The following is a 144,179-nucleotide window of genomic DNA, read 5'->3' on the forward strand; positions in this document are numbered from 1 at the left end:
AGTCCTGGGCGAGACAGTGGGCTCCAAGCCGTGCCCTCAAGGGGTCGGCTCTCGGCGGTCTGGTAGCACTAGTTTCATCTGGAATCTCTCAGGGCCAACCTGGTTCTTCCCATGTGCCCTGGGTCCCTGCTCCACACCAAGCCCAAGGCCAGGATGTTGGACAGCACCGAGTCAGGCTGGAGGAGCTGGTCTAAGGGAAAAAGCTCCCTCAGTGCTATACAGAGAGAGGCCTCGGTCAGAGTGGGCTCTGCCTGGGATCCAGGTGGGCCAACACTGGATGTTTGGCCCATGAGACAGTGAGGGAAAACATGTCAGAGATGTGGAAGGAATAGGGCAGGCAAGAAATGGGGCTGCAGTGGGGGGGGGGGGGGGGGCAGGGATTTTGGCAGAACAGAAAATGGGAGTCAGGTGGATCTGCACTTATTCAGAGCCCAGACCTGGCACCTGCCTGCTAAGGTGACTGTGAGTATTCATGGGAGAGAATGCAGGCAACGGGCTACACAGAACAAGTGCTCATGGAAGGCCAGCTGCTATCACTGTGGCAGAGGGCCTGCCTTGGCTTCTCAGCAAGATGTCCTGCCAAACCCATTAAAAGGCTTACTCTGGGCCGGGTGCAGTGGCTCATGCCTGTAATCCCAGCACTTTTGGTAGGCCAAGGTGGGAGGATTGCTTGAGCCCAGGAGTTGGAGACCAGCCTGAACAACAAAGTGAGATCCCCATCTCCATAAAAAATCAAAAAATTAGCTGAGTGTGGTAGTGCACGTCTGTAGTCCCAGCTACTTGGGAGGCTGAGGCAGGAGGATGGCTTGAGCCCAGGAGGTCAGGCTGCAGTGAGCTGTGATCAGGCCACTGCACTCCAGCCTGGGCAACAGAGTGAGACCCTGTCTTAAAAAAAAAAAAAAAAAAGGCCACTCTGACCACAGCAGGGATCTATCTGTGGCAAGTGGCAGGTGTCTCCACTGAGGCCCATGTGCCCAGTCACCACCTGGCCATCTAAGGGAAACTGAGTCAGGAAGCACCAGAATGCCCAGAGAACCATAGGAAACAGTGTAAGATTTACAAGGTCTAGGAATTTAGGGGATCCCCAGGACCCAAGGTAAGAGGATCAGTGGGAGGCCCTGGACTGACAGCTCCTGCCAATAGGGGAGGACCTGGGCCCTCCCAAAGTTGGGAGAGCTTGCAGCTGAGGGCTAGGGAACCAGGAGCCGCCACTCCCATCCCAAAACTGGGCTAGTCAGCAGACCCACCCCCATCCTTCAAACAGCCCTCCTCTGAGGCCGGGGTGACTTTCACCTGCCTACCTGTGGCTTCTTGTTTTCAAAAATTCAGAAGCAGCTCCTGGGGCCCACAGCAGACAAAGATGTCTGATTATTTAGATGTAAGTGGATCTAAGACGTGGAGTTCAGAGCCTCGAAGAGTTTCCCTTCCATGCAGAGCAGACTCTGCAAGGGCACCACAGCCCCCCATTTCTGAGCACACCGCCCCCCATGCTCAGGTGCTGTCTCAGCATCACACGCAGACACACGCTACATGCCGACGTGCAAGCACAGACGACACACGGGCCAGGTGTGCGCACAATCAGGCACACACACACCTCCCACACACACGTGCACACACCCTCATGCCCTCACACAAACCCTCACACCCGCACACACCACACAAACATGCACACACACACCCGGCCCCTTTTACTCAAAGCCACAGACTTCCACGCTCAGGTCCCGCACCTGCACCTTCCCTCTCCTCTCCTTCCTCTCTAGCTTTCTGGAACAGAGCCTGGGGGCATCTGGATGAGGGTGTTGGGCCCTGAATTAGCAAATTGAATCCTCACCTGAGAGGACCAAGAGTATCCAGAGCTCGGGGTGGAGTGGGGGAATGCTCCTTCCTTGACTAAAGGCAAAAATGCTGTGATACCCTTACAAGAACCAGAGCCGGTTCAGACCACTTCTCCCCAAATCAGATAACTTGGCTCAGGAAGCTCCACCCATCATTCCGTATGTCCATCCAAAAACCACAGTCCATGCATCCGTCCCTCCCTCCTACCCAACCCAAAGTCCAGTGGGCTGCAGCAAACATTTCGATGACCCCTTCACTCCGGGCTGGGCCCTGGGACGGCCGTGGCAGGTCCCCAGTCTCGGTGTCCCCTTAGTTGGAAGCTCGGGGAGCCCTGCAGTGGCTGGACTGGGCCGCGGCTCAGCCATGTCTGCAGATCCGGGCGTCTGTACAGTCCTATGGGGGTCGATAAGGAAATAGGATGCTTTTCACATAAATATGATTTGCACATCCTGGGACTCCATCTGTGCAGCAAAACCCTTTCTCCCCGGAGGCTGGAGGGCGGGGCCGACGGGGCGGGCAGAGGTGGCGCAAACCAGCACCCGCGTTCCCCAGGAGAAACATTTTTATCGCTTCCGGAAATACGATCGAGCTGTCAAAGCTCATGAACTCCGCTAGTAAATTGTGAAACAGACGTCTCAGTTCTGTTCGGAGTCGCAGAAAACATGACAGCTGTAATCAATTAGGGTGGTTCCTGCCTCAAGCGCCGGCTGCCTCGGATTCCAACGGCTTTCCTGGCGGCTGTGAGCGCCTCGGGATGCAGACCCTGGCCCCGCGTCCTGCTCCCTGACTCCTCCGAGCTGGCGCCGTCCACGGGCTGGGGGCGATATGACAGCAGCCTTTCCGCCGTAGCCTGCAGGCCTGGCGCCCTGCGCGGAGGAAGAGGCCTAGCGCCGGGTACCCTCCCGGACGGCGAAAAGTCTCCGGGCACCCTCCGTTTCATTGGCCACAGCTGAGCCACGTGACTCACCAGAGCCAATCACCTGCCAGCACGGTAGGAGGCTGCTGATTGGCCTGGACTCGTGGCGGGCAGTCGCCATTACAGACACTTCCGTGGGCATCTAGTGCAGCCTGTTCCCCAAATCTGTGTCCTAAGCCGGACTTTTGTTTGTTTGCTTGTTCGTTTTTTGAGACAGAGTCTCGCTCTGTCGCCCAGGCTGGAGTGCAGTGGCGCAGTCTCGGCTCACTGCAAGCTCCTACTCCCGGGTTCATGCCATTCTCCTGCCTCAGCCTCCCGAGTAGCTGCGACTACAGGCGCCTGCCACCACGCCAGGCTAATTTTTGGTGTTTTTAGTAGAGACGGGGTTTCACCGTGGTCTCGATCTCCTGACCTCGTGATTCATCCGCCTCGGCCTCCCAAAGTTCTGGGATTACAGGCGTGAGCCACCGCACCTAAACCGGACATTTTAATGGAACTGGCTTTCATTTTACGTAGCACTGTCTCCCTCCTTCCCTCCCTTTCTCCCTCTCTTCTTTCCCTCCCTCCCTCCCTCCAACAATGAGCCCCCTTTCCTGTAGGAAATCACCACATTCAGTGTGGAGAAGGGGCCAGTCCCAGCCCCACCACAGGACTGGGCACCTGACCCAGCCGCGGCTCCTCCGGTTTCCTGGGGATCGGCTAGATGGACCCTTGGGAGATCTCCTCATCTGCTGGGATCATAAACTGTAACAAAAATACAGTCCCAAGACCTTCTTGTCCCGTGCATGCAGAAAGCCAAGACAGAGGCACAGAGACCCAGAAGATGGAAAAAGACACTGAGTCCCTGTAACACCCTGAGCTCCTAGACTCAACAGTACCTGAAATCAGAGCCACACACTGAGCTCCTCATTTTGGAAGCCTGTTTTTCTTTGTTTGTTTGTTTTTTCCTAAACTAGTCTGAGTTGTGTTTCTGTAATTTGCAATAGTCCATGAGATACATTGTGGCTATGCTTAGTCAATAGACATTTATTGAGTGCCTGTTGTATGCCAAGGTCCATGCTGGACACTGAGACCAATGAGTAGGACCCACTTTCCCCACCCAAGCAATTGCATCTCTTTCCTCTTTCAGTGGCAGACTCTAACTGCTCTGTCGCCACTCTGCGCCAAGAATTATTCTTGACACTTTTCATACATTTTCTCACTTAATTATTACAGCAGTGCAGCTGGACTGCCACATAGACCCTTGAACTTGCAGTCCAGTTGGGTAAAGAGGCAGATGTGTCAACCCCCAGTGGGAGAGCCTTGCTCACAACCGAGTAGTCACAACAACTCTGTAGGGCTGGTCAGTAGGGATGGTCTCAGAGGAGACCAGTGTTGATGGATGGCTGAGAGGTGTCCAGGGGATTATAAGGGCAGGCATTGGCCCCAAGCAGAGAAACAGCAGACCCGAAACGGGAAACGTTGCAGAACATCTGTGATAATCTTGTAAAATCTGCATGGTCTCAGCTATAGACGGACATATGCCCATGTGCACAGTGTGCCTATGCAGAGAGAAAAGATGGAAAGGAATGCAACAAAGTTGTCACTGGGGTTCTCCCTGGTGGGTGGAATTGCAGGTCCTTTTCATTTCATTTTCTAGGCTCTTCTGTATTTTCCAAGTGTTCTATAATAAGTTTTTAGAATAAGTAAAGCAGCCTGGGATCCACAGCACAGGGCAACAGCTTGGGCAGCACCAGAGACCCTCTGGGGGCACCTCTTATTCCAGCCACAACTGCAGTCACAAGTTTCACATGAGCCTTCACTCACCTGCAGTTGGGGACACCTAACAGGGCCTCAGGAGGCCCCTTGTCTCTCCTCCTACCCCTCCCCGGGGTCTTCTCTATGGGAATCCACTTTGCATTACACATGTCAACCCAAAGTATCTTCCCAGCACAGTGTAACAGAGCTGGGGACACTTGCTCCCTCTCACATCAGGGCGGAGGATCCTAAGACATGGCCACAGCCTCCGGGAGAACTTGGTGGGCCAAGCAGCCAGTGCCCACAGTAGGGGCTCCCCTCCCTCCTCTGTTTCACCCCTGACCTCCACTACACCCCCTGGCCACTTCCCAAATAAAGCTGCACTCAAGCTCAGTCTCAGGCTCTGCCTTGGGGGTTCCTGCTCAAGGCACAGACCCCCGCCACCCCGTCACATGCCAGTGTCGTCCTAGCGTCTCTGCACAGTTGTGTCCAGGAGTCCCTGAAGGCAGCTCCGTAGAGAAGGAAACTCCCTGTCGTCCTGGGTAACAGGAAGTTATCTTGTGTCCAGAAAAGGTCATCAGGGAATTGTTCTGCCCCTGCCTATGCCAAGGCAGAAGGTGGGGGGATGGAGAGGGGCAGGTGAGCAAGGCCTGGACTCAACCCTGGAGCAGTTCTCCAGCTGAGAAGGGGTCAGAAGTGTTCCTGTCCACAACAGAGGTGCAGCTGATGTGACGCAGCCCCTGGGTGCATGGGTGAACTCTGCCCAAGGGGAGGTGTCCGAGTTGACCCATAAAAGCGAGTGAGCAGGACAGAGAGGAGCGACATTCAGGGCAAAGGCCTGGGCGTGGGAGGAGGGCTGCCCAGGGCCTGCCTCTGCCGCATTCTAAGAACAGCAGGCCTGGTACCTTTGGGCTGGGGACACAGGGTGGCTGCCTGGAGACCTGGGTTTAAACCTCACGATGAAGACTTTGTACGGTTCCTGCAAGCAACAGGAGCTCAAAAAGAGGGCTGGAGGAGCTCGAGGCAGGGGGATCCGTGGAGTTCAAAAGAATCCATAGGGATTATCCAGATTTGGGGGCCAGGCACTGTGCTCGGTAATGCGGCTGCTTAAGTAATGGGGATTTGCCGTTTTCCAAGAACACTAATACGATAAATGCTCTCGCAGCTAAAACCGTTCTCTGCGCTGTCTAATCGTGCTTTGACGATGCCAAAGGCCTTGGAGGCTCGCGCAGCATTTCAGGACTGCTGTAAATACCCATTGTTCCCGTACAGTGAGCGGCGGAGGAAAACATGCGTGTGTTGTCGGGGCTTTGTTGGCGGTGCTGGTTGCTTAGACTCGGATGAATGCTCCACCGCTCCGAGGGGGCGCGGGCAGGATTTAGAGGCGGCAGGGCTGGCTGGGGTTTCTTTCAAGCGCTTGCCAGCTATGGAGCCGTGGGCAAGCCCTGTCATTCCTGAGACTGACGCTGGGCTGGAGTTCTGACTGGCACCCCCACTCCCTTATTGATGTGTGACCTGGGATCACCCCACTACCCCAGGCCTCAGCTGCTGCTTCTGTAGAATGGGAACAGTAGTCCCAACAAAAGCCCCTGTCTCTAGAGAAGGGGACGTGAAAGAAAATAGCTATCCTTGTAAAAAGCCCGGGGGGTGCATTCTCCCAGCTGTGGTTATCAGTGTCTTTTGCAGGACACCACTGGAGTTCTCTGGGACACCTTAGCTGCTTCCACCACCTAGGACCTGGACCGAAATCCCTTCCTGGGCCTAAGGCAGTGTCGTAGACTGCACACTTGCCTGCCTGTCTGCCTTTCTTCCTTCCATTCTTTCTTTCCTTTTTGTTTTTTCACCTCAGTTGCAGAAGGTGGCGTTAACCTGGTGCCTCAGCCTACAGCTCATGGGCATTACTGGTGCATGCACAGCCCCCTGCTCACTGCCTGGAGCCCCTTCCCCCTCCCTCCCCACAAGGGGTGGCCCTGCCCACGTGTCTGGTGTGCTCAGTTTTCATGGCATGTGCTCGACAGACTGGTTCTTGGTGTTTTGTCTGTATGCGGTTCCAATGTGCAGAAGCAGCGCTGTGTGGCAGCTCAGTGCTTTTCCTTGCACGTCTCCACTCGGCTGGCTGTTTCTCACATCCCTCGGTGCTGCAGTGTCTGTTTGGTCCTGGCTGCTGCTCAGTTTCCACGAGGCACATCCACCACCTCTCACCCCCCCACTCCCACCCCCACCAGCACCTCTGAGAGGGGCATCCTGGTACATGCCCCTCACCATTAGAATACTTCCAGGAAAGGATTCCTGCACACAGGGTGGGCACGGGGGTCACTGACCTCGCATCTCTACAGAATATCTGCACCAGTCTGCACGTACGAGAGGAGGCTCAGACCAGTCCCAGATCCCACGTCCCCACCAGCGCTGGCCTTCCTCTTTCAAAAGTGACATTTGCAATTACGAAAGAAGTAATCATTATTCTAGCTCACATTTAAAAGGGCTTACTATGTGCCAGGCACTCACATCAGCAGCACAACAGCCCCAAAAGGGAGGTGCTTTCCTCACTCCCATTTACAGCTGGGGAAATTAAGGTTTGGAAAGGTTAAGGGCCTTGTCCAGTGCTTCCAACCCATTTCTCTCTGCATTCCCGTGTTCCCAAGTCAGAGAAAATGACTGGGAGGAGAAGAGACCTTGCCCAAGGCCACAGGGGGGACTGGCCCCATAGCTGGGACAATATCCGCTGGCTGCCTGCCTGCCCCGACCATTTTCCTGTTTCTCAGAGCACATTGTCCAGGCCTGGTGGTGGGTGGCGGGGAGGGATTAGAGCAGTGACTCACTATACGGGACTTCAGCCTTGGTGGCAGGCTCCCATCTGCCCCCATCCGTACCCAGGGAGTGTGTGCCCCACACTCCATGCCCCTCCAGCTTAAAGATAATGGAGAAGCCACCTAGTTCCCATGCAAACCACTTTCCCCTTGGAAAGAGTTGCATCCTTTTCTCTCTTTCAAGGGGAAAGCTTACAGCTCTGACACCAGCTGTGTGCCAGGAATGATTCCTGATACTTGTGCATTTTTTCACTTATTTGTAACAGCACAACAATGAAACCGACATTATTAGCTCCATTTCACAGACAAGGCTGCAGAGACTCAAAGGGGTGTCTGGGCTTACCCAAGGTCGTACAGCTGGCCTGTGGGATGTCATCAGGAAGAGCTAGGAGTGGGTGCCACAGAGTCCCCTAGAACCAAGCTGGCTTGTCTTCCCTTCAGGACCTAAACCGTGGTTGGAGGAGGCACTAAGCCTGGAGAGGCAGCACTTTACACCAGAGACCACCCAGCAATAAGGGGATCAGCTGGGAGGTGATGACTGGCCCCCTGGGAAATAGGGGAGGCCACAGGTGGGCTCCATCAGGGGCTGCCTCAGGGGACACAGAGGCCAGACTTCCAGAAGGCTGCCAGGCCTGCTTTCAAATCCCTGCCCCTCAGAAAACCCAGTACATCAGCCCAAGTGCACCAACACCCCAGCCTCTAGACCTGGGCGCCTAGATGCTTCCACCTGCCGAGGGAGAACCGGACACCTCCATGCACTTGTCCTGACTTGAGACTCCAAGAACAAAGCCAACTTGGGTTTGAGGTCTGTCAAAGGTGGCCTAAAGCTGTGGCTTAAGGTGTCTCCTAAGCCAGAACACTGGGGCACAGATACGTGATGGGGTCATGGCAGTGCTGTCTGCAAAGAGAGGACCTCAAACGCTCAGGCGTGGCTGTACAGGGTCTGGCCCTGACTTGGCCTCTCTGAGCTGTGATCTTGAGGCAGGCATTCAGAGGTCTGGGTCTCACCGTCCTCGCCTGTCTCATGGGGACACTCAGCCCTGCCCCAGGGTGCTTGTAAATGTGAAGTAACATCATGTGCATCATGGCAGCCAGCCCGGAGGGGGTCAGATTTGGGGGGATTTACTGAATGGCTTCTCTCTACCAGCCCCAGCACGTATCCCTGGGAACAAGGAGCATCAAGACTACATAATCCCCGTGTTCCTGGAATTCAGCCCAACCAGGAGGACAAATGGAAACCACACACCTCCACAGGCCCCGCCTGTCCAGGTCTGGGGACAGAGTGAGGACATCGTCGAGGGCTTTGTCACGCCTGTGCTGCAGCTTGACCCTTTCTTCTGTTCAAACTCGCTCCTTCCCCCTTCTTTTCACAGGGGTTGACCCTAATAAACATCTTTCACCCCAAATCCACCTCAGCATCCACTTCCAGACAAACCAACCTGAAACAGTTGGCACCAGGAATGGCCCAGGAAAGTAGATGAAGAGGTGGCACCAAAGCCCCATCGCTGGTGGGAGATGTGGCACCAGCGCAGCGTGAGGGCTCCGTTCGCTGTGTGAAGAACTGGGAGTGGCTGCCGGCAGGAGGGACGCTCTGACAAGAGTCCTGGACGGGGCGCTGAAGCTGCCTGGAGGCACAGGCGGTGTGTGGACGGCAGGACTGAGGCTGCTGCTGGGCACCACGATGCCCTCCAGACAGCGAGGAACTGCTGAGGGTGAGGAACAGGCAATGGGAAGCTGGTGTGAACCCAGAGGGCCTCTTTGAAGCCCTCACCTCCTACCAGGGCAGAATAGAGGAGGTGAGGACCCAGGAGTCCGAATGGCTGAAGTTTGAAGAAGGCTACAGGCCCTGCCCAGGTAGGTCTGTTTTGCCAGACCTGGGAACAGGGACCCTGACATATGGGCCAGAGGCAGATGCTCCCGAAGACTCTGGCTTCCCAGGGCCAGACTGCAGAGGCACCTCCTCTCAAGTGCCAGCCAGCACTCCCCTGTGCCAGAAGACAGTGCAGGGGGCAGCCGACCCTCCCCCACCACTAAGCCGACGGGCACGTGCTGGGCCTGCTAAGGCAGGAAGCAGACTATGCTCAAAGGAGCCACAGGACCCAGCCAGCACGTTCCGACCAGGGCCGAGGGCGCACAGCCAGGACTCCAGTGTGATCAGAGATGTGGAAAGTAAAACTAGCCAAGAGGAATCTGCTAATCTGTCCCTCTCTTCCAACACACACAACCCAGGGGATGGTGCAGACTCAAGTGTGGGTGGCTGCTGGGAGCCTTGGACACGATCAAAGCTGAAATGCCAGGATTGCCAGGCACACAGGAAGGAAACAACTCAAAGGCTCAGGGAAGTGGACACATTGGAATGGACACACCATGTCAGGCCAGAAGGCCACCAGGTGACCATTTTCCAGGAAAGTGCCTGGAAGACACATCATCTACAGAGACCTGAGGAGCACCTGCGTTGATCGCTATAACATTGATGGTGAATTGTCTGGAGGCCAGGGCTGATGTCAGGCGAGGCTCTTACAAAACAAAGCTCACAGACAGCAATGGAATGGGGAGATCCATGTGCTAAAGGCTGGGGGCCCGATTCCCCAGGAGCTGGGACTTTGCCAGCATCACGATGACCAGCCAGAGTGTAGGGCAGCCACAGGAGCCCAACTTGCAGAGAGTCATGACCTCAGGGCCAGAGCAGACAGAGGGACAAGGACATTTCTTAGGTTGTGCCAACAAAGGAAATCAAGTATGGATCAACCAAAGGCTGGGGGAGGTCACAGCAAGAAAAAAGTCACAATCTTTTGCCCAATTTCCATACCTCAGTCAAGTTTTAGATCCATAACTCACTGGCTGAAGAGGTAAGTGGGTTGCAAGAAGGGAAGACTCTACCATATCATAGCAACTATATATGGTAACATTTTGCCCAGTTTTTGCCCCGAAGGGGCTTATGGTCATTTAGTCAGCTAATAATGCAATGGCTAATAGTGCCAATAACCAAACATTCTGAGGTCTGTTGGAGACCAAACCTGAACTGACTTTGACACTAGAGACATGAGGCATCCATCCCCCTGGCCCTCATGGAGTGGGGGCTGATAGACATCAGGTCAGTGGTGGAGCCCTTTCCAAGAGCCACCTTACTATCAAGCCACTGAGTCACTGGGTATTGATTTCTTTGACCCCCAAAGGGATAGTTGGAACCAGCACACTTAACATTCGGTGCGATTCCCACCTTGGATCCTTGGTCTGTGGGGTGAGAGCTATTGAAATGGGGAAGGCCAAGTGGAAGCCTTTGAAACTAACTCCTCCTTGACCAGTATAATAAATCAGAACAATAGTACATCCCAGGAAAGGGGGGTGACAGAAATTAGCACCACCTTTAAGGAGATAAAGGGTGCAGGGGTGCTGGTTCCCATCATGTCTCTTTTTAACTCACCAAATCTAGCCTTTGCAAAACTTACAAGATCCTGGAGGGTGGTGTAAACTACCTCAGCTTCACTAAGGAGGAGCCTGGATCATATCACTGCACCGGAGGTGGTACCTTTGCTAGAGCAGATTACCGTGGCCTCAGAGATGTGGTTTGAGTGGCAGATGGAAGCAGACAGGAAGTGGGTCTGAGCAGCAGACAGGAGCAGACGTGAGAGGCCACATGCCCCTTCCAGGAAGGCCTTGTTGTCCAGCTGAGAGAGTGTGGTCATCAGAACGCCTGCAGCTGAAGCTCCTCCAGGCCCTGCCTCACTGCAGGGAGCTGCCTCTCCTGATGTCGGCTCTTCCTGGCAGTGAGTGAGCCAGTGCTCACTGTAAAGTCCTGGCCAGTCGGGCCCAGTAAGGGACACTCAGATGGGCAATACCCATTCTAGAGCAACCCCCAGTTCCACAGAGGGAACTGAGGGTTCCCTCAGGCCTGTGCTGCAGCTCAGCTTCTCCCCATGCCCCATCCTGCTTCCTCCTCTTCCTTTCGCAGCTGCTGAGCCCTAGTCAACATCTCACGACGCAGGCTCTCACCGACTCATTGCCAGCTTTGGACAACCGGAGACACCAGCACTTTATCTAGTGATTTTAGGCAGGGGGAGGTGACACAATCGGGTCTGTGGTTTAGAAAACCCAGTCTGGCCCCCCGAGGAGGGTGCACAGGGAGGCAGCAAGAGGGCCTGCAGGAAGCCCAGGGGGTCACAGGAAGACACGGTGGGCTGGCCAGGCCGGAGGCAGGAGGGCAGAGAGGGGACACACTTGAGAGATGAGGGGTTTTTTTCAACCTATTTCCATAGGTTTGGGGGGAACAGGTGTATTTGGTTACATGAGTAGGTTCTTTAGAGGTGATTTGTGAGATTTTCGTGCACCCATCACCCGAGCAGTATACACTGAACCAAATTTGTACTTTTATCCCTCACTCCCTTCCCACCCTCTCCCCCAGAGTCCCCAAAGTTCATTGTATCATTCTTTTTTTTTTTTTCCTTGAGATGGAGCCTCACTCTGTTGCTGGGCTGGAGTGCAATGGTGTAACCTCGACTCACTGCAACCTCCGCCTCCTGGGTTCAACTGATTCTCGTGCCTCAGCCTCCCAGGTAGCTGGGATTACAAGCATGCACCACCACGCCCAGCTAATTTTTGTATCTTTAGTAGAGACGGGGTTTCACCATGTTGGCCAGGATGGTCTCAATCTCCTGACCTCGTGATCCGCCCACCTCTGCCTCCCAAAGTGCTGGGATTACAGGCGTGAGCCACTGCGCCCGGCCTGTTGTATCATTCTTATGCCTTTGCATCCACATAGCTTAGCTCCCACATATGAGTGAGAACACAAGATGTTTGGTTTTCCATTCCTGAGTTAGTTCACTTAGAATAATCGTCTCCAATCCCATCCAGGTTGCTGCAAATGCCATTAATTCATTCCTTTTTATGGCTGACTGGTATTCCATTGTGTATATATACCACAGTTTCTTTATTCACTCATTGATTGATGGGCATTTGAGTTGGTTTCATATCTTTGCAATTGTGAACTGTGAGCTATAAACATGCGTGTGCAAGTTCTTTTACGAAAAAGACTTCTCTTCCTCTGGGTAGATACCCTGTGGTGGGATTGCTGGATCAAGTGGAAGATCTACTTTTAGTTCTTTAAGGAATCTCCATGCTGTTTTCCATAGTGGTTGTACTAGTTTACATTCCCACCAGCCATGTTCCCTTTTAGATAGATGAGGGTTTGAGTCAGGGGTCTAAGGGGATAGAGTGGGTGTGGAAGGAGAGAGAGACGGTAAGTCAGGTTTCTAACCTGGCTGGTGGGGTTCCATTGACAGAGGGGAGGGAACAGAGGGCAGGGCAAGCCAGGGCAGGTGATGAGCTCAGCCTGGTCGGACAACCTTGGAGGTTTTCAGGGGTCACCCAGGCAGAGACGGTCCGTGGGTCACTGGATCTGCAAGGCCAGGGCTCCTGTGTTTCGGCCGGGGAGGGGGCTTAGAGAGAAGGGAGACGGGTATGAGAGCCATGCTGTGGCCAGGCTCTCCCAGGCTCCAGTGTCAGAGAAGAAAGGAAGTGGGCACAGGGCCAGGCCCTGGGGGAATCAGTGTTTGATGTCCAAGTCTGGGAAGAATCCCCTTCCTGCCAGGCCCTGACTGGTGGACGTAAGATACGGGGCACACTCAGATTCCCTTCACACCGCATGGGCCACTCAGTGGACAGTTGAGGAACTCCTGCCGTGCTTCAGACTCCCTCAACCTTGATGTTTTCATAGAGAAGCTCCTCGAGGAGGCAGACGGCCCGTGTCATGGCGCATCCCTGCATCACGGTGTCCTCAGTGTGTTCTTGGAGGGCTCTGCTAGTATATTATTTCTGAGGGTGTGTTCAACATTCTGCATTGTTTGGATCCAGGAAGGACAAGACACCAGGGCTGTCAGTGAGGAAGAAGCTGGAGAGAGGTGTTCAGAGGCAGGTCTGCTCCCCATCCAGTGCTCTCCCACCCAAGACCCTCTCAACCTGCAGCTGTCCTTGATCCACCTCCAGCCCCAGGCCCCTGCCCAGCCTTCCTCCAGGGGTCTGGCTTTTCAGCAGAAGAACTGAAAGCAGTTCATGGTGGCCTGTTCAGTGAACTGAAAGTCAGAGGCAAGAGCTCAGACAGGTGGAGTCACAGATGCCACGTCCCCCACCCTTAAGGACAGGAAGCCAGAACACGGCCCTCTTTGCTCCTCCATGAAACCACAGGTTTGAGGTTTTCCATGTTCATGGATACCTTGAGATCTTTCAGAAGCAGGGGAGAGGAAACATCCACCAACACCCACCTGCCCCCTCTCCAGCGCCATCAAACAAGTCGCCGATGATAGTGAAAATTCACAAACACCAGGACATCCTGAGCCTTTCGAGAAAGTTGGGTTGCCCTCATTTCTGGGGTCCCCCCAGCCGAGAAAGAGCAAGTCTGAGGACACCCTAGGGGAGGCCCTCAGCCTTGGGTAGAAACTGACCTGAAGGCATCTGCTGGGAGGCTGGGGAAGAAGGTCATCTGGAGGCCTGGATGGGGGTGCTCCATTCATCAGCACACCCAGAGAGGGAGGGGTCTGGGTGGGAGTAGGGAAGCAGTGGAGGAAATGTTTCTTCATTCCCACCACTGTGTGCAGGGCCCAGGCAGGCCCTCGCAGAGCTTACTCTCCAGAGCGTAGAGGAATTCAAGTCTCACTCAGGTACCAAGGGAAGTCAAGACTCACTCAGCTACCAAGAGCAGGAGGATTTCTGAGCCGAATCCCTGGTCCCATTCCTCAGCACTGCACAGATGCCCACAGTGGGGATGGCTCCAGCTGGGAATGCACATCCTGGGTGCAGCTTTGCCAAATCCAGACTCACTTCTGCCAACATCGGTGCAGCACCCACCTACCAGCCTCTTCTGCACAGGGCCCTCCCTTCCTTCAATCCTCAGAAAAACCTGAGACGAGGACGAAATTTTTCGCATCTTGTCAATAAGCAGATGAGGCTCTCCTACTGTGTTCCCAAGCACTGAAGGCAGAAATAGAGTAAGAAGAATAAAGATGTAGATAAAGGAATAAGGGTGGAAAAGCAGTAAGAATACAATTCCTGAAACTGGGCTCCCATTTTGGCACTGAGCTCCCTAGCAGCCAAAGCAAAAAATGGATACGTGGTCTGTTATAAGATTCGCAATGTCCATGGGATGCAGCCATGCTTAGGGGAAGCAAGTGGCTGTCACTTGCCTGTGACCCCCCAGCCAGAGAGTGCAGAGAGTAGAGAGGAGCTCCAGGTCCCTGGAGCCCCAGACACTTGTCTGCTGCTTTGTTAAGCCCCTACACAGTGTCAGGCTCTTAGCCAGCACAAGCAAGTCAAGTAAAACCCTCCTTCCCCTGAATGTCCCCAGGCTACCTTCCTGGCACCTGGAGAACAGCATCCCAGCTGTTGGCTGCAGACCAGGTGTGTGAACATTTCTAGGTTGGGACAGAAAAAGAGAAAAGCTGTGCATGAGATTCCAAGCTGGGAAATGAAGATCACCCTGTCAGCTCCTTGGCAGTCACCTGACTGTGGGGCAGGCAGGGCGTCCAGGAGGCTTAGCCCAAACCTCTGTTGGCCCTGCTTTGGGGACTCTGCCCCAGGAAATGACCCACTAAAAGGAGAAAGATTATTAGCCCCAGATGGGGACAGCAGCATCACTCACCACAGTGTAGTGGGGTTACTTATCACAGCCCAGACAAACTGGAGGGGGCGTCCAAGTAAGCCCTGGCTTCCCACCTAGAGACCTGTGGCTCTCTGACGTGGCTCACATGTGGCCTGTGTGATGCAAGAAGATGTGTGTGCAGAGAGGTCCCCACTGCCACCGAGCAAAGGCAGCCACCTCCCCATCATGGTGAAGGCCCTGCCCACCCCCGTGGTCGCATCTGTGTGCATTCCCCCACTCTTCACTTCAAGGAAGCAGGGCAGCTTCGAAGGGGCTTTTCAGGACCCCTGTGATGCCTCCTTTCCTGCACAGCTGGCTGCCTCTGCCACCTTCCTCTATCCAAGAAGGTCAGCATGGGCCTGGCTCCCAGAGGCTTGCAGCCCAAGCCCTCCCGTCTCGGGACCTCTGTGCCATGTCCCTCCACCCCTGGTTCCCAGGCCTCTCACATGTGAACAGGAGTGCCCAGAGCAGAGCATCTGGCCGGGAGGACTCAGAGGGTGTGCAGGCCCATTACTGGAGTGGGACGCCATGGGGCGGCTGCAAGTTTGAGCAAAGCCTGAAGCCCAGCAAGTGGGGTACTCTGGGGTTAGAGGCTCCCAGGAGAGCTTAGAGCTGAGTGGAAAAGCTGCCAGGCCCTCTGTCCTCACGCACTGTCCTCCCAGGCTGCCCCTGCAAGTCCCGGCCAGCATGGTGCCCAGCCTAGAGCATGTCTTCCTTCAGGAGGCTGGGGACGCTCAGAGCTGCCAGGTGAGGCAGAGGAGATGGGAAGGGACCTCTGCAGGCACCTGCCTGGGCTCCCTCCAGAGGGTTTGATCTGCACCGTGATGCTGTGTAGGGGATCCTAGCCCTGTGACAGGCAGAGAAACAGGCTCAGAGAGCTGATGTAATGTGTCCAGGTCTGTGCAGGAGCAAGGGCAGAGGCTCCGGAGCCTAGGGGCAGCCTGGTACTTTCCACATGGCTGGTCCTGGGGTCAGACCACTGCTGAGTGAACCAAGGACAGCCAGTGAGAAAGGCCCCCCTCGCCAGGCTGCCCAGGCTCCTGGTTCAGCCCTGTTGGGCACTCCCTAGCTGTGCACTCCTGACCAGTCCCCTCACCTCTCTGAGCCTTCTGGCCCATAAAATGAGGCCAAATGCCCCCTCCCCCACTGTTGGAAAGTGAGTGGTCCCTCAGGGCAGGGGGCTTCACTCCTGAATTAGATGGCATAGAAAGTGAATGGACTCAGCAGGCAGGTGGTCTGGGTTCGAGTCCCAGCTCCGGCCCCTGGCAGCCCAGCAGTCTGGGAATGGGGATACGGTCTGCTAGGCCTCGGCAGGGCTGGTGGTCTGGGTTCGAGTCCCAGCTCCGGCCCCTGGCAGCCCAGCAGTCTGGGAATGGGGATACAGTCTGCTAGGCCTCGGCAGGGCTGGCGCAGGAGCCTGTCCCACAGGCCCGCCCCATGTTTGGTGCTGGACCTGGGACTCCCCATCCGCGAGGAGCCTGGCACGGGACTGGCGCTTGTCAGCCCCTCATGTGGGTGTGCCTGCATCTGCGTCCCCACATCGCACAGGATAGGGCTTGTGCATGGCCTAGCTTGTCGTGTGAGGTTGACTGGCACATCACAGGCACTGTCACAGATTCTCAGAGCCCAGGAGCACATCCCCTGAAGGACTCCTCAGCCTGGGCTGGGCTGGCAGCAGGGCCTGGAGAAGGTCAGAGAGGCCCCGCCCTCCTGGCAGTCCCAGTGCAGGGGACGCAGCACAGAGCGGGTGCCGGTCAGCCAGGGAGGCCGGGACGGGACGCAGCACGAGAACACTGCGCAAGGCAGGCCCGCAGTCAGTCAGGACAGCTGCCCAGAGTAGGTGGCGTTTGGGCCAGGCTTCGCAAGCTGTGTGGGGGTTCGCCCAGCAGAAGACGGGAGAGGGCGTTCCAGGCAGAAGGCTCAGCGTGGCCCAAAGCACAGAGGCACGGCAATGTCCGGCGCATCTGCGCACCAGCAAGAGTCCGGGGTGGCTCATGGGACAGGCTCGAGGAGAGGGCACTGTAGGAGGCCCCTGAGGAGGGGCCACATGGAGGGCCTCCGGCTCCGAGGTGGGGCCGCCAGAAGGCCCGACTCTTCCTCCGAGGCCCACCTCTGCCGAGAAGCCCTCCATCTAGAGGCTCCTGCCTCTAGTCTCCATAGAAGAAGCAGAAGATCAACCCAAGAGTGAGGGAGGGAGGGAAGAGGAGGAGATGGAGGGGCTCTTGTCCCCATTTTACAGATGAGGACACCGGGGATCTGAGAGACAGTGAGTCTGCAGGGACGTCCTAGGCCCAAGGTCACTCGAGTGCAGCTGTCATCTTCACTGTAAATGACTTTAAACGTGACCTCAGAGGCCATGCTGTTGGGAGAGTTTCCGGTAGAAGCCAGTAAGGGAGGCAGAAAGAGCTGAGGGTGTTTAACCTGCAAGGCTAAGCAGATCTGACTTGTTCTCTGGGGCCCCTGTGGACAACGCCAGGGCTAGGGTGAGGGGTAGAGGAGTTATAGAGCAGACCTCAACTTAGCCAAAGGAAGACCTCTCTATTGGTGAAGAAGGAGCCAAAAGGCCACACATGGCCCCTGGAGGTATGACACCTTTGCCCTGGAGGAGGGAGAAATGAAGAGGGGTCTGGAGAAGAAGGGTCCAGGCAGTGGGAAGGCCTTATTTACACTCTTAGGTAGGGTAGAATGACCAGCGGGGTCTCACACCGGGGGACCTTGAGATTTTTAGCTTCCTTAGGCCAGCCCCAGGGACTTGGATCTCAGAGCTAGAGGGCAGGGGCCCCTGTGCCTGGTTCCCTTGCCGGCGGCCCAAATGGGACACCTGGCTAAGGAGCAGCGTGCAGCCTCGACGGAGAGGCCAGGAACAGGGGCGAGGACCCAGTGTCCACTCAGCCCTCCCCCAGCTACAGCCCTGATCCAGAAACACTCTCCTAGGAGGGTCTCAGCCCTGGCCCTGATCTGCCAGCACCACCCACTCCCTGACCAAGAATCCTAAACTTCCTTCTCAACAGCTTTCCTCACCCCTTTCTTTCCCAGATGAGGTTGTAGCTGGAAGCCCACGCTTCAAGGCAGCTATGGGGCACTCTGGGGCCTGGGAGGGGAAGCGGGCCTTCCTCTGCCCTTTCCACAGGCCGTCCTTCTCCAGTAGGCAGAATGGAGCTGGGTGTTTGAAATGGAAGGGAAAGTGTGAGGGCTCTTAATCAGAAAACATTCAACTGGCCAGGTGTGGTGGCTCATACCTGTAGTCCCAGCACTTTGGAAGGCTGAGGAGAGAGGGTTGCTTGAGGCCAGGAATTTGAGACCAGCCTGACAACATAGGCAGACCTCAATCTCCACACACACAAAAAAAAAAAAATCAAAATTTGCTGGGCGTGGTGGCTACGCCTGTAGTCCTAGCTACCCGGGAAGCTGAGGCAGGAGCATCCCTTGAGCCCAGGAGTTCAAGACTGCAGTGAGCTATGATCGTGCCACCACACCACAGCCTGGATAACAGAGAGGAGACCTTGTCTCTTTTAAAAAAAATGAATAAAAAAAAATTGTAAAGAAAACATAAAACCAGCTCCTCAATCAAAAAATACATTCGGTGGAGAAGGTATGAGGCCAATATAACCTTATGCTTTTACTCCTGAAATCCATTGCAGGATTCATGTCCCAAAATTCAAGAGTCCCTCCCACCAGAATTAAAATTTTAATTTCATTTATTCAACAAGCTGAATGACTGCAGGGTCTGAAGCTTCAAGCACACACCAGCAATGCCCATCCCATAGGTTAACAGGCAAACATGCCAATAAAAATAAAGCTGGAAGGAAGACCACAGCAGGATGGGTGACGATGGTGTCGCCTCTAGCCTGAGTGAATCCCCACAAACTATTCGAGAGTAGGAAGGGGTGCTCCTGGCAAGGTTAACAGCAGGGACAAAGGCCCAGAGTCAGGAACAAGCTCATTGTACCCCTGGGAGGACCTGGCGGGAACAGGAGAGGTAAGAAGGCAGATAGAAGAGGCAGAAAAAGTGGCTTCACGTCGGAAGTCAACACACAATCATGAGAGTGGGCCTTTCTCCTCCTTGGAGCAAAGAAAGTGGATGGAGGGAGGCACTGGGTTGGGGGACGGGGGTGCTGAGGTTTGGAGAAGGGAGGGGCCCGGGTGGGGAGGATAGAGGCAGAGGCGTGAATGAGACCCACACATACCCATTTCACACAAGATGGGGTGGGGGTGCCCCCAAGACTCTGCTACCGTGGGAGGGTGTGGGGGACCCAGAGTGTAGCTGGAGCTGGGCCTGGACCCTTCCCTCAGCATGAGGATGAGGGGCAGGGAGAAGACCCTGGTGGAGTCCCTGCTGTCCTCTCCCTCAGGAGGAGTGGTCTTGCAACACCCCCATCCCCAGTTTCCTCCACCCAAATCTTCCTGCTCCTAGTGCCCAGCTCTCTGGCCCAGGCAGGACCAAGCTGGGCTGGCTTCATCCTCCAGACCTAGGAAGGAAGAAACAGCTGGGCTGCCCTCAGGCCTGGACACTACAGAGAGGCCAGAGCCCCATTTCACGGAGCTGAGGTGGCCATGGTGCTAGAGATGCAGGGTCCTGAGACTTGCAGCCACACGTGCTCCTCTACATCCTGCCTCCTCAACCTCCAGTCACCCACTAAGTACAGGCAGCCCTCAGACCAGTCCCCTCTCTGGTGCCTGCCTCTGGGACAGTGGCCCCCACGCTCTACATCGGAGCCTCCTCACCGGAGCCTCCTCACCACCCCTCTGGGCCTGTTCTCTTCATCTTTCCAGTCTGCCCTCCACCCACTGGTGACCAGCAGCTGCTTCCACCCATACCCTGAGCCAGGGCTCCGGCAGTGCCCCTAACTTCTCCTTTGGCCCTCAGCTCTAGTCACAAGGTCTTCCTGGTTCTATCCCACCACAACCCTCACTCTGGCCTGAAGACAATCTCTTGCCTGACCACGTCTCCCAGAGCCCAGACACTCTCCTCAGTCCATCCTCCATCCTAAGTCGTATTCGTAACTAGCACTTTCATTTCACCTTGCACCTGCTCAAAAACCATCCATGGCTCCCTATTGCATCATATCCTGGCTTTCTGACTGTAGCACCTGCTGCTGTCTCTCATGGATCTTCTGGGAAACTTGACTTGTACATTATTCTCTGCACACATGTATTTCCCCAGGCTGTTCCCGCAGCCTAGAATGACTGTACTGCGCCCCATTCCCCACTAACTGGAGTTTATTTTTCAGAAGCCATCCAGACAATGTTCCTCAGTCTCCACTACCACTCACCCAAAGCTGGACACGGCACCTCCCTCAAGATTCTCACAGGTCTTACTGCACTTTCTTCTCACATCTGTGTAAGTGCTTAAAAGGTAGTGATTGCTCTATAAAGCGTAGCTATTATTGATCGCTAACTTTTTCAGAAGGGCTCTAGGGTTTTTCTTGTTGCTTTTTGTATTCTAGACATTAATCCCCGGTCAGTTTTACATGTTGCAAGTAGATTCTCCCATCTGTCGCCCACCTGTTAAATTTGCCTATGACACAGATTTGGGAATTATTTGCAATTTAAAATAATTTTGATTAACATGTTAAAGCACTAATGGAACAAGTAGACAATATGCGATAATAGATGGATAAGGGAAGCAGAGAGATGGAAACTCTAAGAAAGGGTCAAAAGGAAATGCTAGGAGTGAAAAACACCATAACAAAAATGAAGACTATGTTTGATGGGCTCATCCACAGATGGGACGTGGCCAACAAAAGAATTAATGTGCTTGAAAGTATGTCCATATAAACTTCCCAAATTGAAAAATACAAAGAGAACAAAACATCCAAGGACTGGGGGACGATTTCAGAAAGTGCAACAGTCTGGGTGAGTGGTTCACGCCTGTAATCCCAGCACTTTGGGAGGCCGAGGTGTGCAGATCACGAGTTCAGGAGTTCAAGACCAGCCTGGGCAACATGGTGAAATCCCATCTCTACTAAAAATACAAAAATTAGCCAGGCATGGTGGCACACGCTTGTAATCCCAGCTACTCAGGAGGCTGAGGCAGGAGAATTGCTTGAACCTGGATGGCGGAGGTTGCAATGGGCTGAGATCATGCCACTGAACTCCAGCCTGGGTGACAGAGCGAAGCTCCATCTCAAAAAACAAACAAATGAACAAAGAAAAAAGTGCAACATACACATAATTACAATAACACAAGGAGAAGACAGAACGGAATGGAAGAAATATTCAAAGCAACAATGGCTGAGAACTTTCCAAAGTAAACCACAGATCTAGGAAGCTCAGAGGACACAAAGCAAGATAAATACTAAAAACAAAAACAAAACAAAAACAATCTACACTTAGGTATATAACTGTCAAGCTGGAGAAAAAAGATAAAATCCTAAAAGAAGCAAAAGGGAAAAGATACCTTACCTAAAAAGATAAGAATCCATCAGACTTCTCAGAAAGCAAGCAAGAGAGTGGAGTGAAATGTTTGAAGTATTGAAAGAAAAAAATCCACCAACCTGTCATTCTATATCTAGCAAAATGATCTTTCCAAAGTGAAGTAGAAACAAAAACTTTCTCAGACATATAAAAGTTAAAGATATTCATCACCAGCAGACCTACCTTGCCAGAAGTATCAAAAGAAGTTTTTCAGGAAGGAGGAAAAATATATAAGTCAGAAACTCAAATCTACAATTTAAAAAAAAGTATCAGAGAAGGGTTTTTTAAAATAAAATAAAACATTTTGTTTTCTTATTCTTAATTAATCTTAACAGATAAATGTTTGTTAAAAGTAATAATAGTGCTATGGTTTCAAAGTTCCCACAAAGTTCATGTGTTGGAAACTTAATCCCCAAGACAACAGGATGGACTGGTGGGAACTTTAAGAATTAATTAGGTCCTGAGGGCTCTGCCCTCATCAATGGATTAACGCCATCATCACAGGAGTGGATTCTTGATAAAAGCGTGGATTCAGCCCCCTTCCTCCTGACCTTCCTCTCCTTCCTCCTCCACCTCTCCTCCTCCTCCTCCACCTCTCCTCCTCCTCCACCTCTCCTCCTCCTCCTCCTCCACCTCTCCTCCTCCTCCTCCACCTCTCCTCCTCCTCCTCCTCCACCTCTCCTCCTCCTCCTCCTCCACCTCTCCTCCTTCCTCCTCCACCTCTCCTCCTCCTCCTCCACCTCTCCTCCTCCTCCACCTCTCCTCCTCCTCCTCCACCTCTCCTCCTCCTCCTCCACCTCTCCTCCTCCTCCTTTTCTCCACCTCCTCCTCCTCCACCTCTCCTCCTCCTCCTTTTCTCCACCTCCTCCTCCTCCATCTCTCCTCCTCCTCCTCCACTTCCTCCTCCTCTCCTCCTCCCCCACCTCTCCTCCTCCTCCACCTCTCCTCCTCCTCCTCCACCTCTCCTCCTCCTCCTCCACCTCTCCTCCTCCTCCTTTTCTCCACCTCCTCCTCCTCCTCCTTTTCTCCACCTCCTCCTCCTCCTCCTTTTCTCCACCTCCTCCTCCTCCATCTCTCCTCCTCCTCCTCCACTTCCTCCTCCTCTCCTCCTCCCCCACCTCTCCTCTTCCTCCACCTCTCCTCCTCCTCCTCCACCTCTCCTCCTCCTCCTCCTCCACCTCCTCCTCCTTTTCTCCACCTCCTCCTCCACCTCTCCTCCTCCTCCACTTCCTCCTCCTCTCCTCCTCCCCCACCTCTCCTCTTCCTCCACCTCTCCTCCTCCCCCACCTCTCCTCCTCCTCCCCCACCTCTCCTCTTCCTCCACCTCTCCTCCTCCTCCACCTCCTCCTCCTCTACTCCACCTCTCCTCCTCCTCCTCCACCTCCTCCTCCTGTCCTCCACCTCTCCTCCTTCTCCTCTCCTCCTCCACCTCTCTTCCTTCTCCTACCTCTGTCTCTCTCTCTCATTCTGTCTTGTGCATGTGCATGCTGTCTTGCCCTTCCACCTGTCACCTGGGATGACACAGCAAGAAGGCCCTCTCCTCAACCTTACACTTCTCAGCCTCCAAGACTGTAAGAAATAAATCTCTATTCTTTATAAATTATCCAGTCTCAGATATTATGTTATAGCAGCACAAAATGGACTAAGACAAGTAGTAATAAAGTATTTTGTGATCATAGCATACGGCTAAATGAAATTAATGATGGCAACTTTAAAAGAGGAGAAAGAAATTGTAGATATTCTTTTATAAGGTAGTTGCACTACATGTGAAGTAATATACTGCTAGTTGAAGGTGGACTTAAATTAGTTATACATGTAAATTGCAAACTCTAGGGAAACCAGTAAATAAATATCGGTTAAGTATAACCGATATGCCTAAGAGAGGAGAGAAAACAGAATAATTTTTAAATGCCTAATTAAAATGATAGAAAGCAGAAAAAGAGGGAAGAAAAAGAAGTAACAAGTGTAACAAATAGAAGGCAGTTATAAACAAGGTAGATATTAATTCAACCCTATCAATAATCACCTTGAATATGAATGCTCTAAGTATACCAATTGAGAGACAGATATTGGCAGAGTGGATTAGGAAGACAAGACTCAACTAAATGGTATCTATAAGAAACCCACTTTAAACATAATGACACATGTAAATTAAAAGCAAAATATCAATGAAAGTGAAAAAGCAAAGGGATAGAGAAAGATATATCATGGCAACAGAAGGAAAGCTGGAGTCCGAAGAAAGCTGTAGTTGCATTGTTAATTTCAGACACGTCAGGCTTCAAAGCAAAGAAAATTAACAGGAATGAAGAGGAGCACTGAATAATGACAAAAGGGTCAAATTCTTCAAGAAGATATAATAGTCCCTGATGTGTATGCTTTTAACAACAGCATGTCAAAATACATGAGACAAAAACTGCTAGAACTACATAGAGAAACACGCAAATCCACTAACACAGTTGGAGACTTCAGCGCCTCTCTTTCAGTAATTGACAAAGCATTTAGAAAATCAGTAAGGATATTTTTGACTTGAACAGCACTACCAATCAACTTGATCTAATTGACATTTCTAGAAAACTCCATGCAAGGATGATAGAATACACACTTTTCTCAAGTTCACATGAAACATACGCCCAGATAGACCATGCTCTGGATCATGAGACGCACCTTAACAAACTGAAAAGAATAGAAATCACACAAACTATTATCTCAGGCCACAGCAGAATTAAACAGAAAGTCAATAATAGAGATAAACTGGAAAATCCCAAAATATTTGGAGATAAAACGACACACTTCTAAATAACATATGGATCAAAAAAAGAAGTCTAGATAATTGTTTAATATTTTTAACTAAATGAAAATGTAACTCAAAATTTGTGGATGCAGTGAAAGCAGTGCTTAGACATTTATGGCATTAAATGCATATATTAGAAAGGAAAAATCAAAAAGAAGGAAATCTCATCATTTGTGACCACACAGATAAACGTGGAAGGCATTATGTTAGATGAGATAAGCCAGACACAGAAAAATCTCCCTTATGTCTAGAATCTTAAAAAGTTGAACTCAGAGTTACCAGAATGGTGGTTACCAGGAACTGGGCAGGGAGTTGGGAGATGTTGGTCAAAGGATACAAAATTTCAGCTAGACAGGAGGAATAAGTTCCAGAGATCTATTGTACAACATGGTGACTATACTTAATAACAATGTATCATATTCTTGAAAATTGCTAAGAGCAGATTGTAAGTGTTCTCACCACAAGTAAATACGTGTAATAATGCATTTGTTAATTAGCTCAGTTTAATCATTCCACAGTGTGGACATATTTCAAAACTATTTATTGGATGTGATAAATAAGTAAATTTTATTTGTCAATGAAAAACCTAAAAATAATAAAATGTCTTTTAAAGATAAAGAAATGTAAAATCAGTAATCTAAACATCCATCTTAAGATAAGAAAGGAGCAATTTAAGCCTAAAGCAAGCAGAAGAAAAGAAGTAATAAAAATTAGAGACAAAAATCAATAGAATCAAAAACAGAAAAACAATAGAGAAAATCAGTGTAACCAAAAGCACGTTCTTTGAGTCAATAAAAATGATAAACCTCTAGCAAAGCTAACCAAGAAAAAGATGAGAGAAGATATAAATTACTAATATCAGAAATGAAAGAAAGTTAATCGCTATTGATCCCATGGACATCAAGAGGATAATAAAGGAGGCTATGAACAACTCTCTGCGGATAAATTTGATAACTTAGATGAAATGGACTAATTACTTGAAAGACCCAGATACCAAAATTTCACACAAGGAGAATAAGACTATTTAAGTAGGCCTGTCTATGAACGAAATTGAATCAATAATGACTTTCCAAAAGAGAAAGTAGCAGCCCCAGAGAGTCTTACTGGTAAATTGTATCAAACATTTAAGGAAGAAATGATACCAATTCTCTACAATCCCTTCTAGAAAATAGAAACAGAAGAAACACTTCCTAACTCATTCTGTGAAGCCAGCATTACCCTAATACCAAAATCAGATAAATACATGACAAGAAAGGAACGCAGCAGACCAGTACCTCTCATGAACATGAATGTAAAAATCTTCAATAAAAGACTATCAAATTGAGGCCAGGAGCAGTGGCTCACGCTTGTAATCCTAGCACTTGGGAGACTGAGGCAGGCGGATCACGAGGTCAGGAGATCAAGACCATCCTGGCTGACATGGTGAAACCCCGTCTCTACTATTTCCGTCTCTACTAAAAATTAAAAAACAAATAAATAAAATAACTAAATTAGCCAGGCATGGTGGCAGACGCCTATAGTCCCAGCTACTCAGGAGGCTGAGGCAGGAGAATGGCTTGAACACTGGAGGCAGAGGTTGCAGTGAGCCAAGATCATGCCACTGCACTCCAGCCTGGGCAACAAAGCGAGACTCCATCTCGAAAAAAAAAAAAAAAAGACTGTCAAGTCAAATCTACTAATATATAAAAATAATTATAAACCATGACCAAATGGGATTATTTTCATGTATTCAAGACTGGTTCAACATTTGAAAATCAATTAATGTAATCTACCACATCAACAAGATAAGGAGCAAAACTCATATGTGCACATCAATAAATGCAGAAGAAGCGTTTGACAAAAATCCGACACTAATTCATGTAAAAAAAAAAATTCTCAGCAAACTAGGAATGCAGAAGAATTTCTCCAACTTGATAAAGAACATCTACAAAAACCTACAGTGAGTATCATGCTTAATAGTGAGAAACTGGGTGCTTTCTCTGTGAGACTAGGAACGAGGCAAAGATATTCCCTCTCACTGTTATTATTCAACATCATACTGACAGTCCTAGCTATTGTAACCAGAAAAAGAAACAAAAATCATACAGATTTTGAAGGAAGCAATAAAACTGAATTTGTTCACAGTTGATGTGGTTAACTATGAAGAAAACCCCCAAAAAATCACACACATGTACACACACAAAACCTCCTGGAACTATAAGGAATTAGAGCAAAGTCAGGGGCTACAACGTTAATACACAAAAGTCAGTTGCTTTCCTATAAGCCAGCAATGTGAAATTTAAAAACAATATCAATTACAACACCACCAACAACAAAATATTAGGTATAAGTCTAACAAAATATGTTCAGAATCTGGCCAGGTGCAGTGGTTCACACCTATAAACCTAGCACTTTGGGAGGCTGAGGCAGGCACACTGCACCCAGGAGTTTGAGGCCAGCCTGGGCAACATGGTGAAACCCCATCTCCACCAAAAATACAAAAAAAAAAAAAAAAAATAGCCAGGCATGGTGGTGCATGCCTGTAGTCCCAGCAACTCAAGAGGTTGAGGTGAAAGGATGACTTTAGCCCAGAGAGGTCGAGGCTGCAGGGACCCGTGATCCTGCCACTGCACTCCAGCCTGGGCGAGAGAGTGATACCCTGTCTAAAAAAAAAATTTTTTTTAAATGTTCAGAATTTATATGTGAAAAACTATGAAACTCTGATTTTTCAAAATCAAAGAATATCTAATCAAGGAATATTGTGTTTAAGGATTGAAAGACTCAATATTTTGAGATGTCAGTTCTTCCCAATTTTATCTACAGATTCAATACAATCCCAAACAAAATCCCAGCAAGCTATTTTGTAGATATTGACAAACTGATTCTAAAGTTATATGAAAAGAAAAACGCCCACAGAAGCTAAAGCAATACGGAAGAAGAACAAAGTCGGAGAACTGACGCTACCTGACATTAGGACTTATCATAAAGCTACAGTAATCAAGACAGCCTAGTATTGGTGAAAGAAAAGACAAACAGATCAATAGACCAGAATAGAAAACACAGAAATAGACCCACACAAATATAGACAGCTGCTCTTTACCAGAGGAGCAAAAGCAATTCAAAGGAGAAAGACGATCTTTCAATAAATGATGTGGAACAATTGGACATCCGTATGCAAAAATAATAAGAATCTAGAAACAGATCTTATGCCTTTCACAAAAATTAATTCAAAATGGATTATAGCCCTAAATGTAAAATGCAAAGCTACAAAACTTCAGAAGAAAACAGCTGAAATCTGGGTGATCTCGGGTTTGATGATGAGTTTTTAGGTACAATATCAAAAGCATGACCCATGAAAAAAATTGGTAAGGTGAACTTCAGTAACACTGAAAATGACTGCTGTGTAAATGATACTGTTAAGAGAATGAAAACACAAGCCACAGACTCGGAGAAAATGTTCACAAAACACATAACTGATAAACGACTGGCATCCAAAATATAAAAAGAACTCTTAAAACTCAACAGTAAGAAAACAACCCAATTGAAAAATGAGCAAAAATTCTGCATAGACGTCCCGTCAAAGAAGATCTGCATATGACAAATAAAAATATAAAAGGTGGTCAATCACCCAAGGTCTGGAATTCAAGACCAGCCTGGGCCAACATGGTGAAACCCCATCTCTACTGAAAATACAAAAAATTAGGTGGGCGTGGTGGCGGGTTCCTGTAATCCCAGCTACTCGGGAGGCTGAGGCAGGAGAATTGCTTGAACCTGGGAGGTGGACATTACAGTGAGCTGAGATCACGCCACTGTACTCCAGCCTGGGCAACAAGAGCAAAACTCCGTCTCAAAAAATAAAAAATAATAAAAATAAAAATGAAAGATGGTCAAAATCTTTTGTCATTAGGAAATAGCAACTTGAAACAATGAGATACTACTACACACATACTAGAATTGCTAAAATCTAAAAACCTGACAGTACCAGTGCTGGTGAGGATGCAGAGAAACAGAAACTTCCATTCATTGCTCAAGGGAATGTAAAGTGGTACAGTCACTTTGGAATATAGTGTGGCAGTTTCTTACAAATCTAAACATAGTCTCACCATACGATCCAGCAATCACACTCATAAGTATTTACCCAACTGATTTGAAAACTTATGTTCACACAAAAACCTATATGCAAATGTTTACAGTGGCTTTATTCGTAATTGTCAAACACTGGAAACAACTGAGATATCCTTCGGCGGATGAATAGATGGATAAACTGTGGTACATCCATACAATGAAATATTATTCAGTGATAAAAATATATTGGCCATCAAGTCATTGAAAATGTGGAGGAACTTTAAATGCATATTGTGAAGTAAAATAAGCCAGTCTGAAAAGGCTACATACTGCAGGATTTAATTATATAACATTCTAGAACACACAAAACTCTGTAGCGACAATGAAAAGATCAGTAGTTTCCAGAGTTTCAGAGAGAAGGAGAGAGATGGAACGGGTAAAGCGTAAGGGTGGTGAAACTATTCCGCATGATCCTGTAATGGTGGACACGTGATGTTACTCATTGTTCAAACCCATAGAACTGGACAGCACGAAGAAGGAACCCTCGTCTATGCAAATTTTTAAAATCATTTAGGTCGGGAGATTCCAAGAGGGATGTAGTTGATAGCAACAGACTCTAAAGGTGTTATAAATGCATGAAACCACCCCAGTGAAGCGGAAGAGGGAAAAGATGGTGAGCCAAGTGACTCTGGAAATTAATGGAGACAAAAGGAACAGTGCATAAACCCTGTGCTCTAGTTGATGGTTGTTTGCAGTCGATAGATGGTGGTACCGGTTAATAGTTCTGATACCGCTGGACATGTATAATGGAATTGAACAATTAAGTAAATGGATGGTGGAAGGTAGAATCCAGGTTTCTCCCCATTGGAGTGGGAATTTACAGATAAGCAAGGAGAGGAGGTTAGAATGGCCCATGAGATCAGGGATACGAGTTGGAGACATCACTATTGACTCACGTTTAGCTCAATATAGATACAGGTGGTTACATACAGAAGCATTTATAGATATGTTGATCTGTCAGCTGAGAGGGTCTAGAAGCAACCACACTCAATAGCAACAAGCAGGTCCGGCATCCAGACCTTAGTTTCCAATGCCATTCTGCAGTAGAACCACCCAGGGCTCCTTGGAGAAATGGCTGATTCTATGGCTGGGGCAGGAAATCTACAAAATGAGTATCTCGTAGTGCCAGAAATTGAGGAAGTGCTCAAAAATAAAACACAAAACCCCTTCATTGATGGGGGAATGTTAAAAGGACTCAGAAGTCAACTGTAAGTGCTCCCAGGGGCCAAAGCTGAAACGATTTGAGCAACAAAATCAACTATTATTGGATTATAGCCCAAAGTATGAAATAAATATCTGTGAGTCCATGCTGATATAAGTAAATGATTAACTAAATAAATAAGTGGGGGAGAAGAGAAAAATCTCCCTTGCAGAGGAATTCCAAATAATGTATATAAATATTTCACCCTCAAGGAGGAGGAACATAAATCCCCTTCCTTAACTTCGGGATGTGCATAGTGACATCCTTCTAAACAGTGTAGTATGGAAAAGGGGGAAACAGTAACTTTACAATGGAGAAAACTGATAAACATCTCAGCTGTGTGATCAGGGTCAATGAAGTCATGTTGATAGCATGTGCTTTTGATATGGTGTGATAAGAATGGCATTCTCATCTGGAAAAGCCTCTGTGGTTTTTCCACCCAAAACCCATAAACCCAGCCTAATCATTGGAAAAACATCAGACAAATCCCAATTTGGGGGCACTCTGCAAAAGACCTGACCGGTACTCCTCAAAAGTGCCAAGGTCATCAAAACAAGGACAGAGTAAGAAACTGTCATAGCCAAGAGAAGCCTGAAGAAACATGAGAAGTAAATGAGATAGGATCCTGGAAGAGGAGAAGACACTGTGTCAAAGCTAACAAAATCTGGATAAAGTCTAGAACTTAGTGGTTGAAAATAACATATCAATATTGGTTCACTATATGTAACAAAATGAGAGAAGAGTCAGTGAACTTCAAAATACATCAACAGAAATGATCCAATCTGAAGAACAGAGAGAAATGGGATCAAAAAGAAATGAACAGAGCTTCAGGGACCTGTGCAGAAATATCAAAAGGCCAAACACAAAAGTAATTGGAGCCACAAAAAGAGCAAGAAAAGAAAATGAGGGCCAGGTGTGATGGCTCATGCCCATAATCCCAGCACTTTGGGGGCTCAAAGTGAAATGACTGCATGAGGTCAGGAGTTTGAGACCAGCCCGGGCAACAGCAAGACCGCTGTCTCTACAAAAAATAAAAATAAAAAAATTATGCAGACATGGTGACACGTGCTAATAGTCCCAGTACTCAGGAAGCTGAGGTGGGAGGATCCCTTGAGCCCAGGAGTTCAAGGCTGCAGTGAGCTATGATCATGTCACTGCACTCCAGCCTTGGTGATAGAGCAAGACCCTGTCTCAGGACAGGAAAAAAAGGAAAAGAAAAGAAGGAAGGAAGGAAGGAAGGAAGGAAGGAAGGAAGGAAGGAAGGAAGGAAGGGAGGGAGGGAGGGAGGGAGGGAGGGAGGAAGGGAGGGAAAGGAAGGAAAATATTTAAAGAAATAATGCCCAAAATTTCCCAAATGTGATAAAGACAAAAATTTTAAGGATTCAAGAAGTTCAGGAGACCCCAAGGAGAATGAAAAAATGAAATAAAAACACATACTCATGCCCAAATAAAAACACAACAGTCAAATTTCAGAAAACTAAAGATAAACAGAAAATCATAAAAGCAGCCAGAGGAAACTACAATTACGTATAGCAGAACAATTGAAATCACCACTGACTTCTCATCAGAAACTATGGAGACAAGAAGACAGTAGATCTTCAAAATATCAAAAGAAAAAGACTTTCAACTCAGAACTCTATATCCAAAGAAAATCGTCTTCAAGAATGAAGGTGAAATAAGAACACTTTGAATCCAAGAAAACCAAGAGAATTCATTCCTGTACTGCAAGAAATCCTAAAGGGAGCTTTTCAGGCTGGAAAGAAATGATACCAGATGGAAATGTCAATCTTCAGGAAGAATAAAGAGCCTGGAAAATGATAAATGATACATACCTAGTAAATATTAACACTTTCATTCTATTTCTTAAAAAGCAAACCCCATTTTCCTATGGAGTTTATAATGTATGTGGATGTCTTACATATAACAACTATAACATAAAGGATATATATATATATATACACACACACATATATATGGTTGCAAGATTTCTACATTTTACATGAAGTGGTAAAATATTCATTTAAGTAGACTGTCAAAAGTTAAGAATGTATTTTTAATCCCTAGAACAGCTACCAGAATTTTTTAAAATACAAGAAGGTATAGCTAAAAAATGCAATAGATAAAACAAAACCCTAAAAACCATTCAAATTCTTCAAAAGAAGACAGAAAAGAGAGTCAGAGGAACCAAAAACAAAGGAAATAATCAGAAAACACATAATAAAATGAAAGATATGAATGAACCAAACAACATAATAAAAAGACAGAGATTGTCAAAATGGATACAAAAGCAAGAACCAGCTATAAACCTATACAGGTGACGTCCTTTAAATATGAAGACAGGGAAGGCGCAGTGGCTCACACCTGTAATCGCAGCACCTTGGGAGGCCGAGGCGGGCAGATCACCTGAGGTCTGGAGTCCAAGACCAGCCTGGCCAACATGGTAAAACCCTGGCTCTACTAAAAATACAAAAATTAGCTAGGCATGGCAGCAGGCACCTGTAATCCCAGCTACTCAGGAGGCTGAGACAGGAGAATCTCTTGAACCCGGGAGGCGGAGGTTGCAGTGAGCCAAGATCACACCACTGCACTCCAGCCTGGGTGACAGAGCACCTTTATTTATTTATTTATTTATTTATTTATTTATTTATTTTGTACACTTTGAAAGTGTAGTTCAAAGTGAATGGATGTGAATAGAGAGAGGAAAAAAAAGTAGTTGTAAAAAAGCTGGGGTCAGCCGGGCGTGGTGGCTCACACCTGTAATCCCACATTTTGGGAGGCCGAGGCAGGCAGATCACAAGGTCAGGAGATCGAGACCATCCTGGCTAACACAGTGAAACCCCGTCTCTACTAAAAATAGAAAAATTAGCTGGGTATGGTGGTGGGCACCTGCAGTCCCAGCTACTCAGGAGGCTGAGGCAAGAGAATGGCGTGAACCCAGGAGGCGGAGCTTGCAGTGAGCCGAGATCGTGCCACTGCACTCCAGCCTGGGCGACAGCACCAGACTCCATCTCAAAAAAAAAAAAAAAAAAAAAAAGCTGGGGTCATTATCTTAATATCAGATAAAAGAGACTTCAAGAAAAAGGGTTTTATTCGTGATCATGAAGACCAGCTCATAAAGATAAAATGGTTAATTCATCAGGAAAACATAAATATGTATTCATATAATAACAAAACCTAAAAATATATGAAGCCAAAATTAACAGAATTTAAAAGGGAAAACAGACAGCTCTTTAATCATCATTAAAGATGTTAACTCTACTCTTTTAGTAATTAATAGAATAATAGATTAAAAGTTCAGATATAAATGAAATAGTTGATCTGAATAACACTATCAACCACTTCAATTGATATTTATGGAATACTATATTCAACTACAGAGTCCACATTCTTTTAAAGGGCATTTCCAAAAATAGGCTATATTCTGAGCTATAAAACAAGGTTTAATAAGTACTGAAATCAGCCAGAGTACATCCGATAACAATGGAATTAAATCCAGTAATAATACAATATCTCAGAAACCCCCAAATGTTTTTAAACAACATACTTCTCAATAATCAATGGATCAAAGAAACCACAAAAACTGAATAATCATGAAAATACAGCATATCAAAATCAATGATATGCAGCTAAAACAGTGCTTGGGGGAAATGTATAACCCTCTAAGTGTATATAGAAAACAATAGAGAAAATTAACAAAGCCAAAATTTGGTTCTTTGAGAAGATGAACAAAATTGATTACCCCTTAGCTAGATTGATCATGAAAGAGAGAAAACACAAATCATCAATACCCAGATTTAGCAAGAGATGGTCACTACAAATCCTGCAGACAACTTTACATGAACAAATTCAACAAGTGCTAGGAAATTGACAACTCCCTGAAAAATACACCTTACCAAAACTAACACAAGATGAAATAGAACACTTTAATAGCCCTATAATTAATTTAAAAACTGAATTTGTTATCAAACCTTTCACATAAATAAAACTCCGGACTCAGATGTCTTCTTTGGTGAACCATATCAAACACTGAAGGAGGAACACAGCCTCTTTGAAAAAATCAAGGATAAAGAGAACACTTCTCAAGTTATTTTATGAGACTAAAATAATCTTAATACCAAAACCTGACAAATACATTGCAAAATTGATAAATTTGCAGACAATTACAGTCCGATATCTCTCATGAAAACATAGACACAAAAAAATCTTAATAAATTATTAGCAAATAGAATCCAACAGTATATTTAAAAGAACAAAAGGATTTATCTCAGGAGTATAAAGTGTTTTAAGATTTGAAAATCAATATAATTTACCATATAAAAAGAAAGGAGAAAGTAAAAAACATATGATCAATTCAACACCCAACCCTGATAGCACTCTCAGAAAACTAAGAATAAAGAGAATCTTCCTTACCCAACAAAGGACATCTGAGAAAATGCTATGCTAACATCATACTAAATGCTGAAATATTGACACTGTCCTCCTAAGATAGACATTCTCACCACTTCTATTCAACATTATACTGGAGACCCTGGCATTGCAATCAGGAAAGAAAAACAGGATAAAAGGCACGAAAATTGAAGAAGATGCAGTAAAACTGTGTCTCCCTGCAGTCAAGAAGGGTGAGGCCAGAGGCTGAGTGTGCCAGGGTGCTGGAGCGTGGTCCAGGCAGAAAACTCTGGGGTGGAATAAACCAATGGGGCTACGACACCTGGACCACAATGGGAAGGAGGGAGCCCCAGAGTGCCAGGTTCCCTCACTCGGGAGGCAAATCAGGGGACTGTGGGAAGAAGAAGACAGAGCCCAGGGCGGTGAGCTGCTGCCTCTGCTTCATCCTGTGCACGGCAGCAATGGGGCCACCTGCCCAGAGACCCCAAGTGTCACACTTGCTGGTGGGTAGAGAGGGCAGACAGGCCTGGCCTGAGGCCTGTCCAGGGCTGGAGGAGGACACAGAGCCCCTTGGCCAGTGGATCCACGCTTGTTCTCAATAGCGGGACGGGCTAAACAGTCAGTGGCTGGGACCACTGGAGTCAAGGGTGGGTGGGGGTGGCACACAGGACAGGCTCAGCCAGGGAGAGCTGTTAATTTGACCACGTAGCCCAGCAGTCCTACACCCCAACCCCCCTCCCATCCCACTTCCCCCACCCCCACACACACACCTGTTCCCAGGTGTGCTCAAGCATCTTTGGAGTCTTCCTCTCAACTTGGATCCTCAAAAATCAGAGGCGGATGCTGAGTCCCTTTTGGGGCGAGGACATACCTTCAAGAAGCTGGAAATGGGGGTGGCAGGCCTGGATTCAGAGGCAAAGACACAGCTTCCAGGGGAGGCGAGAGTCAGGGTCAGGCACAGGTCACAGGCCACACCCAAAGGCTTCAGGTCCAGGGCCCCGGGCTGGCCCGCCTCAGCCCTCCTCCCAGGTTCCTTCCCCAGTCTCCTCTGGCCACAGCACGCTTCCTCCAGATGTTCCAGCCACCTGGCTTAGACACTCCTGCTGCCCTCTGAGCCAGCGTGAGACCATCTGCAGTGCTGGCATCAAAAGACCCCAGAGTCAGGGAATGTGGAGGCTCAGAGTTGGGCCTGGGATGAGCTGGACCCCAGAGCCAGGGAACGTGGAGGCTCAGAGTCAGGCCTGGGATGAGCTGCCCTTGGCATGGGTCACCTGCCCCGAGACGCGGGTCACTGTGGCTGTGCTGTCTCCATTTCTGTGCAGGTCCCAGGCCCCAAAACACCTCAAAGGAAGGAGCCAGGGCCTACAGGCTGGAGATGCCAGGGAGCTCCAGGCCCTCAGGCAGGATGTGGATGGGAGACCTGGAGTTGGGGTCCCAGGTGGGAGTGGGGGTGGGGACCAGCCTGGGCCAGACCCCAAGTCAGACACGTGGGTTTCCATCCTGTCCCATTTCCTCAGGCAAAGGCTGAGGTTCCCTGTCAAGCTGTTAACACTGGAGTGGGAATTATCTTCTCAGACAAGCCAGTCCCCAGCTGCGCTCTGAGACAGAGAGCCCAGAAGCAAAGAGTGAAAGTCACCAGTCAGGACTGGGGTGCCTTGGGAGACGGCTGGAAATGCTCCCAGCGTCACCTCGTACACCCTCCACAAATAACCGTCCCGTCATCTGTCTCTGCTGCTGAGATTCCCCGCTGGAGCTTGGGAACATTTCCCCACTGTCTCTGACAGCCCTGGGCCTGAAAACCAGAGCCCCACTTGCAGGCCGCATGTCTGGCAAATTTCTCACCTTCTCTGAGGCCCCTCAGACTCTACCCAGCAGGGGCCCTGCCCCAGGCCCCACGTCTCGGGGAGCTCCAGCTTTGAAGTGCCCTCCTCAAATTGTCTGAGACCCCTGTGGTGTCTGGGACAAGCCCTGACCCGGACTGTGGGTACCCTAGTTCCCCCTTCTCCCCATTTGGGGCACTCTCTAACTCTACCCAACCACCACCCCACATGGGGTGAACCAGGTGTCCAGAGGTACCCTGGGAATGAACTAGGTCTGGGAGGCAGGCCTGGCAGGCCGGCCACTCGGCTGGAGGATCCACGCTTCTTTCGTGAGGTCACATGAGGCTGGGCCGTCAGAACCGCGCACGTGGGGTGGCACTCACCCATGTCAAACACAAGACAAGCTCAAGTCTCTGAGTCCACCACCAACACTTGGACTTGAGCCACAGCGTGAGCCTGAGTGCTGATTCCCGGGTGCTGACCTCTCTCTGTTCTGGCCAGGGTGCTGCTTCCAGTCCGTGGCACCCAAGAGGCATGATGGTGACTGGCGCTAACCAGGTAGCTCTGCTGCTGGCAGCCACACTCTCCACTGCTGCATGCCAGGTCAGCTGTCCTCCAGGGTGCTCAGAGGCCACTGTCCCCAGTGCCAAGGGGCCCCTCCATCCATGTCTTCTCTGCCTTCAGTTGGAGGCAGAATGTACCTTCAGTCTCAGGCTGAATGTACCAGGGTCGGATGTTCACTGCATGAATAAAATGACTCTTCTCGGTCACCCACTGGCCGTGCAGTGTGGGAAGGCAGGGCTCCATCAGCCCCAAGAGAGAACACAGGGAGAAGAGATGTTTACCTTCCTGCTACTTCCTAAAGGTAAATTTAACATGACCAGAAAACAAATTAGTTTCCATTTTCCCACATCCTCTGGGTACAACTTGCATTTGTGGTCATGTCAACAAAAAAGCCACAGACGGGCGCAGTGGCTCACACCTGTAATCCAGCACTTGAGGAGGCTGAGGTGGGCCGATTGCTTGAGCTCAGGAGTTCGAGACCAGCCTGGGCAACATGGCAAAACCCCATCTCTACCAAAAATACAAAAATTAGCAGGGTGTGATGGTGCATGCCTGTGGTATCAGATACTTAGGAGGCTGAGGCAGGAGGACTGCTTAAGCCCAGAGGGCAGAGTTTGCAGTAAACTGAGATCATGCCACTGTAGTCCAGCCTGGGCAATAGAGAGAGAGATCCTGTCTCAAAAAAAAAAGAGAGACAGAGAGAGAAACCACAACATTTGGAGCAACAACCCCAAAGCCAACCAGGAGGAGACCCACAGTCTCCCAGAGCCAACCAGGGGGAGCCCGCCGTTCTCTGCATTGGCTGGACAGGCTCTCTCCTGCAGAGCCCCTTCCCTAGAATGCCCTTCCCCCTGTGCTGCTCGACCTGCTTCCTCCAGGCCTGGTTCTGCCATGGCCTTCTCCAGGAAGTTCCTTGTCACTCCCAGCAGGAAGGTAGAGCACTAGACGTCTTGCCCTCTCAAGGCCCGGCCCCAAGCCCCATCCCACCGTCACCTGAGGCATGTCTGAGCTGACTGCCCAGACTAAGAGGCCCAACAATGAGTGCCCAACCTGGAGTCAGAGGCCCAGGCTGTGTGACACTGGGCCCATTCCCTACCCATTCTGGACCCCAGCATCCTCACGGGCTGAGGAGAGACGAGACCCCTGCCCGGCAGGGCTCAAGAGAATCCGGGTAGCAGCGGGACCACCTGTCTCCACCGAAGCACCCGGCACCCGCTCAGGCGTTGGTATTACTCTCTCTCCCACCTGCTACATGCCAGAGCTGGGGCAGCCCAGGGAGGAGAGGACCCTGCCACAGTCCTCAGCTTGCTGCTGGGGCAAAAATCAACGAGACAACGACAGGAAGTGTGAAGAATGCTGGGCTTTCAGGGAGGGCTTCAGGCAGCCTGGGAAGGCTTCCAGGAAGAAGTGGCACGGAGCTCTGTTTCCTTGTAAGTTACCATTTCTTGGGTACTAGTGGCAGGCACTCGTTTATACCTCCAGCACCCCGTGAGGCAGGTACAGAAAGGATTACTCCCATTTTACAGATGGGGAAACTGAGGTTTAGTCCCACAGATGGTATACTCAGGGCCAGGTGCGGGGAGTGGGGGAGGTTTCAGGACGAGGGGAACAACAGTGTGGAGGCAGGAAGCAGCTGGGTGTTTTGGGGGCCGGACACTTTGGTGTGGCGAGAGCCTGGGTGGGAGACTAGGAGAGGTGAGAGCAGGAGCTACGGGAGGGCAGAGCCCTGGGGTCTAGTCCACCTACCAGGGCCACAGGGAGCCATGGATGGTGCTAGGCAGGGAGGAAACTGGTCAGATGGGTGGGTTAGGAAGACGGTTCTGGATCTAAGAGGGAAATAGCTCAGGAGGCAGGGGAGAAGGTGTGAGGGAAAAGGCAAGGGCCAGTGCAGGCCTGAGAGGCGCTTGTCTGGAGTCCAGGGGTCACTCCTGGCTCTCAGAGCAACGACAGTGGGGTGAGGAGCTTCCTGTGTTCCCAGCTCTGGGAAAAGCTTCTGCTTTCCGTCTCTAGGTCAGTGTCCTCTCCCAGCTCCAGATTCACGTGGCCACCTGCCCGGCAGCCACCCCACCCATAAACAGTGAATGGGTGGTTAGCTCCTAACCTGCCCCCTCAAGCTCCTCATCTCCCCAGCCTGCTCCACCACCATCCTCCCCATCTCAGCACCTCCCTCCCTCCAGGGCTTAGGCACCTCCCTCCCTCCAGGGCTCAGACCCAGACCCTGGAGTCATCTTAGCTCCTGTCTGTCACCCCAGCACCTGGCCCACCATGCAGCTCTGCTGTCTCCTCCTATCCAGGTTTATCCCAAATCCAGCCGGTCCCCTCCATAGCCACAGCTCTGGTCTGAGCCACCACCCTGCTCTCCTGTGGATCACAGTAGGGGCCTCTCGGCGGGCAGCCCCAGCCCTCACCCCACATCCTGGTTCTCATGCAGCCAGAAGCACCCTGAAATCCTGCACTGAATCACCACCCTGCTCTGCTCCAAACCCACCAGGAAGGTCCAGCTCACTCTCAGTCCTCACCCACTGCCACACCTGGCCTGGCCCCAACCCTGCCCTGGCCTCATCTCCCACTGTCCACTTTCCCCTCCGCTGGCCTGAGCACTCCTCAAACTCACCAGACAACTCCTGCCTCAGGGCCTGTGCGCTTGCTGTTCCTGGAATGTCCTCTCTTCTCTCTCTTCCCCCTCCCATCCCCAGGCACATTGTATGCTCCCTGTATTCATTCCATTTAAATATCTCCTCTCCAGCCTGGCTCCTGTGGGACCCCCCTTCCCGTTAGTCTCCATCCCGTCACCCAGATTTTCTCCGCAGCACTGCACCTTCACCCTGCATTCGGTCATGATCGCACTGCTCACTGTCTGCCTCCCTCTCTAGATTGTCAGCGCCCTGAGATCAGGATTCTGACCTTCTTGTTCACAACTGGAACCCCAGTGCCGAGAAGGGGCCTGCTGCGAGCAGGGCAGAGCATGTGCACCCACCGAGTGAGCGAGTGACCATTGCAGCCTCACTCCTGCGCTGCATTCCGCAGCATTCTTTCACATCCATGGTTTCCCCCGAGGCCCCTCAGGAACAAAGGCTCAGAGAGGGTGGGAGAAGTGTGCAGGGTCACACGTGCTTCCCCTCCTCCCTTTATGGGGTCCTGTGGAGGAAGGGGAGGCCTGACTGAACATTGCAGAGGCCAGGGCAGGGCAGAGAGACTCCCACGCATGCTACTCCAGGGATGGGGCCTGGAGGGAGGCTCCCGTGCCTGCTAGTCCAGGGCCTGTGGAGGAAGGAGACGCCTGACCTCACACTGCAGAGGCCGGGGCAGGGCAGGGAGATTCCTGTGCATGCTACTCTAGGGATGGGGCCTGGATTCTTCAGTGGGACCCTGGGCAAGTCAGGCTCCCTAAATGCCCCACTGTAGGTGCCTGCAGTAACAAGAACAAGAAGGGCAGGGCATGCAGCAAAGCCACAAGGCACAGGCTGTGCACACCTACTGGCTGTGTGACCCTGAGCAAGTTACATAACTACTCTGTGCCTCAATGCTCTCATCTGTAAAGTGAGAGTAACAATTTCTGCCTACCTGACAGGGCTAAGGGAGGATTAAATGAACCAATATCTGAAAGTTCTCAGCATGATGCCTGGCCGATGAAAAAAACCTCAGAAAGTGTTAGTACTACTACTAATAATAATAATAAGCAATAACAATGAAGAGTTCATGGCCCCATGACAGTGGTGCCTGGCACTGACCTCTGTGTTTGTTCTAATTCTCTCAAGACCCCTGAGAATAACGGCCACACAGATATCAGCACAGGGTCTGGGCCTCCCTGCCCACTTTCTGCTTCCCAGGAAGTGGCCAACTTCCCCCTGGCCAACTATGCTTTCCAGCCAATATGTAAGTTATGGCTTTTCCTCTGTGGCTCAGCATAGGGAGCAGGGCAGGAGACATGCAGGGACTCCACCAAGGTCACACAAAGAGTGCCAGTGGGGCCTGGTCCACCCTTCTCAGGAAGGTCTGAGCTCCCTGTCCTGTGCTCCCATAATACCTAACCTTCACCTTGCAGATGAGTCACTGCAACTGTGCTTGCTCTTTAAGGTCTACCTTGCCTGTAAAAGCCAGAGCTGTTCATGCAAAATTTCCTGCACCTGGGCCTGAGTCAGAGTTGGTTCTCAACCAATATTTTTTAGTGGATGAGTAGGTAGGTGAATGGATGGATGATTAGATGGATAGATGGATGGATGGATGGATGGATGGATGGATGGATGGATGCATGGATGCATGGATGCATGGACTGACACATGGATAGGTGGATGGATGGTTAAGTAGGTGGGTGGATGGGTGGGTGGATGGATGGATGGATGGATGGATAGATGAGTTCCAGTGTGAATGGATGGGTGGATGGATAGGTGGATGAGTCCTGAGATGAATGGATGGGTGGAGGGTAAGTGGATGAGTTCCAGAATGAATAGGTCTGTGGATGAGTTTGTGGATGGGTTGTGGCTGGGTAGACTTCAGAGACAGCACTCTCCTGGGACATATCATTGAGCCTTTCCCCATAATCTGAAACACAAGGAGGCTTCAATGGTGTGGGATCCAAATGGGATCCAAAAAAGATTCTAAAATCTTCTGAGTCAAGTGCACTTGGCCTCAGTGGGCCTCAGTCTATCCATCATGAAGTTGCGAGAAGAGGACCAGCCTGCCTGTGTTTCACGATTCCCGGGATGAACCCTTAAAGGAGAGGTACAGTAGCACCTTGAAAAGGGTAAGTGCTGCAAAGACCTGGTTTAGAGGATAATGTCAGCCCTGCCAAGGGTACCAAGGGTGCAGCAGGGAGACACGCCCTGCCAGGCCTGTCCTGGGAGCATGCACGGGTTTGCCCTGGCAGGCATGCAGGTGGAGGGAGACAGCCGCCCTCAAGGCACTCATGCCCTCTAACCCAGTAATTCCACTTCTAAGAATGGACCCTAAGGAGGTAGTCAAGGATTTCCAGAGAGACTCACCTATGAGTGTGGTCGTTGCAGGGTCAGAGAAGGGAAGATGTCCACGTAATAACAGACTTCAGCGTAAATAACTCATTTCTCTACACTGCAGGGCACTCCTCCACAGCGGAATATTATGCAGCTGTTCAAAGCGGGTTTTTGAAGAATGACTACATGGCATGGGAAACTCTTAAAAGATTACTGGAAAAAAATCAAGATAAGACAAACTGCACGTGGAGTAAGATCTCATGCCTATTGGGAGGAAGTCTCTTTCTGAGTATTTGCTTGGGAAAAAAGTCCTCAATAGGTATATACCAGAATGCCTGGTTATCTCTAGGTGGGGGGATTATAGCGTTTTTTTCTTCCTAGTAATTTTCCATATTATCCAAATTGCATTTCAGGGGTGCAGGCCAGGGGGTGGCCCTGAGTGGGCCTCTGTCTCTGAACTTCCTTCCCTGGGGACCAAACAGGAAAACCCCCACCCTTCCCCTCCAGAAGGGAGGGATTCCTAAGGACAGAAGAGCTATGGAGGGGGGAAGTGCCCTGTCCAAGCCCTTTCAAACATCAGGATACATAAAACTCCAGGCCCTTACTGCCTGCACCTTATCTGAGAAGTGGGATTTTTGGAGCTATGTCATTGCCAGCTTTGCTGTCTCTCCGTGTTTTTTTCACCTTTCACTTTTTTTTTTTTTTTTTTTTTTTTGAGACGGAGTCTTGCTCTGTCGCTAGATTGGAGTGCAGTGGCACGATCTCGGCTCACTGCAATCTCTGCTTCCCGAGTTCAAGTGATTCTCCTGCCTCAGCCTCCCCAAACTCCCACAGGGACTACAGGCGCCTGCCGTCACGCCCAGCAAATTTTTTTTTTTTTTTTTTTTTTTTTTAGTAGAGACGTGTTTCACCATGTTGCCCAGGCTGGTCTCAAACTCCTGAGCTCAGGCAATCTGCCCGCCTCGGCCTCCCAAAGCGCTAGGATTACAGGCGTGAGCCACCGCTCCCGGCCTCACCTTCCACATTTTCTACAATGAACAAGAAGAACTTTGTAAGTCAAGAGAAGAAGCAAAGCCATAGAGAGCTAGCCAGGGGCGTTGGCCGGCTGTGGATCTGTCCAGACCCAGGCCGCCCTCCTACGCGGGCCTGCTGCAACCTGCGCTGGGGTTGAGGCAGGAACCAAGCTTGGGGCCAACCGACTGCGTGGGACGTGGCTCCCGGATCTGCCCCTCACCAGCTGAGGACACCGGAGCTTCTCTCTCCAGGACTCAGTTTCCCCATCTGTGAAGTGAGGATAGTCACACCCCCCAGCTCAATGGATCCCTGCGGGAGGAGGGAATGCGAGGCTGGTTGTGGGTGGGGGGGCCTCTTTCCGATTCTTCCTGAAGAACCCTGCACAGAGGAGACGGGGGAGTGGGAGGGCTGGGTGTCCGAGTGTGGGCACGGGGAGCTGAGGTCTTGCAGCTCCTGGGCCTGGGGCGCCGGGGTTCTGTGAGAGCCCCAGCTTCGTCACATACGACTTCCTCTCCTCTAATTGAGGGAATTGCAGAAGCCCCGGAGGGCGGCTGGTTCAGAGACCGAAACAAAGGCAGGATCAGGACCCTGGATCAGAATGGGGTCCACGCGTGAGTCTCTGTAATTAACGCTCTGGTGTCTCAAATTACGAGAAAATATATAAAACGTAATTGCTTCTGTATTTTGGACACTCATTAGGAGAATAATAAATGTTATTATTTATTAATATGGTAATGAATCATCTCGCTTTTAAAATTAAACATTAAACCGCTAACAAATTAAATGTAAATTATTAGGCCCCGAGTTGATGGAAAGAGTTCCCCGGGGAGGGGCCGCTGGGCTCCTTCTTTGCAGAAATGAGTGCGTCGCCCTTTAACTAGGCGCGGAGGCTGCGAGCGGTGCGGGGTGACTCGAGGACACCGAAAGACACGGGCCACTCGCGGGGACATCCTGCCCCCTGCCGGCCGCGAGCGGGACCGCAGCGGCCCGTGGGTAGCGTCCCGCCGCGGAGGTGGTTTTTCCTTGTGATCTTTCCAGAAGCAGTGAAGCCCTCTTGGGCACCCGCGCCCCTCGCCTGGCAGACAGCCACCCGCTCGCGCACGAACTCGCTGCACAGAGCTGTCAGGAGTGGGGCGTGTGGCCTGGAGCGAGGCTGGGCCTGGGCTCCTGGCCGTGTTGTCACCGCCAATCCCCACACACACAAGAGAAAGCAGCTTCTAGCCTCATCTCACACACGGGAAAGTGAGGCTCAGAGATGCGTGGCCTGGCCGGGGTGCACAGCCAGTATCCGGTGGGCCTGGGATGCCAGCCCAGCCTGCCCGGCCCCAGGGTGGCCATCATGGAGGGGGACTCCCGGGCTGGCCCCCCAGAGCCTGTTCCAGGCACGTGCATTTGAATTAATGGGGTTACTGTTTCCTGAGGGCTCTCGCCAGACACCAGCTACTTACTGCACGTGGTTGAGCCCAATCAAGTAGGCAGCGTGCCCTGTGCCCATCTTACGCACGAGCAGACTGAGGCACAGAGAGGCGTCAGCGACTTGCCCAGGTCAGCAGCAAGGAAGTAGGGGCAGGAGAGAGAAGTAGGTCTTGCTGAGTCTAGAGTTAGCTCTTGACCACTCCAGGCCAGACTGGGTTCTCCCTCCTTCCAGGAGAAGGGCAGGCAGCCCCATCTGTGCCCATCCCTGCGGTGCACAAAACAGTGCAGCTTCCGGGCCACTGGCTGTGTTTCTAGGGATCACCTGAGTTAAAGCAAGAAAAGGAATCATTATTTTCTTAACCAGCACATGATTTGGGGCTTAGAGGTTGTTTGCAGTTACTCTTATGAAGAATGCTGCAGCAGACACCGTGGGTTCAAGGTTATTTCCTTGGGAAAGACTTCCAGAAGTCAAACTGCTGGAACCAAAGGCTGGGACAGCAGGATTTTGGCATGCATGTTATTAGGATCCTTCTCATATGTGTGTCCCAGCTTGCACTCATCTGGGGAGGGACTCGGAAAACAGGGCCTCCTCCCCTCACAACCAGTAGCACCCTTGAGATGGCCCAGGCTGGCAGGGTTGGAAAAGTCCAGCTCATCTGTGGTCCAGTTCTCTGGTGGGCAGTGACCTTGAGCCAGCCACACCCACACCCACACCCATGCCTGTGGGGATCAGAGGTCAATAGATGCAGCCTCCAATGGTCTGAGGCTCCCTGACTTTCCTCCCGCCTTCTCTCCGTGTGTAATCCCAGCCCAGGGCCACCCTTCGGTGGCAAACACAGACACCCCTGTGTCAGCCATACGTATTCAGCCAAGGCTTTATGAGTACCTTCCACTTAGGAACCCTCACTTCTGTCTCTGCCTTCCCTTGCGATTATGAGTCCCAGCAATGGCAGCTGAGCACTCAGGATGCCCACTCCTGGCTCTGACTTTACGTCACTTTCTCAACACGTTACAGGTGAAGAGCCTGCCAAGTGGCCGAGCCACGATTTGGCCCCAGAGCCAAAGTTCTGTTCTTTCCTTGGGTCTCTGCTGTCTGCCCAGGCCTGAGCATGGTCCCTCAGACAGGCTCAGGAAGTATTTGTGGATGAATCAATGAATGACCCCGTGAGGGCCTTTGCCTTTCTCTCCTGTCAGGCTGGGAGCCCCCAGAAGACAAGTGGGGTTGACCATGTGCCTGGAAGGAGTCACGGCTCCTCTCTAGACTGGAACTCCCCACTAGAGCGATGGGGTGCCACAGGGTATCCCAGCAGGCCCGGCAAGCACATCACAGGAGCGTGGAGAAGCGGGACCAGCCGTGCCCCCATCCCTGGGATCCCTGCTCCCAGCCTTGTCTAAGGCCTCCCTTGCCCCATATCTGGTTGGGGGAGCAGGTTTCTCACCCCAATATGATTCTGTTCTCTGCCCCCTCTGCCCTCCTACCCCACGCATCCCAGCGTGGATGGACGAGACTTCGCCCCTGCCTCCTGCCTGGGCCCCTGCCATGGGAAGGGGACGCATTATTGCTCTCTCTCAGGGCTATTCAGACACCAACTAATTTATTTCCCTCCTGCCCCCTTCCTTATTGATCAATGCTTTAGCCGAGTGGCTGTTAAATGACTTGTTCCCATAGCAACCATCAGATACATGCTCGGATCTGATGTGTCTGTTTCCTGAGCCAGATCGCCTCCTAAGAGCTTGGAGAGAACAAATCTCCTTTCATATCCGTCGCTGTCTTCTGAAAGGCACAGGATATTGTTCAGAACAAGTCATTTTTTAAAACAATATTTTTAAAAAACTAGGTTTTTCAACAGATATAAAGTTGTTTCATAAGGTGCATCATTCTTAAGAAGTATTAAATCAGATTTTAAAAGCTTTGACCAAGTTAATCTTTCTTCTGCCTACTTTTCCTTCTGCACAGGGGGAAGTATGGAAATGGTCTCTGCATAAAGATACTCTGCTGCATCATTTATAAAAAGAAAAATTGAAAACAGCCTAAAAGCACAATAGACGATTCAAATGATCTATGGTTCACATACCGGTGAGGGTTTTATAGAGATGCTGAAAAGCTGCTTAGAAGAGAGAAACACACATGTCAACAACGTGAAGTGAAAAAAAAGAAACAAGATTAAAAACTGTGTCTGCACGGGTGAGCATAATGAATGGAAAACAAAGCTAAATTATGTAGAGGAAAAAATACTCAGGAAAACAAACACAGTGAAATGTTGACAGAAGTGTTTCTTGTTGGCAGAGCCATGGGATTTTCTTCCTTATTCACTTACTTAATACATATTTATTGAGCACCTACTACGAGCCCAGCCCTGTCTGAGGCATTAACAGCACAACTGCTATTTCTACTGCCTATATTTTCCCAAATGTGTTTAAAGCTGTTTTAAAACTATGTATTTTTTTTCTTATTTTTGTTTGTTTGTTTGTTTGTTCTGAGACAGGCTCAAGTGATCCTCCCACCTCAGCCTCCCCAGTAGCTGGGAATACAGGCATGCACTACTACACCCCACTAATTTTTGTATTTTTTGTAGAAACAGGGTCTCGTTGTGTTGCCCAAGCTAGCCTCGAGCTCCGGGCCTCAAGCAATCCACCCACCTCGGCTTCCCAAGCTCTGGGATTACAGGTGTGAGCCACCGTGCCCAGCCAAGTATAATTTTTTTTAATGACAGGGTACATGTTTCACCTGCCACGTTGCCAACAAATAAACATAAGATGCTGTGTTGGTGAGGAGAGGATATAGGAACACCAGCCCCGCCTGGCAGAAGAATGAATGACCACGACCAATGAAGGACCAGTTATCAACACTTAAAACCGACATACTTTTTCCCAGCAATTCCACCTGTAGTCATTGTCCCTACTGGGATTCTCTCCCACCTTTGTCGTGGGATGTTTACGAAGCTTGTTTACCGTGGCACGTGACTGCTGGAACCCCGAATGGTCCTCGCCAGGGGATGGCTACCCAGATCGTGGTTCAGACTCAGGAAAACACTGAGCTCTGAGAAGAACGAGGCGATTTGCCAGTGTGTGGAACACTAAGCTGAGGTCCCTAAGGGACAGAGCAAGGCGGATCACTTGAGATCAGGAGTTCAAGACCAGCCTGGCCAACATGGTGAAACCCCGTCTCTACTAAAAATACAAAAATTAGCCGGGCGTGGTGGCGGGCACCTGTAATCCCAGCTCCTTGGGAGGCTGAAGCAGGAGAATCGCTTGAACCTGGGAGGTGGAGGTTGCAGTGAGCCGAGATCATGCCCAAGATCTCTGCTCTTCCCCTGTCTTGCCTTAGTGATCCTGGGCATGTCCCTTCACCTCTGTGGCCTCAGTTTCTCATCTGCACAGTGAAGATGCTGATGCCCGCCTGGCTGATGCCCGCCTGGCTGCTTCCTGGACAGATTTCTCAGGATGTGCTGTGTGACAGGCCTTCCACACAGGCCCTCAGGCACCTTTTTTTCTTCCTGAGATGAAAACAACAAAAAAGTTGGTGCATGGTCGCCAGCGATCCCCAAACTACGACCTCTGCCCTCTTTTCCTGCAGACCCCTCAAAAATCACAAAAGGGGCCCTTGCAATAGGGGGTCTCTATGGACTCAAACAAAGGGCTTTCCCTGGGAGGGGCTGCCGGCCTTTGCCTATAACATGCGTGATGTAGTTTTTAAGACTAGCAAAAGCCCAGCCTGGCATTATCTAGCATTGAGGTACAGCGTCTCACGGAAAGTTCTTTTTTATTCCCCAGGCTGTCCCCTTCTCCTCCATTCCCGGATAAGCCTTCACTCACCTCTGCACCTCACCAGCATCCACTCAGAGAGACCCAGCCCCTCAAACCCAGCCAGCAGGGACCACGCTGCACATTAAGTTTGCTCAACTGCTCCAGGTTATTTGAAAACTTATGAAACATTTTCCTTAAAAAAATCAAAGTCCCATTGTGAGAGGGAATCCAGTGCTTTCTTAAAAGTACTAACTCAGCAGCTACAGGAATCTTCCTGACCTAAAGAAAGAGGAAGGAGAAAAAACACAATCACCCCTGGCTTCTGACACGCATACTCCTGGCTGGATTCTAGATTAGAACGAAGGGGACATAGGTCACGGAGCCATTTCTGTGCCTAGACACCACCTTTGATTTTGCAGGGTGGCGCACCAGGGCTTAGCCACAAGGGGGTCGTGATTCAGTGGGTGTGAACTCCAGTGGGGGAGTGCAGGGAGAGACAGCAGGCCAGTGGTCCTTCGGGGAAGATGCGGGAGGGGGTTCTTTTTTAATTTTTCTGGTCTGTTCCACATAACTGAATGCCAGGGACCCAACCTGGATGGGTAGGGGGTGCCAGGTGCAGACCTGACTCTGCACTAGGAAGGAATGCTTGTCACCACCGGCAGGCATGTGTGCTTCTCAGCCCGTCCCAGAGGACAATCCCGAACCACTGATCCAAAGCCTTAAAACCCTGCAGAACTTTCGACCCAGGCCCCACTGCTAGGAATGAATAACATAGTAAAGATAGGTGGGACGATTGAGCTACCAGCGTGTTTATGACTACCACGTTTTCAGCAGGTGAAGTGCAAAGTGCCTAATGTTCACAAGAGGGGCTGAGTTGAGCAAAAGCAAATTTCAGTTCAGCCATACCCTAAAATATGAATACAAATATTGCCGTGGCTAATACCATGAAAACTCAGTCTCATCAAACTGTCTAGCAGATTACAAGCACTCTGGACAGTATGTTACTATGCAGAGACATAGGAAAATGTCTACGAAGAAATACACCAAAATGTTAATGACGGTCATCTCTGAGTGACTTCTCTTTGTTAATATCTCTGCATGTTCTGATGTTTCCCACAATAAACTGATGTATCTTTTGTTGATTTCAGAGCGTGGCCTTGAGGATGTTCCTTCACCTCTCTGAGCTTCAGGCTCCTCACCTGTACAATGAAGACAGCACCTGCCTCATGGATTTGCTAATATATGCAAAATGCATAGCTTGCTGCCTGGAAGATAATAAGTACCCAAATGTTAGCTGTTTTTATTTTTCGCTCAATTTTCTACATATAAACATGTCATTGTGCTCCGTGCTGGGGATATGGCAGTGACAGCTAAACTCCAGAAGAGAAAGATTAAACCAACACTCACAGACGATTAATCCGCTGCCGTGAGGACCAATGATTTATTCATTACAGTTAGGGATGCTGTGGTGGGGGGCACGTCGAGAGCATTTATCAGGGGAACTTTGTTGAGAGTTTTGATCATTATCTTAAGAGCAACAGGAAGCCTGACATTGAAGGCTTCAAGCAGAGCTGTGAAATCAGAAGTTCATGGTTTAAGAACTCACCATGTCCACACCGTGGACTGAGAGGGGCCCCAGGGAGGTGCCTTCCCAGGAGGCTGCTGTGGGGGTGCGAACCACGGAGGAAGTGCTGCCACGGCAGATGGGGCGAAGTGGACAGACCCCAGCCCCTTCAGGAAGTGCAGTTTGCAAAATCTGGACACAGTGATGCCTCGGAGGGGCTTGTGGCGGGATGGTGGGGTGACCCCAGACCTCTAGTCTGATGTAGTGCGCCGATGGTTCCTGGATACAGAGGACTCAGTGGGGAGCAGGTCTGGGGCGTTGCGGAGCGTGTCTAGGGGAGTGTGTCTGGGGACATGCGGGTTTTGGGTTGCCTGGGCGGGGGAGGAGGGTGTCCAAGGGGAGACCCTGGAAGCAGAGCAGTCTGCGGTCGCTTTGAACTCGGGATCCGCGAGACCCCAGGGGTTCACCCCCATTGCATCCGGGAGAGACACCGGTTAGGGGATGCGGGACTCCCCAGCGCTGGGAGCGCGAGGCCTATCTAAAGGCCAGACGTTCTCAGAGTCCGAGGCTCGGGTACAGGTGTTGCGCCTCCGACGTGGAGGGGCGCGGGGCTGGGAGCCCACGCCAGGTGCGCGGGTGGCCTCGCTGGTACACGAGGCGGCTCGGTCCCAGAGGGTCAGTGGGGGCCGGACCCTCAGCGTTGGTGGCCGCTTTCCTCTAGGGTGGGCGTATGGCCCAGGCAGTCCTCCTGCCTTGCCCGCGAGGCCAGCTCAAAAGCCTTTATGCCCGGGCTGCCCGCCAGGGGCGCCCTTCCCAGCCCACGCTCGCCCCCACCCCTGCCCCGAGCCCTGCATCCCGGGCAGCCCCCTCTGCAGGTGCTCACTAACATCGTGGAATGAGGGAAACAGAGACCCGGAGAGAGGAGCGCGGGGAGAAGAGAGCCCACGATGTTCCCAGCCCTTCTCCCAGTGAGATCATGAGTCATTTTATGTTCCAGCGTCTATGCTTCAACACCTTCCAGATTTTCCTCCGTGAGCTGGCATCTCTGTTGGAGTCAGAAACCAGCATTTTTCTATCACTGTTTCTGAAGATGTGCTGAATACCAACCAAAGACCAGGGCGCTCCGGGGAGGGGACCGGGCGGGCTCTAGCTTTGCGAGGTGCCAGGGGGTGTTGGTAGGGGCCGTGCCTGCTGCTCCCCCAGCGTGGGGCGGTCCTGGCGGTTTTCTGCTTGCCTCCTGGGTTCCCAGACAGCTTCCTCCAGCCCAGCTTCCCTGGCCCTAGAAGGAGTAAGCAGGCAATCCCTGGGATTTGCTTAAACCACCTACACCCCCAAAAATGTGTGTCCCCCTTTACTGGGAACGTGTTTACAGCTGTGTTATGTGGGGGTGTGTCCCATGCCCAGCGTGGGCCCCTGGTGGTGAGTAGTGTTGGGTACAGCTGGGAGCCTGGACTCCACCTCAGCTCTGTCCCTGGGATGTCCAGGGCCATGCCCGAGCCTCCTTTTCTTTGAATGGGACTCACCAGGTACATCTCCAAAGGAGGTTGTGAGCATTAAGTATCCAGGACTTGCCAGGGTGCTGGCACACAGTAAGCGCTCAATAAGTGCTGGCTACTGTGAGAATAACGTGAAGGGAACTGGATGGGGTGCTGGGCCTTGCTTTCCCCAGTTGCCCATACTCTGGCCCTGTGTGGCTTCCTCCTTTGGCCCGGCCAGCGTGGATGTGGTTGAGGATGACATATGTCTGTGGAAGGCCAGCTGACAGGCTCTGGGACAGCCATGACAAGTTAATGAATTCCGCTGTGGTTACTAAGGCACATGTCTGGGCCACGAGGACTTCTGTCTGCCGCACTGACCTTTAAAAGAGCGCCTCTAATACCCACCAATCACTCGTGCTCTGATTGAACGTTCAGAAGATGAAACCTGTCTGAGCTGAGAGTGATCACTCATCCCTGCCGCCCCGTCACTGTCACTCCTTTCTGAATCATAATAAAACTTTGCAGAACTCTTTGGTTCACTCAGCAGCCTTTGCTGTGAAGACGGGGGCACTTTCTGACATACCTGGCGGTGAGGGCCAGCCCCGTACGCTCCTTCACCCACCCCAGCCCACACCGGGCACCCCTTGTGGGGAGGGGGTTCCAGCCCTGCCTGCGTACATAGCCTTTATTTTAATCCTTTAATAACCTTCTCATTCAACTTTCCATCTATCCATTGAAAAAACATTTATCAGGGATCACCTCAGTTTAAACGTCTTTGGCCACAAGGAACATAAAACCTCCTGTCTCAAGCTAAAACCATAAAAACATGGATCATTTCATCTAACAGGAAGTCTAGAAGTGGAATGAGGTTCAGGGTGTGTGGTAGCTGGGTGTGGTCCTCAAAGACCCTGGTGCCTTCCATCTCTCTGCTCTGTTTTCCTACCTCTCTACCTCAGCACTGGCTTCAGATGCAAAATGGAACCAAGATGGTGGCCAGCACTCCACTGTAGCTGGCCCCGACACCTCTCTCAGTGACTCTTTCTCTTTGGGAGTAACGAATCCTAAATTCAGTCACTCTTATTCTGGCACCTAAGATTGTATGGGTAGCCCCTCTCCAGAGAGTGCCCTAGATGCTACACCCAGGGGCATGACCTTGACCTTCCCATCAATCAGCCAACAGTCAGATTTCATCTAGCTGCCAGCTTTTTTAGTGAAGTTCTTTATTCTGCAAAGATATTTAGTTTTCTTTTTGATTAGCTCTTATTTTAATTCCCTCCTTAGAGGTCTATATTTTGTTTCTTTATCTTAGTGGTAATGACTGTTAGTGTTAGGTGCTTCCAAATAAAGCATAATTGATTTTGTTAATTGATATTTACAATTAGCCAGTTCTGATTCCTTTTTTTTTTTTTTTTTTTTTTTGAGAGGGAGTCTCGCTCTGTTGCCCAGGCTGGAATGTAGTGCCATGATCTTGGCTCACTGCACTTCCTCCTCCTGGGTTCAAGTGATTCTCCTACCTCAGCCTCCCAAGTAGCTGGATCTACCAGCATGCGCCACCATGCTTGGCTAATTTTTGATATTTTTAGTAGATGAAGGGTTTCGCCATGTTGGCCAGGCTGGTCTTGAACTCCTGACCTCAAGTGATTTGCCCGCCTGGGCCTCCCAAAGTGCTGGGATTACAGGCGTGAGCCACCTCGCCCAGCCACCAGTCTGATTCTTAACAAAAGTTCATAATGAATTATTATTTCAGAAATTTAAATCAATTTGTTTTAGAAACTTAAAAACAATGGTTAGGTTTTTTGTTTTTGTTTTTGTTTTGAGACCGAGTCTCACTCTGTTGCCAGGCTGGAGTGCAGTCACATGATCTCGGCTCACTGCAACCTCCGCCTCCTAGATTCAAGCGATTCTCCCACCTCAGCTTCCTGAGTTACTGGGATTACAGGCCCCCGCCACCATGCCCAGCTAATTTTTGTATTTTTAGTAGAGACAGGGTTTCACCATGTTGGCCAGGATGGTCTCGATATCTTGACCTCCCAAAGTGCTGGGATTAACAGGCATGAGCCACCACGCCCAGCCAGGTTTTTTTAAAATAGGAATTTAACATACTTTAAGCAAATCAATACATTAATGAGGGACTATCAGTATTTACAGCACCAGGAAATCTATCTTTTAAAAAGGTTCATTATTATACATGTGTGTAGATAATAGTCACATTGCATGCCATTTTCAGCAATTTAATTCCTGAATTAAATGAAAATCAACACTTTAATACATCCTATTTTATTTAGTCCGTGCTTCAATTTTTTTATTTTTGTTTATTTTTAAACTTTTAATAATGCAGACAGCCTTTTTAAAATCAATCTTCAGAAGCTGTAAAGGCCTCTGGTCTCCTTAAGCATTTCATATCCAAATTGATGTACTTTTACAGATATTTTTATGTTCTCTGTAATTGACAATATTTTAATTAAGACTGGAAAGTTATAGTCACAAGACAACCAATAATTCCCCCCAAAAGTCTAAGTCGTTAGTTAGGCAACATAATGAGAACTATCACACATTGGGATTCGTGTGCTCCTGACAATTATCCCTTTTCTGCCTTAAAGTCTTATTTGGATGGGAGAATTATCCAGAGAGGCAAGGGCGCCAAGTGGCCGGCACCACCTCACCACGCAATGTGCTTTTTGCCCAGAAAAAAAGCTGTGACCTTTTCTAAGCATCCACAAGCACGAATTAAGAAACAAAGTTCTTGGCTGAGATCGATTGCCCCAGTATCCGATGGAGCCCAAGGAGCTGGCTACAAGGTCGAGCGATTACAACCTAAAGCCGAAATGACTCACGTAATTGCAGAATCGCTCATTCTAACAGCCTGACTGGAAATTGTCAACACTGTGTCTGGGACTAATGAAGCAAAGGAAATGGAAAAGGTGACATTTTCAAATAATATTATTAGTAAACGAATTGACAACATGTCAGATGACAAAGATGACACCAATCCAAAGTCTTATTAAGTCAAAAGAAGTCTTCATTGCAGATTGATGAATCTATATATTAATACATTACTAATTGGGCTCAGTTAATAGCACTAATTCGAATCCCAAAAGAAAAAGGCTGGGGAGGACAGTGTTTGTTCTTTTGAGTAGTCCCAAAACAAATTACTGGGAATGAACCATTCAAACTGGACAATTAATACTTCGAGACACACAGCTCATGGTGGAGGCCCTGCTGTGTTGCATACAGATGTGGCTGTAATGATGGAAGGAATAACAGCTCTCCACCAAGAGTTTGTTCTAGAAAACCCTGAGATGCCAGTAATGCATGGCATTATTCACAGCCTCTGGTATAGAAAGTTTGCGTGCAGATCTGACATCCACGTTAAATTACATGATCAAATGACTGACTCTAATAAAATCCAAGCTGTGACAGAACCGTCTGTTTCAATGTTATGTGAAAAAAAAAAGTGTCATCAGAATACTGGGCTCGGCTGTTCCATGCCAAAGTGGCTGTCCAAAGAATGAGACTTGTCGAGAGCTTAAGAGCTAAGAGAAGAAATGGGGGTGGAAAAGTGTAAATGATTCTCACTTAGCTTCTCACTCGGCTTCAAAAAATGATGTACTTAACTTGACATTTTTGAGCACCTGAATGAACTTAATTGGAAATTGCAAGGACTGTCAGGCCGAGCTGTCCTTCCACCATTCGGGCTATGAAAAGCCGTTTCAAATGTGCAAGAACCCAGGAAATATTGTACTCACAAGCCCTTCCCAAGAAAGCTACCAGAAGGCTGGTGGTGAGCATTAAATATGTGTAATTGTAGGTCTCAGACTAACAGAAAAACAGAGACCAGAGTAGAATAATAATAGATAACTATTATATGTTCTGACAAAATAGAAATAATGAACTTAAAATGGGAGGAAAAAAAGAGGGAAAGGGGAAACAGAACAAACTCATGGATTGTCACATAAATAATAGGTGGCAGACAAAGGATGTCACTTCATGCTGACAAACCAAATAGTATTAGTTTGCACTGTGTGAAACTGACAATATCTGACCATCTTTTCCCTACAAAAATGCTAATCCTATATTGCTCAAGCTAATTAAACATTACAAAGGATATTAGAATAAAGACAGTCACTCAATCAAAAACACAAACATGTCTAAATTGCAAAAGAAATGGAAAAACAAAAACACACTACAATGTAGGTAAACCATGAAAATACTATGCTTAGTGAAATAAGTCAGGCATAAAATGACAAATGTCTGATTTCACTTATATAAAGTACTTAGAACAGGCAAATTCATAGAGACAGAAAATAGAATAGAGGTTACTATGAGCTGTGGGGAAAGGGGAGATGGGGAGTTATTGCTTAATGGGTACAGAGTTTCTGTTTGTGGTAATAAACTATTTTGGAAATAATGGTGATAGTTGCAAAACAACCTAAATGTACTTAACACCACTGAATTATACACTTAAAAATGGTTAAAATGATAAATTTTATATTATGTGTGTTTTACCATATGTTTAAAAACTAATGTAATAAACCAAAAACCACTGACTTGTACACTTTAAATGGGTGAATTGTATGGTATGTGAAGTAAATCTCAAAGCTGCTTTTTAAAAACATAACAACACAGAAATAAAGGAAGTTATGCTTTAAAAAAATAAGAACAAGGAAAGCATAAAGGAAGTTATGCTTTAAAAAAATAAGAGCAAGGAAAACAGACAACATGGAGAAAGAAAAAATAAATATTATATACAATAACATAGTAGAATGGAGACCAGCATATCAGTTATAGCAGTAACATGAATAGGTTTAACTCACTTACTAAAAGAAAAAGATTTTCAAATTGGCTTACATAGCAAGCCAACACTCTAAACACAGAGACTTAGAGAGACTGAAAATGAGGAAAATGGCCACAAACAAGCAGGGATTTGACTCTGCTTATTTATGGCCATCATTTTTCAGACAAGGTAGAATTCAGACCAGAAAGCATCAAGCGTGAAAAAGATGTTACATTATTAGGCCAGTGGAAATTGAACAGTTAAGAATACCTGTGTGGCAAGCAGCACAGCAACCACTTTATAAAGCAAAAGCTACAGGAAATATAAGAAGAAATAGACAAAAACATACTACTAATAGGAGACTTATACACTGCTCCTAGTCAAATGAACAACAACAAAGCAAGGTTATGGAGTAACTGAACAGTATAATCAATAAGGAAGATCTTCTGGTTATGTGTAAAATTCATATCACAACAAACAAAGATATACCTTGTTCTCAGATATGCATAGAACATTCACCAAAATAAACACACACACAGATCACAATACTCTTCATAAAGTAGAAATGATACAAATAATCCTTGTTGGTTATAGTACATTAAAACTAGACATTAAAAACTAATTCAAAAAGCAAATTTTTTGCCTGAAAATTTAAAATCTCTCTCAAATAACTGTCAGCTGAAAGTTAAAATACAAATGGAAATTGCAGAGCTTTTTTTAAAAAAATATAATGGCAATGCTACATATCGGCATTTTGGGGATACTGTAAGATGGTTATCAAAGAAAAATTCATAACCTCAAATACTCATATCAGTAACAAAGATAAGTGAACTAACTTTCCAATTCAAAAAAATTAGAAAGTTAACAAAGTAAACCAAAAGAATGTGCAATAGGGAAATAACAGAGATAAAAGTAGCAGGAAGGTAAAATGATACAGCCAATTTGGGAAAACAGTCTGGCAGTTCCTCAAAAAGTTAAACAAAAAAAAAAAAAATTACCATATGACCCAACAATTCTGCTCCTAGGAATATACCCCAAAGAAATGAAAGCATATGTCCACACAGAAACTTGTACATGAATTATTCATGATGCCCAAAAGATAGAAACAACCCAAATGTCCTTCAATGGATGATGGATAAACAAAATGTGGTCTATCCATACAAGGGAACATCACTCAGCCATAAAAAGGAACAAAGTACTGATACCTGCTAAAACTTGGATGTACCTCAAGAATGTTAAGTGAAAGTAGCCAGACACACAAGGTCACATATTGCCTGGTTTCTTTTATGTGATATATGCAGATTAGACAAATCCACAGAAACAGAAAGCAGCTTTTCTAGGAAAGTACAATTTACCGAAATTGATCCCAGTAAAGATAAGAAGTTGAAGCCATCTAGTTCCAGAAAAGAAATAGAGAAAATTGTAAATATATGTAAAAAGAAATAGAATAAAACAGAAGCCAACAAAATTGGTTAACTATAAGAGTAGACACCTTAAATACAAATTTGTAAATGCTCACCTCCACTCATAGTAAGAGAAAGGAAAGAAAATGAGACTTCTCTGTACCTTTTTTAACTATTTTGACTTTTAAATCATGTTAATATATTATACATTTATAAAATAAAATTAAATAAGATTTGGGGGAACACACTGAAATTACATCAACAGAAACAAGTGGAGATAACTGTATATCAGTTTGATATCATAACCGCATAGAAGAAAATGATAATAACTACAAACACTTTTTGAACACATTGATCTGTTTGTGTAGAAGAAGAACTTAAAGAAATCCTGAACTTTATTGAAAAATTTGCTGTTGGTAGTGGATTTGGGGCTGCAGTCCCTAAACTATTTTCTGTTCATTGTAAGATTGAGCAAAAAGTAAATATATGGATGTTATTGAAAAGCAGGGTTCTTTTGGAGAGAAGGGGGATTCAAAAATGAAATGGGAGGAGGGGAAGAAGTTCAAGATGTTGGAATGACATTAGAAGTACTGGTATGAAATAATTTTTGAACATTTACTTTTTATCTGTCTCCGCTAAACTGTCCTAGAAGCTGTTTAATAGGCCTGGGGCAAGGGAAGTAAAAAATATTTGTGCCAGAAAGTAAGGAAGCACTCAAAACTGATGGAGACATGTCAAAAGTTTTCAAGAACACTTGAAGAGGCTATCGTCTGAAAAATTTGTAAAAATGTTATCCTCAATGTACTATAATGCATTAAATTTTAAAAAGAAATTCTGAAGGGCAGTGGGATTCTGACTCTAGCCATGACAGAATGACTTGTAGAGCTAATCCTCTTACTGACAACAACTGCAGAAGATAGTTAAAACGGCCGGGCGCGGTGGCTCACGCCTGTAATCCTAGCACTTTGGGAGGCCAAGGTGGGCGGATCACGAGGTCAGGAGATCCAGACCATCCTGGCTAACATGGTGAAACCCCGTCTCTACTGAAAATATAAAAAATTAGCTGGGCGTGGTGGTGGGTGCCTGTAGTCCCAGCTACTCGGGAGGCTGAGGCAGGAGAACGGCGTGAACCTGGGAGGCGGAGCTTGCAGTGAGCCGAGTAGAGATCGCGCTGCTGCACTCCCACCTGGGGGACAGAGCGAGACTCTGTCTCAAAAAAAAAAAAGATACGTAAAACATATAACACAATTATATGAAGGCATTAGAGACCAGCCAAGGCCAACAGAACTTGAAGGGTTATGAACACTGAGAGAAGGTAAGTACATGACATACATTTCACAAATATCCTCACATTTTCCATAAGGGCATTTTCTACTTCCCAATTCAGAAAAACAAAGTCCAAGAAGAAAGCAGAAGTCTTTGCAAGTTTAGGAGACAGAAGTTGGAGTTTAGAGCTGCCTAACCATCTGGGACTTAGGGGATAAAATTCTGAGGTGGTGGGAACCATGAGGAAGTAAGCATAAAACTCTCTGTACAATTCAAATTAGAGTTTTATAACTAGAGTGTTAAACATAATCACCACAGTAACCACAAATAAAATAGCTAAATAATATACCAAAAAAATGGAAATGAGAAAGAAGTTTAAGTGTGTCGTTACAAGACGAAAAAGAAACGAAGGTAATAAGGGACAAAAGAGCTATGAGGCTTAGAGAAAACAAATAGCAAATAACAAAATGACAGAAATAAGTTCTTCCTTCTTGGAAATTACTTTAAATGTAAATGGATTAAACTCTCCAATCAAAAGTGATTGGCAGAGTGGATTTAAAAAGCATGATCCAACTATATGCTGTCCACAAAAGGCTCACTTTTCATCCAAAGACAGAAATACGCTGAAAGTGAAGAATGTAAAGATATTCCATGAAAATAATAACCAAAAGAGACCAGTAATCGCTATACTAATATCAGACAAAATAGATTTTAAATCAAAAAAGCTTATAAGAGACAGAAAAAGACATATATTAGTAAACCATTCCATACAGAAAGATGACATAAACAGTTATAAACATTTTCACAACTGGTATATAAAGCATCAAATATGTAAAGCAAAAACTGACAAAACTGAAGAAAGAAATAGATCTATAATAATAGTTGGACAATTCAATATCCCATTTTTAATAATGGATAGAACAATCAGACGGAAGATAAGTAAGGAAATATAGGACTTGAACAACACAATAAACCAATTAAATCTAATAGACATGTACAGAACACTGTGCCCAATAACAGTATACACATTCTTCTCAAGTGTTCACGAGATATGTTCCAGGATAAAATATATGTTAGACTACAAATTATGCCTTAATTAATTTTAAAAGATAAATATAATACAAAGTATCTTCTCTGACCACAACAGAATGAAGTTAGTAATCAGTCACAAAAGGAAAACTGGAAATTTCAAAAATTTGTGGAAATTAAACAACACACTCTTAAACAGCCAATGGATCAAAGGAAAATAACAAGAGAAGTTAGAAAATACTTAGAGATGAATGAAAACAGAAACAAAACACACCAAAATGTATGTAACACAGCAAAATCAGTCCTAACAGAGAAATTTATACCTATAAATCTTCCTTTAAAAATTAAGAAAGATCTTGTATCAACAACCTAAATTTACAACTTAAGGAACTAGAAAAATGAAAACAAACTAAGCCCAAAGCTAGCAGAATGAGGAAAATAATAAAGATTTAAAAATTTTTAAAGAAAAATAATAAAGAAAATCAACAAAACCAAAAGTTAGCTCCTCAAAAAGATCAACAAAATTGACAATCCTTTAGCTAGACGGACAAAAAAAAAAGGAGGGAGAGCAAGAGCACTCAAATTATTGAAGTCAGAAATAATTTATAAATTACTGGGAGTATTACTACGAATTCTACAGAAATAAATAGGATTGTAAGAGAGCACTATGAATAATTGTACATCAACAAGTTAGATAACCTAGATGATATAGACAAATGTCTAGAAACCCAAAACCTAACAAGACTAAAATGTGAGAAAATGGAAAATCTGAATAAACGTATAACTGGAAAGGAGATTTAAGCAGTAATTTAAAATCTTCTGACAAAGAAAAACTCTGGACATGATGGCTTCCTAAGTGAATTCTAAAAAACATTTAAAGATGAACAAATACCAATTCTTCTCAAACATTACTAAAAAATTGAAGCGAACACTCCCAAACTTATTCTATGAGGCCATCATATGCTGATATCAAAGCCAGACAAAGATACCACAAGAAAACTACAGACCAAGATTCCTTAGAAAATTATGCAAAATTCCTCAACAAAATACTAGCAAACTGAATTCAGCAACATATTAAAAGAATTATACAGCATGACCAAGTTGGATTTATTCCTGAAATGCAAAGACATTTCAACGTATAAAAATCAATCAATATAATACACCACACTAACTAAAAGGGGGAAAAAAAGACACGGTCATCCTAACTGATATAGAAAAAGCCTTGTATAAAATTGAACACATTTTCATGTTAAAAACACTCAACAAGTCAGAAATTGAAGGAAATTGCCTTAATGTAATAAAATCCATATATGAAAAACCCACAGTAAATATCAAATTCAGTAGTGAAGGACTGAAAGCTTTTCCTCTAAGATCAGGAGTAAGGTAAGGATGCTACTGTTACCACTTCTATTCAACATAGTACTGGAAGTCCTAACTAGAACAACTGGGCAAGAAAAAAAGGAATCCAAATTGGAAATAAAGAGGCAAAATTATCCCTGTTCACAGATGAATTGTATGTAGAAAACTCTAAAGATTCCAAGAAAAATATCTGTTATAGCACTAATAACAAATTCAGCAAAGTAACAGGATACAAGGTCAAGCAAAAATTAGTGCATTTCTGTACACTGTCATTGAACAATCCAAAAAGGAAATTAAGAAAATAATTTCATTAATGGCATCAAAAAGAGTAAAATTCTTAAGAATTAACTTAACCAAAGGATAAAAGATATGTACAATGAAAACTATAAAATATTGCTGAAAGAAATTAAAGAAGACATAAATAAGTGGAAAAACATCCCATGTTCATGGATTGGAAGGCTTAATGTTGTCAGGATGTCAGTACTACTCAAAATAATCTACAGATTCAAGGCAATCCTGATCAAAATCCCATTAATGTTTTTGCAGAAATAGAAAAAGTCATCCTACAATTTATGTGGAAGCTCAAGGGATCCCTAATAGCCAAAGCAATCCTGAAAGGAAAAAAAAGAACAACAAAGATGGAGGAATAACACTTCTTGATTTCAAAATTTGATACAAAGCTATAGTAATCAGAACAGAGTGGTACTGACATAAAGACAGACATGTAGACCAATGGAATAGAACAAAGAGTCCAAAAGCTTTGCATATATGGTCAAATTATTTTCTACAAGGATGCCAAGACCACTCAATGGGGTAAAGGCAGTCTTTTCAACAAGTGATGCTAGGAGAACTAGATACACACATGAAAAGAATGAAGTTGAACCCTTACCTGAAACCACATACAAAAATTAACTCAAAATGGATTAAAGCCCTAAACATAAGACCTAAAATTATGAAACTCCTAGAAAAAACATAGGGCAAAATCTTCATAACATTGGATTTGGCAGTAATTTTTTGGATGTCATACCAAAAGCACAGGCAACAAAAGAAAAAAATAGAAAAAATTGACTTTATGAAAATTGAAAAATTTTATGCATCAAAAGACATAATCAACAGAGTAAAAAGAAAATCTGCATTACAGAGAAAATACACAAAACTCTTTAAACTCAACACCAAAAAACAAACAACCTGATTCAAAATTGAGCAAGGATTTGAATAGACATTTCTCTAAGAAGTCTACAAATGGCCAATAAGCACAGGGAAAGATGTTCAGCATCACTAATCATTAGAGAAATGCAAGTCAAACACCTCACACCCATTAGGATGGCTATTTAAAAAAAAAAACAGAAAATAACAAGTGTTGACAAGGATATAGAGTGATTAGAGCCTTTGTACACTGTTGGGGGGAATGCAAAATTATATAGCCACTGTGGAAAATAATATAGCAGTCCCTCAAAACATTAATAATAGAATTACCATTTGATCCAGCAATTCCACTTCTGGGTATATACCCAAAATAATTGGAAGTAGGTTCTCAAAGAGATATTTTTACAGCCATACAAATAGTACCATTATTCACAATAGCTAAAACATGGTAGCAACTCAAGTGTTCATTGATTAATTAATGAATGAATGAATGAATGAGCAAAATGCATTTTATATATTACTGGAATATTGTTTGACTTTTTAAAGAAAATAAATTCTGACATACGCCACAGCATGGATGAAGCTTGAGTGCATTGTACTAAGTGAAATAAACCAATCACACAAAGCCAGTCACAGACCATACCTTAGGAGTAAGGGGAAATTGAAATAGGCCAAACCTAACAGAGCTTAAAACTAATGCTCACCAAGATCAAGGTGGCCTGTTACTCTGCATGCCAGAAGAAAAAGTTAGCTCTCTCAGGAGGAAAATAACATTGTCCATAGTCTCTTCATATTTACACTTATAAGGGCTGACATCCAAACAAAAATTATGAAGCATGCTAAAAAGTGGGGCAGGGTTCTGGGAGGGTAACAAAATGGCTAAAAACCAAGAGATGAAAACAAACAATAGAAACAGACCCACAGGTGATTTAGATAGTTGATCTATCAGTGAAGAAATTTTAAAATAACTATGATTACTATGTTCAAGAAAACAGATAAATTCACTAAGGACTTGGAGTTTATAATCTTAAAATATTCTAATGGGAATTCTAAAAATGAAAAATATTAGAAGAAAAAATTAATAGATGGTAGTAGGAGCAAAAGGAAAGAGAAAATCCAGATTGAATCACAGAAATAAAAAATCTAATGAGATTGGAGACTATTATTCTAAGTGAAGTAACTAAGGAATGGAAAACCAAATATCATAGGTTCTCACTGATATGTGGGAGCTGAGCTATGAGGATGCAAAGGCATAGGAATGATACAATGGACTTTGGGTACGTGGGAGTAAGAGTGGGAGGGGGACAAGGGATAAAAGACTACAAATGTGATACAATATATACTGCTCAGGTGATGGGTGCACCAAAATCTCACAAATTACCACGAAAGAACTTAGTCATGTAACCAAATAAAAACTGTACCTCAATAACTTATGGAAGAATAAAAAATAAAAAAACTAATGGACAGAGTGTCTCATACACACAGAACAGACTGCAGCCTCAAGATATTCATAACCAGAGATGATTGAAACTAACTAGACCAACAACCCAGAACTGACCCAGTTCCTAATCAGTTCCTAATCCTATCTTCTTTGTGGCCTTGTCAAAAATTAGTTGATTGTACATGCTTAGGTTTATTTCCGGGCTCTCTATTCTATTCCATTGGTCTGTATGTGTTTTTTATACCAGTATTATACTGTTTTGATACTATTGCTTTGTAATATAATTTAAAATCAGGAAGTATGATGCCTCTGGCTCTGTTTTTCTTTATATATATATATATATATATATATATATATATATATATATATACACACACACACACACACACACATATATGAAAAGAATATATATACACACAGTTTTTTAGTTTTAATTGACAAATAATGATGGTGTATATTAATGGAGTACAATGTGATATTTTGTGACACGTATACGTTGTGAAATGATAAAAATCAGGCTAACTAACATATCTAACATCTAACTTTTTTTTTTTTTTTTGAGACAGGCTCTCACTCTTTCACCCAGGCTAGAGTGCAGTGGTGCAATCATGGCTTACCGCAGCCTCAACCTCCCAAGCTCAAGCAATACTCCTGCCTTAGCCTCCAGAGTAGCTGGGATTACAATGCCACCATGTCTGGCTATTTAAAAAAAAAAACTGTAGTGTCTCACTGTGTTACCCAGGCTGGTCTCAAATTCCTGGGCTTAAGCAATCCTCCTGTCTCAGCCTCCAGAGTAGCTGGGACTACAGGCACATGTCACCATGGGTGGCTATATTTTTTTAATTTTTTTGTAGAGATGGGGTCTCACTGTGTTACCCAAGCTGGTCTCAAACTTCTGGACTCAAGCAATCCTTCCACCTCAGCCTCGCAAAGTGCTGGGATTACAGGTGTGAGATGCCACACCCAGCCATTATCTTTCATTCTGTTAATGTGGTATATCACATTGATCGTTTTGCACATGTTAAAACAATTTTGCATCCCATGACAGATCCCACTTGGTCATGGTATATACTCTTTTTGATGTGTTGTCGAATTTGGTTGGCTAGTATTTCATTAAGGAATTTTGCATCTATGTTCATCAGAGATATTGGAATGAGAAAGACAATCACTAACACTGAAATGATATCGATGTTGGGATTCTCCAACAAGGATTTAAAGTGGTTCATCATAATGTGCAATTATAAACATGCTTGAAACAGATGAAAACATATAAAGTCTCAACAAAGAAATAGAAAATATAAAGAAGAACCAAATGGAAATTCGAGGATTAGAAAGTATAATAAGCCAAAATGTAAGAACTCACTGAATGGGATCAACAGCATAATAGAGAGGACAGAGGGAAAAAATCAGTGAACTTGAAGATAGAATAGAAATCAGTAAATCTTAACAGAGAGAAAATGGAATGAAAAATATGAATAGAACTTCAAGGACCTATGCAATGATAACAGAAGGTCTAATGGTCTAAGCGTTAGAGTTCCAGAAAAAAAAAAGAAAGAGGATGGGGCTAAAAACTATTGGAAGAAATAATGATGGAAACTTTCTCAAATTTGGCAAGAAACATAAATCTACAAATTAAAGGTGATCAAACTCCATACAGGATAAATGCAGAGAAATCCACACCAAAATGCATCATAATCAAACTTCAGAAAACTAACAACAAAGAAAAAAATCTTCACACACAGAAATGACACATAACCTACAGGGGAAAACCATTCGAATGACAGTGGATTTTTCATCAGAAACCATGGAGGCTATAAGGAAGTTATGTGATATTTTTCAAGAGAAAATAACTGTCAACCTTTAATTCTACATGGAGCAAAACTGTCCTTTAGGAATGAAAGAGAAATAAAACATTGTAACATGAAAGAAAACTAAGAGAATTTGATGCCAGAAGATCAACCCTAATGGGCTGGCCAAAGGAAGTTCTTGAAACAGATAGAAAGTGATAAAAGAAGTAACCTTGGAACATCGGGGGGAAAAAAGGGAAGAATATAAGGAGCAAAAAATGGGTAAATACAAAAGAGTTTCCTTCTCTTTTGAGTTTTCTAATTTATATTTGATAGTCAAACCAAAAAGTGTAACAGTGCCTGATGCAGACATCAATGAATAGAGAGAAAATGTTAAGGCAATTCTATTATAAACAGGGGAGGTAAAGAATGCAAAGGGAAAAAGGTTTTACATTTCACTCAAGCTAGTAAAATGTTGGCTCCAACAGATCTTTGTGGTATGAAATAGGTCTGTAACTTGATTGCAGTAGTGGTTACATGAATCTACATATGCCATAAAATGGTATAGAGCTATACAAACACATGACACCAAATGTAAGTATCTTGGTTTTGATTTTGCACTATAATTATATAAAGTGTAACTATTGAAGAAATTGGATAAAGAGTGCATGGATCTCTCTGTGCTATCTTTGCAACTTATAGTAAATCTATAATTATTTCAAAATAAAAAGGGTTTTTTAAATATATGAGGTAAAATAAAGACATTTTTAGAAAAAACAAAATCTAAGTCATCACCAACAAACCAGCAATACAAGAAATACTTAAGCAAATTAATAGCCCCAGATGGGAACACAGAATCATGAAAAAGAATGAAGAGTATGGGAAAGAGTTAATAAGTGGGTAAATATGTATTTACATTATTTATAAATAATGTATGTCAACTATTTGAGACAAAAATATTAAGGTGTTATGTGATCATAAAAATGAAGCAAAAATATATGAAAATTAACATAAAGAGCAGAAGGGGAGCCAGGCACCGTGCACTCACCTGTATTCCCAGCTACTTGGGAGGCTGAGGCAGGAGGATAGCATAAGCCCAAGAGTTCCAGGCTATAGTGTGCTATGATCATGTCTGTGACTAGCCTCTGCACTCCAGCCTGGACAATGTAGTGAGACTCCATCTCTTTAAAAAAAAGTGAAAGGGGATAAAGTTAAATTTTTGTAAGATTCTCGCACTCTTTGGGAAGTGATAAAAGCACTAACTTAAGGTAAACTATAATAAGTCAAGAATGCACATTGAAATCTTTTGTCTTTGGAATCCACTAAAAATGATATAAAAATGTCTGCCTAAAGATCTGATAGATCTAATGTACTAATATCTGATTACTTCTAAATAAGACAGGAAAAGTCAAATAAAGAACAAATAACAGCTGGAACACACAGAAGGCATAGTAGTAGAATGGTAGACTTAAACCCAACTACATCAGTTAATTTTTATTAAATGTAATGAAATAAACATTGTCTGGATAAAAATCAACACCCAACTGCATGCTGTTTACCATGTCCGCACTTTATATATAAGGACTGAATGACACAGAAAGGTTGAAAGTGAAAGGATGGGAGAAGAAAAACCATGCTGTTGCTAACCAAAAGAAAACTGGAATGACTACAATATCACAGCACAAAGTTAACATTAAGCCCAGAAGTATTACTAGAAACAAAGGTATTCCATGATTATTAAAGAATCGATTCAACAGAAAAACATTAAAAATTCTAAAATAGGTCAAAGAAGAAATAGCAGGGGAAATTATAAAATACTTTGAAATGAAAATGAAGACACAACATATCCAAACTCATGGGGTGCTTAGAGGAAAATGTATAGCTCTAAATCTATTTATAAAAAGAAAAAAGAAGTCAAATAACCTGCCACCTTAAGACACTGAAAAAAGAAACACAAACTAAGCCTAGAGCAAGCAGAAGAAAGACAATAAAGATTAAAGAAGAAACTAATGAAATGGAGATAGAAAATCAATAGAAAAAATATCAACAAAACCAAAAGTTAGTTCTTTGAAAAGATTAATAAAATTGGCAAATTCTTACTCGACTAGCCAAAGAAGGGATAAATTTCAAATTACTAAAATCAGAAATGAAAGAGAGTGCATTACTGTTAGCCTTAGTAGAAGTAAAAGAACTGTAAAGGAATACTACAAAAAACTATATGCCAATAAATTAGACACATTGGATAAAATTGAAATTTTTCTAAAAAGATGCAAACTAACAAAATAGACTACAGAAGAAATAGAAAATCTGACTAGACCTATAACAAGTTAGGCGATTTAATTAGTCATGAAAAAATGTCACCAACACGGAAAAGCCAAGACTTAGGTGACTGCACTGGTGAATTCCACCAAACATTTAAAGAATTAGTGCCAGTTCTTCACAAACTCTTTAGAAAAATAGAAGAGGAGAGAAAACTACCTAATTCATTCTATGAAATTAATATTCCCCTGATAACCAGAAAAATACATCACAAGATAAACAACTACAGACCCCTATATCTTGTGACTACAGATGCAAAATCCCTCCACAAAATACTAACAAACAAAATTCATCACCTAAAAAAAGGATCCCACCATAACCAAGTGGGATTTACCACAGGAATGCAAGGTTGATTTAATTAACTAATTAAGAAATTAATTGATATAAAACACCATATCAATAGAATTTTTAATAATACAAAAACTACAGTATTATCTCAATAGATGCAGGAAGACTGTTTGACAAAAATCCAGCACCCTTTCATGATTAAAAAAACACACACACACACACTTAACAAACTAGGAATAGAAGAGAACGTTTCATAGATGCTCTTTGAGGGGTCCTCAATCTGACAAGCATCTATGAAAGCATCTATGAAAAACCCAATTCATACTATTGGCTAATATCACACTGAATGGTGAAAGGCTGGATGCTTTTCCCTAAGATCAGAAATGAGACAAGAATATTCACTCTTGTCACTTCTGTTTAACATAGCACAGGACACTGTAGCCAGGGAAACTAGGTAAGAAAAATAAATAAAAGGCATCCAGATTAGAAAGGAAGAAGTAAAACAATCTCTATTTGCAGATGACATGATCTCATATGTAGAAAATCTAAGGAATTTATTGAAAATTTGTCAGAACTAATAAATATCTCCAGCATCTTTAAGATTAACAGGGTTTAATTTGTGAATTATGTCTTTCATCAATTTTGAAAAAATTATTGAGCAGTATCACTTCAAACATCACTTCTTCCCCACCCCTCTCTAGGACTTCAACTAAATGCCATACCTTTCATTCTTTCTCACGTGCTTCTAATGTTCCTTCTACATTTTCCTCTTTTTTTCCCTCTATATGTTTCAATTTTAATACATTCTATTGGTCTGTTATCTATTTCATTAATTCTGTCATTGGCTTTGTCTAATTCTTTGTTAAATCCTTCTAGAGAGTTCTTATATTTCAGGTACTGTATTTTTTATTTATAGAATGCTGTTTGATTATTTTTATGGATTTCAATTCTCTCTTGAAATTCACCAACCTTTCAAGGGTTTTCTCAATCTTCTTTCTGTTTTCTTGAGCATATTAATCATGGTTACCTTAAAACTGCTATCTGCTACCTCCAGTATCTAGATCAATTTTGATTCATTTTTTGTTGGGTTTTTGTCTTGGATCTCAGCTATTTATAATAGCTCTCTATTATAAATAATGTCCTCATCATTATACCTATACATGCCTATCATGTTTGGGAATTTGGGGTGGTCCTAGTTGGCTTGCTTCCACAGGGGTGACTTCTCCATTTCTGCTTGATTTGCACCAAAGATGAGTCTTAGTTGCTGTCTGATGCACAAGCAGTTTTTTCTGGCACCACTCTTCTCTTCTAAGACTGATTGTGGGAGGAGACTAGTGGCATGAACCAGATACAGTCAGGGGTCAGATGAACGACTGACCAGGAGGGTCTTCATCTAGAGACCATTCTCAGGATTTGGAAGATTGCTCCCCCTTTCTTATACGTGCATCTAGTCCGCATCATAAGAAACATGGCAAGTGTTTCTTTCAGAAGACAATGCCAGGTGGCATTGTCTCCTGGAAATCCCTGGGTTGGAAATCCCCAGGTCAGGCTGCATCATGTTGCTAAGTGACATGTATTAGCCCTGTGAGATGCCTAAGTGGGCCTTATGGCTACCATTAATCTGATAGCCATGATATGCCTCTTACAGTATACTATAATCTTTGTTTAATATGATCTTATTTTTCTAGTTTAAGGTGGAAGAAGAGGTTGATTTGAGAATTATCATTGGTAATTTATGTTTATTGCTACAATTCCCCACCCCCACTGTGGTGCTTTTACAGCATCCCACAAATCTAATATGTTGTGTTTTTATTTGCATTAAGTTTCCAATATTTTCTAATGTCTGTTTTGATACCTTATTTGATCTATGAATTATTTACAAGTATGTTGTTTAGTTTCCAATTATAAGGGGGTTTTCCAAGGATTCTTCTGTTACTGATTTCTAGTTTAATTCCACTGTGGTGAAACAGCACACAGACATTTCGCATTTCATTGCACTTTGCTTCATTGAGATTCACAGATCTTGTGTTGTTTACAAATTGAAGGTTTGTGGCAACCCTGCATCAAGCAACACTATCAGCACAATTTTTCCAACTGCATGTGCTTGCTTCAAGTCTCTGTGTCACATTTCAGTAATCCTCACAATATTTCAGAATTTTTCATTATTATTATATCTATTTTGTTGACCTGTAATCAGCGATCTTTTATGTTACCATTTTAATTATTTTGGGGGCACCACAAACTGCATCCGTGTAAAACAGCGAACTTAATCGATAACTGTTGCGTGTTCTGACTGCTCCACCGACCAGCCATACTCCCATCTCTCCCCCTCTCCTTGTGTCGCTCTATTCCCTGACACACAACAATATTGAAATTCAGTCAATTAATAACCCTACAATGGCCTTTAAGTGTTCAAGGGACAGAAAGAATCACATATCTCTCATTTTAAATCAAAAGCTAGAAATAATTAAGCTTAGTGAGGAAGACATGTCAAAAACCGAGATAGGCTGAAACTTAGGCTCTTGCATCAGAAACAGCCAAGTTGTGAAGGCAAAGGAAAAGCTCATGAAAGAAACTGAAAGTGCTACTCCAGTGAACACACAAAGGATAAGACAGTGAAACAGGCTTATTGCTGATATGAAGAAAGTTTTAGCGGTGTGAGTAAATAAAACCAGCCACAACATTCCCTTAAGACAAAGCCTAATCCAGAGCAAAGCCCTACCTCTCTTCAATTTTATGAAGGCTGAGAGAGGTGAGGAAGCAGCAGAAGACAAGTTGGAAACTAGCAGAGGTTGGTTCATGAGGTATAAGGAAAGAAGCCATCTCCATAACGTAAAAGTGCAAAGTGAGGCAGCAAGTGCTGATGTAGAAGCTGCAGCAAGTTATTCAGAAGACCTAGCTAAGATCATTAATGAAGGCAGCTAGATTAAACAAGATTTTCAATGTAAATGAAACGGCCTTACATTGGCAGAAGATGCCATCTAGAACTTTCATAGCTACAGAAGAGAAGTCAATGCTGGCTTGAAACATCAAAGGACACACTGACATTCTTGGCAGAGGCTAATGCAGCTGGTGACTTTGAGTTGAATCCGGTGTTCATTTACCATTCTGCAAATCCTAGGGAATTATGCTAAATCTACTCTGCCTGTGTTCTCTAGATGGAACAACAAAACCTGGATGACAGCACATGTTTACAGCATGGCTTACTGAATACTTTAAAGCCACTCTTGAGACCCATGCTCAAATTTCTCTCAAAATATTACTGTTCATGACAGTGCCTGTAGTCAACCAACAGCTCTGATGGAGGTGTACAAGGAGATTAATGTTTTTATGCCTGCTAAGACAATGTCCATTCTGCAGCCCATGCATGAGTCAAAGGGTAATTCTGAATTTCAAGTCTTGTTATTTAAGAAACACATTTCATAACACTATAGCTGCCATAGGTATGCTTCCCCTGATGGAGCTAGGCAAAGTAAATTGAAAACTTTCTGGAAAGAATTCACAATTCTAGATGCCATTAAGAACATTTGTGATTCATGGGAAGAGGTCAAAATAGCAGCATTAACAGGAGTTTGGGCGGGCACAGTGGCTCGTGCTTGTAATCCCAGCATTTTGGGAGGCTGAGGAGGGTGGATGGCTTGAGTCCAGGAGTTTGAGACCAGCCTGGACAACATGGTAAAACCCCGTCTCTACTAAAAATGCAAAAATTAGCTGGCTATGGTGCCGTGCACCTGTAGTCCCAGCTACTTTGGGGGCTGAGATGGGAGGATTACTTGAGCCCAGAAGTCGAGGCTGCAGTGAGCCAAGATCACACCCACTGACCTCCAACCTGGGTGACAAAGTGAGACCTTGTCTCAAAATAAAATAAGAGTTTGGAAGACGTTGGTCCCGACCCTCGTGGATAACTTTGAGGGGTTTGAGACATCAGTAGAGGAAGGAACTGCAGATATGATAGAAATAGCAAGAGAACCAGAATTATAAGGGGAGCCTAAAGATGTGACTGGATTGCTACGATCTCATGAGAAAACTTGAACAGATGAGGAGTTGGTTCTTATGGCTGAGCAAATAAAGTGGTTTCTTGAAATGGAATAACTCCTGGTGAAGATGCTGTGAACACTGTTGAAATGACAACAGAGGATTTAGAATATTCCACAAACCCAGTTGATAAAACAGTGGCAGGCTTTGAGAGGACTGACTCCAATTTTGAAAGTTCTACTGTGGGTAAAATGCTGCCAAATAGCATCACAAGCTACAGAGAAATCTTTCATGAAAGGAAAAGTCCATCAATGTGACAAACTTCATTCTTGTTTCATATTAAGAAATTGGGCCAGGCACAATGGCTCATGCCTGTAATCCTAACAATTTAGGAGGCCAAGTGGGGAAGATCACTTGAGGCCAGGAGTTCCAGACCAGCCTGGACAATAAAAAGAGACCTTGACTCTACAAAAAATTAAAGAAATCAGCCAGACACAGTGGCACATGCCTGTAGTCCCAGTTACTCAGGAGGCTAAGGTGGGAGGATCCCTTGAACCCAGGAGTTTGAGGTTGCAGTGAACTATGATTGTGCCACTGCATGCTAGCCTGGGTAAAGAGTGAGACCCTATCTCAAAAAAAAAAAAGAAAGAAAGAAATTGCCACAACCACTGCCAGCAACCACCACCCTGATCAGTCAACAGCCATCAACATCAAGGTAAGATTCTCCACCAGCAAAAAGACTATGACTTGCTGAAGGCTCAGATGATAGTTAGCATTTTTAGCAATGAAGTATTTTGAATTAAGATATGTACATTGCTTTTTAGATATCATGCTATTGCACACTTGAAAGCTACAGAATAGGGTAAACATACTTTAATTTGTTCAGGGAAACCAAAAAAAATCATGTGACTCACTTTATTGCAATATCCATTTTATTGTGGTGATCTGGAACCAAACCCACAATACCTCAGAGGTATGCCTGTATTGATATGACTTGAATCATTTTAAATATGTTGAGATTTGTTTTATAGCTCACAATATAGTCAAATATGGTAAACATTCTGTATTTTAAAAAAAAGTGTGTCCTCCTGTTGTTGAGTAGAGTGTCCTATAAATGTCAATTCGTTCAAGTTATCAATAGCATTGTTCAAGTTTTCATATTCATACTGACTTTCTATCTAATTGCTCTCAAAAATTATTGAAAAAGAGGTATTGAAATCTCTGATTTTCGCTGTGTCTATTTCTCCTGCTGGTTCTATCAGATTTTCTTCATGCATTTTAGAGCTCTTTTGTTAGGTGCATTAACATTTAGAATTGTTTTTGTTCTCTTGGTGAATTGAAATCTTTATCATTATGAAATTGGCTTCCTAGCCATTTGTGGTGGCCCACACCTATAATCCTAGCGCTTTGGGAGGCTGGGGTGGGTGGAACACTTTGAGCTCAGGAGTTCAAGGTCAGCCTGGACAACATGGAGAAACCCCGTCTCTACAAAAAATACAAAAATGAGCCAGGCATGGTGGCTTATGCCTGTGGTCCCAGCTACTCAGGAGGCTAAGGCTGGAGGATCACTTGGCTCGGGAAGCGGAGGTTGCAGTGAGCCGAGATGGCAACACTGCACTCCAGCCTGAGTGACAGAGCGAGACCCTGTCTCAAAAAAAAAAAAAGAAAGAAAAGAAAAGAGGAGAGAGAGAGAGAGAGAAAGAAATTAGTGTCCTTATCCTTGGTAAAAATCTTCTGCCTTAAATCTTTTTTTATATTAATCCAGTTATTCCAGGCTTATTTTGAATAGTGTTAGCATGGCATACTGCTTTTCATTCTCTTACTTTTCATCTATTTCTGTATTTAAAGTGCATTTTGAGCCAGGTGTGGTAGTGCACGCCTGTTGTCCCAGTACTCAGGAGACTGAAGTGGGAGGATTGTTTGAGTCCAGGAGTTCAAGGCCAGCCTGGGCAACATAGTGAGAACCTGTCTTTAATTAATTAAAATTTTGAAATAATTGACTAAAAATAAAATAAAGTGCATTTTGTATAGACAGGAGATGCTTGGCTCACTTTTTTATCCAGCCTGTAACTTTTAATTGGAAGTTTAGATAATTTATATCTAATGTATTTATAATTTTGATTAGACTTAAGCTTATCCTGCTATTTGTTTTCCATTAGTTCTATCTGTTCTCTGTTATCTTTATCCTTTTTTCAGCCTTCTTTTGGATTACTTGAATATTTTTTATTATGTCGTTTTTATCTGCTTTTTTGGCTTGGTAGGTCTCATTGTTCTATTATTTTTGTGATTGCTTTAAGAATTACAGTATACATCTTTAATTTATCACAATCTACCTTTAATGATAGATATTATACCATTTCATGTCTAATATAGGAAACTTGCACTAGTACGCTTCTATTTTCTCCTTATGACCTTTGTGCTATTGTTGTCATACATTTTTCTTCTATAAATGTATAAAACCAACAATATGTTGTCATTCTTTTTATATTTAAGATATGTAAACAATTTTTAAAATCTTACATATTTACCATGTAGTTACCATTTAAGATACTCTTCAGTCTTTTGTGTATATCCATATTTCTACAGGGTACAATTTTCCTTCTACTTGACATTTTCTTTAACATTTCCTGTAGTGCAGGTCTGTTGGTCATGAACTCCTTCAGCTTTTGTATTTCTAAAAACCTTTTAATTTTTACCCTCATTTTTAAAGATATTTTCACTAAGATAGAATTCTAGGTTGCAGGTTTTTTATTTTAGTACTTTAAAGATGTTGCTCCACTGTCTCTTTGCTTTTTCCTCACTGTTTCCAATAAGAAATGTGCTATTATTTTTATCTTTTTTCCTATGTACATAATTTCCCACCCCCGACCTCTGGCTGCTTTTTTTTTTTCTTGTTTTTGGGGGGATGGGGCTTTGCCATGTTGCTGAGGCTGGTCTTGAACTCCTGGGCTCCAGCAATCCTCCCACCTCAACCTCCCAAGTAGCTGGGATTACAGATGTGCACTACCAAGACTGGCTCTCCTCTGGCTGCTTTTAAGATTTTTCTCTTATCATCGATTTTGAGTAATTTGATTATGATGTGCTTTGGAATAGTTTTCCTTAGGTTTCTTGTGCTTGGACTTCGTTAAGTTTCTTAGGTGCGTTTACAGTTTTTATCAAACTTAGAAAAACATTTAGCTGTTATTGCTTCAAATATTTTTTCTGTTCCCTCTCTCTCTTCTCTTTGGAACTCCAATTATCCATATTACTCATATGTTAGACCACTTTGAATTTGTCCTACAGCTCACTGATGCTCTTTTATTTGGGTTTATTGTAAGTGAAATGTTTTATTTGTGCACAGTGTTCCATAAAATGAAAGGTTGCTATCTTTGTTCCTCTTAGAAAGAGAAAATACCCTATCAGATTCTCTGTCAGAGCTTGCCTCCAGCTTCTGCTAAAAGTGCTTCTCAGTATTAACTATTTTTCCAATTTCTTCCTTGTGGTAAAATACATAGAACACAAAATTTACCATCTCAACAATTTTCAAGTATACAGTTCAGTGGTATTAAATACGTTTTCAATGTTGTGCAACCATCCATTCCAGAACTCTTTTCATTGTGTACAACTAAAACTCTATAACCATTAAACAGTAACTCCCCATTTCCACCTTCCTCTAGCCCCTGGCAACCACTATCCTATTTTCTGTCTCTGTGATTTTGACTACTCTAAGTACCTCATATAAGTGGAATCATACAGTATTTTTTTTGTACGATAGGCTTTGTGTGATGGGCTTATTTTGCTGAACATAATGTTCTCAAAGTTCATCCATTTTGTAGCATATATCAGAATTCCCTTCCTTTTTAAAGCCAAATAATAATCCATTATATGTATACAGTTGTTCATCCATATCCATGGGTTCTGCATGCATGGATTCAACCAACCACAGATAAAAATATGTGAAAAAAATTGCATATGTACTTAACATGCACAGACTTTTTCCTTGTCATTATTCCCTAAACAATACAGTATAACTATTTATATAATGTTTACATTATATTAGGTATTATAAGTAATCTAGAGATGATTTAAAGTACATGGGAGGATGTGTATAAGTTGTATGCAAATAATACACTATTTTACATTGGGGACTTGAACATCTGTGGGTTTTTTTATCCACAGGAGATCCTGGAACCAATCCCCCATGTATACCAACGGACAACCTTATACATTTTATTTCTTCATTCATCTATCAGTGGACACTTGGGTTGCTTCCACATTTCAGCTATTGTGAATAATGCTGCTATTAACATGGTTGTATAAACATTTCTTTGTGAATCTACTTTCAGTTATTTTAGATACATACCCAGAAGTGGAATTGCTGAATCAAATGGTAATTCTATTTTTAATGTTTTGACAGATTGCCATACTGTTTTCCACAGTGGCTGTACCATTTTACATTCCCACCAAGATGGTACAAGGGCTCTAATTTCTCCACATTCTTGCCAACACTTGTCATTTTGTGTTTTTTAAAATAGCCATGTAATGGGTGTGAGATGGTGTTTCATCATAATTTTGATTTGCATTTCCCCAATGATTAGTTACGTTGAGCATCTTTTCATGTGCTTATTGGCCATCTGTATATCTTCTTTAAAGTAATATCTATTTGGGTCCTTTGCCCATTTTTTGAAGCAGGTTGTTTGGTTTTGTTTGTCTTGAGTTTGAGGAGTTCTGTATATGTTCTGAACATTAATATCTTATCAAATATATGATTTGCAAAATAGCTGTTGATTGCCTCTTGATGCACACAATTTTTCAATTATTATAAAGTCTAATAAGTCTATGTTTTCTTTTGTTGCCTGTGCTTTTTGTGTCATATCCAAGAAATCACTGCTAAATTCAATGTCATGAAGATTTTGCCCTGTCTCTTTTAAGAGTCTTATAATTGTAGGCCTTACAAGTAGGTAATCCATTTCGAGTTAATTTTTGTATATAGTTTTAGGTAAGGATCTGACATAATTTGGATATTTGTTCCCTCTAAATCTAATACTAAAATGTGATCCTCGATGTTGGAGGTGAGACCTAGCGTGAGATGCTTGAGTCACGAGGGCAGATCCCTCCTGAATGTCTTTGTGCCCTCCTCATGGTAATGAGTGAGCTCTTGCTCTATTAGTCACCATGAGATCTGATTGTTAAAAAGAGCCTGGTACTTTCTCCTCTCTCTCTTGCTCTCTCTCTTATCATTTGACACACTAGCTCCTGTTTCCCTTCTGCCATGAGTAAAAACTTCCGTAGGTCTCACTAGAAGCAGAAGCTGGTGCCATGCTTCTGTATGACCTGCAGAGCCATAAGTCAAACCTATTTTTTTATAAATTACCCAGCCTCAGATATTCCTTTATAGCAATGCCAAACAGACTAATACAGAGTCCAACTTTATTCTACTGTATGTGACTATCCAGTTTTCCCAGCACCATTTGTTGAAAAGACAGCCTTTTCTCTACTGAGTGGTCTGACACCCTTGCTGAATCTAATTTGACCATATATGCAAGGGTCTCTTCCTAGGCTCTGTATTCTATTTCATTGGTCTTTATGTTTTTCTTTATGCCAGACTAAAGTGTTTTGATTACTGTAGCTTTGTAATAAGTTTTGAAAACAAGAAGTGAAATCAGGAGTGCTCCAGCTTTGTTTTCAGTATTGCTTTTTGTTTTCAGTATTGTTTTAGCTGTGGGGGTCCCTTGAGATTCCATACAAATTTTAGGATGGGTTTTTTCTACTTCTGCAAAAACATAATTGGGATTTTAATCAAGATTGCATTTAATCTGTAGATTATTTTGAGTAGTATTGACATCTTAACAATATTAATTCTTCCAGTCGTGAACACGGGATGTGCTTTTATTTATTTATGTCTTTAATTTCTTTCAGCAATATTTTGTAGTTTTCATTGTACAAGTCTTTCACTTCTTTGGTTAAGTTAATTCTTAAGTATTTTATTTTTTTCGATGCTATTACAAATGGAATTATTTTCTTAATTTTCTTTTTGGATTATTCAATGTTAGTGTATAGAAATGCAACTGATTTTTGCTTATTGACTTTGTATCCTGTTCTTTGCTGGGTTTATTAGTTCTAAAAGGTTTTTTGGTGGAATCTTTATGATTTTCTACCTATAAGACCATATCATATTGAAGCAGATCATTTTACTTCTTTTCTAATTTAAATTGTCTTACTTGTTTTTCTTGCTTAATTTCTCTGGCTAGGACTTCCAGTAACTGCACTGAACAGAAATGACAAAATGAGCATCTTCACCTTATTCCAGATCTTAGATAAAAAGCTTTTAGTCTTTCACTATTGAGTATGACATTCACTGTGAGTTTTTTATATATGGATTTTATTATGTTGAGGTAATTTCCTTCTATTCCTAGTTTTTTATGTTTTTGTCATGAAAGCATGTTGAATTTTGTCCAGTGCTTTTTCTGGACCAATTGAGATGACCATGTTGGGTTTTTCCCTTCATTCTGTTAATGTTGTGTATTATATTGATCAATTTTCATATGTTAAAGCATCCTTGCATTCTAGGAATAAATCCCACTTGGTCATGATGTATAATCTTTTTAATATGCTGCTGAATTCATTGTCAGTTCTGGCTTGGATTTAATTAATTTCTCTCCTCATTATAGGTTGTATTTTTCTGCTCTTTTGCATGCCTGTTAATTTTTGCTTAGATGACAAACATTGCAAATTTTATCTGATTAGGTGCTGGATATTTTCTCAGTCCTACAAAGAGCCTTCAACTTTGTTTTAGGATGCTGTTGAGGTCCTCAGAAATATTGTGATCCTTTTGGGTCTTCCTTTTAAGACTTGTTAGATAGACTAGAGCATTGCACAGTCTGGGTCTAATTACTTCCCACTCCTGAGGCAAAATCTTTCTGTGTGCTCTGTCAATGCCCAATGAATATTTAAGGCTGTCCAGTATAGCTATTTGGAAATGGCACTATTCCCAGCCCAGTGTGAGCACTAAGTACTATTATCTCTAATCCTTTGGGTGGTTCTTTCCCCAGCCTCTGATAGTGCTCTCACATGCATGCACTGATCAACACCCAGCTAAATACTCAAGGGATACCCTGCTCAGATCTCTGGAGTTCTGTCTCTATGCAGCTCTCTCCTCTTAGGTCCTCTGTCCTGCTAACACTAGGAAGCACCTCGCCTTCCTCAGACTCTCAGCTCCATCTCCTCAACTCAGAGAGTCCACCAAGCTCCACCTAAGAAACTCCCAAGGCAGCAAGCTGGGGTAATAATAGGGTTTGCCCCATTTATTTCTCATGTCTCAAACATGACTATCCTTTGGTGCCTGATTCTCTCATCATTTCATATATTTTGTCCATTCTTTGGATGATTCAGGTGGTAGGATATATCTGATTCCTGTTTTTTGATGTTTATTAGTAGTCCCTGGCTATTCTTATTTAATGTGATTATTGATATATTTGGTTTAAAATATATTAGTAATTACTGACATATTTGGGTTTAATAATTCTTTACAATCTTTCACTTGACCTATATGCCTTTTTCTCTTTGACTATCTACTTTTGAATGAATTATTTTTTATTCCATTTTTGTTTGTCTGTTTTGAGATGGGATTTCATTCTGTTACCCAAGCAGGAATGCAGTGGCATAAAGACGGCTCACTGTATCAAACTCCTGGGCTCAAGCGACCCTCCTATCTCAGCCTCCCAAGTAGCTAGAACTACAGGCTTAGGCCACTACACCCAGCTAATTTTTAAAAAATTTTTTGTAGAGACAGGATCTCACTATGTTGCCCAAGCTGGTCTGGAACTCCTTGCCTCAAGCAGTCCTCCTATCTTGGCCTTGCAAGGTGCTGGAGTTATAGGTGTAAGCCAATGCGACTGGCATTTATTTTTCCATTTTTTTATTCTATGAGCTTGAAAGTTATGCAATCTTGTATTATTCTTTTAATAGTTGCCTTAGAGGTTGATTATAACATGCTTCTGGACTTATTATGTCTAATAATAAATGATAATTTTATGAGAATGCAAAAATCTTACAATATTTTAACTCCATCTATTCTCTCACAAATTATAGGCCAAGTTGCCGCACATTTTCATTCTATTCATATTTTTAACCCAACAAGATGTCATTGTCCTATGCTATGAATATTCATTTATTTTCTTTTATTTACTTATTTATCTATTTATTGAGACAGAGTCTCACTCTTGTTGCCCAGACTGGAGTGCAGTGGTGCAAACTCGGCTCACTGCATCCTCCACCACCTGGGTTCAAGCGATTCTCCTGCCTCAGCCTCCCAAGTAGCTGGGATTACAGACATTTGCCACCACGCCTGGCTAATTTTGTATTTTTAGTAGAGACAGGGTTTCACCATGTTGGTCAGGCTGGTCTCAAATTCCTGTCCTCAGGTGATCCACCTGCCTCAGCCTCCCAAATTGCTGGGATTACAGGAGTGAGCCACTGTGCCCGGCTGAATATTCATTTAGATTTCCCTATCTATTGACGCTTTTAGTTGCACTTCATGCCTTCCTGCATCTCTAACCTTTCGCCTGGGTTCATCCTTTGACCTGAAGATACCTTTTAGTATTTTCTTTTTTGTAAAACCCAATTGTATTGGTTCTGGAAGTATTCTCTTTAGTGTAGTTCTTCTCATGCCAAACATCTATATGAAGATATCTTTATCTTTAGTCTTGAAGAATATTTTCTTTTCATAGAAAATCCCAGTTTAGCAGCTATTTTTCTTGCAGCACTCTAAAAACATTGTTCTAATGCTGTTGACTTCCTTTATTTCTGCTGAAAATCAGCTATAAGCATAAGGAAAAGGGGTGGGCGTCCAGGACCCACCAAAGGTAGGCTCTGGGACCTCTCTTGCTTGGGGTGGGGACTAGTGGTCTTGGTGTAAGGGCAACCCAGAAGCATTCTAGCCTTCTTGAGTTGGAGAAGTAAAGTGCACCTTTGAATCATCACACTTCCTAAAACTGGATTAAGGCAACCATAGAGTTCTGGTGCCCCCTGGTGCCTGGCAAAGCCAACTTATCTCACACCTGGAGGGAGATCTCCTACATCTTGATGTATTTCTACAATAAGCCAATGAATGCCCTATCACACAATAAGCACATAAGGAGACAAGACAGACTCTGTAGGCAAACAAAACAGAATGGTCCACAGTCACCCAGATAACAGAATTATGATACACAGATCTCAAAATAAATATGCATTCTTTGTTTATAGAGGAAAAAGACAAGATTGAGAATTTTGGCAGAGATCTGAAAACTGTTAAAAAGAAAAAAAAAAAAGGAGAAGAAAGAAAAAAGAAAGTTACATCCAGTGCCTCTTAAGACCTGGGCAGACTCTTTGGTCGCCTTGTTCTGGAGCCCTTGGCTGTGTGTTGACCACCTCAGGGCTCCATAGCAAAATTCCACAGGCTGGGTGGCTTACGTAACAGATTTTGCACAGTTCTGGAGGCTGAGAAGCCCAAAGTCAAAGTGTCGGCAGATTTAGTTCCTGGTGGGGGTCTTCTTGGGGGTTTGCAGATGGCCGGCTTCTTGCTGTGTCTGCACATGGTGGAGAGCCAGGGCTCTGGTCTTATTAGGGGTCTAATCCTATCATGGCGGCTCCACCCTCATGACCTCATCTGAGCCTAATTTCCTCCCACTGAGGGTTAGGGCTCCAACACGTGAATGTCGGAGGAACACAAACATTCGGTCCATAGCAGCCATCTGTTTTGCTTCCACCACCCCGCTGGTCACCAGTTCTGTGTGGGCACCGCCTGACTCCACAGGGAGTGGGCAGCGCATTTCACCCTAAGCCTGCGGTGGATGCCGCTTGTCTCCTACCTCGGGCCTTCCCTGTTGCCAACAAGGCGAGAAACACCCCAGGATTCGCTCAGTACCCACGCCTGTGCGATCCAGTAACCTGAGGTATTCATGCTCCACGGGGTGAACCCCTGATAAATGGGATTTGGCACTGACTGGTAAATAAATTATTCCCCATTCCTCCTCCCAAACAGAATGTGCTGAGAGTCTGTCATTTTACAGCCTCTTTTTTTGTTGTTTTGACAGGGTATCCCTCTGTCGCCCAGGCTGGAGTGCAATGGCGCCATCTCAGGTCAATGCAACCGCCAACTCTCGTGTTTGAGTGATTCTCCTGCCTCAGCCTCCTGAGTAGCTGGGATCACAGGCACCCGCCACCACTTCCGGCTAACTTTTGTATTTTTTTCAGTAGAGATGGGGTTTCACCTTATTGGTCAGTTTGGTCTCCAATTCCTGACCTCAGGTGATCCACCCGCTTCGGCCTCCCAAAGTGCTGGGATTACAGGCCTAAGCCACCACACCAGGCCGTTTTACAGCCTCTTAGAAGGTACGTCTCTGAGAAGTGGTCATCAGTCACACTTGTCTGCAGCCCTGTCTCTGCCGTATCTGCGTCCCTCCCCTTCTTCCTCACTGCGCCCCCTGGATTTCACTCTCTAATCAAACAGGAGCGCTGCCCTTGCTTCGCACTCTGCCTTCCAGGGGAATCTGTTACCTAGGGAGGCCATGAGGATGCACCACAGCTGGAGGGCTTCACACAGCAGGAATTCATTGTCCCAAAGTTCTGGAAGCCAAAGTGCAAAATCAAGAAGTCAGCCAGGCTGTGCTCCCTCTGCAGCGTCTAGGGAGAATTCTTCCTGCCTCTTCCAGCTTCTGGTGGATCCCAACATTCTTCAGCTTCTGGCGGACCCCAACATTCCTCAGCTTCTGGCCGCATCCCTCCCATCTCTGCCTCAATCTTCACGCGGCGTTATCACCTGCATGTTTCCCTGTCGTCTTCCCTGTATGTCTGTCTATCTACGTCCAAATTTCCCCTTTTTATAAGGAAGGACCCCAGTCATATGGAATTATGGTCCACCCTAATAACTTCATGTTGACGGACTACCTCTGTAAAGACCCAATTTCCAAATAAGGTCACATTCTGAGGCACTGGGGGTTAGGGTTTTGACATATCTTTTTGTAGAGGACACAATTCAATGAAATCCAATCAGTAGGGAACGCTGGCTAAGACAAAAATCGAGTAAAAATCCCATAACTAAATAATAATAAAATAACTGAAATTACAAACTTAATTGATTAGCTTAATAGTGAGTTAGACTGGGCTAAAGATGGGCTGGGAGACAGAATCCAGAATAAAGCATGGAATAAAATAGGGAATTTGGGGGCATACTGAGGACAAAAACAAAAAGAATAGGGGAAAACCAAAAAAGCTGCTAAAAGAAAGAGAAGATAAAGAAGGACTGAGGCATATGTCAACCTTTTTCATATATGTAAAGAAAATACATGGGTGAGGGGGCAAAACGGTAATTGAACAATACATGTTAATGGAATCAAATTATAATGGAAGAGATAACACCCTAGAATTTACCCAAAGTGTTGAAAGAGATCAAGCACAGATTTAAGAAACTTTAAAAACCCGAGCAGAAAAAGTACAAGAAATGCATACCTGGATATAGCATGGTAGAACTGCAGAAAACTAAAGAAAAAGAGAAAATATCAAAAGCAGACTATAAAAGATATATTACTTTCCAAAAAAGCATCATTCAGCCTCTCAGTACCTCCCACACTGAATTGGCAGTTTCTTCTGAGAGGAGAAGCAACCCAAAATGGTTTGTCACGTCTGCCAAATTTGGGGCCAGTATTTCTTCACTATTTTATTATGTCCTAATACCTTCAAGTAGATTTTTTATTTAGCTTTTCTGGCTGTCTTCAAAAGAAGAGCTAAATTACCTACATTTCATGTTTACCAGAAGCTAAGGTGCAAATTAATTTTAATGCTTAAAATATCTAAATGATGGCATCCCCTATAAAAGTGTTCTAGGCCCAAATGATTTTACAAATTAGTTTTAGGTTACATTCCAATAAGGATAATTTTTATGTTAGTCAAAGTATTCCAAGCCATAGAAAAAAATTAGAAATTTCCTCAATTCAATTTATGATGCTAACACACCTTAATATCAAAACTTTCTTAAGTTATTTCAAAAAAGAAATGAACAGTTTTCATTTCTTATGATAGATGGAAAAAACAAATATATATTAAAATCATACACTATGGTCAAGTAGTTTTTATTCTAGGAAAAGAAAGATATGTCAATATAAGACACAGCCACACAGAGACTACACAGCTGTGTTCTCACTGGTGACAGAACCACTGCACACCACCAGCAAGAACCCTGCTACCTCCCTGTAGGGGAAGGTCTTTCCATAGTGAAAACAGTCTGTGAAGTCTGCAAGAGGTGACTCCATCAAATATGCAGACATCAATGAAAGGCAACAAGAAACATGTGAAACCAAGGAGATATATCACCAACAAAAGAACACAATAATCTCCCAAAACTGACCACAAATAAATGAAAAAAAGCCACTGCACTCCAGCCTGGGTGCAGAGCAAGACTCCGTCTAAAAAAAAAAAAAAGAAAGAAATGAAAAAAAAACTGACAAATAATTCAAAATTCAAAATAATTTAAGGAAGCTCAGCAAACTTCAAAAAATACAGAGAAGTAATCCAGTGAAATCAGAAGAACAATAAGCAACCAAAATGAGAAATGTAACAGAAAGATTGAAATTTTTTTTTTAAAAAAAGCAAACAGAAATTCTGGCACAGAAGAATACAATGAATGAAATTTTAAAATGTAATAGAAAGCATCAGTGACAGAATGATCAAGCAGAAGAAAGAATCTGTGAACTTGAAGACAGATTATTTGAAAATATACAGTCAGAGGAGAAAAAAGAGTGAAAAAGAATGATGAAAACTTATGGGACTTTGGAGAGAGTATCAAAAGAGCAAATGTTCACATTATAGAAGTTCAAGAAGAAGAGAGAAATAAAGGGGAAGGAAACTTATTTAAAGAAATAATAGCAGAAAACCTTCCAAACCTGGGGAGCAATATAAATATCCAGGTACAAGAAGGTTAAAGATCGCCAATCTGATTCAATCAGAACAAGACTACTCCTGAGACATAATCAATTTGTCAAAAACCAAAGACAAAGAAAGGATCCTAAAAGCTGCAAGAGAAAAGAAACAAATCACATGTAAAGAAGTTCCAGTAAGGCTAACAGTGGATTTCTCAGCAGAAACCTTACAAACCAGGAGAGAGTGGGATGATATATTCAAAGTGCTGAAGGGAAAAAAAAAACTTCCAACCAAAAATACTTTACCCAGAAAAGCTATTCTTCAGAGATAAAAGAGAGATAAAGACTTTCCCAGGCAAATCAAAGTTGAGGGAGTTTATCACCACCAGACCTGTCTTACAAGAAATGCTAAAGGGAGTTCTTCAAGCTGAACAAAAGTATGCTAATTAGTAGCACAAAAACATACAAAAGCAAAAATCTCAGTGGTAAAAGTACGTAGTACACAGTCAAATTCAGAATACTCTAACATTGTAATGGTGGTGCGTAAATTATTTATTGTTAGTATATAGGTTAAAAGACAAAATTGTTTTAAAATATATTAATTTGCTAAAGGATATACAATATTAAAAGGTGCAAATTGTGACATCAATATATCAAATATGGGGAGGTGAAGTCTAGAATTGTTGTACACAAAGTTAAGTTTTTTATTAGCTTAAAACAGCCTATTATAAGATGTTTTATACAAAGCAAAAACCTATAGTAGATACACAAAAAAGAAAGAGAAAGAAATCAAAGCCTACCTCTAAAGAAAATCATCAAATCACAAAGGAGGACAGCAAGAGAGGAACAAAGAAATAAAAACTCCACAAAACAGCCATAAATAAGTTAACAAATGGCAGTAGTAAGTCCTTACCTATCAATAATTACCTTAAGTGGAAATAGATTAAAATATCCAATCAAAAAACAGAATGTTGTATGGGTTTTTTTTTTAAAGACCCAACTATATGCTGCCTACAAGAGACTCACTTAACCTAAAAAGACACACAGATTGAAAGTGAGAGGATGGAAAAAGATATTCATGCAAATGAAAACCAAAAGAGAGCAGGGGAAGCTATACTTATAACAGATAAAATAGAATTTAAACCAAAAAACTGTAAATTGAGACAAAGAAGGTCATTATGTAATGATATAAAGGGATTGATACCTCAAGGAGATATAACAATTATGAATACATAGGTATCCAACATCAGACCACTTTAATATATAAAGCAAATATTAATAGATCCGAAGAGAGAGACAGACTGCAGTATGATAATAGTAGGGAATTTCAATGCTACACCCTCAACAATTCACAAATCATCCAGACAGAAAATCAATAAGGAAACATTGGCTTGAACTATACTTTAGATCAAACGAACTGAACAGACACATATTTTAGGTTAGTGCAAAAGTAATTGCATTAATGGCAAAAACCTCAATTACTTTTGCACCAACCTAAATAGAACATTTCATTCAACAGCAGCAGAATACCCATTCTTCTCAAGAGCATACGCATGGAAAATTCTCTAGGTTAGGCCACAAAACAAATCTTAACAAATTTATGAAGATTGGAACCATTTCAGACCCCAGTGGTATAAAACTAGAAATTAATAATAGACGAAATTTTAGGAAATTCACAAACATGTGGAAATGAAACAACATGCTCCTAAACAAGGGGTCAAAGAAGAAATTAAAAGGAAAATTGTTTTAATATCTTAAGACAAAAGAAAATGGAAGTTCAACATACCGAAAGCAATCCTAAGAGCAATAAATGCCTACATCAAAAAAGAAAAGGAAAGATCCCAAATAAACAACCTCACATTACATGTCAAAGGACTAGAAAAAGAACAAACTATGCCCAAAGACAATAGAAGAAAGGAAATTAAGATAAAGATCAGAGCTGAAATAAGTGAAATAGACACTAGAAGAACAACAGAAAGATCAACAAGCAAAGATTTGTTTTTTGAAAAGAGGAATAAAATTGACAAACCTGTAGCTACAGTAAGAAAAAAGAGAAGACTAAAATAAATAAAATAACAAATGAAAGAGGATACATTACAACTGAATCACAGAAATACAAAGGACTAAAAGAGACTATTATGGGCCGGGCACAGTGGCTCAAACCTGTAATCCCAGAACTTTGGGAGGCCAAGGCAGGCAGATCACGATATGAAAAGATCGAGACAATCCTGGCTAACACTGTGAAACCCCATCTGTACTAAAAATACAAAAACAAAATTAGCCAGACGTGGTGGCAGGTGCCTGTAGTCCCAGCTACTCAGGAGGCTGAGGTGGGCAAATGGCATGAACCCAGGAGGCAGAGTTTGCAGTGAGCTGAGATCGTGCCACTGCACTCCAGCCTGAGCAACACAGCAAGACTCCATCAAAAAAAAAAAAAAGAGAGAGACTATTATGAACATTTGTAGGCCAACAAATTGGGTAACCTAGAAGAAATTAATAAATTTCCAGACATATACAATGTACCAAGACTAAATCATGAATAAATTAACAATCTGAACAGATTACTAATGAGTAAGGAGATTGAATCAGTAATAAAAAGTCTCACATTTGAGACTTTTCCATTGAGACCTGATGGTTTCAATGCTGAATTCTATCAAACATTTAAAGAACACTAATACTAATTCTCTTCAAACTATTCCAAAATATTGAAAAGGAGGGAATACTTCCAAACTCATTTTATAAGGCCAGCATTACCTTGATACCAAAGCCAACTAGGACACTACAGAAAAGAAAATTACAGGCCAACACCCCTGACGAACATAGATGCAAAAATCCATAATAAAATACTGGTAAACAGAATTCAACAACACATTGAAAGGATCATTCACCATGATCAACTGGAATTTATCCCCTGGGATGCAAGGGTGGTTCAACATATACAAATCAACAAGTGTGATACGTCATATTAACAGAATGAAGGACAAAGACATATGATCATCTCAATAGATGTAGAAAAGACATTTGACAAAATTCAACATCTTTCATCCTAAAAATTCTAAACAAATTAGACATAGAAGAAACTTACCTTAACACAATAAAGCCCATATACACAAACCCATAGCTAACATCATTCTCAGTGGCAAAAAGTTGAAATCTTTTCCTCTAAGATCAGGAATAAGACAAGGATGCCCACCCTCACCAGTTCTATTCAACAGAGTACGGGAAGACCTAGCCAGAGCAATTAGGCAAGAGAAAGATGTAAAAAACCATTCAAATCAGAAAGGAAAAAGTTAAATTGTCTGTTTGCAGACTACGTAATCCTCTATGTAGAAAATCCTAAAGATTCCACCAAAAAAACTCTTAGAACTAATAAATAAATTCTGTAAAATTGCAGCATACAAAGTAAACATACAAAAATAAGTAGTGTTTCTAAACACTAACGAAAACTACCTGAAAAAGAAATCAAGAAAACAACCCCACTTACAACAGCTATAAAAAAAAATCCTTAGGAATAAATTTAACCCAGGGGATAAAAGATCTGTAAACTAAAAATTAAAACATCGATAAAAAATTAAAGACACAAACAAATGGAAAGATATTTATGTTTATGGATTTAAATAATTAATATTGTTAAAATAAGTGATCTACAGATTCATTGCAATTCCTATCAAAATTCCAATGAACTTTTTCACAGAAATAGAAAAAAATCCTAAAATGCACATAGAACCACAAAAATCACTGAATAGCCAAAGCAATCTTGAGTAAAAAGAATAAAGCTAGAGGCATCACACTATCTGATTTCAAAATCTACTAAAAAGTTATAGTATGGTAAACCCAGGGGATTTTTTAAAAATTAAAAAAATTAATTTTGTTTTACATTTTTTTAAAGTTATAGTAATCAAAACAGCATTTTGACAAAGATTCCAATAAAACGCAATAAAGAAAGGACAGTCTCCTCGATAAATGCTGCTGGAAAAACTATAGATATTGATATGCAGAAGAATGAAATTAGACCCTTGCCTCACACCATATACAAAAATGAATTCAAAGTGGATTCTTAAAGACTTAAACATAAAACTTAAAACTGTAAAACTACCATAAGAAAACATAGGGGGAAAGCTATATAATATTGGTCTGGGCAATGATTTTTTGGGTATGACCCCGAAAGCACAGGCAACAATAGCAAAAATAAACAAGTGGGACTATATCAAACTGTAAAGCTTTTGCACACCAAAAAAAGAAAGCAACCAACAGAGTTGGGAACCCAGAATATCTGAGACAGGTATTTAATAATTATAATTATGAAGTTTATTTTGCCAAGGTTCAGAATATCGGCCCATGAGACAGCCTTGGGAGGTCCTGACTATATGTGCCCAAGGTGGTCAGGGCACAGCTAGGTTTTATACATTTTAGTGTACATTGGTTCCATTCAAAAAGGCAGGACAACTCGAAGCAGGGAAGAGGCTTCCAGGTCACAGGTAGGTGAGAGACAAATGGTTGCTTTCTTTTGAGTTTCTGATTAGCCTTTCCAAAGTGGGCAATCAGATATGCATTTATCTCAGTGAGCAGAGGGATGACTTTGAATAGAATGGGAGGCAGGTTTGCCCTAAGCAGTTCCCAGCTTGACTTTACCCTTCAGCTTAGTGATTTCAGGGCCCCAAGATTTATTTTTCTTTCACATTTCCCCCCTTTTCTTTTTAAAATCTTTTAGAGGAAGCGTTTTAGAAGAAAATGAGTCTCTGGTCTCAGGTTTCATCTGATCTCTCATGGCTAGGATGGTTTATTCCTAAATGGGTAGGTTCCAAGTTATTAGGAAAGTTCATTTTTAGCAGGTTGTAAACTCTCCTGTCCTACGAAGAGAAAATAGGGGGAGGAAGGAAGAAAAACCACAATAAACAAAAGAACAATCCTGGAAAATCAATATAGGTCACATTACTGTAAAGTCCTTCAGCAAAGTCTCAGGATACAAAATCAATGTACAAAAATCACAAGCATTCTTATACACCAATAACAGACAAACAGAGAGCCAAATCATGAGTGAACTCCCATTCACAATTGCTTCAAAGAGAATAAAATACTTAGGAATCCAACTTACAAGGGACGTGAAGGACCTCTTCAAGGAGAACTACAAACCACTGCTCAATGAAAGAAAAGAGGATACAAACAAGTGGAAGAACATTCCATGCTCATGGGTAGGAAGAATCAATATCATGAAAATGGCCATACTGCCCAAGGTAATTTATAGATTCAATGCCATCCCCATCAAGCTACCAATGACTTTCTTCACAGAATTGGAAAAAAACTAAAGTTCATATGGAACCGAAAAAGAGCCTGCATCGCCAAGTCAATCCTAAGCCAAAAGAACAAAGCTGGAGGCATCACGCTACCTGACTTCAAACTATACTACAAGGCTACAGTAACCAAAACAGCATGGTACTGGTACCAAAACATAGATATAGATCAATGGAACAGAACAGAGCCCTCAGAAACAACGCCGCATATCTACAACTATCTGATCTTTGACAAACCTGACAAAAACAAGCAATGGGGAAAGGATTCCCTATTTAATAAATGGTGCTGAGAAAACTGGCTAGCCATATGTAGAAAGCTGAAACTGGATCCCTTCCTTACACCTTATACAAAAATTAATTCAAGATGGATTAAAGACTTAAATGTTAGACCTAGAACCATAAAAACCCTAGAAGAAAACCTAGGCATTACCATTCAGGACATAGGCATGGGCAAGGACTTCATGTCTAAAACACCAAAAGCAATGGCAACAAAAGCCAAAATTGACAAATGGGATCTAATTAAACTAAAGAGCTTCTGCACAGCAAAAGAAACTACCATCAGAGTGAACAGGCAACCTACAAAATGGGAGAAAATTTTTGCAACCTACTCATCTGACAAAGGGCTAATATCCAGAATCTACAATGAACTCAAACAAATTTACAAGAAAAAAACAAACAACCCCATCAAAAAGTGGGCAAAGGATATGAACAGACACTTCTCAAAAGAAGATATTTACGCAGCCAAAAGACACATGAAAAAATGCCCATCATCACTGGCCATCAGAGAAACGCAAATCAAAACCACAATGAGATAGCATCTCACACCAGTTAGAATGGCAATCATTAAAAAGTCAGGAAACAACAGGTGCTGGAGAGGATGTGGAGAAATAGGAACACTTTTACACTGTTGGTGGGACTGTAAACTAGTTCAACCATTGTGGAAGTCAGTGTGGCGATACCTCAGGGATCTAGAACTAGAAATACCATTTGACCCAGCCATCCCATTACTGGGTATATACCCAAAGGACTATAAATCATGCTGCTATAAAGACACATGCACACGTATGTTTATTGCGACACTATTCACAATAGCAAAGACTTGGAACCAACCCAAATGTCCAACAATGATAGACTGGATTAAGAAAGTGTGGCACATATACACCATGGAATACTATGCAGCCATAAAAAATGATGAGTTCATGTCCTTTGTAGGGACATGGATGAAATTGGAAATCATCATTCTCAGTAAACTATCGCAAGGACAAAAAACCAAACACCGCATGTTCTCACTCATAGATGGGAATTGAACAATGAGAACACATGGACACAGGAAGGGGAACATCACACTCTGGGGACTGTTGTGGGGTGGGGGGAGGGATAGCATTAGGAGATATACCTAATGCTAAATGACGAGTTAATGGGTGCAGCACACCAGCATGGCACATATATACATATGTAACTAACCTGCACATTGCGCACATGTACCCTAAAACTTAAAGAATAATTATAATAAAAATAAATAAATAAAAAATAAAGTCCATACATCAATAGACAGGTATAAAAGTGGCTTATGTACGTAAAATGTTGCTGTTATTTTCTTCCAGAGATTAAGTTGTCTAGTGGCAGTTTGTAAGGCTTTAAGAAAGCACAGCTTAGTTTTCAGTGATTTTAAATTAGGAAAAATGGGGGAAATAAGGAAAAGAAAGAAGAAAAAAATTGAAAACATTATCTTGGAGATTTCTAGCCAGGAAAAATTAGAATTCAATCCAGACTGCAGAAAATAATAAAAATTGAAAAACATTAGGTAAGACTAGAATCTAACAACAGGTGTACCATAGTTTTTGAAACAATTTTTCTCTCTCCAGTTTCCCATTTTTACTAAAGACAAATCATGTTATGATTGATTTGCCTTGTTATACTTGGCCAGATTATTTGTATAAAGTACAGCAAGAATAATGGTTTTTCACATAGGCTTTTTAAATTGGCTTTGATGGAGCTTTGTTCCATAGAAGGAATCTCAGATTAGCCTTTTTTTAAAGTCGAGCCCAGCCACAGATTTGTACCATCAAATACCTATGAGTTGGGTGAATTCCTCTCCTCTTGAGATCCCAAGATAACCTGGGGATCCTAGGCCTGTCAGAAAGTGACATTCTTACTTACCACAGGTCAGGAACCCTGTATGGGGACTATGTAGGTATGAGGTCAGTTTTCCTAAAGGGCTTTTATTGGCTCTATAAGTCAAGTTTGATTCCTTAAAGGAAAGCCTACCATTCCAGTCAAAGCCTTGGTAAAATAACCAGTTTCTCCAATTGTGTCCTATTACAAATGAAAACAGATTCTCATTGCACTTTTGCAAATAACTATATAGCCATAGGTTAAGAACACTCACAGTTTCCAAATTCTGGAGAATCAGGTAGAAACAAATATGCTTCAAATTTTGTTCATAAAGTATATTTAATTGTTAAAAGCTGTTAATAGCTCAAAAGAAAAGTTTCCTTACTCTGAAAAACAAAGGATCAGCAACATTTTAAGCAAAAAGTCAAAAAGACTACTTCAGTTTTCTATTAGTTCAGTCTATGCAGTTCTGCTTGATATTCATGAACATTTCAGCTTTCCAGGAGTCCTGAAAGGTTTTTCTCTATTGTGATGTCACCATCTCCAAAGTTATCAGAAACCTGCATTCAAAAGTGCCTATTAGAATTTTATAGCTGATTGGGAGCAGGTAAGGATTCGGTGGGCAAGCGGGTGTAATCCACAGCTATCCATGGTTGGGCATGGTGGCTTCCAACCGCGGGGACCCCGAGAGTCTCCCGTCAGCCGAGTAGCAGCCAGGAAGGAGAGGCTGGGATGGTTTTTTACCTGTTCTCCCTTAAATCAAGGGCCGCCGGGCCGGAGAGGGATAGAGGGACTGAGGATTTGGGTACTCGAAAACGAGCTGAGGGAAGGGAGCCTGTGGAAATAGACTGGAGTCTGGGTAGTGTCGTTTCCTAGAGAATGGTCTCGAAGTAACTTCTTGGTAAAGTCTTCACGGAACTTCCAGACCACACTTGCCCACTGGGAGGCTTTTAGGACCTGAGACGTGTGCAGGCTTTTCCAGCCAAAATGAAGTTTAATCCCTTTGTGACTTCCGACCGAAGCAAGAATCGCAAAAGGCATTTCAATGCACCTTCCCACATTCAAAGGAAGATTATGTCTTCCCCTCTTTCCAAAGAGCTGAGACAGAAGTACAACGTGCAATCCATGCCCATCCGAAAGGATGATGAAGTTCAGGTTGTACAAGGACACTATAAAGGTCAGCAAATTGGCAAAGTAGTCCAGGTTTACAGGAAGAAATATGTTATCTACATTGAACGGGTGCAGCGGGAAAAGGCTAATGGCACAACTGTCCACGTAGGCGTTCACCCCAGCAAGGTGGTTATCACTAGGCTAAAACTGGACAAAGACCGCAAAAAGATCCTTGAACGGAAAGCCAAATCTCGCCAAGTAGGAAAGGAAAAGGGCAAATACAAGGAAGAAACAATTGAGAAGATGCAGGAATAAAGTAATCTTATATACGAGCTTTGATTAAAACTTGAAACAAAGAAAAAAAAGAATTTTATAGCTGATTATAAAACCACCTTCTAAAGAGGACCAAAACAAGACAATTGTCCACAGATGACAAAAGGTTTTAGGGCACCCATAGTCAAAGACACAATTGACAAGGAAGTTTGTTACCTCTGTGACATAAAATAATGTCACATAACAATTATGATTATTACTGATAATGTACACTGAGTCATATCAGAATTATAGGAGTTTCTCATAATTTTGGAACACATACCAATAACATATTTATACAAATATAACCCAAAGAAAACCAAACACCATTTCATATTTGACAATACTTCCTGTATACATTTTATACCAAATAAGCCAAATATGCCATTTTGTACTTTAGGGAATCTAATATCTTAAAGGATTAATTAGGTCAGAAAGAGACATAATTTATAATTTTATTTTGGAAAATGTGTCAAATATCAAAGGCTTAAAACATTTGATATCACTAAATAGGATCACAGGTCATTGTAAAATAAGTGATTCATTTAGAGTGATAACTCAAGGCATCTCAAAAAAAAAAAAAGCAAAAACCTTCATTCTTTGAAAGAGGAGACTTAATTTTCCAAACAATAAGCCCTAATAAAGTCAGCATGAAGCCAATTAAATTTGTTTTTTAAAATTTTATAAGCAATCTATAAAATGTTCATCTGACCATAAGATATAATTTCATAAGCCTTTTATAACCTCTATTAAGGAGTCAGTTAATGCTTCAAGAAAAACTTGTTAATCTGACACAGGGGCCCATTTGCTGGTCTTGCATCAGTGGGCCTTTGACATTAATGTTTAAGTTCAGTTCAGAGAAACGGAACTTATTTTATCTCTCAAAATCAGCCCTTACAATCTCATACACCCACCTTTTCTGCAATGGTTCTGGGCCTTGAGGAGTTGAATAGTTTAATTTCTGGCCCTGTGTCTCAGGAACGCAGTTTAATTTGATTGGCACTTTCTACCAGGCCTGAAGATGAGGCTTTAATTGTTGTCAGTGTTTAAGATTTACCAGGACTTGGCCGGGTGCGGTGACTCACGCCTGTAATCCCAGCACTTTGGGAGGCCAAGGCAGGCGGATCACGAGGTCAGGAGATCAAGACCATCCTGGCTAACTCGGTGAAACCCCGTCTCTACTAAAAATACAAAAAATTAGCCGGGCGTGGTGGTGGGCACCTGTAGTCCCAGCTACTCAGGAGGCTGAGGCAGGAGAATGGCATGAACCCGGGAGGCAGAGCTTGCAGTGAGCAGAGACTGTGCCCACTGCACTCCAGCCTGGGCAACACAGCAAGACTCTGTCTCCAAAAAAAAAGATTTAGCAGGACTTCATGTCCTTTTTGGGCCAAGGAGTCAAAGCCCCACAACTCAATGTCACGAGGACTTTAAAAGCACATACAGAAAGATACACGGATGTAATATCCATAATTTAAAAAAAAAAAATTAATCTCAGTTTTTTTCTAAGTAAATCAAAACTTAATAATAATGGCATAGGAATTATTTTGATAAAACATAAAAATCTGTTAGGCCAGTTACCAAGAGGCAAAATAAAAGACCTTCTGCAGTGCACTGAATATTATGTTGGAAGAAAACATTTTCTTTAGACCCTTAAGAAAACATTGTTAGCATCAGGCCACAACAAACAGAACCCAATACGAAAAAAACTTACATGAGCTGAAAAATGAGTTGAAGGACAGTGTTATTTTCCACTTTTTAAAAGGGGAGAGGAAACAAAAATGATGAGATGCAATAAAAGTTGAACTTTGGGTTATAATTTTTTTAAATTAAAATATCGGCCTGGCGCGGTGGCTTATGCCTGTAATCCCAGCACTTTGGGAGGCCGAGGTGGGCAGATCACTTGAGGTCAGAACTTCAAGACCAGCTTGGCCAATATGGTGAAACCCCATCTCTACTAAAAATACAAAAAAATTAGCCGGGCACTGTGGCACGTGCCTGTAATCCCAGCTACTCAGGAGGCTGAGGCAGGAGAATTGCTTGAACCTGGGAGGCGGAGGTTGCAGTGAGCCGAGCACACCACTGCACTCCAGCCTGGGTGACAGAGAAAGACTCCATCTCAAAAAAAAAAAAAAAATTAAAATACCTTATAATTTATTAAGAGTAAATCAACCCCTTAAGAAAATTTCATTGTTCTAACCAATTATTTAATGTATAAGTGATTTTCTTTACATTAAACCCAATCTCTAGAAAGGTCATTATAATTTCCCTTTAGTTATAGACAACTTGATCATATAAAACTTTTTGGGTTCTTTTTTTGTTTTCTTTTAAAGCTTTTTCGGTATATTTATTAGTTCATTTAATTAATTCTTTTTTTATTTAAGTTCTGAGATACATGTGCAGAATGTGCAGGTTTGTCACATAGTATACATGTGCCATGGTGGTTTGCTGCACCTATCAACCCGTCATCTAGGTTTTAAGCCCTGTATGCATTAGGTATTTGTCCTAATGCTCTCCCTCCCCTTGCTCCCCAGCCCCCAACAGGCCCTGGTGTGTGATGTTTTCCTCCCTGTGTCCATGTGTTCTCATTGTTCAACTTCCACTTATGAGTGAGAACATGGGGTGTTTGGTTTTCTGTTCCTGTGTTAGTTTGCTGAGAATGACACCTTCCAGCTTTATCCATGACCCTGCAATGGACATGAACTCATTTGAGGGTTTTTTTTTTTAATAAATCCACTTATTGTGACTCACACAGACCACTCATGACATGTTTGGACTTTCTGATTTATCCTGAACACCCTCTTTCTTAAACAACCAGTCATTTTATTCTAGGACAAAATTTACCATACGAGATTCTTTCTCATATAAAATTATTTCTCTTTAAGCTTTCTTACCAAAAAAAACCTCTTTTTTCTATAACTTTCTTTACATCTCTCTTATTTCCTGGTTCCTTTTACCTTGTTTTATACATAAGCTCTAAATAAGCTTTGAATTAGACAAAAACAATTCACCTTTTTAAAAGGACATTTTTTTAGAAAGCACGTTTTCCTACAATATATTTTTACTGGAAAATACCCAAATAATGAAATATCTACTGTTTAATTTAACTTTAGATTCTAAATTATGATTCTAAGTATGCCTACAGGTATTTATCCCATTAAATTTACCTAATTATTTTATTTTAATCATTTACCTAGATTATTTGTGAAAACTGTGATAGTCATCATTTAAACTTATGAAACCACTATAACTGAGACAGTGAAAAAGATCTGGCCTAACTTACTCCATCTTGCTTCTAACCTCCAAGCTATCCTCATTTATCCCTGGGCATAGGCCGAACTAACTTTGGGAGGAACTTAGTTTATAGTTTAGGTTTGAAACAAAGATTCTAACTCTCCTTTCCCAAAACAAATCTCCTTTCTGCCTGTGGACTAGGCTGCTAAAGCCACAAGATTAGAAGTTATGGTAATTTTACTAGATAATTCAAGATGACTATTTTCACTAAACCAATAACAATGTCTTATTTATTAAAAATTACACAAGCAAAGATCATTCAGTTTGGGGCTGAGTTTATAGTTTCGTAACCCTGATGCCAAATTTTGACACCTTATAGTATTTGGCAGGGATAAGTATGCAATTGCTTAATCAATAAATGCAAACAAAAATGTATGCTGGAAATTCTTAAGACATTTCTAATATTACTTTACCAATAATTTCAAAGCTAGCTTATTTATTAAAGATTTTACTTAAGTCATGTAAACTTGAAAAAGCATTTGACTAGTATTTCCTTTTTTCTGGTAAAGTATTTGATTTAAGTGCTTTTAGTTTCCTTTAAGCCAATTGATTAGAGCTCTTTTATATATTTTTAGTAGTGAAACGTGTACACAACACATAAATACATAAATGTATTAGGCATACCAATAGAAGTACATCTTATAGATTCCTAAGACCTTTTTTTTCTTACCTTAGACTTTCAAACTCTTGATAACCTGTTTCATTACCCTGGCAGTTGTCAGGTAAATAGCCCTAAGTCTGCATATTGAAGGAAATAACTCTTAGAAGAAAAATCAAATGGCAAAATTTACATCTCAAGGTACAGAGAGAAAAAGTCTGGTGGAGCTAGAGGAAGATTAAAGATGAATGCCAAATCAAACATGAAATTATAGAAATCTATGATAGGATTGTATAAGGAGACCAGTTTTATTTAGGTGGGAACTACCTATCTTTTAACTGGATCTCTGAGCTCTGGGCAGAGCCCACACTGAATCCTGGGTCTCCAAAAAGGGAGAGTTGACGCTAGAACACGTGATGCTTTTACAGGACACTTAAAATTTTTTTCAGTCAAAGACATTTCTAAGTGTCTACACTACAGTCTTCCTTAAAAACCCAAGAGTAGCCTCTGTTACAATAGCTATTTTAGTCAAAAAATCAGGTAACACAATACAAAAGCAAGCAGTTTAAGAGCTGAGACAAACTTGTCTGTTTACACTCTTGGGATTCCATAAGGAAAAACAGGGAGCCTGGTGCCTTCCCCATTTTCTTTAAGGAAATCCAGGCTATTATAAACTATTTTAGGTCCCTCATGCAGCAGAACATGCAAGAGAAAGGAGAGACAGCAGAAGTAAATGGAGAAAATAGAATTAAATCAACTGAGAAGAAAAACCTTTGCTCAAAAAAAGACAAGGTCCTAGGAGAGGGAAAAAAACAAAAACATGAAAGCCTCTTAAACGCAAACACACACACGCACACATATACACATGCACACACACACACGCACACACATACACACGTGCATACATGCACACATGCACATACATGCACACATACACATACACACATGCACACATACACATGCACACACATATACACATGCACACACATACACACATGCACACACATACACACACGTATACATGCACACATACAAACACACATGCATACATATACACAGGCACACATACACATGCACACATACACATGCATACATACACACACATCTTGGATGTTATCTTCAATTAAGCTGACTTTTAACCATTGAGCTCCTATTAAAAAAATCTTTTTAAACCTCATTACCATATTTTAGCTAGGACAAATTGCTGCTATTTCAGAAGTACAAGTATCAAACCAGAAAGGGCTTGATTTAGGAACCAAACCCAGGCTGTCATAGTGGAAAAAAAGAAGGCAGAACCTTAGCTATGAAACTGCAGCAAGGGGCGACAGCCATCGCTCTTTCAGTTTGGACTGGCTAGCAAAAACATAGCCCTGTTGTGTAAATAAATAAAGCCCCTTAAGTGGCCAAAATAAAAAATCTTCCCTTTTTTTTTTTTTTTTTTTCCTTGTGCTGGCTATTTTTCTCTCCCCACCACATCACCTTTTGTGTGTGGGGGTGGGGGGTGGAATTTAGCCAGTTCAGAGGACCTGTTCCCCATAATTTGGAACTTTCCTTCAGATTTGATCAAGGAAAAACACCAAAACAAAAACAAAAACAAACAATAAAAAAAATTAAGTGACACAAATAATCACACAATGTGTGTGATTACTGAGTGCTCAAATGGTAAGGAGAAATTAAGACCAGCTGGTTGTTAATCTTAACTTTAGCCAAAACAAACCTCCATTCAGTTACTTAGATAGCGATGGGTCTCAGGCCAAAGACTGCTCTCTACCATCCTAGAAGCAGGAAAAAACTCAAAACTCATCTTCCCTGTTTGGGAGTGAGTTCAAACTCCATAAAAAAGTTGCCTGCCTTCCATCGTGATGGAAGCAGGAAAAACTTGCCTTCCTTGTGCTGGAAGCAAGTAAAACTCCACAAAAGGAGTCGTACAGCAAAATAAAATTTAGATCTCGACCAAATTTTGGGAGATCAGGGATTTTCCGGAGGGGTTGCTTCCAGGCCTCAGCAAATTGTCCCATTGGTTTGAGCCATAAAGATAGCTCAAGCTGGTACCAAGCACGAATTGGAGATGTGTCAAACGTCAGGGGCACCTCCACTCAGAATCCCTTCGTGGTTATCAAAATGTGAACCCAGAATATCTGAGACAGGTCTCAGTTGATTTAGAAAGTTTACTTTGCCAGGGTTGAGGATGCACGCCTGTGACACAGCCTCAGGAGGTCCTGATGACATATGCCCAAGGTGGTCGGGCCGCAGCTTGGTTTTACATATTTTAGGGAGACATGAGACATAAATCAATATATGTAAGATGTACATTGGTTCCATTCAGAAAGTCAGGACAACTCGAAGCAGGGAGGGGGCTTCCAGGTCACAGTTAGATGAGAGACAAACAGTTGCATTCTTTTTTTTTTTTTTTTTTTTTTTTTTTTTTTTTTAATTGAGACAGAGTCTCACTCTGTCGCCCAGGCTGGGGTGCAGTGGCGCAATCGCGGCTCACTGCAAGCTCCGCCCGCCGGGTTCACGCCATTCTCCTGCCTCAGCCTCTCCGAGTAGCTGGGACTACAGGCGCCCGCCACCACGCCCGGCTAATTTTTTGTATTTATAGTAGAGACAGGGTTTCACCATGGTCTCTATCTCCTGACCTTGTGATCCGCCCGCCTCGGCCTCCCAAAGTGCTGGGATTACAAGCCTGAGCCACCGCGCCCAGCCGACGGTTGCATTCTTTTGAGTTTCTGATGAGCCTCTCCAAAGGAGGCAATCAGATATGCATTTATCTCAGTGAGCAGAGGGATGACTTCGAATAGAATGGGAGGCAGGTTTACCCTAAGCAGTTCCCAGCTTGACTTTTCCCTTTAGCTTAGTGATTTGGGGGCCCAAGATTTATTTTCCTTTCACAGAGTGAAGATATAATCTACAGAATGGGAGAATATATTTGCAAACCATACGTGTGGTAAGGGATTAAGATCCAAAATATATAAGAAACTCAACTCAGTAGTAAGAAAACAACCTGATATGAAAATGGACAAAGGGCCTCAATAGACATTTCACAAAAGAAGACATACAAATGGCCAACAGGTGTATGAAAAAATGCTCAACATCACTAAACATCAGGAAAATGCAAATTAAAACCACAGTGAGATATCCCCTCACACCTGTTAGAATGGCTCTTATCGAAAATACAAAAGATAAATGTTGGCAAGGATGTGGAGAAAAGAGAAACCTTGTACACTGTTGTACAAGGTACAATATACAAGAATGTACATTTGGTACAACCATTATGGAAAACAGCATGGAAGTTCCTCAAAAAATTAAAAATAGAATTTCCATATGATCCAGCAATCCCAACATTGAGTATAAATCCAAAGGATATGAAATCAGTATGTCAAAGAGATATCTGCACTCCCATGTTCTACAGTATTCCAAGAATCAAGTTAGGAATCAACCTAAGTGTCCATTGATAGATGAACAAATAAAATACAGTGTGTGTACACAATGAAAGATTATTCAGCTTTAAAAAGAATAAAATCCTGTCATTTGCAACAATGTGGATAAACCGAGAGGACATCACATTAAGTAAAATAAGCCAGGCACAGAAAGAAAACTACGTAATCTCACTCGTACATAGAGTGTAAAAAAGTCAAACTTATAGAAGCAGAGAGTAAAATAGTGGTTCCCAGATGCTGGAGGTTGGGGGATTGGGAAGATATTGGTCGCAGGACACAAAATTTCAGTGAAATAAGAGGAACAAGTTCAAGAGATCTATTGTACATCATGGTGACTACAGTTGATAACAATGTGTTATATACTTGCAAATCCCTAAGACAGTTGATTTTAAGTGTTCTCACCACAAAAAAAAAAAATGATAAGTATGTGGCATGATGCATATGTTCAATAGTTTGATTTAGCCATTCCATAGTGTGTCACAACATCAGGTTGTACACCACAAATATATACAATTTCTACTTGTCAATTAAAAAATAAATAAAATATATTGACACAGGAAATATGTACTTAAGTTCCTTAAAAGTCTTTTTTTTTTTTTTTTTTTTGGAGATGGAGTCTCACTGTGTCACCCAGGCTGGAGTGCAGTGGCGCAATCTCGGCTCACTGCAACCTCTGCTTCCCATGTTCAAGCAATTCTCCTGCCTCAGCCTGCCAAGTAGCTGGGACTACAGGCACACGTCGCCACACCCGGCTAATTTTTTTGTATTTTTAGTAGAAACGGCATTTCACTGTGTTGCCCAGGCTGGTCTCGAACTCCTGAGCTCAGGCAATCCACCCGCCTCAGCCTCTCAAAGTGCTAGGATTACAGGCATGAGCCACCGCATCCAACCTAAAAGTTTTAATTTATGCTACATTATTCAAAATAATAATATTTTCAAAACAAAAGAAAAAAATGTGTGCAAAATGTTTAAAGGAATAAAGGCCACTGTTACAACTAACAGAGATCACTGGGGAAATATCAATAAAAGGACCCATGAAAAGACTACAAGCAACAATTCCTCAGGTCCAGTGAGCACCATAAGCATCTGATCTTAAAGACCGAATCCTTCCAGCCAGTAGCTCTTTAGAGAAGTGGCTGATTCAAGGTGCAGGACAGGGGGTGCCCAAGATAGGTCAGGGCATCTGTGCTAAAATCAAGGAAGAAGCCAAAGACTGTTTGGTTCTTGCCAAAAAGACATGGAAGCTGGCCGGGAATGGTGGCTCATGCCTGTAATCCCAGCACTTTGGGAGGCCGAGGCGGGTGGATCACCTGAGGTCAGGAGTTCAAGACCAGCCTGGTCAACATGGTGAAACCCCATCTCTACTAAAAATACAAAAATTAGCCGGGTGTGGTAGCATGCGCCTGTAATCCCAGCTACTAGAGGGGCTAAGAGGCAGGAGAATCGCTGGAACCCAGGAGGTGGAGGTTGCAGTGAGCCAAGATCGCGCCATTGCACTCCAGCCTGGTTAAAAGAGTGAGACTCTGTCTCAAAAAAAAAGACACAGAAGCCAGCTTGACACCACATTTGATGACAATTTGCATAAAGCAAAGTTCATCCGTAGTGGCGTTCATAAAAAGAGAAAGAAAAAACGGTGAGGAGCTTTTTGTGAAAGAATGCCAGTTAATTCACCTAGAAGTCATGGATTTAGAAAATCACAATTTTGCAACCACCAGTATAACAACTGATTCAGGTGAGGGTCATTAGTGAATAACAGCACCAGGTAAAATATGGTTGGATGGAGCAGAATCATCACTGCCCCACCTACTTGCCTCAGACTCTCCACTCACTATGCCCCAGGTGACTTCCCATTGCCATTTCAGCATCTCCACCCTGAGGGCATTTTCCCACACATAGGGGAAGCGGAAGTGCCGGGCTATTAACAACCCTCTGAAACAGCTTGCGCCAATGACTGATGAAAGTTGGTGCATAAATATTTCGGCTCCCTTGGCCCTCCTCCAAGTGAGATAACTCTAAGGTGTGTGTGTTACACAACTTCCCAGCATCTCCCAACAGTGTTAAGCTCTGGTTTCCCTGTGGTGGCTGGCTTAATGACACAACTTTGATTGGCTGTATCCCCTTCCAGGTATCACTTCTTCACCCAAATAAACATCCTGCTCTCAAATTTTCATCTCAGGATCAACTTTGGGAAGGATGCAATCTACAACCTTGGTGTCAGTGACAGAGCAGAAGCACTGCCATCTTGGACAAACGCCACCATTTTAAATTCCAGCTCCCTTTCTAACCTCATGCATTTCAAGGAAATCACTTCTTTTCTAACAACAAGCAGCCAGAAAGAGCAGACGGTAAAACACAGATAAGACAGCTCAGGCAGGGAGAGAGAGGGGAAAGTCTCTTGGGTAACCACCAAGCTTCACACCCATACAATGGGACCCAGCAAAACAGTGGGTCCAAATAAGCACATTCCTTTCTTTTCAGGTGCACTAAGATAGGGAAGCTAAAAGTAAACTCGGGGGTATGCCTGCAGGTGCAGGAAGATGTATGGGAACAGACACAAAACTCTCCCTCCCAGATAAGCAAGACAAAGAGACACAGGACATTTCAAGCCTGTGATAAGCTCTCCCACCCTGAACCCTTAAATACTCTTAGTCTGTAAGAGAGACTGCTCCCAACCTAACTCCGCCAGAAGGCTCTCTCAGGTTTACTCTCTGAAATAAACCTGTCTTTGACTACTCAGCCACTTTTCATGTTTCTTTCTTCTTCAATTCTTACAGCCAGGAGTAGGAGGCAGATCCTCTAGTGGGACCCTGGAATGAGACCACTAGCCACAGGGCCGCTGGTGTTGAGAGGTGACAACGTGCTAGCAGCCGTCGCTTGCTCTAGGTGCCTCCTGGGCCTCGGCATCCACTCTGGCCATGCTCCAGGAGCTCTTCAGCCCGCCACTGTGCTGTGGGGGCCCCTCTCTGGGCTGGCTGAGGCCGGAGCCGGCTCCCTCTGCTTGCCAGGAGGTGTGGAAGGAGAGGCACAGGTGGGAACCAGGGCTGCGCGCCGAGCTCGCGGGCCAGCACGAGTTCCGGGTGGGAGGGGCTCAGCAGGCCCCCCACTGGGAGCGGCCAGCCCGCACCACCTGCCTGGGCAGTGAGGGGCTTAGCACCTGGGCCAGCAGCTGCGGAGGGTGCGCCAGGTCCCCCAGCACTGCCAGCCTGCCCACGCTGTGCTCCAATTCACACCGGGCCTCAGCCGCCTCCCCACAGGGCAGGGCTCAGGACCTGCAGCCGGCCATGCCCAAGCCCCACCCCTCACCCCTGTGGGCTCCCCGGCGGCCCGAGCCACCTCAACGGTGCCACCCCCTGCTCCGGGGCACCCGCCTGGTCCCATCGACTGCCCAAGGGATAAGGAGTGTGGGCCACAGTGCGGGACTGGCGGGCATCTCCGCCCACAACTCTGGCGCAGGATCCACTAGGTGAAGCCAGCTGGGCTCCTGAGTGGGGTGGGGACTTGGAGAACTTTTATGTCTGGATGGAGGATTGTAAATGCACCAATCAGCACTCTGTGTCTAGCTCAGGGTTTGTGGATGCGCCAATCAGCACTCTGTATCTAGCTAATCTGGTGGGGACTTGGAGAACTTTTATGTCTAGCTGGAGGATTGTAAATGCACCAATCAGCACCCTGTCTCTAGCTCAAGGTTTATAAACACACCAATCAGTGCTCTGTGTCTAGTTAATCTAGTGTGGACTTGGAGAACTTTTAGGTCTAGCTAGAGGATTGTAAATACACCAATCAGCACTCTGTCTAGCTCAGGGATTGTAAATGCACTGATCAGCAACCTGTCAAAACGGACCAATCAGCGCTCTATAAAGAGGACCAGTCAGTGCTCTATAAAACGGACCAATCAGCTCTCTGTAAAATGGACCAATCAGCAGGATGTGGGTGGGGTCAGATAAGGGAATAAAAGCAGGCTGCCCAAGACAGCAGGGCAACCTGTTCAGGTCCCATTCCACAGCGTGGAGGATTTGTTCTTTCACTCTTTGCAGTACATCTTGATGCTCGTTCTTCGGGTCCACAATGCCTTTAGGAGCTGTAACACTCACGCGAAGGTCTGCAGCTTCACTCCTGAGGCCAGCAAGACCACGAACCCACCAGGAGGAATGGACGACTCCAGACGCGCCACCTTAAGAGCTGTAACACTCACCATGAAGGTCTGCAACTTCACTCCTGAAGCCAGCGAGACCACGAACCCACCAGAAAGAAAAAACTCTGAACACGTCCAAACATCAGAAGGAACAAACTCCGGACACACCATCTTTAAGAACTGTAACACTCACGGCGAGGGTCCACAGCTTCATTCTTGAAGTCAGTGAGACTAATAACCCACCAATTCTGGACACAGTGTGATTGGGGTTGTCTTCGCCCTATGGGGCATGTCACAGCATTGCCATCACAAGCTGTCACATATGCTGAACTGGGAGAAGATACAGGGAAAAAAGGTTGTACCTTCCTGTATTAGTCAGTTCTTGCACTGCTATAAAGAAAGACCGGGTAATTTATAAAGAAAAGAGGTTTAATTGGCTCATGGTTCCACAGGCTGTACAGGAAGCATGGCTGGGGAAGTGAAGGGGAAGCAGGCACATCTTCACATGGTTGGAGCAGGAGGAAGAGAACGAAGGGGCAGGTGTTACCCACTTTTAGACAACCAAATCTCCTGAGGACTCACTCACTATCACAAGAACAGCAAGGGGGAAATCCACCCTGTGATCCAATTACCTCCCACCAAACCCCTCTGCCAACAATGGGGAGTACAATTCAACATGAGATTTGGGCGGGGACACAAATCCAAACCCTATCCATTCCCATTTGTGAAATGTCCGTAGCATGTGAGAGATGCCGAGGGAATGGGGAGTTTTAAGTGCGGTGGAGGTGTCTGTGTGCTGTGAAGTGCCTGAGATGTGAGGCAGGGGAGAAAATTATGGCTCAAGTCAACCAACCACTAACACATGGAATGACGTAAGAGGCAGAGGCCTGTGTGAAAACGCAGAAAGTGACCTCTTCTCCTGTTGATGGAGGGCAAGACCTGATGCTGAGGGGGATAGAATTACAGAGAAGCCCAACCTCATATCCCTGGCAAATCTCTGCCACCTGCAAGGCTCTGCCAGGGGAGATGTGGGACCCTAAAACCAGGGAAAGAGACATCGGATGGGTGCATTTGGGAAATTTGAACACCCAGAGTCCCCCGTATCCTCCAGTCCTGTGGAAATCATGCACACCGCTTGTTGAAGGGTAGCTGCCTTCTTTCACCTAAAGCCCATTCCTGAGGCAAATGCTTTGCACGATGGTTCTTGCCTTCCTCAAGATCTGCACAGCTTCCTCCCCTCACAGCTTCTAGGACAATAAATAAGGTAAAATCTCAACTTGGCCCATCTTAGATTGGCCCAGGAATCAGGTCAACTGTGGCAAAAAGCAAAACCAGCGAGATACGAGTGGTCATGGGAGTCTGAGATAATAAAATCCAAGACTAAGGGCCTCAAAAAGGCTGGATCCTGCAGCTTCACAATTGAGAGGCTAAATAATTCACCAAATTTAGAAAAGCAAAGTGGAATATCCTTCAACCTCATGGTGCTTAGGTGACAAAGACCTACTGGAGAAGGCCCCAGAGGACCAGCGAGAGTTGAAAACCTCCAGGAGTATAAGCCGACACTAACAAGCTGCAACCACTTTCTCCTGGGAGCACTTGCCAATCTGGGTGCAACTAAGGGCTAATAAAGACACTTCTAGACAAAAAAGAAACCTAAGGGAATCTGTTGTCAGTAGGGTCTGCATTAAAAGAAATAATAGAGTTCCTCAGATCGATGGAAATGATGCAAACCAAAACAACATGGAAACTCAGGCAGGAATGAAGAGCACTAGAGAGAATGATTGTATGACCAAATCTACATGAATATTGACTGTGCCAGGCAAAACTAGAAATATTGTGTTGGGTTTAAAATCCATGCAGAAAGAAAATACGTTACAATAATAAAGCAAAAAGTGGGGAGGAATCATGGAGTTAAAAATATTGTGATGGATTGGCATTATTGGTGAAACGAAAGAGTAAACATCTGTACTAGATCACAAGTCAAGAATACACACTGTGGCCAGTTGCAGTGGCTCACGCACTTTCGGAGGCCGAGGCGGGTGGATCACCTGAGGTCAGGAGTTCAAGACCAGCCTGACCAACATGGTGAAACCCCATCTCTACTAAAAATACAAAAAATTAGCTGGGCATGGTGGCGGGCACCTGTAATCCCAGCTACTCGGGAAGCTGGGGCAGGAGAATCACTTGAACCCGAGAGGCAGAGGTTGCAGTGAGCTGAGATCACACCATTGCACCATTGTCGCCTGGGTGACAAGATCAAGACTCTGTCTCAAAAAATATATATATGTGCTGTAATCTCCAGGGTAACTTTTAAAAGGCTAGTAAGAGAATATATAACTTACAAGCAAATAGAAGGAAAAATAGAATAATTGTAAAAATTGAAAAAAAGCCAGAGAGGAGAAAAAAGAACATAAAACAAGTGAGTAAAATACAAAATGAATAATCATATCATAGATATAAACCTAACTATATTAGTAATCACAAGAAAAATATTAAGATTGTCAGATGTGATAAAGAAACAACCCAAACATACATTATGTAGAAGAGACACAGCCGAGCGCTATGGCCTGTAATCCCAGCAACTCAGGAGGTTGAGGTGAGAGGATAGCTTGAGGACAGGAGTTTGAGACAAGCCTGGGCAACACTGCAAGACTCCATCTCTACAAAAAAAATTTCAGCCAGGTGTGGTGGCTCACACCTGTAATCCCAACACTTTGGGAGGCCAAGATAGGTGGATCACCTGAAGTCAGGAGTTTGAGACCAGCCTGGCCAATATGGTGAAACCCCACCTCTACTAAAAATACAAAAAATTAGCCAGGCATGGCGGCGAGTGCCTGTAATCCCAGCTACTCGGGAGGCTGGGGCAGGAGAATCGCTTGAACCCAACAGGCGGAGGTTGCAGTGAGCCGAGATCGCACCATTGCACCATCATCGCCTGGGCGACAAGAGTGAGACTCCGTTTCAAAAAAAAAAAAAGTGCTGTAATCTCTAGGGTAACTTTTAAAAGGCTAATAAGAGAATATATAACTTACAAGCAAATAGAAGGAAAAATAGAATCATTGTAAAAATTGGAAAAAAGCCAGAGAGGAGAAAAAAGAACATAAAACTGGTGAGTGAAATACAAAATGAATAATCATATCATAGATACAAACCTAAGTATATTAGTAATTACAAGAAAAAAAGATTGTCAGACGTGATAAAGAAACATCCCAAACATACATTATGTAGAAGAGACACAGCCAAGAGCTATGGGCCTGTAATCCCAGCAATTCAGGAGGTTGAGGCGAGAGGATAGCTTGAGGCCAGGAGTTTGAGACAAGCTCGGGCAACATAGCAAGACTCCATCTCTACAAAAAAACTTTCGGCTGGGCGCAGTGGCTCACACCTGTAATCCCAACACTTTGGGAGGCCGAGTGGGTGGATCACCTGAGGTCAGGAGTTCAAGACCAGCCTGGCCAACATGGTGAAACCCTATTTCTACCAAAAATTCAAAAAATTAGCCAGACGTGGTGACACATGCCCGTAGTCCCAGCTACTCAGGAGGCTGAGGCAGGAGAATTGTTTGAACCCGGAAGGCAGAGGTTGCAGTGAGCCGAGATCAAGCCACTGTACTCCAGCCTGGGTGACAGAGCAAAACTCCATCTCAAAAGAAAAATTTTTTTCAATAATCTGGGCATGGTGATACGTGCCTATAGTCCCAGTTTCTTGGAAGGCTGAGGTGGGAGGATTGCTTGAGTCCAGGAGTTTGAGGTTGCAGTGAGCTATGATTCTGCCCCTGCACTCCAGCCTGGGTGACAGAGCAAGGCCCTGTCTCTAAAAAAATAAGATGTACAACTTTAATGTAAATTTAAGATCACAAACAGGTTGAAAAAAAGGGGTGAGAAAAGGCCTAGTAGGCAAACACAAAATGGAAAGAGCAGGTACAACTATGCTAATACCAGATAAGATTTAAGGCAAGAACCATTACTAGAGGAAAAGAAGGACTTTTCACCAAAACAAAGAGGTCAATCCACCAAGAATATATCAACATCCTAAATCTAGAGGCCCTAAAGAACACAATTTGGAATAAGTGAAACAAAAATTGGCATAATTAGCAGGAAAAATAGACAAATTCATTATCAGAATATAAGATTTTAAAACTGCTGTAACGGCCAGGCGCAGTGGCTCACACCTGTAATCCCAGCACTTCGGGAGGCCGAGGCAAGTGGATCACTTGAGGTCAGGAGTTCAAGATCAGCCTGGGCAATGTGGTGAATCCCTGTCTACTAAAAATACAAAAAATTAGCTGGGCGTGGTAGCACATGCCTGTAATCCAGCTACTCGGGAGGCTGAAGCACAAGAATTGCTCAAACCTGGGAGGTGGAGGCTGCAGTGAGCCAAGATCATGCCACTGCACTCTAGCCTGGGTGACAGAGCAAGATCCTGTCTCAAAAAAAAAAAAAAAAAAAACTGCTATAACTACCAAAACAAACCAAAAAATAAGTAAAGATATGAGAGCTAAGCAACAAATCAGCAAGCTTGACTTACATGACATGTATCTGAAACTCTGCATGTTAGCCCTACTACCTAGGCACTGAACAGATGTCTATCTGCTGAAGGATGAATAAATAGTGTTCTACTTGCACAATGCAATAGTATTCAGCAATGAGAACCAACAAAATGCAACTACACACAATATGGACAAATCTCAAACCAATGGTATTGAGAGAAGAAGACAGACAGAAGAGTACGTACAAAATTATTCTATTTATGAAAAGTTCAAACAGACAAAATTGTTATATAATAATCTGTAGTGTTAGACATCTGTAGAGAGATCACCCTTTGGGAGGTTTAAAAACCATAAGATGGCTTAAGTGGGGCCCCTGGTGGTTTGGTAATTATTATCTTTCTTGATCTGCATGCTGGTTACAGAAGTGTGTCTATTTAATAAAATCCATCAAACTGTACACCTGTATCTTGTGTAGCTTTATATATGTAACACTTGAACAAAAACTTTTTTAGATGGAGATGCTCTATATAATCCCTAGAATACTTCTTTGTAAAGAGTAATGGCTTCAAGAGAGGTGGCCTAATGCGATGGTTAGGAGCACACACTTCAGAGCTAGCATCTGTATTTGGAAACCTATATTCTGCCTGTCTAGCCATGTCACTATGGGAGATCTGAAACTCTGATTTCTTTCATCTCACAGCTTTTTACTACCTCAAACGTTGTTCAAAGATTAGGGTAAGTGATCTGAATGATACCATGCACATATTTGTTTATGTTAAAAGATAATTCTTTCTGCAACAAGTTTTGGATATTCCCAATAGGAAAAAGGGGAGGGAGGCTGGCGGGCATAGTGGCTCATGTCTGTAATCTCAGCACTTTGGGAGGCCGAGGTGGACATCAATGAACATCTAGGAAAACATGACATTACCAAATGAACTAAATAAGACACCAATGACCAATTCTAGAGTAACAGACATATATGACAGAGAATTAAAAATAGTTGTTTTGAGGAAACACAACAAAAGTCAAGATAACACAGAGAATGAATTCAGAATCCTATCATAAATGTAACCAACAAATTGAAATAATTTTTAAAAATCAAGCAGAAATCCTGAAGCTGAAAAATTCAACTGACATACTGCAGAGTGCATCAGAGTCTCTCATGAGCAGAATTGATCAAGCAGGAAGAATTAGTGAGCTTGAAGAAAGGCTGTTTGAAAATAGTCAGAGGAGACAAAAGAAAAAAGAATAAAAAAGAATGAAGCATGCTTACAAGATGTAGAAGATAGCCTCAAAACGGAAAATCAAAGTTATTGACCTTAAAGAGGAAGTAGAGAGATTAGGATAGAAAGTTTACTCAAAGGGATAATAATAAAGAACTTTCCCAATCTACTGTAATATATCCATAGTCAAGTACAAGAAGGTTATAGAACACCAAGCCGATTTAGCCAAAATAAGACTACTTCAAGACAAACTCCCAAATGTGAAGGATAATGAAAGGATCCTAAAAGCAGCAAGAGAAAAGAAACAAATAACGTACAAAGGAGCTCCAATACATCTGGTAGCAGACTTCCCAGTGGAAAACGTACAGGCCAGGAGAGAGTGGCATGACATATTTAAAGTGCTGAAGAAACTTTTATCTTGGATAGTAAATCCAGCAAAAATATCCTTCAAACATCAAGAAGAAATACTTTCCCAGACAAACAAAAGCCAAGGGATGTCATCAATACCAGACCTGTCCTACAAGAAATGTTAAGGGGAGTTCTTCAATCTGAAAGAAGAGGACATTAACAATAAGAAATTATCTGAAGGTACAAAACTTATTGGTAATATTCTTAATATTGTACACAAACACACAGTATTATAACACTGTAATTATGGTATGTAAACTACTCATATCTTGAGTAGAAAGACAAAAAGATGAACCTATCAAAAATAATAACTACAACAACTTTTTAAGATACAGACAGTATAATAAAATATAAATAGAAAAAAAGTTTAAATGTAGGGGGGATGAAGTTAAAGTGTAGTTTTTATTCATTTTCTCTTTGCTTATTTGTTAGTTTGTTTTTGCAATTAGTGTTGTCATCAGTTTAAAATAATGGCTTTTAAGATGTTTTTTGCAAGCCTTATGGTAATCTCAAATCAAAACACCTACAACAGATACACAAAAATCAAGAAATTAAAACATACCACCAGAGAAAATCACCTTCACAAAAAGGAAGACAGGAAGGAAGAGAAGACCACAAAACAACCAGAAAACAAGTAACAAAATGGCAGTAATAAGTCCTTACTTATCCATAACACCATTGAATGTAAATGGGCTAAACTCGTTAATCAAAACACACAGAGTAGCTGAATGGATTTTATAAAAACAAGACCCAATGATCTGTTGCCTACAAGAAACACACATAAGGACACATATAGACTGAAAATAAAGGGATGGAAAAAGATGTTCCATGCAAATGGAAACCAAAAAAAGGGTAGCAGTAGCTATACTTCCATCAGATTAAATAATATCAAGACAAAAATCTATAAAAAGAGATGAAGTTTACTATATAATGATAGGGGCAATGCAGCATGAGGATATAACAGTTGCAAATATATATACACCCCACACTGGAGCCTCAAGATATATAAAGCAAATATTATTAGATCTAAAGAGAGAGATAGACCCCAATACAATAATAGCTGGAGACTTTAATGCCCCACTTTCAGCATTGGACAGATCATCCAGAGAGAAAATCAACAAACAAACATCAGACTTAATCTGCACCATAGAACAGAAGAACCTAACAGATATTTACAGAACATATCATCCAATAGCTCCAGAATACACACTCTTCTCCTCAGCACATGGATCATGCTCAATGACAGACCATATGTTAGGTTACAAAACAAATCTTTAAAATTTCAAAGAAACTGAAATTATATCAAGTATATTCTCTGCCCACAATGGAATAAAACTAGAAATCAATAACAAGAGAAACTTTGGAAACTGTACAAACACATGGAAATTAAACAATATGTTCTTGAATGACCAGCAGGTCAATGAAGAAATTAAGATGAAAATTTAACATTTTCTTGAAGAAATGACAGTAGAAACACAACATACCAAAACCTATGGGATACAGCCAAAACAATACTCAAAGGAGGGTTTACAGCAATAAGCGCCTACATCAAAAAAGCAGAAAAATTTCAAATAAACAACCTAATATTGCATCTTAAAGAACTGCAAAAGCAAGAGCAAACAAACCCAAAATTAGTAGAAGAAAGAAAGAATAAAAATCAGAGCAGAAATAAATGAAATTGAAATAAAAAATGTACAAAAGATCAATAAAACAAAAAGTTGGCTTTTTGAAAAGATAAACAAAATCAACAAACCCTTAACCAGACTAAGAAAAAAAGAAAGATGACCCAAATAAATAAAATCAGAGATGAAAAAGTAGACATTACACCTGATACCACAGAAATTCAAAGGATGATTAGAGACTATTATGATCAACTATATGCCAATAAACTGAAAAACCTAGAAGAAATGGATAAGTTCCTAGACACATACAATCTACAAAGATTGAGCCATGAAGAAATCCAATATGTGAATAGATCAATAACAAGTAATGAGATCAAAGCCGTAATAATAAAAAAAAAAAATCTCCCAGCAAAGCAAAACCCAGGACCCAATGGCTTCACTGCTAAATCTTACCAAACATTTAAAGAAGAACTAATACCAATCCTACTCAAAGTACTCCAAAAAACAGAGGAAGAGAGAATACTTCCAAACTCATTCTGTGAGGCCAGTATTACCCTGATATGAAAACCAGACAAAGACACATGAAAAAAAGAAAATTACAGGCCAATATCCCCAATGAACATTGATGCAAAAATACTCAACACAATACCAGCAAACAAATTCAGCAGCACATTAAAAAGATCATTCATCATGACCAAGTGGGATTTATCCCAAGACTGCATGCATGGATCAACATACACAGGTCAATCGATGTGATAGATCATATCAGCATAATAAAGGAGAAAAACCATATGATCATTTCAATTGATGCTGAAAAAGCATTTGATAAAATTCCATATCCTTTCATGATTTGAAGAAAAAAACTCAAAAACTGGGTATAAAAGGCACATGCCTCAACACAATAAAAAGCATGGCTTTCATGTTGAGACATGTTCCTTCTATACCCAGTTTTTGCATCCTTCAACTTTCATATATAATATATATATGTGTATATATATATATATATATAAGTTGATTATACTAATATCATAGTGAATGCGGAAAAATGAAAGCCTTTTCTCTAAGATCTGGAACAAGACAAGGATGCCCACTTTCATCGCTGTTATTCAACATAGTACTGGAAGTCCTAGCTAGAGTAATCAGACAAAAGAAAGAAGTAAAAGGCATTCAAAATGGAAAGGAAGAAGTGAAATTATTTTTATTTGCAGATAATATGATCTTATACTTGAAAAAAACGAAAGACTCCACCGAAAGGCTATTAGAACTGATAAACAAATTTGGTAAAGTTGCAGAATACAAAATCAACATACAAAAATCAGTAGCATTTTTATATGCTAACAGCAAACAATCTGAAAAAGAAATCAAGAAAGTAATCCCATTTACAATAGCTACAAATTAAACAAAATACCTAGGAATAAACTTAACCAAGGAAGTGAAAGATCTTTACAATAAAAACTTTTATGCAAGATATTGAAGAGGACACCAAAAAATGGAAAGATATTCCATGTTCATGGATTAGAAGAATCAATATTATTAAAATGTTCATGCTACCCAAAGCAATCTACAGATTCAATGCAATCCCTATTAAAGTACTAATGAAATTCCTCACAGAAATAGAAAAAAAAAATCCTAAAATTTATATGGGACCACAAAAGGCCCAGAACAGTCAGAACCATCATGAGGAAAAAAAAAAAAAAAAAAAAAAAAAAAAAACCGGAGGAATCCCATTACCTGATTTTAAATTATACTACAGAGCTATAGCAATGAAGTAACAAAAACAGGATGGTACTGACATAAAAACAGACACATAGACCAATGGAACAGAATAGAGAACCCAGAAATAAATCCATACAGCTACAGTGAACTCATTTTCAACAAAGCTTTCAAGAACATGTATTGAGAAAGGGATTGTCTCGTCAGTAAATTGTGCTGGGAAAACTGGATGTTCATATGCAGAAGAATGAAACCAGATCGCTCTCTCACCATACACAAAAATCTAATCAAAATGGATTAAAGACTTAAATCTAAAACCTGAAACTATGAAACTACTAAAAGAAAACATAGGAGAAACTCTCCAGGACATTGGTACGAACATAGATTTCTTGAGTAATACTTCACAGGCACAGGCAACCGAAGCAAAAAATGGACAAATGGAATCACATTTTAAAAAATCACATCATTAAAAAGCTTCTGCATAGCAAAGGAAACTATCAACAAAGTGAAGAGACAATCCACAGAATGAGAGAAAATATTTGCAAACTATCCATCTGACAAGGGATTAATAACCAGAATATATAAGGAGCTCAAACAACTCAACAGGAAAAAAAATCTAATAATTTGATTTAAAATGGGCAAAAGATTGAATAGACATTTCTCAAAAGAATACATCCAAATGGCAAACAGCTATATGAACAGGTGCTCACCATCACTGATCATCAGGGAAACACAAATCAAAACTCCAATGAGATATCATCTCATACTAGTTAAAATAGCTTTTATCTAAAAGGCAGGAAATAATGAATGCTGGAGTGTTGAGAAAGGGAACCCTCGTACACTGTTGGTGGGAATGTAAATTAGTACAGCCACTTGGAAAACAACATGGAGCTTCCTCAAAAAACTGAAAATAGACAGGGCGCAGTGGCTCCTGCCTGCAATCCCAGCACTTTGGGAGGCCAAGGCGGGTGGATCACCTGAGGTCAGGAGTTCGAGAGCAGCGTGGCCAACACAACGAAACCCCGTCGCTACTAAAAATGCAAAAAATAGCCGGGCATGGCAGTGCGTGCCTGTGATCCCAGCTACTCAGGAGGCTGAGGCAGGAGAATCTCTTGAACCTGGGAGGTGGAGGTTGCAGTGAGCCAAGATCATACCACTGCACTCCACCCTGGGCAACAGAATGAGATTCCATCCCAAAAAAGAAAAAAAAATCAAAAAACAAAAAGAAAACTAAGAATAGAACTACCATAGGATCCAGCAATCCCACTGATAGGGATATACCTAAAAGAAAGTAAATCAGTAAATCAAAGAGATGTCTGCACTCTCCTGCATTGCAGCACTATTCACAATATCCAAGATTTGGAACCGAGGTGTCCATCAACAAAAGAATAAATAAAATGTGGTACATATGCACAATGGAGTACTATTCAGCCATAGAAAAGAATGAGATTCTGTCATTTGCAACCACATGGATGGAAATGGAGGACATTATGTTAAGTAAAATAAGCCAGGCACAGAAAGACAAGCTTTACATGTTCTCACTCATTTGTGGGAGCTAAAAATTAAAACCATGGAATTCATGGAGATGAGAGTAGAATGATGGTTACTGGAGGCTGGGAAGGGTAGAAAGGGGTGGAGGGTAGGGACAGTTAAGGAGTACAAAGATATATTCAGATAGAATGAATAAGATATAGTATTTGATAGCAAAACAGGGTGATTAAAGTCAACAATAATGTATTAAATATTTTTAAAATAACTAACAGAGTATAATTGGATTGTTTGTAACACCAAAAAAATGATAAATGCTTGAAGTGATGAACACCCCATTTCCCCTGATGTGGTTATTACAAATTGCATGCCTGTATCAAAATATCTCATGTACCGCATAGATACATACACTGCTATGTACCCACAAAAATTAAAAATAAACATAAATGAATAAATAAGATATAAAAAACAATAGGGGAAACTGAATGAAGGGCACATGAGAAACTCTTTGTGTCATCTTTGCAACTTCTCTGTAAATCTAAAAAAAAAATCAGAGTAATTCACCACTTGTGATGGTTAATTTTATGTATCAACTTGACTGAGCCACAGGTGGCTCAGATATTTGGCCAAACATTATTCTAAGTATGTCTGTGAGGGTGTTTCTGGATGAGATTAACATTTCAATCAGTAGACTGAGCACAACAGATTGCCCTCCCCAATGTGGGTGGACCTCACCCAATCAACTGAAGACTTAAGTAGAATAAAAAGATTGAGTAAGAGGGAATGCCTCCTGCCAGACTTGTTGACCTGAGACATTGGTCTTGCAGGCTTTTGGGCTCAGAGAGAAACATAACTCTTCTTAGGTCTTGAGGCTGCTGGCCTTTGGATCAGCAGCTCTCCTGGGTCTTCACCTTGCCCACTGCAAATCTTGGGACTTCTCAGCCTCCATTATCACATGAGCCAATTCCTTATAGCAAATCTATATCTATCTAACTATCTATCTATCTATCTATCTATCTATCTATCTATCTAATATGGTTTGGCTCTGTGTCCCTGCCCAAATCTCATCTTGTAGCCCTACCAGGGCACTGCCTAGTGGAGCTGTGAGAAGAGGGCCACCATCCTCCAGATCCCAGAATGGTAGATCCACTGACAGCTTGCACCATGTGCCTGGAAAAGCTGCAGACACTCAACACCAGCCCATGAAAGCAGCCAGGAGGGAGGCTGCACCCTGCAAAGGGGCGGAGCTGCTGAAGACTATGGGAACCTACTTCTTGCATCCACATGACCTGGATGTAAGACGTGGACTCAAAGGAGATCATTTTGGAGCTTTAAGATTTGACTGCCATGCTGGATTTTGGACTTGCATGGGGCCTGTAGCCTCTCTGTTTTGGCCAATTTCTCCCATTTGGAATGGTTGTATTTACCCAGTGCCTATACCCTCATTGTATCTAGGGGCGGAATGATATGGTTTGGCTCTGTGTCCCCACCCAAATCTCATATTGTAGCTCCCATAATTCCCACGTGTTGTGGGAGGTACACAGTGGGAGATGATTGAATTATGGGGCAGGTCTTTCCCATGCTGTTTCATGATAGTGAATGAGTCTCATGAGATCTGATGGTTTTGAAAACGGGAGTTGTCCTGCGCAAGCTCTCTCTCTTTGTTTGCTGCCATCCACATAAAATGTGACTTGCTCCTCCTTGCCTTCCTCCAGGATTGTGAGGCCTCCCCAGCCATGTGGAACAGTAAGTCCAATAAACCTCTTTCTTTTGTAAATTGCCCAGTCTCAGGTATGTCTTCATCAGCAGAATGAAAATAGACTAATTATCTATCTATCTATCTATCTACCTACCTATCTATATCTATCCACCTATACCTATATCTATCTATATCTCTCTATCTACCTATCCTATTAGTTCTGTTTCTCTCTGAAAAACCCTAATACACCATATTCACAGAAAGAAAAAAATGAGAAAACTCTCATGATTATCTCAATAGATGCAGAGAAGGCATTTAACAAAATTAATGATTAAAAACTCTTAGAAAACTGAGAATAAAATAACACTTCCATGATCTGAAAAAGAAGTCTACAGAAACCATCATAGGAATTGGTAAAATGTTGAAAGTTTTCTCCCTGAAACCAAGAACAAGACAAAGATGTCCATTATCACCACCTCTATTCAATATTGTATTGAAGGTCTTAGTCAGTGTAGAAGGACAAAGAATGGAGATGAAAGGCATCCACGTAGAAAAGAAAACTATAAAACTGTTATTATTTGCAAATAACATGATTGTGTTATTAGAAAATCCAAATGAACCTACCAATAAATGATTTTCAGTAATAAGTGCATTTAGCAGCATTGCTGTATACAAGGTCAATATACAAAAATCACTTGTATTTCTATATGCCAGCAACAAACGTTAGAAATTTAGAAAAGCTTTTGAAAAACATAAAACACTCTTAGGTGAATGAATATAATGAAAGATGTATAAGACTTCTATGCTGAAAGCTACAAAACACTATTAAGAGAAATTAAACCCCAAATAAATAAAGAATATATACTATGTTAATCATTGAAAGGCTCAATATTTTTAGATGTGAAATTCTCCCCAAAATCATTTAAATATTTCATATAATCACATCCAATTCCCAGGAGAAGTCACTTTTGGTGGAAAATGATAACCTAACTCTAAAATGTGTATGAAAATGCAAAGGCTGAGAATAACCAAGGTGATCCTGAAGAAGGAGGAGGCAGATGATGAGGATGAGAAGGAGAAAACTGAAGGTAATTAAGACACTGTGATATTGGTACAAAGGTAGAAATATAAACCAACAGAAAAAGAGTTTAGAAACTGATTCGAAAATATACAATCCCCTGATTTATGACAAGGACACAGGAGAACACTGGAGATGTGAGGGTCTTGTCAGTAAATGGTGGTGTTAATTGGATATTTATTTGGGAAAAAAAAAGGTATCTTCACCCCCTAACTCAAATCATGTCTAACAATTGAGATAGGAGGCGGTATTAGACTCCAGAGGTGAGGCTCAGACACCAGACCAAATTGAGGACTAGCTAAAACAGGTCTAGGGCCAAAGCACCTCCACATAAGACACACCCAGCAGTGTGCCACGCCAGTGTACCATTGCCATGGCAACACCAGGGATTTACCACCCCTTTCCGTAGCAACAACCTGATAACCCAGAAGTTACCGCTCTCATCCTAGAAATCTCTGTATAAACTACCCCTTAATTTGCATATAATTAAGCATGGGTATAAATACGAGTGCAGACCTGCCTCTGAGCTGCTGCTCTGGGCTCACTGTCTAAGGGGTGGCCCTGCTCTGCAAGGGGCAGTCCCTCTGCCACTGCTGTGCATTGCTGCTTCAATAAACGTTGCTGGCTAACACCACCAGCTCACCCTTGAATTCTTACCTGGCGGAAGCCAGGAACCCCCCCCAGGGCTAAGCCCCAATTTGGGGGCTTGCTTATCCTGTATCACAATCTATTCTAGACAGATTGTAGATGTAAATAGTAAAGATGTTTTCAGAAAAGTTTTCTCTTTTGTTTTCAATTGAGTTAGTTTCTGCTCTCATATGGTTTTTCTGTTTGTTTTTTGGTGGTTTTTGTTTTGTTTTGTTTTGTTTTTGAGACAGGGTCTTGCTCTGTTGCCCAGGCTGGAGTGTGGTGGCACGATCTCAGCTCACTGCAACTGCCGCCTCCCGGGTTCCAGCGATTCTCCTGCCTCAGCCACCTGAGTAGCTGGGGTTATAGGAGTGTGCCACCGTGCCCAACTAACTTTGGGGTTTTTTTTTTTTTGTTTAAGACAGAGTCTCACTCTGTTGCCCAGGCTGGAGTGCAGTGGCACAATCTCGGCTCACTACAACCTCTGCCTCCAGGGTTGAAGTGATTCTCCTGCCTCAGCCATTCAAGTAGCTGGGATTACAGGCGCCCACGACCACACCTGGCTAATTTTTTTATTCTTAGTAGAGACGGGTTTTGCCATGTTGGCCAGGCTGGTCTCGAACTCCTGACCTCAGGTGATCCGCCCACCTCGAGCCTCCCAAAGTGCTGGGATCACAGGCGTGAGCTACTGCATCCGGCCTTATATGTATTATGTCCTGCTTTCTGTTTGCTTTGGACTTCTGTTGCTCTTCTTTCCTAGTTTCTTAATGTAGAAGCTTAGATATTTGATGAGAGACCTTTCTTTGTTTCTAATACAGAGCTTTAATGTTCTATCTTTAATATTCTATATTTAATGCTGTAAATGCTTAAGGGGAAATTTATATAGAAGTGAAGTGTCACAATGTCTGAATATTACTTTCCAGTGGGTTGTGGGGGGAAGGTACATATATAAAAAGAGTGACAGAGAACGAACGTGACAAAAGAAGGCAAAATGTTAACGTGAAGAATTATGAGAGATTATCTGGGCATCTCATTTTTCCGTGGATTTGGACATTTTTGTCCAGTCCCCAGAGGTGACAGTGTGGCCTCTATGGCTGCCCCGTGGTCTGTGACCGGCGCATATTCACCACGGGTGAGCACCTCGAGCTGGGCCCTGGGGAGAGAGAGGGCGGTGCCCAAGCCAGGACCCTGCGGGCCGGGGCTGGAGGAGGCGCAGGTCCCGGCGTCCATGTGCAGCCCTGCGGCGGCCGGGGCGCGAGATCTCCCCGCAGGCGGCCGCTCCCCGCCAGGGGCTTCCGGGAGCAGCCGAAGCCTGAACCTGGACGAGGAGCCGCGACCGCAGCCGGCGGGGGGCGCCGTCCTCCTCGCCCTCCCTGGAGCCCGGCCCTGGGCCCACGCCGTGCCCCGAGCCTCCTCTGCGGCCCGCCCCCAGTTCCCCCGGTCTGTCGCGGCCGGGCATGGGGAGGTGAAGGCCTCCGTGGGGTGACAGGGGGCGCGGGGCCGCTTGTCCCCAGCGCAGGAGGAGAAGGGACCCGACGCGCACCCTCCGGCCTGCTGGAGGCTGAGCCGCCGCAGGGAAAGCACGTGGGTGAAGGGCCCAGAGCGGTGATTCCTTGAAAAAGCGGGAGCCTGGTCTCAGCTGGGGCCTGGGGCCTCCCCCGCCCATGCAGGGGTCGCGGGAGCAGGGGCTCGGCCTCCTTCCCAGGCCGTGGCGGCGCCGCCCCGGAGGCAGGGACAGGAGCGAGCTCCCGCTGAGCCGCACTTCCTGGGCGAGGCCGCTGCAGGCAGCGCTGGAGGCACGTGCCCCGAGGGCCTCCTCTTCTGCCCCAGCTTGACATGCAGCCCTGGGAGGAGTAAGAAGCTGCTGGCGCCGGATTCCTGCCCCTAACTCCCTTCAGGAGGAAATTCATGAGGCCCAGGCCAAGAGAGGAGGCTTCCCGGCAAAAAGGGAAGGGCTGGGCAGGGGCAGCAGGAACCACGGCCAGAGGGGTGAGAGCTTCTGGGCTCCGAGAGCCTGACCCTGACTTTCCTTGGCCCGTGCACATGACCTCTCCAGGTCAGATTCCTCCTCCGCAGAGTGGAGGGGATGGTGCTGGCAGGAGGTTGTACCGACCTCACAAGGCCATCTCGAGGGCTCGAGGAAAGGCCTACCACGCATGGCCCGTGGACAGAGCTGGTAAATATTGGCTGTCACTAAGTTCAAGGCCGCAGGGAACATGGCAGAGTGACCCAGGTGTCAGCACAGGCCTTGTGCATGAGGAAGCGCTAGGGGAAGGGAAGGAGACCTCTACACCCACTGCCTGCACACCCTGGGACAGGACTCCAGAAGTCCCCGCCCAAATCCCCCTCCATCTCCCCCTCTAACCTAAGCCCCAGGTGCTGTGCCGTATCCCCAGCACCCAGCACAGTGCCTGGCACACAGCATGACTGCCCACAGGGGCAGGGGCTGCAGAGAACCCGCAGGGATACAGCCGACCTGCAGGCCCAGTAACAACTAGGTTTTTAAAATCCAGAATGAGGGTCTGCGGTTCACCTGGAGACATGAAGACTGGGTCTGGCGCCACACACACACAGCAGGGTCTGTGGTCTCCGTTTCCAAGGCCCCCGAATCCCTGGCAGTCCCCAGCCCAGCTGCAGCAGGGACCAGCTTCCTTAGCTGGACCATGATCCCCCTCGAGCATTAGAGACAGGAGCTAGTTCTGAAGAGCCCGGGACAGGTGTAGAGAAGATGCCTGTCCCGTGAAATCCTCCCCTTTAATGAGGAGGCTGCCTACCGCCGGGGCCAAGGAACTGAAATGGAGCAAGAAGGGGCCGCAGGCAATTCACCACCAGCAGGGCCTGGGAGTCCTTGAGCCCCGCATAAAAAATTATCCAGCTTGGCGCAATCTAAGGTGTAATTGTACCATTTGGTCACCAGAGGGCGCTCAATAATCATCTTTGCTTTTAGTATCGCAAATTACGCAGCAGAAAACTTCCTGCCCATTCAGCACACGCAAGCCACTGTTGCATGTTTCTTGTGTCAGCTCAAGTAATTCTCACAACCAGCCATGAAGTATTTGTTGTTGCCCTTACACAGCCGAAGAATCTGAGGTTCAGAGTATTTGAGTAATTTGGCTGAGGTCACACAGCAGCGACTCTTAGAGGCAGGACCAAGCCCAGGTCTTGTCTCCAGAGGCTGCACTGTGCACCCCTATACTGCTTCCTGTTCGACCTGTATGATACTGCATGCATTTAAGTTCATTTTCTAGCAAAATATCTCCCTGTATAAGGTGCCAAACTTTTATTTGAAGTGCTAGGGGTGCACACAGTGCAGCACAGAGGAAAGTCCTCTGTTTTGTCCCAGGAGTTTGGGTCTGACCCTGTAGCAGGGTGTGCTTGTGCCAGCTCACAAGCAGACTATTACAGTGCAGGGTGTGTAGTAGGACCCTCTGGGCTCCCTCATCCCCACCAGTGCTCACATGCTCCTGATCACCAAGGACAGCCGTCCTGGACCTCCCCAAGTCGTCATGCAGGCCATCTGAGAAGGGAATATGCCCAGGAGCTCCGCCTCTGAGCTGTTGGAAATGCATGCCCCAGGGTGGGCTCAGAGAGCAGGCAAACACACAGGGTATTGTCCAGGTGACAGAGGGGGTCCTGGGCCCGATCTGGGGGCTGCTGTAGGGTTAGCAGCTGAGAAAGGGCCTCACGGCTCTAGCCAAGGAGTCTTCCCTATTCACCCAAATCTGGAAGTTTCATATGGTTCTGGAGACCCGGCTCTGAGAGGACCCAGCTCCAGAGGGCGGAGGCCACATTTGCATCCCCCGGCTTTGCAAAGCCCTGCCACATAGCAGTGGACTCCATACATACTCAGAGGTAAAGAGAGGGTGAGAAAGAGAAAGGGAAGGATGAAGGGAGGGAGGCTCAGACAGAGGGTAGAAGGGGCAAAGACCAGCAGAGTCCATCTGGGCCCCACAAGTGGACCCAGGGAGCTGGCATGGGGCGTGGCTTGTGGAGGAGGGTGAGTCTGGACAGCAGCGGGCCACCTGTTTAGGCTTTGTCCCAGGAGTCTGGGTCTGACCCTGTAGCAGGGTGTGCTTGTGCCAGCTCACAAGCAGACTATTACATTTTCAGGAATTTTGCAGATCAGTTGTTAAGCACAGCCATTATTAACGATTAAATTATATTCAAAAACAGGTAATAAATACTCAAAACTTTCTAACATTTTACTCTACTTTATTGTTTTCTCTGCCGTTGAGGTTATTTCTGTGTGGTGCGTCTGTGTAGTAGAGCGTGTGTGACGATGTGCTATTGATCTCTTCCCCACGGCATAGTCAGTGACTTCAGATTGGTAGTCTGAAATTGGCCATGACAGGCAGATTTACACCATGGAAACTGGCAAACACTGCCAATCAGGGCTTTTTATCCAGAGCAGTCGTTAAACATTTACATGTAGTGCACTACTGTCCATAAGGGGCAGCATGGTCAGACTGCACTTTTAAAAGGTCTTGAGGGCAGGGGAACCAAGAGGCGTTCAAGTAAAGGAGTGAAGAATCAGAGCGTGACGTAGTTTAGCGACTTGGACCAGGACACGTTTGAAAGCCCAAGTACCTTAGAGGAGCCACTGGCTGACGTCCAGATGGCAGAAAGAAAGCCACCCCAAATCAGGCCCTCTCATTCAGTGCCGAGGAGCACGGTCTAGACGGCTGGTTCAACTTTTAAACACATGGGAAAATAATCCCCACTGGGACACAGCCCCGCCGCCCTGGATCCCAGCCTGCCCCAGGGTGTCTGTCTGCTGCTTCTGCCACCCTGCAGCTGCGCAAATGTTTGGGGAAGGGTCCTATCTGGAGGGGCCTCCTTTCACCGCCCAGATGCAGCAGGGCAGGCCAGGGCAGCTGTGTTGGACACCAGCCCCACGCTGCCTCCGTTGCCTTCATTCTCAGATGAGGAGGATGCAGGGAAACAGGGCAGGGGTGGGGGATGGGGGAGGGACAGAAGGCGAGGACTGCAGTTTTGGGGCATTTTCAACATCATTAGCCACGTCGAGTAGACGGCCAGAGGTGGGTGGGAGAGGTATTTGGGCATTGCTGGCACGCAGGTAGGAGTTCCACAGGGGCCAGTGTAGGTAAAGGGAAGAACTGAGGTCGGAGAGGAGCTGAGAACATGTGGTGGGGGCATCGGTGGAGGCAAAGGGCCCCCCAAAACAGCTCGCTCCCTGGCTGGAGAAGCTGTGCCAAACAGAAAGAGGAGGAGGACTTCATCGGAGGAGGCCAAGCTAGTGCCACCTAGCAGTGCCCTACACTTAGGTTCCAAAAGCTTGGTGTCTTGGGTTCTCAGGCACCATAGGCCACAGTGCTCACATATAAAGGGTATATGGAGGTTAAAAAAAAAAGCCTCTGACCAAACGGTCTCCTCACCAACACACAGCTCACAGCTGAGTTCTGCCTTAAATGCAGTGAGGTCTGCCTGACCCCATAATCTCACATCGGCCCCAACTGGCCAACACCAGCCACCACAACCGATCCAGAACCTTTGCTAGACCAGCTGAGGCTGCAGGAGAGAGGTCCTGGCTTCAGCGAGAAGGAAATGAAGGATACATCAGCCCAAGATATATCCTAGGTGGACCGGCCAGGTCACCTAGGCCCTGCCTATAGCCCAGGCCAGCACACGGGACCTGTCCCTCTTCCTGTTGGTCAGCACAGGGATCCAGGAAGCGAGAAGTGGGGAGGTGGGGCCTTTTATGCAGTGACCGTGCCCACCGACCACACCTGCTGGCCACGCCTACTGCTAAACGCAGCCCAAACAGTGACTCAGCTTCCACCAATCCAATCAGCATCCGTTCCTCCATGGGAGGTGTTTGGAGAGGGAGTAGGCTCAGAGATGAGCTGAGGTCTGGAAGACTCCTCTCCAACAAACATCTCAGGGGAACCCAAACACCAAGAGGCAGGAGCACAGCTGCTCTGGCCAAAGGGAGGGCCTCGAGCCCACTTAGTCTTCACCTCACTAGGAGCCAGGGCACACTGCCTGTGAGAACGCTGGGAGCCCACTCACTCCTTAAAACCACACTGTGAGGCCAGATTCACTACCCTTCTTGTACAGAAGAAGAGACTGAGGTTCAGAGAGGCCCACTATACACCCAATGGCACACAGCTGTTGGGTAGCAGCCTCACTGGCCTCCTTCACTGGGCTTGTCCGCCTCCAGTGACTGCCTGGTTAGGGACACCAGGCATGAGGCTAGGACAGGCACCCCATGGATCAGCTCCACCTGCCTCTCAATGGCTCACCCAAAAAGATGCCAGTAACTCAAAGGAAGGGGGTGCCATGGTCTGAATGTGTTCCCCCAACATTTATGTGTTGAAATCCTAACTCCCAGGCGATGGTATTAAGAGGAAATTGGTACCAAGTGGGGGTGCTACTGTAGCAAGTACCTAAAAATGTGGAAGCAGCTTTGGAACTGGCAGAGTTTGGGGGTACCTGCCAGAAAACGCCTACACTGCCATGAATGAACCATTAAGGGTGATTCCGGGGAGGGCTCAGAAAGACAAGAGACTTGGAATCCCACAGACCATGTTCCCCGGGGCCGCCTGTCCACCCCCCTCACTCAACCACCGGGCCATCCAGTGCTGGGGATGAGGAAACAGCCGGGCCCCTGCCTGCCTGTGGAGGCCCCATCTGGTCATCTGCTGTCACCCATGATGAAGTGCAAGGAGGTCTATGTTTGAATGTCCCAGAGGCCAGCCCAGCCACTCCACTGAGAATTTCACCCCTCCCAGGCGTCACCTCCCTTCCCAGCTTCATGTAGCTCCAGGACACAGGAAACAGCATTCCTCCTTTACCCTGTTGCCTCCACCCTCCACCAGAACACAGACACCAGGCAGGCTCTTTCCAGCACTGTGTTCCCTGCAGAACCCCCTGCCACAGACCCACACTCATTCCCTGAAGGGAGGGAGGCAGGCAGAAGGGTGGCATGAGGACCCCCCTGCACAGAGCTGCTGCCCCAGCTGCAGGGCCAGAGAAGGGGGGCAGCCAGTGTGGGGAGGGGTGGCGGTCAAAGGAGTGCCACAGGGGAGCAGCAGCTGGGGCTGGGTCTAGACACTCAACAGAGGTTGACTGGAAGCTTCCACTGTGGCTAAGGGACAGCCACTCCTGCCTTGTCCCCTCACAGGTCAAGTCCTCAGAGGAAACACAGAGGACAGAACTCAGCACTTCCCAACTGCAATCTCACCCCACCCAGCGAGATCTCACCCCACCCAGCGAGATCTCACCCGACCCAACAATATCTCACGCCACCCACCGAGATCTCACCCCACTGAGATCTAACCCTACCGAGATCTCACCCCACTCACTGTCATCTCTCCCCACCCACTGTCATCTCACCCCACCCACTGTCATCTCACCCCACCCACCGTCATCTCCCCCCACCCACCGTCATCTCACCCCACCCACTGTCATCTCTCCCCACCCACTGTCATCTCACCCCACCGAGATCTCACCCCACCCACCATCATCTCCCCACCCACCATCATCTCACCCCACCCACCGTCATCTCTCCCCACCCACTGTCATCTCACCCCACCGAGATCTCACCCCACCCACCGTCATCTCACCCCACCCACCGTCATCTCACCCCACCCACCGTCATCTCTCCCCACCCACCGTCATCTCTCCCCACCCACCGTCATCTCACCCCACCCACCGTCATCTCTCCCCACCCACCGTCATCTCACCCCACCGAGATCTCTCCCCACCCACCGTCATCTCTCCCCACCCACCGTCATCTCACCCCACCCACCGTCATCTCTCCCCACCCACCGTCATCTCACCCCACCCACCGTCATCTCTCCCCACCCACCGTCATCTCACCCCACCCACCGTCATCTCACCCCACCCACCGTCATCTCACCCCACCCACCGTCATCTCTCCCCACCCACCGTCATCTCACCCCACCCACCGTCATCTCCCCCCACCCACCGTCATCTCTCCCCACCCACCGTCATCTCTCCCCACCCACCGTCATCTCTCCCCACCCACCGTCATCTCTCCCCACCCACCGTCATCTCACCCCACCCACTGTCATCTCTCCCCACCGTCATCTCACCCCACCGAGATCTCACCCCACCGTCATCTCACCCCACCCACCGTCATCTCACCCCACCCACCGTCATCTCTCCCCACCCACCGTCATCTCTCCCCACCCACCGTCATCTCACCCCACCCACCGTCATCTCTCCCCACCCACCGTCATCTCTCCCCACCCACCGTCATCTCACCCCACCCACCGTCATCTCTCCCCACCCACCGTCATCTCTCCCCACCCACTGAGATCTCACCTCACCCGCCGTCATCTCACCCCACCCACTGTCATCTCTCCCCACCCACCAAGATCTCACCCCACCCACCGAGATCTCACCCCACCCACCGTCATCTCTCCTCACCCACCGTCATCTCTCCCCACCCACCGTCATCTCACCCCACCCACCATCATCTCATCCCACCCACCATCATCTCACCCCACCCACTGTCATCTCACCCCACCCACTGTCATCTCTCCCCACCCACCAAGATCTCACCCCACCCACCGAGATCTCACCCCACCCACCGTCATCTCACCCCACCCACCGTCATCTCACCCTACCGTCATCTCACCCCACCCACTGTCATCTCACCCCACCCACTGTCATCTCTCCCCACCCACCGAGATCTCACCCCACCCACCGTAATCTCACCCCACCCACCGTCATCTCACCCTACCGTCATCTCACCCCACCCACCGTCATCTCTCCCCACCCACCGTCATCTCACCCCACCCACCGTCATCTCCCCCCACCCACCGTCATCTCACCCCACCCACTGTCATCTCTCCCCACCCACTGTCATCTCACCCCACCGAGATCTCACCCCACCCACCGTCATCTCACCCCACCCACCGTCATCTCACCCCACCCACTGTCATCTCTCCCCACCCACCGTCATCTCTCCCCACCCACCGTCATCTCACCCCACCCACCGTCATCTCTCCCCACCCACCGTCATCTCACCCCACCCACCGTCATGTCTCCCCACCCACCGTCATCTCACCCCACCCACCGTCATCACACCCCACCCACCGTCATCTCACCCCACCCACCGTCATCTCTCCCCACCCACCGTCATCTCACCCCACCCACCGTCATCTCCCCCCACCCACCGTCATCTCACCCCACCCACTGTCATCTCTCCCCACCCACTGTCATCTCACCCCACCGAGATCTCTCCCCACCCACCGTCATCTCTCCCCACCCACCGTCATCTCACCCCACCCACCGTCATCTCTCCCCACCCACCGTCATCTCACCCCACCCACCGTCATCTCTCCCCACCCACCGTCATCTCACCCCACCCACCGTCATCTCACCCCACCCACCGTCATCTCACCCCACCCACCGTCATCTCACCCCACCCACCGTCATCTCTCCCCACCCACCGTCATCTCTCCCCACCCACCGTCATCTCACCCCACCCACCGTCATCTCTCCCCACCCACCGTCATCTCTCCCCACCCACCGTCATCTCACCCCACCCACCGTCATCTCTCCCCACCCACCGTCATCTCTCCCCACCCACTGAGATCTCACCTCACCCGCCGTCATCTCACCCCACCCACTGTCATCTCTCCCCACCCACCAAGATCTCACCCCACCCACCGAGATCTCACCCCACCCACCGTCATCTCTCCCCACCCACCGTCATCTCTCCCCACCCACCGTCATCTCACCCCACCCACCGTCATCTCATCCCACCCACCATCATCTCACCCCACCCACTGTCATCTCACCCCACCCACTGTCATCTCTCCCCACCCACCAAGATCTCACCCCACCCACCGAGATCTCACCCCACCCACCGTCATCTCACCCCACCCACCGTCATCTCACCCTACCGTCATCTCACCCCACCCACTGTCATCTCTCCCCAACCACTGTCATCTCACCCCACCGAGATCTCACCCCACCCACTGTCATCTCACCCCACCCACCGTCATCTCCCCCCACCCACCATCATCTCACCCCACCCACTGTCATCTCTCCCCACCCACTATCATCTCACCCCACCGAGATCTCACCCCACCCACCGTCATCTCACCCCACCCACTGTCATCTCTCCCCACCCACTGTCATCTCACCCCACCGAGATCTCACCCCACCCACCGTCATCTCACCCCACCCACCGTCATCTCACCCCACCCACCGTCATCTCTCCCCACCCACCGTCATCTCACCCCACCCACCGTCATCTCTCCCCACCCACCGTCATCTCTCCCCACCCACCATCATCTCACCCCACCCACCGTCATCTCTCCCCACCCGTCATCTCACCCCACCCACTGTCATCTCTCCCCACCCACTGTCATCTCACCCCACCGAGATCTCACCCCACCGTCATCTCACACCACCCACCGTCATCTCACCCCACCCACCGTCATCTCTCCCCACCCACCGTCATCTCTCCCCACCCACCGTCATCTCACCCCACCCACCGTCATCTCTCCCCACCCACCGTCATCTCTCCCCACCCACCGTCATCTCACCCCACCCACCGTCATCTCTCCCCACCCACCATCATCTCTCCCGACCCACTGTCATCTCACCCCACCCACTGTCATCTCACCCCACCCACTGAGATCTCTCCCCACCCGCCGAGATCTCACCCCACCCGCCGTCATCTCACCCCACCCACTGTCATCTCTCCCCACCCACCAAGATCTCACCCCACCCACCGAGATCTCACCCCACCCACCGTCATCTCTCCTCACCCACCGTCATCTCTCCCCACCCACCGTCATCTCACCCCACCCACCATCATCTCATCCCACCCACCGTCATCTCACCCCACCGTCATCTCACCCCACCCACTGTCATCTCTCCCCAACCACTGTCATCTCACCCCACCGAGATCTCACCCCACCCACTGTCATCTCACCCCACCCACCGTCATCTCACCCCACCCACCGTCATCTCTCCCCACCCACCGTCATCTCTCCCCACCCACCGTCATCTCACCCCACCCACCGTCATCTCTCCCCACCCACCGTAATCTCTCCCCACCCACCCTCATCTCACCCCACCCACCGTCATCTCTCCCCACCCACTGTCATCTCACCCCACCGAGATCTCACCCCACCCACCGTCATCTCACCCCACCCACCGTCATCTCTCCCCACCCACTGTCATCTCACCCCACCGAGATCTCACCCCACCCACCGTCATCTCACCCCACCCACCGTCATCTCACCCCACCCACCGTCATCTCTCCCCACCCACCGTCATCTCTCCCCACCCACCGTCATCTCACCCCACCCACCGTCATCTCTCCCCACCCACCGTCATCTCTCCCCACCCACTGTCATCTCTCCCCACCCACCGTCATCTCACCCCACCCACCGTCATCTCTCCCCACCCACCGTCATCTCACCCCACCCACCGTCATCTCTCCCCACCCACTGTCATCTCACCCCACCGAGATCTCACCCCACCGTCATCTCACCCCACCCACCGTCATCTCACCCCACCCACCGTCATCTCTCCCCACCCACCGTCATCTCTCCCCACCCACCGTCATCTCACCCCACCCACCGTCATCTCTCCCCACCCACCGTCATCTCTCCCCACCCACCGTCATCTCACCCCACCCACCGTCATCTCTCCCCACCCACCGTCATCTCTCCCCACCCACCGTCATCTCTCCCGACCCACCGTCATCTCACCCCACCCACTGTCATCTCTCCCCACCCACTGAGATCACACCCCACCCGCCGTCATCTCTCCTCACCCACCGTCATCTCACCCCACCCACCGTCATCTCATCCCACCCACCGTCATCTCACCCCACCGTCATCTCACCCCACCCACTGTCATCTCTCCCCAACCACTGTCATCTCACCCCACCGAGATCTCACCCCACCCACTGTCATCTCACCCCACCCACTGTCATCTCTCCCCAACCACTGTCATCTCACCCCACCGAGATCTCACCCCACCCACTGTCATCTCACCCCACCCACCGTCATCTCCCCCCACCCACCATCATCTCACCCCACCCACTGTCATCTCTCCCCACCCACTGTCATCTCACCCCACCGAGATCTCACCCCACCCACCGTCATCTCACCCCACCCACTGTCATCTCTCCCCACCCACTGTCATCTCACCCCACCGAGATCTCACCCCACCCACCGTCATCTCACCCCACCCACCGTCATCTCACCCCACCCACCGTCATCTCTCCCCACCCACCGTCATCTCACCCCACCCACCGTCATCTCTCCCCACCCACTGTCATCTCACCCCACCGAGATCTCACCCCACCGTCATCTCTCCCCACCCACCGTCATCTCACCCCACCCACCGTCATCTCTCCCCACCCACCGTCATCTCTCCCCACCCACCGTCATCTCTCCCGACCCACTGTCATCTCACCCCACCCACTGTCATCTCACCCCACCCACTGTCATCTCTCCCCACCCACTGAGATCTCACCCCACCCGCCGTCATCTCACCCCACCCACTGTCATCTCTCCCCACCCACCAAGATCTCACCCCACCCACCGAGCTCTCACCCCACCCACCGTCATCTCTCCTCACCCACCGTCATCTCTCCCCACCCACCGTCATCTCACCCCACCCACCGTCATCTCATCCCACCCACCGTCATCTCACCCCACCGTCATCTCACCCCACCCACCGTCATCTCTCCCCAACCACCGTCATCTCACCCCACCCACCGTCATCTCACCCCACCCACCGTCATCTCACCCCACCCACCGTCATCTCTCCCCACCCACCGTCATCTCACCCCACCCACCGTCATCTCTCCCCACCCACCGTCATCTCTCCCCACCCACCGTCATCTCACCCCACCCACCGTCATCTCTCCCCACCCACCGTCATCTCTCCCCACCCACCGTCATCTCACCCCACCCACCGTCATCTCTCCCCACCCACCGTCATCTCTCCCGACCCACCGTCATCTCTCCCGACCCACCGTCATCTCACCCCACCCACTGTCATCTCACCCCACCCGCCGTCATCTCTCCCCACCCACTGAGATCTCACCCCACCCGCCGTCATCTCACCCCACCCACTGTCATCTCTCCCCACCCACCAAGATCTCACCCCACCCACCGAGATCTCACCCCACCCACCGTCATCTCTCCCCACCCACCATCATCTCTCCCCACCCACCGTCATCTCACCCCACCCACCGTCATCTCACCCCACCCACCGTCATCTCACCCCACCCACCGTCATCTCTCCCCACCCACCGTCATCTCTCCCCACCCACCGTCATCTCACCCCACCCACCGTCATCTCTCCCCACCCACCGTCATCTCTCCCGACCCACCGTCATCTCTCCCGACCCACCGTCATCTCACCCCACCCACTGTCATCTCACCCCACCCACTGTCATCTCTCCCCACCCACTGAGATCTCACCCCACCCGCCGTCATCTCACCCCACCCACTGTCATCTCTCCCCACCCACCAAGATCTCACCCCACCCACCGAGATCTCACCCCACCCACCGTCATCTCTCCCCACCCACCGTCATCTCTCCCCACCCACCGTCATCTCACCCCACCCACCGTCATCTCATCCCACCCACCGTCATCTCACCCCACCCACTGTCATCTCTCCCCACCCACCGTCATCTCACCCCACTGTCATCTCACCCCACCCACCGTCATCTCACCCCACCCACCGTCATCTCACCCCACCCACCGTCATCTCTCCCCACCCACCGTCATCTCACCCCACCCACAGTCATCTCACCCCACCCACCGTCATCTCTCCCCACCCACCGTCATCTCTCCCCACCCACCGTCATCTCACCCCACCCACCGTCATCTCTCCCCACCCACCGTCATCTCACCCCACCCACCGTCATCTCTCCCCACCCACTGAGATCTCACCCCACCCACCGTCATCTCTCCCCACCGTCATCTCACCCCACCCACCGTCATCTCTCCCCACCCACCGTCATCTCCCCCCACCCACTGTCATCTCTCCCCACCCACTGTCATCTCACCCCACCGAGATCTCACCCCACCCACCGTCATCTCTCCCAACCCACTGTCATCTCACCCCACCCACTGTCATCTCACCCGAGATCTCACCCCACCCACCATCATCTCACCCCACCCACTGTCATCTCACCCCACCGAGATCTCACCCCACCCACTGTCATCTCACCCCACCCACTGTCATCTCACCCCACCGTCATCTCTCCCCACCCACTGTCATCTCACCCCACCCACTGAGATCTCACCCAAGTATAATCTTGCAGCACCGCTTTTGTTTCTAATGTCTTGACAAGCAGGTGAGAAGATGCTGAGTGTTCTTGGTCCATTGCTGTGGCTACAAAGGCTGGTTCTAGTGTCTCACTGGCTGTCTCCTGCTCAAGCATGGTTTTAGCAGTTCCCTTCTTATCCCGGGCCATACTAGACCTACTGTCTTCCCTGGCTTGCACTATGCTATGGTTTGAATGTTTGTCTCCTTCCTCATGTTGAAATTTAACCCCCAATGTGGCAGTATTGGGAGGTGGGGCCTTTAAGAGGTGATTATGTCATATGTCCCCTTCCCTCATGAGTAGATTACTCCATTCAGCGAGTAATGGGCTAATGGATGTTCTTGGGAGTAGGACTTGTGGCTCTATAACAAGGAGAGAGAACTGAGCTTGCACACTCAGCCCCTCATCTTGTGATGCCCTGGGCTGCCTTGGGACTTTGCAGAAAGTCCCTGCTAGCATGAAGGCCCTCACCAGATGCAGCCTCTCAACCTTGGACTTCCCAGCCTTCAGGACTGTAAGAAATAAATCTTGTTTCTTTATTAATTACCCAGTTTCAGGTATTCTGTTATAAGCCACAGTAAATGGACTAAGACAGGCTGTGGTAACAAACTACCATTAAATGGGTGGCTTAAATAACAGATTTATTTCTTAGAGTTCTAGGGTCTGGGGAGTCCAAGATCAAGGTGCTGGTAGATCCCCTGTCTGATACGAGCTCACTTCCAGGTTTGTAGATAGCCACCTTCTCATTGTGTCCTACATGGCAGACAGCAGACAGAGGAGGAGCAAACTCCACTGTCTCTTCGTATAAGGGCACTAATCCCATTCATGAGGGCCACACCCTCATGACCTAATTACATCCCAAAGGCCCACCTCTGAATATCCTTGTGTTGAAGGTTAGGAATTCAACACATGAATTTGGGGGAGACAAACGTTTAGTCCATAACACCTATAACAACCAAGACACAGCTACCAGCCACATGTGGCTACTGAGCCAGTATGAATTGGGATGGGCTATAAAATGCAAAATATACACTAAAATGTAATGATTCTGTATAAAGGCTGGGTACAGTGGCTTAGGCCTATAATCCCAACAATTTGGGAGGCTGAGGTGGGAAGATCCCTTGAGACCAGCCTGGGCAACATAGGAAGACCCCATTTCTAGAAAAAAATTTCCCAGTCTGGGCAACATAGAGAGAACTTGTCTCTGTAGAAATTTTTAAAAATTAGCCAGGCATGGTGCAGGCACCTGTAGTCCCATCTACCCAGGAGGCTGAGGTGGAAGGATACCTTGAGCCTGGGAGGTCGAGGCTTCAGTAAGCTATGATCATGCCACTGCACTCCAGCCTGGGTTACAGAGTGAGCCTCTTCTCAATTTAAAAAAAAAAAAAAAAAAAGATTTAGTAGGAAAAAAGGATGAAGGCAAAATATCTCAATAAGTTTTATTTTGATGGCATGTTGCGATGATAATATTTTGAGCATATCTTGGACTACATTAAATATATTACTAAAATCAATGTCACCTTTTTCTTTTTACTTTTGAAATGTGGGCACTAAGAATTTTTTAACACCTACATGGTTCACACTTGTGGCTCACATGACATTCCTATTGGGCAGAGCTAGTCCAGAGGATTCTGAGCCTTTGGCGCCAGTGCTTGGATCATCTGAGTTGTAGGCGCCCTCCCCTCATGCGTGCACAAGCAGTGAAGATCTTGATCTCACTCTTGGGTCGATGAGTTAAATGTATGTGATACTACAGAGGGAGGCAGGCAGCCCAGGTGTTGCAGGGCTGTGAGTGGAAGCTTCAGGGGCATCTGCTTCTCTGTCTTGCGGGTCTTCAAGTGTTTGTCCGGGAACGTCTGGGGAGAGGTGGGAATACTGCAGTTGCAAACCCCAGTGCTGGATGTGGGGCCTGGTGGGAGGTGACTGGATCTTGGGGCGGTTTCTCATGGTTTAACACCACCCCACTTGGTGCTCCTGCTTGGCCTCAGCCATAAGTCAAAGATCCCCAAGGCCTCCCCAGAGGCAGATGCTGCCATGCTTCCTGTATAGCCTGTGGAACCACGAGCCAATGACACCTGCTTCCTTTATAAATTACCCAGTCTCAGGTATTTCTTTATAGCAGTGCAAGAACGGACTACAGCACTCCAGTGCCGGCCTCTCTCCAAGGGCAGCTCCACTTCCAGCCTCCACTCTTGGGTCATCTGGGACCTGTGGACATTCACCCCAAGCGAAGCCAAGAGTCCCCTTTGGGATGAATAAATCCAGTGGCTGACCAGGTGGTGACCTCCAGGCCTGGCAAAGCTGCCTCCCACAAAGCCCTATCTCCATATTGAGGATTGCAATTCCACATGAGATTTGGGCGGAGACAAAGATCCAAACCATATCATGGGTCAGAAACCTGAGTATGGAACAGGACGTGGCCAGTGAGGGCCGGTGGGGGGCAGCATGGAGAGTCACACTGGTGAGAACTCATCAAGGTCTGTCCACTGGGTCTGAGCAACACCCCCTGACCTGCCTGCCCCACCCCAAGTCAAGACGCCAACTGGAGGCTGCATCCCCTCTGCTGCTGGCTGCAGTGTTGAAGATTGGGAGGCTCTCCCTCTTCCGCAGGCATAGAATTTCAAATTGACACAGACTGCAGTGGAACCACTGACCCAGCACTAACCTCACCCATCCCAGCCCCTCAGCAGGCCTGCCAGGGGGTAGATTCCTGCCCCAGTCACCCCTGCAGGACACCAGCTCTCCATTCCTCTGGCACCCGTGTCAACCTCTCGTTCCCACAGTGGCTGCCTTGGCTCATGCCTTCACATGTTTCTCCCTTGCACTCTCCCAGGCCCCTGCACCTCTCAGCTCTCCCGCCGCTGCACCTGCCCACATTCCCAAGTCGGAGCCCCCTGCTGCCCACTGCCACCTGGGCAGCCTCTCAACAGGAGAGTTTAACCAACACCCAGCTCTGTGTGCACTCCTCAGCAGAGCCACCCTTGGCTCCCAGAATGCCCACCCTGTGACCCCTCTTCGGCTGGACTGCAAGGAGTCTCTGTGCCAACAAGGAAAAGGCGCCCCTGCTGGCTGCAGGACATGGGCTGTGGAGGGAAGTGTCTGACCCAGACAGTGCCCAGTTGTAATTATCTCACAACCCGCAGTCTTTACTTGTCTGACTTCCTTTTTAGACCATGGGAACTGCCAGGGCAGATCCCTAGATGCTCAATAAATGCATCTTTATTTAGAATGCACAGGTGCAGTTATCCAGCGGGCACAGTGGAAGTGGGGATGCAGGAGGTGCCTGTGAATGGGCAGCCGGGGAGATTCGAATGTGGGCAGAGAGCGGAGAGGACCTGGGAAGGAAGGGAGGGGCCGCGGCACTGGGAGTCACAGGCCAGGCTGTCGCTTTGAGGGTCTGCACAGAGGGCAGGACCAGAGGAGACCACCCTGGGACTGCACAGAGCCGGCTTGAGGGTCCAGCCCCTTAAAGACAATCCTCTAGAGGATGTAGAGTTTCCTCGAGCTGCCATAACAAAGCTCACAGGCTGTGTCCCCCAGCCACCCTTCACCTGCCAATTCCTGTGTTGAAGCCCTAACCCCCAGTACCTCAGAATGTGGCTGCAATTGGAGACTGGGCCTTTAAAAAGGTGATTGAGTTAAAATGAGGCCCTTAGGTTGGCCCTAATCCAACCTGGCTGACATCCTTTAAAAAAAAAAAAAAAAAGAGGTGATTCAGACACACAAAGAGACACCAGGGATGTGTGAGTGCATAAAAATAGAGCATGTGAGGGTGCAGCGAGCAGGCGGCCGCCTGCAAACCAAGGAGAGAGGCCTCCAGAGAAATCAGCTCTGCCGGCATCTTTGTCTCAGACTTCTGACCTCCAGAACCGTGACAGGACACATTTCTGTGGTTGAAGCCCTGCGTCTGTGAGATTTGTTAGAGTAGCCTTTGCTGGCTAATATCATGGCTTGGACTAGACACCACCCCTTAACAGTTTTGGAGGTCAGAAGTCTGAGACCACGGTGCAGGCAGGGCTGTGCTCCCTCTGAGGGCGCTAGGAAGGGCCTGTTCCTGGCCTCCCTCAGAGCTTCTGCTGGTTCCTTGGCTTGGGGCAGCAGAACTCCAATCCACACGTGGCCCTCTCCCTGTGTGCGTGTCTGTGTCCAAATTTCCCCTTTTGGATAAAGACATCAGTCAGGTGGACTAGGACCCACCCTAATGACCACATCTTCACTTCAATACATCTGCAATGACCCTGTATCCAAATAAGTTCACATTCTGAGACGCTGGGAGTTACGACTCCAACACATGGATTTTGGCAGACACAATTCAACCTGTTACAGACTGAATTTCTCAGAGAAATTCCGGTGCTGAATCACTGGCCTCCAATGCGACCACATTCGAAGATAGGGCCATCAGGGAGGTAGCTAAGGTTATGAGGCCACGAGGGTGGGCCCTCAAGCCAATAGGGTTGGAGTCCTTATACCAAGAGGAAAGACACCAGAGACCACCCCCTCTCTAAGTGTGCACAGGGAAGAGGCCATGGGAGGATGCCATGAGAAGGTGACACCCACAGGCCAGGAAGAGAGGCCTTCCCAGAAACCAACCCCACGGGCGCCCTGATGTGGACTTCCAGCCTCCAAAACTGTGAGAAACAAGTTTCTGCTGTTTAAGCCACCCAGTCTGTGGCACTTCTTATGGCAGCCTAAGCAGAAGAAAATGCCACCCAGAGCCTTCTCTATTAAATCGTTTGGTTGCAAATGACAGAAACTTAAATTAAACCACTTTAACCAGAGGAAAATTTCTAGCTGGGCATGGTGGCTCACACCTGTAATCCCAGCACTCTGGGAGGCCGAGGTGGGCAGATCCCTTGAGCTCAGGAGTTCGAGACCAGCTTTGGCAACATGGTGAAACCCCTGTCTGTACAAAAAATACCAAAAAATAGCTTGGTGTGCTGGCACATGCCTATAGTCTCAGCTACTCGGGAGGCTGAGGTAAGGGGATTGCTTGAGCCTTGGAGGTTGAGGCTGGAGCCAAGATTGTGGCAGAGTGAGACCCTGTGTCAATAAAAAGGAAAGGAAAGGAGAGGGGAGGAGAGGGGAGGAGAGGGGAGGGGAGGAGAGGGGAGGGGAGGGGAGGAGAGGGGAGGGGAGGGAAGGCGAAGGGAGGGGAGGAGGGGGAGGGCAGGGGAGCGGGGAAGGAGAAGGAAGGGGAAGGGAGGGGAGGAGAGGGAGGGGAGGAGGGGGAGGGGAGGAGGGGGAGGGGAGGGGAAGGGAGGAGAGGGGAGGGAGGGGAGGAGAAGGGAGGGGAGGGGAGGGACCTAAGGAGGCATGTCACCTGAATGTCACGTGGAGTCCTGAGTAGAATCGTGGAACAGGAAGATGACATTAGGGAAAAACTAAGGGAATCTGAATAAAAGGTGGATTTAAGATGTCAAAAATGGTGCTATAATGGTGACAAATGTACCATATGCTGTGAGGGGAGAGGGGGGAGAGGAGGGAAGGGGAGGGGAGGGGAGGGGAGGGGAGTAGGAAGGATTCTTAGCTCAAGAACTGAATAGGCCAAGCATAGATCTGGGCGCAGCAGTCTCCAGGGCTCTTCGGGCCCCACCTCTGTCTGTTTCTACGAATGCCTCTCCCAGCGGCCCTCTCCTCCCTGGGTTCTGTCCTGGAGTAACTCTCCAGCTGTGCACCTGTCCGCTCAACAACTTCCATAGACAGGAAGCACTCCCTCCAGAAGCTCAGGGCTGTGTTGAGAGACTTACAGAGGCCAAGCAGCAGCTTACACAGGACACAGTGACAAGAGGACACAGTGACAATGAGACACAGGACACAGGACACAGTGACAACAGGACACAGTGACAACAGAGCACAGACACAGAGATGATGGGACACAGGACACAGGGATGACGGGACACAGGACACAGTGGATCACAGGGGCCAGACATGAAACAGGGAACTCAGAAGGAACCCACAGAGATGACGAAGGACCCAGGAGGCCCCTGAAGGAGCTCTCAACGGCCTAGGCTGGGACAATTGGAGCCACAAAATAAAACAGTACTGGGTTATGACCCAAAGCAGAAAACAAATGTCCTTGAGTCTGTGGGGATACAGATCAATGACTGGATAAACACCTGAAGAGGGGAGAGGAGGTGAATCTCCTGCAGAAGAATTCCACCTAATGTATGCAGAAACACCTCCCTCAAGGAGGAGCAGCAGAACTCCCGGCTCGGGAGCGTGGGCTGCACTGACAGACGCATCCCAAGAGGACAGCACAGGGGCAGGCCAGGGGGAGGAGCTCCGTTTTTATTTTCAGGGGAAACCCTATGAACATGATCTCCGCCGGGTGGTCAAGGCCAGAATCAACAGGGATAAGTGGCGTTGATGGCACGGACCCTTGACCTTGATGTGATGAAATGGCCTCCCATGACCCCAGTCTAACCATGAGAACATCAGACAAATCCCAACTGAGGGACATCTTACAAAGCACTCGGCCACTTATCCTCAAAACTGTCACGTTCAAACTGTCACCGTCGAGAGGAGCCTAGGCAGGCATGTCACCTGAATGTCACGTGGGGTCCTGAGTGGAATCGTGGAACAGGAAGAGGACATTAGGGAAAAACTAAGGGAATGTGAATAAAGTGTGGACTTAAGGTGTCAATAACGGTGCCGTAATGGTGACAGCTGTACCACATGCTGCGAGATGTTCGCAATCAGGGAGGTCATGTGAGAGGTACGGAATGCTCTGTACTAGCTTCACAATGATTCCGTGCCTCTAGAGCCGTCCTAAAAGAAAACGTTTATTTAACAGTATCAATTTTTTTGAAAGAGGGGGCCAGTTGGGGCCGAAAAGGAATGTTGGATACTCAAGAAATATGGATCTATTAAACCTCACATCAAAATACATTCTGAATTCCAGATGGATGTAAGATCCAAACATATATATTTTTAGCCCAGGCGCAGTGGCTCACGCTTATAATCCCAGCACTTTGGGAGGCTGAGGCAGGTGGATGGCTTGAGCCCAAGAATTCGAGACCAGCCTAGGCAACACGATAAAATTCTGTCTCTACCAAAAAATAAAAAATAATACTAATAATTAGCCAGGCATGGTGGTGTGTGACTGTTGTCCCAGCTACTTGGGAGGCTGAGGGGGGAGGATCACTTGAGACCAGGAGGTGGAGGGTGCAGTGAGCCGAGATCACACCACTGCACTCCAGCCTGGGCGACAGAGTGAGACCCTGACCCTATCTCTTTCTTTCTGTCTCTTCGCTCTCTCTCTGCAGATAGATAGATAGATAGATAGATAGATAGATAGATAGACAGACAGACAGAGACACACACACATATATGGAGATATATATATATAAATAATATATTATATGTTTATATATAAATATATTTATTTATATATATTATTTATATATATATAAAATATATATATATGAAATCATGAAGGCTTCATGGCAGGAAAATAGGGTCTGGAGGCAGGGAACGGAAGGCCGATTCACACTTCAGCTATGACAGGAAACACCCTCTCCATAGGGCATACGCCTTAAATGACTGTGTAACTTTACTTTGATCTCTCCATTTACATCAGGAATATCCAAAGTAACCAGTGCAATCCTCTAGGGGGTATTTAAACTCCCAAAAATTCTGTAACTTGGCCCTTGAGCCCCTACGCTCAGGCCTGCCCCCACACTGTGGAGGGTTCTTCCGTTTTCAGTAAATCCCTTCCTTCCTTCCCTGCTTTGTTTGTGCGTTTTGTCCACTTCTTTGTTCAAGACGCCAAGAACCTGGACACCTTCTACCGGTAATAAAGGTACTAAAGAGAAAATGGAGGTAAATACTTATATAATCTTAAAATAAAGAAGCTGGCTGGGCACGGTGGCTCACGCCTATAATCCCAACACTTTGGGAGGCTGCAGCAGAAGGATCACTTGAGCCCAGGAGTTTGAGAGCAGCCTGGGCAACATAATGAGACCATGTCTCTACAAAAATAAAATAAAATAAAAATAAAGAAGTTCTTTCTACATATCACTCCAAAGACAAAAACCACAAAAGATAGCTTTAACTACAGAAAATACAATACTATACATATGGCCAATAAGAAAAATAATATAGACACTAATAAAAATAGCAAATAATTATCTCATACTCGCTGTAGTCCAGGCCCTGTTATAAGTACTGTATTAACTCATTTAATTCCCACAACAAACCTACAAGGTACTGCAAAGGCTCTGGTAGGTGAAGCAATGCACCCAAAGCTACAGAGCTAGGAAGCGGTGGGGCAGTGTGGCTACGCCTGTGCCCTGAACCACAAAAGTAACAGGCACACGGCTGACTGGGGAAAACGTGAGAACATTTTGTGAACCATATCCGAAAAGCAGATTATATCTTTATGACGGTAATATATATATGCACTCTTACCAATAAGAAAAAGACAAACATCTCAGTAGAAAAACAGGCAAAGGAAGTCATTCGCAAAGGCAATCCACAAAGGAAGTCATTCAGTCAATGCTTGTAAAAAAAAAAAAAAAAAAAAGTTCAACCTCAACAGTTAACAAAGAGATGCAAATTAAAACGGACATCTTCCCACCCCATCAAGCTGACTCAGATGCTAAAGAAATCAGTCTCCAGTCGCCAGTCTACGTAAAGCGAGCCTGGCACGTTGGGTTCTTAGGGAGGTACCACAGGATGTTTACGAGGGGCTTGCCTTGGCATCGGTGGAAGGAGGAGAGAGAAGCAGGGTTGGACGAGGGAGAAGGCAAACTTCCATGCAGACCCAGTGATAGCCCCAAAGACCAAACAGGAGCCTCCAAGCTAGAGTGGCCCCGGGAGACCTTCCTGACTCGGGCAGAGGTGACCCCCACATTGAGGTGTCGTTGAATGCAGTTGCCCAGGAAGAGTCCCGGCTTTGGACAGGGTGGCTCTTTGCAGCTGAACAGTCTCTGAAGGGACTGAGAGTTGAAGGCACCCCAAGCAGCTGGGGTAACAAGTCCTTCCCGGAAGGGGGATCTAGGTGGCTCATCACAGTGAAGACATACAAAAATGTTTATTAAAAGCCAGAGGCATGGTGGCTCATGCCTGTTATCCCAGCACTTTGGGAGGCTGAGGAAGGAGGATCAATTGAGCCCAGGAGTTCAAGACCAGCCTGGACAACATGGTGAAACCCTGTCTCTACAAAAGAAAAAAATTTAAAAATTAAAATTAAAATAAGTCACTGACATTAAAGAAATGCAAATCAAAACTACAATGAGATACCAGCTCACATCCATTAAGATGTACCATAAAAAAAAAAACACACAGAAAATAAGTGTTGGGGAGGATGTGGAGAAATTGGACCCCTTGTACACTGTTGGTAGGAATTACAGAGGTGCAGCTGCTGTAGAAACAATATGGGTGTAAGGATTAATACCGAGTGTCAGCCTGATTGGAATGAAGGATGGAAAGTATTGATCCTGGGTGTGTCTGTGAGGGTGTCGGCAAAGGAGATTAACTTTGAGTCAGGGGGTTGGGTAGCGGTTGGCCCACCCTTAATCTGGGTGGGCACCATCTAATTGGCTGCCAGAGAGGCCAGAATATAAAGCAGGCAGAAGAATGTGAAAAGACTAGACTGGCCCAGCCTCCCAGCCTGCATCTTTCTACTGTGCTGGATGCTTCCTGCCCTCGAACATCGGAATCCAAGTTCCTCAGCTTTGGGACTCGGGCTGGCTTCCTTGCTCCTCAGCTTGAGACGGCCTATCGTGGGACCTTGTGATTGTGTGAGTTAATGCTCCTTAATAAACTATCCCATATATATATATATATGTCCCATATATATATATATATAAACTATATATGTATATATAACTATATATGTATATATACACACATATGTATAACTATATATGTATATATAACTATATATGTATATAAACTATATATATAAACTATATATATGTCCCATATACATACATATAAACTATCCCATATATATCTCCCATATATATATCTCCCATATATATATCTCCCATATACATCTCCCATATATACATCTCCCATATACATCTCCCATATACACATCTCCCATATACATCTCCCATATATATATCTCCCATATATATATCTCCCATATATATCTCCCATATATATATCTCCCATATATATATCTCCCATATATATATCTCCCATATATATATCTCCCATATATATATCTCCCATATATATATCTCCCATATATATATCTCCCATATATATATCTCCCATATATATATCTCCCATATATATATCTCCCATATATATCTCCCATATATATATCTCCCATATATATCTCCCATATATATATCTCCCATATATATCTCCCATATATATCTCCCATATATATATCTCCCATATATATACCTCCCATATATATATCTCCCATATATATATCTCCCATATATATCTCCCATATATATCTCTCCCATATATATCTCTCCCATATATATCTCTCCCATATATCTCTCCCATATATCTCTCCCATATATCTCTCCCATATATCTCTCCCATATATCTCTCCCATATATATCTCCCATATATATCTCCCATATATATATCTCCCATATATATATCTCCCATATATATCTCCCATATATATATCTCCCATATATATCTCCCATATATATATCTCCCATATATATATCTCCCATATATATATCTCCCATATATATATCTCCCATATATATATCTCCCATATATATATCTCCCATATATATATCTCCCATATATATATCTCCCATATATATATCTCCCATATATATATCTCCCATATATATATCTCCCATATATATCTCCCATATATATATCTCCCATATATATATCTCCCATATATATCTCCCATATATATCTCCCATATATATATCTCCCATATATATATCTCCCATATATATATCTCCCATATATATATCTCCCATATATATCTCCCATATATATATCTCCCATATATATCTCCCATATATATCTCCCATATATATATCTCCCATATATATCTCCCATATATATATCTCCCATATATATCTCCCATATATACATCTCCCATATATACATCTCCCATATATATCTCCCATATATATCTCCCATATATATATCTCCCATATATATCTCCCATGTATATCTCCCATATATATCTCCCATATATATATCTCCCATATATATATCTCCCATATATATATCTCCCATATATATATCTCCCATATATATA

The 144,179-nt window shown here is 45.2% G+C and overlaps 1 protein-coding gene across 1 annotated transcript; it reads left to right on the forward strand.

Moving 5' to 3' along the window:
• Positions 1–92,394: 92,394 nt before the first annotated feature.
• On the forward strand, positions 92,395–92,933 carry LOC453168 (large ribosomal subunit protein uL24-like). Its single transcript, XM_054666317.2, has one exon. The coding sequence runs from the start codon at positions 92,433–92,435 to the stop codon at positions 92,868–92,870; it is 438 nt and encodes a 145-aa protein (XP_054522292.1). The 5' UTR covers positions 92,395–92,432; the 3' UTR covers positions 92,871–92,933.
• Positions 92,934–144,179: the final 51,246 nt, after the last annotated feature.

The sequence above is a fragment of the Pan troglodytes genome, chromosome 15 (assembly GCF_028858775.2).
Source record: "Pan troglodytes isolate AG18354 chromosome 15, NHGRI_mPanTro3-v2.0_pri, whole genome shotgun sequence".
Classification (NCBI taxonomy): Eukaryota; Metazoa; Chordata; class Mammalia; order Primates; family Hominidae; genus Pan; species Pan troglodytes.

What these genes read in the sequence shown, in the direction of transcription:
- LOC453168 (XM_054666317.2), top strand. Translation starts at nt 92,433, where the DNA reads ATGAAGTTTAATCCCTTTGTGACTTCCGACCGAAGCAAGAATCGCAAA.